This window comes from Pogona vitticeps, chromosome 4, assembly GCF_051106095.1.
Source record: "Pogona vitticeps strain Pit_001003342236 chromosome 4, PviZW2.1, whole genome shotgun sequence".
Lineage (NCBI taxonomy): Eukaryota > Metazoa > Chordata > Lepidosauria > Squamata > Agamidae > Pogona > Pogona vitticeps.
The window spans coordinates 212,028,436-212,162,118 of record NC_135786.1 but is presented as its reverse complement, the minus strand read 5'-3'; the positions used below and the strand labels follow the sequence as shown (position 1 = coordinate 212,162,118).

Genomic DNA, 133,683 nt, shown 5'->3' with positions numbered 1-133,683 from the left:
TTCATCATTGTGTGAGGCACCCGTTGTGCGAGGCACCACTGTATTAATATTATGGAAATTCAGGTCACACATTCTGTTGCAGTGTACAGCTTATACCCTACAAAAGTGGAAAATGTTGGTGCTTCTGGAAAATAACATAAAAGAATTTTTAAAATATTTATTTTGTCCTGTGAGGAGTACTCTTTGAATTCAATGAACTCAGATTAGTAATAAGCAGAAATACTCAAATTAAATTTAACAAGAACTAGGTAAGTATAGGAATGTTTATGACTATTAATCAAAATGATATACAGGGTATCTGTACTTTAATTTCCAAGAGCTTCCCAAATGTTTAAGTGTGGGTGATCATGGAACAGAAGGAAGGCAATTAGCCTTAGAGAAAGTACAACGAGCGAGTCCACGACAGATGGACTTTAGGTTCTGAGCCACCAGAACCTAAAGGCAACACCTTGAGAACTCTTTTTATTAACTTCGCATGATTACATAGTACAGTGGTGTCTCGCAAGCACCCGAAGCAGGGAACCGATAATCGCAAAGCGAAATTCCCCCATAGGGAACATCGCAAAGCGATCGCAAAAAATATGTCGGAAAGCGATTTCATCGCTAAACGGAGTACTCACTAAGCGAGGCACCACTGTATGTTGTGAGAACTCAGGATACAAGTTACCTAATTGCCACCAGGATTGGCCAGAGAAACTCTTTGATCTTATGCTCTAGTTCTAAGCGAAAGAGCAGAATGAGGGGTTAATGTGCTCTCTGCCAGGAGTGTGTGCATGTCACTGAAACAGAATGCAAGCTACAACTGTTAAGCAGAGATTTCCCACATTAAAGTGGTGGTAATTGAATATTTCCAACCTTTTACTTCCTTAACAAACGTGTACGAACCTGGAATGTAAGATCTATGAACACTGGTAAGCTGGATGTGGTTAAACAGGAGATGGCAAGAATAAACACTGACACCCTGGGCGTGAGTGAACTAAAATAGACAGGAATAGGTGAATTCAATTCAGACGATAACCATATCTACTACTGTGGGCAAGAATCCCGTAGAAGAAATGGAGTAGCCCTCATAGTCAACAAAAGAGTGGAAAAAGTTGTACTGGGATACAATCTCAAAAATGATAGAATGATTTCAATACAAATCCAAAGCAAACCTTTCAACATCACAGTAATCCAAGTTTATGCACCAACCAAAAATGCTGAAGAGGCTGAAACTGACCAATTCTATGAAGACTTGCAACACATTCTAGAACTGACACCAAAGAAAGATGTTCTCATCATAGGGGACTGGAATGCTTAAGTAGGGAGTCAAAATATAAAAGGAACAACAGAAGTTTGGCCTTGGAGTTCAAAACGAAGCAGGGCAAAGGCTAATAGAGTTTTGTCAAGAGAACAAACTGGTGATCAGAAACACTCTTTCCCAACAACCCAAGAGGCGACTCTACACATGGACATCACCAGGTGGGCAATACCAAAATCAGATTGATTATATTTTCTGCTGCCAAAGATGGAGAAGCTCTTTACAGTCAGCAAAAACAAGAACTGGAGCTGATTGTGGCTCTGATCATCAGCCTCTTATAGCAAAAGTCAAGCTTAAACTGAAGAAAGTAGGAAAAACCACAGGGCTAGTCAGGTATGTTGTTTAGACCAGTGGTCCCCTACCTTGGACCTCCACATGTTCTTGGATTTCAACTCCCAGAAGCTTTCACCACCATCTCTGCTGGCCAGTTCTCGGAATTGAAGTCCAAGAATATCTGGGGGCCCAAGGTTGGGGACCACGGGTTTAGATGTTTAGTCATGTCCGACTTTTCTTGACCCCATGGACCAGAGCACGCCAGGCCCTCCTGTCTTCCACTGCCTCCCGGAGTTTGGTCAAATTCACGTTGATGGTTTCGATGACACTGTCCAACCATCTCATACTGTCCCCTTCTCTTTCCTTCACACTTTCGTAACATCAGGGTCTTTTCCAGGGAGTCTTCTCATGATATGGGCAGTACTGGAGCACTCAGGGTTGATTTCCTTCAAAATGGATATGTTCTCTTTGCAGTCCAGGGGACTCTCAAGAGTCTCCTCCAGCACCACAATTCAGAAGCATCAATTCTTCAGTGGTCAGCTTTCTTTATGGTCCAGCTCTCACTTCCATACATTACTACAGGAAAAACCATAGCTTTGACTATGCGGACCTTTGTGGTGATGTCTCTGCTTTTTAAGATGCTGTCGAGGTGTGTCATCGCTTTCCCCCCAAGAAGAAGGCGTCTTTTAATTTCGGGGCTGCTTTCCCCATCTGCAGTGATCATGGAGCCCAAGAAAGTAAAATCTCTCACTGCCTCCATATCTCCCCTTCTATTTCCCAGGAGGTGATGGGTCCATTGGCCATGATCTTAGTTTTTTTGATGTTGAGCTTCAGACCATTTTTGGCGCTCTCCTCTTTCACCCTCTTTAAGAGGTTCTTTAATTCCTCCTCACTTTCCGCCATCAGAGTGGTATATGCATATTTGAGGTTGTTGATATTTCTTCCAGCAATCTTAATTCCGGCTTGGGATTCATCCAGTCCGGCCTTTCGCATGATGTGTTCTGTATATAAGTTGAATAAGCAGGGAGACAATATACAGCCTTGTCGTACTCCTTTCCCAATTTTGAACCAATCAGTTGTTCCATGTCCAGTTCTAACTGTTGCTTCCTGTCCCACATATAGGTTTCTCAGGAGATAGATAAGGTGGTCAGGCACTCCCATTTCTTTAAGAACTCGCCATAGTTTGCTGTGGTCCACACAGTTGAAGCTTTTCGGTAGTCAATGAAGCAGAAGTAGATGTTTTTCTGGAACTCTCTGGCTTTCTCCATAATCCAGTGCATGTTGGCAATTTGGTTTCTAGTTCCTCTGCCCCTTCGAAATCCAGCTTGTACTTCTGGGAATTCTTGGTCCACATACTGCTGAAACCTACCATGATGGATTTTGACCATAATCTTAGTAGCATGTGAAATGAGTGCAAATGTACGGTAGTCAGAGCATTTTTTGGCACTGCCCTTCTTTGGGATTGGGATGTAGACTGATCTTTTCCAGGCCTCTGGCCACTGTTGAGTTTTCCAAAATTGCTGGCATATTGAATGTAGCGCCTTAACAGTGTCATCTTTTAAGGTTTTAAATAGTTCAACTAGAATGCCATCACCTCCACTGGCCTTGTTGTTAGCCATGGTTTCTAAGGCCCACTTGACTTCATTCTCCAGGATGTCTGGCTCAGGGTCAGCAACCACACTATCTCGGTTGTCCGGGATATCCAAATCTTTCTGGTATAATTCTTCTGTGTATTCTTGCTACCTCTTCTTGATGTCTTCTGCTTCTGTGAGGCCCCTACCATTTTTGTCTTTTATCATGTCCATCTTTGCACAAAATGTTCCTTTAATATCTCCTATTTTCTTTTATTTATTTTTTGTTTGTTTTGTACCCTGCCCATCTGGTCTATAAGACCACTTAAAAGAACTGTTTTTTCCCTTTCTATTCTTTTCCTTTATTTCTTTGCACTATTCATTTAAGAAGGTCCTCTTGTCTCCCCTTGCTATTCTTTTGAAGTCAGCATTCCATATTCTGTAACTTTCCCTGTCTCCCTTGCATTTTGTTTCCCTTCTCTGTTATTTGTAAGGCCTCATGAAAGGCCTGATGTTGGGAAAGTGTGAAGGCAAGAGGAGAAGGGGACAACAGAGGACAAGGTGGTTGGACAGTGTCATTGAAGCAACCAACATGAATATAACCAAACTCCAGGGGGCAGTGGAAGACAGGAGGGCCTTGCGTGCTCTGGTCCATGGAATCATGAAAGGTCAGGCACAACTAAACAACAGTTGTCCAATCATTTGAACTCACCTTATAGCTATGTCACTGGCAACTCGTGTTACAATGGTGCCTCGCAAGACGAGAATAATTCGTTCTGCGAGACCTGTCATCTTGCAAAATTTTCATCTTGTGAGGCGAATTTTCCCATAGGAATCCATTGAAATTTAATGAATGTGTTCCTATGGGCAAAAAACTCTGAAAGAGTCACCAGGTAGGGAGCTGGGGAAGAACCATTGGAGGACTTGCAGGAGTCCCCTGCAACCGTGATCACTGCTTTCAGAGGTCCCCCGGCAGTCTTTCGATGGTGCTAGCAAGCCTTCTTCAACACCATTTTTGAACTTCCCGCCCTTTCCCCCTGCCTTTTTCCATTTGTAGGCTTGGCTCCGATGGTGCTTTTTCAGAGTTTTTTGCCCATGGGAACGCATTAATTAAATTTCAATACATTCCTATGGGAAAATGTACCTCACAAGATGAAATTATCTTCGTCTTGCAGGGCTCAACAAAACTTGCAAGACGCTTTCATCTTGTGAGTTTTTCGTTGCCTGAAGCATTCGTCTTGTGAGGTACCACTGTCCTCTTGGTTGGCTTCCTAAGTCATTTTCTCACCCACTTAAAGTACCCACCAAAAACATCCGATGTGTCAAAAGCCAGTTGTTCATATTGCTGCCTTTTAAAAATAAGGTACAAATTTGCAATAATTAAGAAATGCTTTAATATAAAAATAGAAAAGAGGAATAAAAAAATAAAGAGGCATACATTATTTTGTTAGTACAGTACTTACCTTTGTTGTGTATCATTAAAAAAACAGGACAAGTTTTCAGAGAAATTCGGGATTGCAATGAGCCTTGGACTTGTGTGTCTCCTTCTTTTCTTCAGTGGCCAGAAGAAGACTCAATGGTGTAATGCTGCATACTGCAAGGTTACACAGACATAACTTTGCCAGTCATTATGCCCAGGCAACACAGATTGTGTAATTTGATTGTGCAATCAGTCACACAGTTCCTGTCATGACAAATTGTACAATGCTTTGTACACAGTACTTCCACCTTGGTGCTATTGTTGCCACCACAGATGATGATCCTCTATGGTTACACCTTAAGCAATAGGGCTGACATATACCTTTATTTTCCACCACCGTACAAGTGGTTGGCCACACTATGACACTGGACTTTTAAAAAGCAAAGAAGATCTACAAGTGAGAAAACATAAATTCAAGATATAAACATGTAAAATTATAGTAAGCCATTAAGATGTGGGTACCAACATGTATGTCCTAAACATGGCCCCCATGTCTAAAACAATGACAAATACAGGATTCAACAAAGCAGCCTTGTCATGTCTAAGCATAGTGGAAAGAAATAGTATATTTGCATGCTTTTTCCTCAGTTTAATCAATTGTGACAATAAATTATCTCAAATACCTGTGAAATAATCTGTATCTCAAATAGTATAATTAGTTAGGCATCCTTCAGTCTCGAAAGACTATGGTACCGTGCTCTGTATGGAGGACTTGGAGCAGCGTCTAGTGTGGCTGAGGAGGCCGATTCGAGAGTGACAGTCTCTTCCACACTGAAGACAAATCCAATCTGTCCCCTGTCCAGCTCCCTGGTTTTGCTGCTTTTGTGACTTCCTCTTTGCCTCAGCCTGCTGGGCAAGGGTCTCTTCAAATTGGGAGAGGCCGTGATGCAATGCTTGCCTCCAGGCTGAACACTCAGATGTCAGGGTTTCCCATCTGTTGAGGTCCATTCCTAAGGCCTTCAGATCTCGCTTGCAGATATCCTTGTATCGCAGCTGTGGTCTCCCTCTGGGGCAGTTTCCCTGCACTAATTCTCCATACAGGAGGTCCTTTGGAATCCGACCATCAGCCATTCTCACGACGTGCCCAAGCCAACGTAGACGTCGCTGTTTCAGTAATGTGTTCATGCTGAAAATTCCAGCTCGTTCTAGGACTACTCTGTTTGGAACTTCGTCCTGCCAGGTGATACCAAAAATCCGTCGGAGACAACACATATGGAAGGTGTTCAGCTTTCTCTCCTGCCGTGCACAAATGGTCCAGGACTCACTACAGTACAGGAGTGTGCTTAGGACACAGGCTCTATAGACCTGGATCTTCGTATGTGTCGTCAGCTTCTTATTGAGCCATACTGTCTTTGTGAGTCTAGAGAACATGGTAGCTGCTTTGCCAATGCGTTTGTCCAGCTCGACATCCAGAGACAAGGTGTCAGAGATGGTTGAGCCCAGGTACACGAAGTCATGAACAACCTCCAATTCTTGTGTGGAGATGGTAATAGAAGGAGGTGAGTCCACACCCTGACCCATGACTTGTGTTTTCTTCAGGCTGATTGTTAGTCCAAAGTCTTGGCAGGCCTTGCTGAATCGATTTATGAGTTGTTGGAGGTCTTCAGCAGAGTGGGCAACAATGGCTGCATCATCTGCGAAGAGGAAGTCCCGCATGCATTTCAGTTGGACTTTGGTCTTCGCTCTCAATCTAGAGAGATTAAAGAGCTTTCCGTCTGATCTAGTCTGGAGATAGGCACCCTCGGTTGCAGTTCCAAAGGCATGCTTCAGCACGACAGCAAAAAAGACCCCAAAAAGTGTTGGTGCAAGGACACAGCCCTGTTTCACTCCGCTTCGGATGTCAAAGGAGTCTGATGTTGAGCCGTCAAAAACTACAGTGCCTTTCATTCCCTCATGGAAGGATCTGATGATGTTAAGGAGACGGGGTGGACATCCAATCTTGGGAAGTATTTTAAAAAGGCCATCCCTGCTAACCAGATCAAATGCTTTTGTAAGGTCTATGAAGGCCACTAAGAGTGGCTGTTGTTGTTCCCTGCATTTCTCCTGCAGCTGTCGGAGGGAGAATACCATGTCAGTGGTGGATCTATTAGCTCGGAATCCACACTGTGATTCTGGATAGACTCTGTCTGCAAGCACCTAGAGCCTCTTCAGCACAACACGGGCAAGCAGCTTCCCTACAACGCTAAGAAGAGAGATGCCACGGTAGTTATTGTAGTCACCCCGGTCGCCTTTGTTCTTGTACAATGTGATGATGTTTGCGTCCTTCATGTCCTGTGGGACTCCACCTTCCCTCCAGCAGAAACAAAAGACTTCATACAGTTCAGTGGTGATGATCTCCTTACAGCACTTCAGCACTTCAGCAGGGATGTTATCCTTTCCAGGTGCCTTGCCGGAGGCGAGGGAATCCAAGGCCGCTTTTATTTCTGCTAAGGTTGGTTCACTGTCCAGCTCTTCCAAGACAGGCAGGCATTCAATGTTATTTAATGCTTCTTCGGTTACTACATTCTCTCTGGAATATAGCTCGGAGTAGTGCTGTACCCAGCGTTCCATCTGCTGTGCTCGGTCCTGGATGGGCACACCTGTAGCAGACTTCAAGGGAGCAGATTTCTTCTGCATTGGACCTAAGGCCTGCTTGATACCGTCATACATTCCCTTGATGTGACCTGTGTCTGCTGCTATCTGTATCTGGGAGCAGAGCTGGAGCCAATAATCATTGGAGCATCTCCTGGCAGCCTGTTGTACTCGCTAGGACAGGTTTTGTATGCTGCTAGAGCTCTTCTCTTATCCTCGATGGCTGGCATTAGCTCCTCTGAATGGGCTTCGAACCAGTCAGCCATCTTTTTGGTCTTCTTGCCAAAGGTGGACAAGGCAGTGTTATAGACAGCGTTCTTGAAGTGTTCCCATCGTTTAGGTGCATTTACATCAGCCGGACCTGGGAGGGCTTCCTCGAGTGCTTGGGCGAATTCCTTCACTTTTCTTTGATCACGAGTCTTGCTGATGTCAATACGTGGTCTTCCTTCCTTTTTCGTGTGATATACTCTCTTTGTTTGCAGTTTTACTCTACTACACACCATGGAGTGATCAGTATCACAATCAGCACTCTGGTAACTGCGTGTGATCGTAATACTAGGGAGGCTAGAACGTCTAGTGAGGATCAGATCAAGCTGATGCCAATGCTTGGATCTTGGATGTCTCCAGGAAACTCTGTGTTGCAGCTTCGTATTAAAGAATGTGTTGCTGACACAGAGACCATAATAACAGCAAAACTCCAGCAAGCGTTGGCCATTTTCATTCATCTTTCCAATGCCAAAACGGCCTAGACAAGTGGGCCAAGAATTATGATCAGCACCAACTCTAGCGTTAAAGTCTCCAAGAATGAACAGTGCCTCTCTTTCAGGAACTTTTTTGATAGTAGCTGCCAGATCGTCATAGAATTTGTCTTTCACTTCTGGAGTGGATGACAGTGTTGGTGCATATGCACTAATGAGGGTTACTGGTCCTGCCGATGAGTGGAGCTGCAGAGACAGGATTCTTTCACTCCCCACAGTAGGTGGAACAATGCATCTCAGAAGAGTATTTCTGACTGCAAAGCCAACACCATATTCCCTGGTCTCATTCAATGGTTTTCCCTGCCAGAAAAATGAGAAATTTTTTTCTTTGACAGATCCCGAGTCTGGCAATCTTGTCTCTTGCAGGGCAACAATGTCCATCTGCAGTCTACTTAGTTCCATGTCAATGACAGCTGTCTTGGGCACATCGTCTATTTCTTGGAGGCCGTCAGGAAAGCCATAGTCAGGAAAGCCAGAGGTCATTGTCCGTACATTCCAGGTGCCCAGCTTAAGGGCAGAAGTTTTCTTATGATTGTTGCATGGTGCACGGTTATCGATCTGCTTGTCGGGTTTGACCCTAAACCCCACGCACCCCGTGAAGTTAACAGACCGTGGCGAGGTAGCACCTTACTGGCTGGGGGCTGCCCAGCTTAAGGCGGGCGGTATCTACCTAGTGAGGTGCAGTGACCTCTCCCACCGTCAGAAGTAGCCCCTGGCGTCATGCTCTACGCCAATTGAGCAAAGACTTATAACCGGTAACTGCTACTTCCCATGTTGTTTCGACGCTGTATGCGAAGCTGGAGTGTCCTCTCCAGAGCACGAAGCCTGGGTAAAATAATAGTATAATATCATTTTAAAACACATGGATGCTATGCAAACTTTGAAACTTATCACAACATTTTGTAAATTTTTATCAATTATCTTTACTTTTGGTTTGCTATATTTCAATGTGAGTAAATAAACATTAATCAAGCGCCTTTCTGAAAACTATATAGACTCCTCCAAAACGCCTTACCTATTATTTAATGCATTGGGAGTAGTAAATGACTGCTCTTTTCCATTACACTGAACACATAATGCAGTTTTTGGCAATGCACCATTAGTGTCTCTTTCCACAGGTAAAAAAAGGAATGTAAAGAAAAAGCAGGTCAATATTTCATTTTATCTCTGCAGGTATTCAGAAATTCAGTATTTAAGAGCAATTTTACAGAAGCCAGTTTTGACAAACATTAGAAATTTATCCGATCAAAGGAAGATCCCAGTGTAAAGCCTTGGAAAGCAATTCTATCTAGATTTGATAGTGTTGAGTAAGACAGACCTCTTGTTTGACAACATAAAGAAATTCAATGGCATTTCATTTACCAATAGGCTAAAATATGAACTTTCGTCTTTTCTGATAAGCGGAAGTGCACCAAAACACAGGGGTTGACAAATCCAGTCCGCAGCCCAGTGCTGGTCTGTGGGCTTGGCAGAACCAGGAAGCGGGTGCGGATCTCCACTCTCCCTCACATGCATGGAAGGCGAGACATGCTCACGTGGGGGGGGGGGCATGCTGCGCATGTGCATGAGTGCGACATGCCCCCCCCCGCAGGTGCAATACGTGCCCCGGGCATAACATGCCCACTGCGCTTGTGCGGGGGTTCCCCCCCACATGGATCACGTTCCCCCCAACCGGTCCGCAGCCCCAAAAAGGTTGAGGACCACTGCCAAAACAAACCAAACACCTTTTACCTGTTGGTTGTTCTCTTGAGATTATAACCTGGTACTGTGATTTATCTTTCCCTTAGAAAGCCAAGTCAACAACCCAGTTTGTCTTTTTTTGGGGGGGGGGGTGGCTTATTGATGAAGGATGAAGGAGACAAGCCAGAGCACCAGTTTCAGACACTACAACCTGCAAACCATAGAGGAAGCTCTATGGTTTAACTATTCCTGTGAGTAATCATCTCTGATAAGCCAGGCTTCTTATAGCACCTGAAAGTGCTCTTAAATTTATACTGATACTTTTTTACTCTTATTACTACTCTATTATTGGTTGTATGATGGCATTTTTCATTTTAGCTAAAACACCAATGGTACAATAACTATACAGTATCCTGTTTCTCTTGGCATTTCTTATGGAGAAATCAAAGATACAGGACTGCATTTTAACAGCAGGACTACCTCTGTGTGCAAAACTCATTTTTTGTGTCTGGAAGTTCCTGAAATTTGTGGAATGAAAACTCTGGATACAACCCATAGCACATGCTCAACATAAAATTCTCTATAAGGAAAAATCAGACACTGGCAAGTAACTTCTCAGAAATCTTACCTAAAATCTCATTAACAGGGCATTTACATTTTCCTTCAGCAGTTAGGTCACTAGGGCAAGAAATGCATTGCCATCCATCTTGAGTAACTCCACTCTAAACAAACAATTTTTTTAAAATAAATCACTACATTCACTGAAAAATATTGCACCTATAATTTACTTATAAAAAATGTTTTGATTTATTACACATGAATCAGTTACCATGATTTCTGGACATTTCTCACAGGAGATAGAAGATCCACCCTGATCAGAAACTATCTTGTATCCTGGCAGACACGTGCAGGAGGTACCTGAAATTATGCAACAGCTTGTTATTTTAGCTACAACTAGGTTTGTTCTAGTAATACTGTATTAAAGTACTGTAAGTTTCCTAGAAGGGTCATGACTTTGTGCCTCTGTCCGGTTCCTTGCTAACTGATGAACTCTGAAGAGATCTGGGTGATAAAGGTCATTCTTTCACAGGGTTGCCTTAAGTCAAAGGCGACTTGGCACCACACAGGAGCAGGAATGAGATCTGGGTTCAAACCCCAGCCTCCAATACGAAGCTCAATGAGAGAGGCCCCCATCACACGCAACCTCGCCTAAAATATACGTTTAAGAAGGAAATACCAATGAGCGTGATGGGGACTTCCAAGCTACTTCCACAAAGCATAGGGTTTCCTCCCCCTAAAGTAGGGAAGACGGCGACAGTAAAGAGTAAGAATTAATAATGAGAATTGGCGCGGTATCATGAAAGCTGAAGTCCTGAAGCGTCGGGAGAGGGAGAGGTCCCAGCCTGCCAACCCTCTCCTACAACGGACCGTGCTGCGAGTGAGCAGTGCTTCTGCCACCTCCGTCCTACTCGGGAGGGAAGGATGATGGCGGATGAAGGTATCCAAGCCTCTGAAGGAGACCTGGTCTCCACAAAAGGTCCCCTCCCCACCCCACGGGGCAGCAGTGGCTGGTTCCCTTCAGAGGCACCGGGCGAGAGGGGACGTCTGACGGGCAGGAGGAGGACCAACCGGAGTCGCGGCCGCCTCAGTGGCCTCACCCGAAGTACTTTGTCTTTGGAAGGCTCCGCACTGCCCGCACGACAAGTTGGCGATATCGAAGTACTGCGATTCACCGCAACCCTGAGGCCGGCGCAAGGGGAGGAAGAAGCCCGGGGTGCCCGAAAGTCCAGCGCTCAGGGGAAGCAAGAGCAGCGCCATGTCGAGCCAGCGCCTCCCCGTCGCCATGGTTACTGAGTCCTTAATCCCGCCCCATTCTGCGGCGAAGTAACCAACGAACGCAACCTTCACTGGTTTGGAGGGGCGGTCCCCGAGGCTTGTGCCTACGGAAAGCCAGAGGGGTTAATATTAACCACTCTCCCGTCCAATAAAACAGAGGTCGAGGGATTAATAGTACATTTATTGAACGGCTGCTCGCCTCTGCTGTCAAGGCATCTGCGTTATGGCGGTCTTATCACTGTGTGACAATATCCTCTGTTTGGCTCTTGACTGCCCAAGGCCATGGCTTCCTTTAGATTAGAATATTATTGTTAAGTACAGTATTTGACATTTTTGTGCCCCAGTGAAGATATTATCCAGCCTGGTAGCTGTCGACTATGGGCAACACGTTTTTTTTTTCATTTTTGGATTGTAAGCTGCTTTTGCCAGATATAAACAGAAACATAGGGTATTCAAAGGTTATTGTTGGTTGCATGGGGCAGAAATGGATATCTGGAAACGTAATCTTATTTATTTACTTTAAATATTTTTATATTGGCTATCTGCTTAAAACGAGCGCAAGGTGGCCTTTAAAAGCCAATACTGAAAAATTAAAAACAGTAAGTATACAAATATTTTAAAAGAATCACACAAGTACTACACTAAAAAAAGGTAAAGCAAAATCGAAAATGGATTCAGGACATGTTAGTCGTTAAGTCGTGTCCGACTCTTCGTGATCCCATGGACCAGAACACGCCAGGCCCTCCTGTCTTCCACTGCCTCCCGGAATCGTGTCAAATTGCTGTTGGTATCTTCGATGACATTGCGTAACCTTCTCGTCCTCTGTCCTCCCTTCTCCTCTTGCCGTCACAATTCTAGGCATAGCACTCGGTTTAAAACCCCTCTCAGATAGTAAACCGCTAAGCGAAAGAGTTTGTTGCAGCAAAATAAACAAAAAAATTTAGCATGATTAAGGGAGAGATGTGCTGTATATCATGTAGAATGTTCATTGTATTCTGCCCACTGATGATTGAAGTAGATAGCAGCCGTTAAAACTGATGCATATATAGAAGTACCATGTAATACCTATCCGGGGCAGATAAGGGAGGATTGTAAAATGGAGTACAACTGGTGAGCATCCACATTCTATGCACATCAAAGGCCCACCCCAGATAATAATGTACTAAATGTATAGGATTGCTGTCGTAACTAATACATATCACGTTTTTTAATTATGAAAGCTGCCTTCGATTTTTTCTTAGGAGAAAAGTAAGAAATATTATAAATATTATAAATAAATAAAATTGTCAGCATTAAAGTTGTGTAATTTTGTAGCCATGATTTTTTTCCTTTCAGTGTTCACTTTCAGTCCTGCTTTGACACTTTCTTCTAAGTATTTCGTTCGAACCATATCAGAAACTTATTTGGAAAGCAAGGACTGTGCCAAGGTTTGCTGCTAGATGACCTCAGGAGAAGGTGAAATATATGCACGTTTATGTTAGCATTTTAGCACTTGAGAAAGGACAGTGTAGAAAACCGACTGTTGACACTCCAATCCTAACGCTAGGAGAAAAAAGCTGTTTTTGCTGCGCAAGAACCCAGTTACTAAGCTCTCAATCTTCCAAAGAAGCCTCAACTCTCTTTGTATGCAAATAAAAATTAAATTAAAAATAAATAAAGACAAAATCAATATATAGCAGTTAACTTTAAAGGTGCTCCAACATCTCTTTTTCCACCTTTTTGTTTTGTTTTTCTTGTTGAAACGCTGTTTTCAGGGTAAGTCATTGGTACCGGAAGAAGTCGTTAAACTCCGACGTGATTGGGGAAGGCCTGAGTTTCCGGTGCCGTTCAGGCATGCGTGTTTGGTACCGTCGGCGGAAGTGGGTTTTTTTTCTGCGGGCAGCCGGGCGGGCGCGGGGAGGGGGGTAACCGTTCGCCCTCTCTTGAGGCGGGGGCGGGGGGAGACTGTGGCCGGCGCTTTGTTTCTCCTACCGGTGACTTTGGCGGAGGGGAGCGGCGGTCCGTTTTTCGGTGGCCCTGTGGGCGAGCGAGACACGTCAGCAGCCCCGGGGAGCGGAGGACGAAGGGGGCCGGGAGGGAAGAAGCCCGGGAAAGGGCCGAAGTATGCGGCCTGAGGAACTTGAAAGTAACCGGATTTGGGTTCCTTTCTTTCCCTGAGGAGAGTCGCAGGGCCGGGGTGCCCTCGGTGGGTCTCTGGACCGGCCCGGACCTGGTTAGTACAAGCGGGATGTGACCGGGCCGTGGCAGTGTTGTCCTTGGGGCTTTTGTGTGTGTGTGTGTGTCTGTGGCTTCGGCAGGAAGCCTCTGAGCTTTTCCAGGCCCGACGCTTTTCGTCCCGCACCTTCTGCTGCTCCCGCTCGCGCGTAGAGAGATATGGGCCGAGATGATTCCTGCTGGGTTTTAATTTAATTGGACAACCGTCTTGTCAGGTCTGCTTTGATTGGGATTCCTACGCTGAGCACGAGGTTGGACTCGATGGCCTTAGCGGCCCTTCCAACTCCGTTATTCCGTGTTTCTAATGTAAGAGCTTTTAGTTTAGGGAGAAGTGATAATGCCATCCAGATGGCTACTGTGGTCGCGCTGATATCTTGCTTATTCTGGTGTGGAAGCTTGGTTCGTAAGAAGTTGCAGCGTTGTTAACGTTGTTCTCTTTTGCGCGGTGTTATTCCTTTCGAGCTGCGGTGGAGAAGAAATAACTCTGCTTTGTCAACTTCCGAAGCCGTTAAGGGACGTCCTCGGTGTCACAAAATCTGTTCTGCAAATATATTTAGGTTGCTGCTTTCCCCACGTATTCTCGGACCACTGATATGGGTCTTGTGGACAAGAGTACCTAGATTACATTAACTGATTTCGCATACTTGGTTTAAAGCGTTATGTGGACATTCTTAAAGTAGAGCTTTAGCAGTAGTCTATGCTGTTTTCCCGTAGTGTATATTGCATATTCTTATACTAAGAACAACAAAAACCTACTCCTGAAAGAATAATATTTTTTACGGAGGTATACCTGAAGAGGCCCACATCCGTTACATTTTATATCAACAGGTTACCTTTCTTTTGATAAGATATAACTAGTATCTTCAGTTTCACTCACTCACTGTAGTACTTTTTGGTTCCCTTTCATTTTGAGAAAATTCAGTACAATAACTTTAATATTCTGTTTCATTAAAGGATGGATGTGAGTTTGTCAGTGGTAGCGATGATAGTCCTGAGGTGGGAGTGCTAACCCACGAACACTATTGGTAGTGTATTGTGGATTTGGTGATGAAATTGAATTGCATTATTCCTGTCATGCTTATGCAGGAATCTTGTACTTGCACAAACAGGATTTTGCTCATAACCTATTGGTTTTTTGCCATGACCATTTTATTTGTTTTTTCAAGAGCTGTTTCAGATTTTAACTATCCAATCCTATGCATACCTGCTCAAAAGTAAGCTCTAGTGATTTCAGTGGGTCCTATTCCCAAGTAAGTGCATAAAAAATTAGAATGTAAAGAACTGAAATGTAGAAAGAAATACTTACAATAAATAGTATCAGTTTTCTTTGCTGTATTTTTGTCTGTGGTATTTCTGGAAACTGATTTGCCCAGGAATATTTGGAATAAGTAAAAAAATTCTAAAGAGGAATTCAGAATATCCTGGCATTTACTGTCACAAGTTTTTGACACACAACTTTGCTTACTGGTTGTGTACTGTGTGTAATTTCACACCTTTTAAGACCTCTCTTAAATATTCTTTTCCTTTCCTTATACTATAAACAGTGGGCAATAAGTGTTGGCTAAATTGCGCCAAGCGATAGGTAACATGGGGGAACGTAGTGGCATTGCGGGTTAGCTGCAAAGCCTCTGGGCTGCAAGGTCGTCAGACCAGCAGTTTGAATCCACGCAACGGAGTGAGCTCCCTTTGCCTGTCCCAGCTCCTCCCAACTTAGCAGTTCAAAAGAATGAAAATGTAAGTAGATGAATAGGTACCACCGCAGTAGGAAGGTAACATCATTCTGTGTCTAGTTGCACTGGCCACGTGACCATGGAAACTGTCTACGGACAAATGCTGGCTCTATGGCCTAGAAACAGGGATGAGCACTGGCCCCTAGAGTCAGACACGACTGGGCAATTGTCAAGGGGAACCTTTAAGTTTACCTATAGGTAACATAGCAGGGACAACATGGTAATGAGTTAAACATCTCTGATTATTTTTGAAATTTGTAAAATGGGTTTTGGTTAGTTAGGAAGGAAACACAGCTGGGAAATATAGCAGATATAACATACTGATTGTAGTGTTTTACATTAGATAATGGCCTAACAAATCTTGGCTAATATTGAGTCCACTGAGATAGGTTTTAAACATATGTACTGTATATATTTTATCTCAGCGCTATATCTAGTGCAGTGTCCAAATAAATTAAAATGATTTGAAATTTGCAATCTGTGTATTGCAGTTGCAGTATTCTCGTGGAACACTATGTGTCAAATGCATTTCTCTATATAATATAAAAGAATCATTTATTTTAACTTTAGCACTGTAATCTTGTATGTACTTATTTGAGAGTAAGTTCTGATGAACTTAGTAGATCTTACTTGCAGAGGATTGGGCTGCACTATTTTCCATTATGGCCTCTTTATGTTTTTAGAACTTGTTACAAGAGTGTTCTGATAAATATCTTGTGTAGATTTTATGTGACAGTACATTGTGTGATGCTTTTACAGTTTGTATTGTAGACTATGAAGATGAAAGATTATGAGGAATTTTCGTAGATTGGTAGTGTGATGGCAGATTTGTGGAAGAAGTGGAAAGACTATATGTTTTCCTGGAATTTTTGGTTTTTGGATTTATTATTTTTTTTATAATATGACATGTCTACAATACAGCACTCATACCACTGAGCATCCGATCACTGTCTTTCCAAGAAAAAGAATTTCAGCAGACCTGGACACTTCTGTCTTTTTGTGTGAGATTCCACCTTTCAACAACTCTGGACACTGAAGAAACTTTATGCGGATCTCTGAAGGAGTGATTACAAGCTTATTTTCAAGGCTTACTGAAATTAGCTTTAATAGGAGAGTATCCTCTCAAAATGGATATGCCAAGATGCTGTTTTGTTGAAATTCATTATTTATGTCTTGTGAGTTTTTTGTTTGTGTTTTGTAGAAGTCTGGATTGGGACCAGAACTTTGTATAAAACCATCAATTTTTTTTAGTTGGTTACTCTTGGCATTGGTCAAAGATATTCCTCAGTAATGAGACATGATATGTAAACCTACTTATTGGCCATTAATCATGTTTTTCTTTCCACAGTTGAGTTGATTTCACAGACTTTAATCAGGCCTTTGAGGAAGAAACAGGTAAGCTTCTAAAACATTAATGCTTCTGTTGTCTGAGATGATTTCTTTCTGACAGACTTGTGGCAGGAGAGGAAGTACAGATTGGATGTCCAGATCATGAGGAAATGATACATCATAGGGACTGGATGGCTTAACGTTGGTTGTTAAGAAGTGGAGTGTTTGGCAAAGACACAGGACTAGAGATAACTTCTGGTTTAATATCCTCATAAAAGTTGTGATGGCCTGTATATGTGCAGTGAAAGATTTCTTTATCTTCATTAGAGCCAGTTAGAATTACTGAAACTGTTTTGATTATTTGGAATGCTGATGGAACACTCAGAATTTCAGGATGAATAATTGTTAGCAAGCTTTATGATTAAATTGGCTTCTTGTGGTTTCAGTTGAGTTATTCTTTGATTTTGTATACTAGGTTGAAGGTGGACATTTCTGTTTTAAATGGTAGAGTGTGAGGTGTAGTACTTTTTCAGTATCTTAAAGGCTTGCTATTGTGTGTTTTATCCACAGGTGGCTTGCTGTGGGTTGAACTCAGAATGGCTGTAGTCATCCGTTTACAGGGGCTTCCTGTTGTTGCAGGCCCTGTGGATATTCGCCATTTCTTCTCAGGATTGAATATCCCTGATGGTGGTGTACATATTATTGGAGGAGAAAAGGGGGAAGCTTTTATCATATTTGCAACAGATGAAGATGCACGGCGAGCAATGAGCTATTCAGGAATATCTATCAGGGGTTCACATATCGAATTGTTTCTCAGCAGCAAGACAGAAATGCAGCATATAATAGAAATTAATAGGAAAATATTTGATCGTGGTGGAAAAGAAACAGTAACTGGCTCTAGGCGGACAGGTTCTAATAACCCTGGGGCCTCTGGAGTTGGCAGCCTTTCAAATGTAGTTGCAGCCCTTAAGAAAGGAGTGGACAAATCTAGCTATAGTTCTGTGGATTTCTCACAGCGTGAATTCCATTCCAGCGGTTCCCGAAACAGCAGTAGGGAGATCGCGCAAGCAAACTATAAGCAGCCCAGGAGAGAGTCCTCAGGAAGATACACCCATTCAAAATCTCCTACAAGGAGGGTTATGGCATGTAGTCACTCCAGGTCTCCTCCAAGGAGAATTATGGCATGCACTCGTTCAAGGTCTTGTTCTCCATCAGGGAGGATTATGACACATACCCATTCAAGATCTCCATCAAGAAGGAATACTGCACGGACTCATTCACGGTCTTCACCAAGGAGGATTACAGCACGGAGCTATTCAAGGTCTCCATCAAGGATGGTTACAGCACAGACTCATTCACGGTCTTCACCAAGGAGGATTACAGCACGGAGCCATTCAAGGTCTCCATCAAGGAGGGTTACAGCACGGACTCATTCACGGTCTTCACCAAGGAGGATTACAGCACAGAGCCATTCAAGGTCTCCATCAAGGATGGTTACAGCACCAACTCATTCACGGTCTTCACCAAGGACGATTACAACACGGAGCTATTCAAGGTCTCCACCAAGGAAGATTATAGCATGGTCCTATTCTAAGTCTCCACCAAGAAGGACTGCAGTACGGATCCATTCCAGGTCTTCGCCAAAGAGAGTTATTACACGTTCTCATTCACCATTTTCTGGCTCAACCCATTCTCTTTCATCTCATAACAGGGAGTACTATGTACGTGTACAAAATCTGTCACCTGTTGGTGATAAGGATGAATTGAGATTATTCTTTGGAGAGTTGGATATTTCTGATGATCAGATTGTATTCTTAAAGCCACGTAGCCATAGAAGCAGGGATGCAATTGTGACTTTCAAATCACTCAGAATATATGAGTGTGCACTCAAATATCACAAGTGGCATCTTTATCCTCAAAAGGTTCACCTTTCCCCCATTTCCAAAACAGAAGCATTTCAGTTAATTGGATCTTCAGAAACTACAAGATCACCAGAGGGACATTACCATAGGAGGGGAAAAAACGATCAAGATCAACATTCTGGCTCATATACATGTTTATATGTAAGAAATTTTCCATTTGATGTGACAAATGTTGAAGTGCAGAAGTTTTTTGCAGGATTTAATATTGACGACAGGGATATTCGTTTGCTGTATGATGATAAAGGAGCTGGACTGGGAGAAGCGTTAGTCAAATTTAGATCTGAAGATGAAGCACGGAAAGCTGAAAGTTTAAATCGTAAGCATTTTTTGGGAACGGAAGTACTCCTGAGAAGCATATCTGAGGAACAAATGCGAGAGTTTGGTATCAATGTTCCATCAGTATTAAATAAAAAGATGCAGGATCATCCCTACACAAATAAAAAAGGTAAACTTCATTCTCAGGTTGAATCCATGCAGGGAAATGTAAAGCATCCATTGTATTATAAACATTCAGCTGATGATTTAAAGTATCCATCTGATCACAGACATCCACCTGATGATTCAGTCTGTTCACCTGATCATGTTAGAGTCCATCCCACATTTACTGATGTTGGTGAAAGAATTCCTGGAATTTTCCCAGATGGACATACTGTGCCTGACTCTGATTTCAGGAGTGGCTCAGATCGTGTCACACTGATTAAATTAAGGAATATGCCATCGGAAGTCTCACGTGATGAAGTTCTGGATTTTTTCTATGGCTACAAGATCATACCAGAATCTCTTTTTATGCAGCAGAATGAGTATGGCATGTTTTCTGGTGACGCTCTTGTTGCCCTGATAAATTATGATGAGGCAGTGGCTGCTGTTAATGAACTTAATGATAGGCCAATTGGCGAGTGCAAAATTAGGTTGAGCTTGGTATAAATGAGAAAGTGTTTAGGAAGCAAAGCTTACGGTATTAAATTTCTTGAAAAATATATAAAAAGTAAATTCACTGTAAATAGCTATGACTGCTTCCAAAATTAGTGTCTTTTATTGTGAGGGAGTCGGAATGACGTCTTACGTTCTTTCAGACAGAATTGTATCCCTGGGCAATTCATGAAAGCATGACCTTGCAGTGTATGTTTGTGGTTTGTCTAAATATGGTTTTTGTTGCAGTAGAGTTTTAAATTTCAGAGCTAGAAGTTGTGTTATTGTTGTATGTAATAATATGTTGTCTGTTTTCTTGGCTTCTTGCCCATTATGATGTTCAGTACATTTTCATAATTTCAGCTCAGTTTTACAATAAAAGTACATAAATGGAAAGACATGAATTGCTATTTGGCTGATTTGTATCCAGTAGTGCCCAATTACACTACTGAGAAGCAGTACAGTGGTGCCTCAACTTATGGAATTAATCTGTATTGGAACGGTGGCCGTAGGTTGAAATTTCCGTAAGTCAAAGCACCATTTCCTATAGGAATTCATTGAAAACCATTTAATCTGTTCCAGCTGAAGGAAAAAATACACCCCCCCCCAAATAAAAATAAAACACTGCAAGCCCCTGGGCCTGTAAAAATAAAAATAAATCTCAAGCCAGCTCAAGCCTCCCGGCACTGGGTGACCTTGCCCGGGGGTGAACAGCTGAAGCACCCCGGCCAGTTCAAGCCTCCTCGCGCTGGGCGACCGTGGCTGGGGGCCAACAGGGCAGCTGAAGCTGCTGCCTCCACCACCTGCACTGCTGCTGCCAGAGCACCCAGGAGGCTCAAGCCTTCCAGCTCTGGGCCACCGCCACCAGATCCCTTTCCCTAACCATTGGGGTGAAAGAGCTACAAAGAAGCAGCCTCTTTGCCACCAACAGTTAGTACTGTAAATTTAAATTTCCTGCCCTTTACCCCTGCCTTTTCCCTTTCGTAAGTGGAAGCTCTGGCCGCAAGTAGAAGCAAAATTTTGCGGCTGGAGCTTTCCGTACCTCAAAATTTTCATAAGTAGGGATGTCTGTATGTCGAGGCACCACTGTACTGTATACAGTGGTGCCTTGCACAAAGATGTTAGTTGGTTCCAAAAAAATCAACGTTGTGTGAAACATCGTTCTGTGAAACACCGTTTCCCATAGGAATGCATTGAAAACCAGTTAATCCGTTCCAATTGGAACGGATTGCCGTCCTTGAGGGAAAATCCCCATAGGAAACATTGTTGAGTGAAACCCGGTTCCCCAATTGAAATGCATTGAAGCCGACTCAATGCATTTCAATGGCTTTGCGAAGTCCTTTTTCGCTCCTGTAAAAGTGTCTTACAATGTTTGGAACCTGTTTTAAATGCTTGCAATGGTTAGCCCACCTCCTGAAACCTATGCAAACTTATTTTGGTGTTGTTCTGACACTTCGTTAATTTGTGGTGATTTTTTGTTTTTCCCCTCATTGAAATGCATGGAGTTCAATGAGGGGAAAAACAAAAAATCACCACAAATTAACAAAGTGTCAGAACAACACCAAAATAAGTTTGCATAGGGTTAAGGAGGTGGGCTAACCATTGCAAGCATTTAAAACAGGCTTCAAACAGTTTAAGGCACTTTTAAATAATAATAATAATAATAATAATAATAATAATAATAATAATAACAACAACAACAACAACAACAACAACAACAATAATAATAATAATAATAATAATAATAATAATAATAATAATAATATAATTTATTGGCATTGTAAGTATATACATAGTATATCATACAACGAAATTCACATAAATGAGTGAAAAGAGACATTGGAAAGAGCTTTAAAAGGGAAACGGAGATCAAAGAGCTCTTTCCGATGCCCCTTTTCGCTCCTGTAAAAGTGTCTTAACTCAGAATGGCTGTAGTCATCCGTTTACAGGGGCTTCCTGTTGTTGCAGGCCCTGTGGATATTCGCCATTTCTTCTCAGGATTGAATATCCCTGATGGTGGTGTACATATTATTGGAGGAGAAAAGGGGGAAGCTTTTATCATATTTGCAACAGATGAAGATGCACGGCGAGCAATGAGCTATTCAGGAATATCTATCAGGGGTTCACATATCGAATTGTTTCTCAGCAGCAAGACAGAAATGCAGCATATAATAGAAATTAATAGGAAAATATTTGATCGTGGTGGAAAAGAAACAGTAACTGGCTCTAGGCGGACAGGTTCTAATAACCCTGGGGCCTCTGGAGTTGGCAGCCTTTCAAATGTAGTTGCAGCCCTTAAGAAAGGAGTGGACAAATCTAGCTATAGTTCTGTGGATTTCTCACAGCGTGAATTCCATTCCAGCGGTTCCCGAAACAGCAGTAGGGAGATCGCGCAAGCAAACTATAAGCAGCCCAGGAGAGAGTCCTCAGGAAGATATACCCATTCAAAATCTCCTACAAGGAGGGTTATGGCATGTAGTCACTCCAGGTCTCCTCCAAGGAGAATTATGGCATGCACTCGTTCAAGGTCTTGTTCTCCATCAGGGAGGATTATGACACATACCCATTCAAGATCTCCATCAAGAAGGAATACTGCACGGACTCATTCACGGTCTTCACCAAGGAGGATTACAGCACGGAGCTATTCAAGGTCTCCATCAAGGATGGTTACAGCACAGACTCATTCACGGTCTTCACCAAGGAGGATTACAGCACGGAGCCATTCAAGGTCTCCATCAAGGAGGGTTACAGCACGGACTCATTCACGGTCTTCACCAAGGAGGATTACAGCACAGAGCCATTCAAGGTCTCCATCAAGGATGGTTACAGCACCAACTCATTCACGGTCTTCACCAAGGACGATTACAACACGGAGCTATTCAAGGTCTCCACCAAGGAAGATTATAGCACGGTCCTATTCTAAGTCTCCACCAAGAAGGACTGCAGTACGGATCCATTCCAGGTCTTCGCCAAAGAGAGTTATTACACGTTCTCATTCACCATTTTCTGGCTCAACCCATTCTCTTTCATCTCATAACAGGGAGTACTATGTACGTGTACAAAATCTGTCACCTGTTGGTGATAAGGATGAATTGAGATTATTCTTTGGAGAGTTGGATATTTCTGATGATCAGATTGTATTCTTAAAGCCACGTAGCCATAGAAGCAGGGATGCAATTGTGACTTTCAAATCACTCAGAATATATGAGTGTGCACTCAAATATCACAAGTGGCATCTTTATCCTCAAAAGGTTCACCTTTCCCCCATTTCCAAAACAGAAGCATTTCAGTTAATTGGATCTTCAGAAACTACAAGATCACCAGAGGGACATTACCATAGGAGGGGAAAAAACGATCAAGATCAACATTCTGGCTCATATACATGTTTATATGTAAGAAATTTTCCATTTGATGTGACAAATGTTGAAGTGCAGAAGTTTTTTGCAGGATTTAATATTGACGACAGGGATATTCGTTTGCTGTATGATGATAAAGGAGCTGGACTGGGAGAAGCGTTAGTCAAATTTAGATCTGAAGATGAAGCACGGAAAGCTGAAAGTTTAAATCGTAAGCATTTTTTGGGAACGGAAGTACTCCTGAGAAGCATATCTGAGGAACAAATGCGAGAGTTTGGTATCAATGTTCCATCAGTATTAAATAAAAAGATGCAGGATCATCCCTACACAAATAAAAAAGGTAAACTTCATTCTCAGGTTGAATCCATGCAGGGAAATGTAAAGCATCCATTGTATTATAAACATTCAGCTGATGATTTAAAGTATCCATCTGATCACAGACATCCACCTGATGATTCAGTCTGTTCACCTGATCATGTTAGAGTCCATCCCACATTTACTGATGTTGGTGAAAGAATTCCTGGAATTTTCCCAGATGGACATACTGTGCCTGACTCTGATTTCAGGAGTGGCTCAGATCGTGTCACACTGATTAAATTAAGGAATATGCCATCGGAAGTCTCACGTGATGAAGTTCTGGATTTTTTCTATGGCTACAAGATCATACCAGAATCTCTTTTTATGCAGCAGAATGAGTATGGCATGTTTTCTGGTGACGCTCTTGTTGCCCTGATAAATTATGATGAGGCAGTGGCTGCTGTTAATGAACTTAATGATAGGCCAATTGGCGAGTGCAAAATTAGGTTGAGCTTGGTATAAATGAGAAAGTGTTTAGGAAGCAAAGCTTACGGTATTAAATTTCTTGAAAAATATATAAAAAGTAAATTCACTGTAAATAGCTATGACTGCTTCCAAAATTAGTGTCTTTTATTGTGAGGGAGTCGGAATGACGTCTTACGTTCTTTCAGACAGAATTGTATCCCTGGGCAATTCATGAAAGCATGACCTTGCAGTGTATGTTTGTGGTTTGTCTAAATATGGTTTTTGTTGCAGTAGAGTTTTAAATTTCAGAGCTAGAAGTTGTGTTATTGTTGTATGTAATAATATGTTGTCTGTTTTCTTGGCTTCTTGCCCATTATGATGTTCAGTACATTTTCATAATTTCAGCTCAGTTTTACAATAAAAGTACATAAATGGAAAGACATGAATTGCTATTTGGCTGATTTGTATCCAGTAGTGCCCAATTACACTACTGAGAAGCAGTACAGTGGTGCCTCAACTTATGGAATTAATCTGTATTGGAACGGTGGCCGTAGGTTGAAATTTCCGTAAGTCAAAGCACCATTTCCTATAGGAATTCATTGAAAACCATTTAATCTGTTCCAGCTGAAGGAAAAAATACACCCCCCCCCAAATAAAAATAAAACACTGCAAGCCCCTGGGCCTGTAAAAATAAAAATAAATCTCAAGCCAGCTCAAGCCTCCCGGCACTGGGTGACCTTGCCCGGGGGTGAACAGCTGAAGCACCCCGGCCAGTTCAAGCCTCCTCGCGCTGGGCGACCGTGGCTGGGGGCCAACAGGGCAGCTGAAGCTGCTGCCTCCACCACCTGCACTGCTGCTGCCAGAGCACCCAGGAGGCTCAAGCCTTCCAGCTCTGGGCCACCGCCACCAGATCCCTTTCCCTAACCATTGGGGTGAAAGAGCTACAAAGAAGCAGCCTCTTTGCCACCAACAGTTAGTACTGTAAATTTAAATTTCCTGCCCTTTACCCCTGCCTTTTCCCTTTCGTAAGTGGAAGCTCTGGCCGCAAGTAGAAGCAAAATTTTGCGGCTGGAGCTTTCCGTACCTCAAAATTTTCATAAGTAGGGATGTCTGTATGTCGAGGCACCACTGTACTGTATACAGTGGTGCCTTGCACAAAGATGTTAGTTGGTTCCAAAAAAATCAACGTTGTGTGAAACATCGTTCTGTGAAACACCGTTTCCCATAGGAATGCATTGAAAACCAGTTAATCCGTTCCAATTGGAACGGATTGCCGTCCTTGAGGGAAAATCCCCATAGGAAACATTGTTGAGTGAAACCCGGTTCCCCAATTGAAATGCATTGAAGCCGACTCAATGCATTTCAATGGCTTTGCGAAGTCCTTTTTCGCTCCTGTAAAAGTGTCTTACAATGTTTGGAACCTGTTTTAAATGCTTGCAATGGTTAGCCCACCTCCTGAAACCTATGCAAACTTATTTTGGTGTTGTTCTGACACTTCGTTAATTTGTGGTGATTTTTTGTTTTTCCCCTCATTGAAATGCATGGAGTTCAATGAGGGGAAAAACAAAAAATCACCACAAATTAACAAAGTGTCAGAACAACACCAAAATAAGTTTGCATAGGGTTAAGGAGGTGGGCTAACCATTGCAAGCATTTAAAACAGGCTTCAAACAGTTTAAGGCACTTTTAAATAATAATAATAATAATAATAATAATAATAATAATAATAATAATAATAATAACAACAACAACAACAACAACAAGAACAACAACAACAACAACAACAACAATAATAATAATAATAATAATAATAATAATAATAATAATAATATAATTTATTGGCATTGTAAGTATATACATAGTATATCATACAACGAAATTCACATAAATGAGTGAAAAGAGACATTGGAAAGAGCTTTAAAAGGGAAACGGAGATCAAAGAGCTCTTTCCGATGCCCCTTTTCGCTCCTGTAAAAGTGTCTTAAACTGTTTGAAGCCTGTTTTAAATGCTTGCAATGGTTAGCCCACCTCCTGAACCCTATGCAAGCTTATTTTGGTGTTGTTCTGACGCTTCGTTAATTTGTGGTGATTTTTTGTTTTTCCCCTCATTGAACTCCATGCATTTCAATGAGGGGAAAAACAAAAAATCACCACAAATTAACGAAGTGTCAGAACAACACCAAAATAAGTTTGCATAGGTTCCAGGAGGTGGGCTAACTACTGCAAGCTTTTAAAACAGGTTCCAAACATTGTAAGACACTTTTAAAGGAGCGAAAAAGAGGCATCGTTGTGTGAAAATTCCTCATAGGAAACATCTTTGTGTGAGGTGGCAAATTTAACAGAAAAAGGCATCGTGTGAATTCATCGTTGTGTGAGGCACCCGTTGTGCAAGGCACCACTGTATTAATATTATGGAAATTCAGGTCACACATACTGTTGCAGTGTACAGCTTATACCCTACAAAAGTGGAAAATGTTGGTTGTTGGGAAATGGTTCTGCAGCAGCAGAAAAGAGAGTTTATTATTGTATGTAGCTATATCTATAAATCTATGTACTCTCCATATATCTATAGGCAACAGGAAGAAGCATATTTCCTCATTTCCTATTGCATTGTAATAGGATAGGTTTTGCTGTATAAGCTGTTTGATAGGCTGAAACTCTGCTGAAAGTAGGCGTTCTTATAGGCAATAAATCACTCTGACAGTGGCTGGAGAGAGCTGAGCTGATAAAGCTGAGGGAGAAACCGAAAGAGAAAATAGAAGAACACTGCAGAGAGAAGCTGTGAGGCAGTTCAGTTTTCTCCCCAGCTAACAGAAAGAACAGTCTCTCCCCAGCAAACTGAAAGAGCTAAACAAAGCGAAGTCTTCTGTCTTTGGGAGTCATTTATTTTTCAGCACACACTTCTTCGAGCCGGCCTCGCAATAAGTGGTGCTCCCGTGTGATCGAACGTAAGAAAAGGGCCATCAATCTTCAGTTACGACCACAGAACGACGGTACTTGTGTTCTGCCCTACCACCTCGCTCTGCACGAGCTCGGCGCGCTAAACATCCTTTTAAAGGATCCCAAAGGGTGAGTAGGTTGGTCAAATTCAGATACATACAATGGGCTCAGGATTATCCCAAGACCAAAAGGCTTTCGTAGATGAACTGTTCTTTCTAATTACAAGCCATGGCCACCCAGCCACAAAGAAAGAGCTGGAAGACTTAGTTTTGGCCATATATTCATGTTGTCCATGGGTCCCTGAGAGTGGCACCCTTGACTTAGAACAATGGATGAAGATTGGGAGCACATTTCAAAACGACCCGAAAATTACTTCACGCATTCTTTTTAGTTGGTGCAAAGTGAGGGCTTCTCTTAAGAACCTTTCCCCAAGGAACATCCTTTTCAATCAACAAATGGAATGTGGGGCCATGTCCATGTACCCTCCTTTGCCACAGATACTACCTCCAGCACCTAGTGCATCCCTATTGCCTTCTGCACCTCCATTGCCTTCTCAGTATGATTCCTACCACAGTAGGAAGAAGCCTCCTGATAGACTGGACAATGATGACTTTAGCACTCCTGACCTATTTCTACAAAATGACCACAATGCACCTTTAAGAACAACCCCTGTGGTAACCCCGATTGCAGCTTCTCTGTCTGCTGCGCTAATTGACTCTGGGGATACAGCACACCCAATGATTTCTGCATTTCCCATCATCCGGGGGACCCCTGCTGTTGCTGCAATTCCTGCTGCAGGCGGGAATGCTGCGATCCCTGGTGCAGCCGCGGTCCCGGACCGATATGAACCCATCCCAATGAAACTGATCAAGGACTTGTTGCAGGCTGTTAAAGAATATGGCCCTCATGCACCCTACACCAAAGCCTTACTGGAAAATTTGTCAGAACAGAAGCTGACACCTAATGATTGGAAACTGGTTGTTCGTTCATTATTGCCTCCAGCTCAGTCGCTGTTAATTTTGGATGAAATGCGACACTTGGCAACGGAGCAAGCTGAACAAAATGCCCAGTCAAACCAAGCAGTCATAAACAGGGTTACCAGGGATCAACTTATTGGTGATGGGCAGTTTCAAACAACAGCCCAACAACTTGGCCTTTCAGACCTTGCCACTGAACAGCTTGCCAAAATTATGAAAAAAGCATGGGACAAGTTACCAGTGTCTACTGAGGGGCCATCACCTGGATTTACAACCATTCGACAAGGCCCTACAGAATCATTCTCTGACTTTGTTAGTCACCTGATTACAGCAATAGAAAGGCAAATTGATAACCATAAGGCACGTTCTATGCTTCAAAAACAGCTGGCCTTTGAAAATGCTAATGATGACTGCAGAAAGACACTGACTCCCATTTATAGTAATCCAGAAACCACTATTCAGGATATGTTAAGAGTCTGTCAAAATGTGGGCTCTATTTCTTATAAGGCAGCTATGTATGCTACAGCACAACAAGCATCTATACCAAAACTTCCTCAACTGAAGATTCCATCTACTCTGACCTTAGTACAATTACAAAGCTTACTAGGAAATATTAATTGGGCTAGACCTTTCCTGGCTCTCGCCACAAAAGAACTTTCTCCATTATTCGACGCTCTCTCTGGTCACACATCGCCGGTGGATGTCATTCCTATTACGGAGCCAATGAAGCAAGCGTTTCAACTTGTTTCTCACTGTCTTAAACTTCAAGCCGTTGATCGACTACCTCCAGAGTCTTCTCGTCTTTCATGTGCTATTTTATCTGCTCCTTCACTCCCTACAGCCATCCTGTATGCTCCTGTCACGTCTGAAATGATTGCCATAATTGAATGGTTGCATCTTCCTCACACACCTTCTCGCAAACTCTATCCATTTGTCACAGCTGTGGCAGACCTGTTTTCTAAGGCCCGTTCTCGTTGTGTTCAGTTGATTGGTTCTGATATTGACTGTGTTTATTTTCCTTTCAGGCAAGGGGATGCTGAACATCTTCTACAAAATTCAGTTGATTTCCAAATTGCATGCGCCAACTTTCTCGGCAAAGTCATTCCTAATCCTCCAAAGGACAAACGTATAACTTTGCTGTCTCTTGTTCCCTATACTTTAACTACTTGCTTTGCAGGTCATCCATTGCCTACAGCGACTACCGTGTTCACGGATGGCTCACCAAGCAAGGACGTTGTCACCTGGCAGGACGAAAGTGGTAACTGGGTTCCTCAATTTACATCTTCTCATACTTCTGCTCAACTGGTGCGGAACTTGCACTGTGGGTTTCTTGGTTCCTGCTGTTACTAAACATGCTTCACTTGCTGTTTTGGGTCGTGTTCATAATCGGCGCAACCTCGACCTGAATTCCTTTCCTGTTGCTACCAGAGGGTTTATCACGCTATTTGCTCCTTTTATTGGCGCTACCTGGAATTATCGCAGTTTACTAAAGTTATCTAATTTCACTGAAGCCATGTTTAATGATACCATCCGTGCTTTAAAGCTTGTAAATTCAGAGCTCAGCGAACTACGTTCAGTTGCTTTGCAGAATCGCCAAGCTTTAGATGTCATGTTAGTGGACCTGGTTGCGTACCCTTGTTATGTATATCATTATTATAATTGTAATTTTAGTTATTTAATGTTGCGTTATTCAATGTTTGCCTGCTCTTGTATCTACACTGCTATCCTACTGTCGTTGAACCATCCCATCAGATTCTCTTAGCCCTAAGCGATTGTATCAGGCTAGATGACTATAATCCTTTGCTTAAATAAACAACGGAGGGAATGTTGGGAAATGGTTCTGCAGCAGCAGAAAAGAGAGTTTATTATTGTATGTAGCTATATCTATAAATCTATGTACTCTCCATATATCTATAGGCAACAGGAAGAAGCATATTTCCTCATTTCCTATTGCATTGTAATAGGATAGGTTTTGCTGTATAAGCTGTTTGATAGGCTGAAACTCTGCTGAAAGTAGGCGTTCTTATAGGCAATAAATCACTCTGACAGTGGCTGGAGAGAGCTGAGCTGATAAAGCTGAGGGAGAAACCGAAAGAGAAAATAGAAGAACACTGCAGAGAGAAGCTGTGAGGCAGTTCAGTTTTCTCCCCAGCTAACAGAAAGAACAGTCTCTCCCCAGCAAACTGAAAGAGCTAAACAAAGCGAAGTCTTCTGTCTTTGGGAGTCATTTATTTTTCAGCACACACTTCTTCGAGCCGGCCTCGCAATAGTTGGTGCTTCTGGAAGATAACATAAAAGAATTTTTAAAATATTTATTTATTTTCTCCTGTGAGGAGTACTCTATGAATTCAGTAAACTCAGATTAGTAATAAGCAGAAATACTCAAATTAAATTTAACAAGAACTAGGTAAGTATAGGAATGTTTATGACTATTAGTCAAAATGATATACAGTGTATCTGTACTTTAATTTCCAAGAGCTTCCCAAATGTTTAAGTGTGGGTGATCATGGAACAAAAGGAAGGCAATTAGCCTTAGAGAAAGTGCAACGAGCGAGTCCACGACAGATGGACTTTAGGTTCTGAGCCACCAGAACCTAAAGGCAACACCTTGAGAACTCTTTTTATTAACTTCGCATGATTACATAGTACAGTGGTGCCTCGCATTGCAACGTTAATTCGTTCCACAAAAATCGCTGGCTATTTTGTTTACCCGGCGGCCATTTTGAAACTGCTGATCAGCTGTTTTAAAATTCTCGCTTTGCGATGCTCGGTTCCCGAAGCAGGGAACCGATCATCGCAAAGCGAAATTCCCCCATAGGGAACATCGCAAAGCGATCGCAAAAAATGTGTCGGAAAGCGATTTCATCGCTAAACGGAGTACTCGCTAAGCGAGGCACCACTGTATGTTGTGAGAACTCAGGATACTAGTTACCTAATTGCCACCAGGATTGGCCAGAGAAACTCTTTGATCTTATGCTCTAGTTCTAAGCGAAAGAGCAGAATGAGGGGTTAATGTGCTCTCTGCCAGGAGTGTGTGCATGTCACTGAAACAGAATGCAAGCTACAACTGTTAAGCAGAGATTTCCCACATAAAAGTGATGGTAATTGAATATTTCCAACCTTTTACTTCCTTAACAAACGTGTACGAACCTGGAATGTAAGATCTATGAACACTGGTAAGCTGGATGTGGTTAAACAGGAGATGGCAAGAATAAACACTGACACCCTGGGCGTGAGTGAACTAAAATAGACGGGAATAGGTGAATTCAATTCAGACGATAACCATATCTACTACTGTGGGCAAGAATCCCGTAGAAGAAATGGAGTAGCCCTCATAGTTAACAAAAGAGTGGAAAAAGTTGTACTGGGATACAATCTCAAAAATGATAGAATGATTTCAATACAAATCCAAAGCAAACTTTTCAACATCACAGTAATCCAAGTTTATGCACCAACCAACAATGCTGAAGAGGCTGAAACTGACCAATTCTATGAAGACTTGCAACACATTCTAGAACTGACACCAAAGAAAGATGTTCTCATCATAGGGGACTGGAATGCTTAAGTAGGGAGTCAAAATATAAAAGGAACAACAGAAGTTTGGCCTTGGAGTTCAAAACGAAGCAGGGCAAAGGCTAATAGAGTTTTGTCAAGAGAACAAACTGGTGATCAGAAACACTCTTTCCCAACAACCCAAGAGGCGACTCTACACATGGACATCACCAGGTGGGCAATACCAAAATCAGATTGATTATATTTTCTGCTGCCAAAGATGGAGAAGCTCTTTACAGTCAACAAAAACAAGAACTGGAGCTGATTGTGGCTCTGATCATCAGCCTCTTATAGCAAAATTCAAGCTTAAACTGAAGAAAGTAGGAAAAACCACAGGGCTAGTCAGGTATGTTGTTTGGACCAGTGGTCCCCTACCTTGGACCTCCACATGTTCTTGGACTTCAACTCCCAGAAGCTTTCACCACCATCTCTGCTGGCCAGTTCTGGGAATTGAAGTCCAAGAATATCTGGAGGCCCAAGGTTGGGGATCACGGGTTTAGATGTGTAGTCATGTCCAACTTTTCTTGACCCCATGGACCAGAGCACGCCAGGCCCTCCTGTCTTCCACTGCCTCCCGGAGTTTGGTCAAATTCACGTTGATGGCTTCGATGACACTGTCCAACCATCTCATACTGTCCCCTTCTCTTTCCTTCACACTTTCGTAACATCAGGGTCTTTTCCAGGGAGTCTTCTCATGATATGGGCAGTATTGGAGCACTCAGGGTTGATTTCCTTCAAAATGGATATGTTCTCTTTGCAGTTCAGGGGACTCTCAAGAGTCTCCTCCAGCACCACAATTCAGAAGCATCAATTCTTCAGTGGTCAGCTTTCTTTATGGTCCAGCTCTCACTTCCATACATTACTACAGGAAAAACCATAGCTTTGACTATGTGGACCTTTGTGGTGATGTCTCTGCTTTTTAATATGCTGTCGAGGTTTCTCATCGCTTTCCCCCCAAGAAGAAGGCGTCTTTTAATTTCGGGGCTGCTTTCCCCATCTGCAGTGATCATGGAGCCCAAGAAAGTAAAATCTGTCACTGCCTCCATATCTCCCCTTCTATTTTCCAGGAGGTGCTGGGTCCAGTGGCCATGATCTTAGTTTTTTTGATGTTGAGCTTCAGACCATTTTTGGCTTTCTCCTCTTTCACCCTCATTAAGAGGTTCTTTAATTCCTCCTCACTTTCCGCCATCAGAGTCGTATCATATGCATATTTGAGGTTGTTGATATTTCTTCCAGCAATCTTAATTCCAGCTTGGGATTCATCCAGTCCGGCCTTTCGCATGATGTATTCTGTATATAAGTTGAATAAGCAGGGAGACAATATACAGCCTTGTCGTACTCCTTTCCCAATTTTGAACCAATCAGTTGTTCCATGTCCAGTTCTAACTGTTGCTTCCTGTCCCACATATAGGTTTCTCAGGAGATGGATAAAGTGGTCAGGCACTCCCATTTCTTTAAGAACTCGCCATAGTTCGCTGTGGTCCACACAGTTGAAGCTTTTCGGTAGTCAATGAAGCAGAAGTAGATGTTTTTCTGGAACTCTCTGGCTTTCTCCATAATCCAGTGCATGTTGGCAATTTGGTTTCTAGTTCCTCTGCCCCTTTGAAATCCAGCTTGTACTTCTGGGAATTCTTGGTCCACATACTGCTGAAACCTACCATGATGGATTTTGACCATAATCTTAGTAGCATGTGAAATGAGTGCAAATGTACGGTAGTCAGAGCATTTTTTGGCACTGCCCTTCTTTGGGATTGGGATGTAGACTGATCTTTTCCAGGCCTCTGGCCACTGTTGAGTTTTCCAAACTTGCTGGCATATTGAATGTAGCGCCTTAACAGTGTCATCTTTTAAGGTTTTAAATAGTTCAACTAGAATGTCATCACCTCCACTGGCCTTGTTGTTAGCCATGCTTTCTAAGGCCGACTTGACTTCATTCTCCAGGATGTCTGGCTCAGGGTCAGCAATCACACTATCTCGGTTGTCCGGGATATCCAAATCTTTCTGGTATAATTCTTCTGTGTATTCATGCTACCTCTTCTTGATGTCTTCTGCTTCTGTGAGGTCCCTACCATTTTTGTCTTTTATCATGTCCATCTTTGCACAAAATGTTCCTTTAATATCTCCTATTTTCTTTTATTTATTTATTTTTTGTTTGTTTTGTACCCTGCCCATCTGGTCTATAAGACCACTTAACAGAACTCTGTTTTTTTCCCTTTCTATGCTTTTCCTTTATTTCTTTGCACTATTCATTTAAGAGGGTCCTCTTGTCTCCCCTTGCTATTCTTTTGAAGTCAGCATTCCATATTCTGTAACTTTCCCTGTTTCCCTTGCATTTTGTTTCCCTTCTCTTCTGTGTTATTTGTAAGTCCTCATGAAAGGCCTGATGTTGGGAAAGTGTGAAGGCAAGAGGAGAAGGGGACAACAGAGGACAAGGTGGTTGGACAGTGTCATTGAAGCAACCAACATGAATATAACCAAACTCCAGGGGGCAGTGGAAGACAGGAGGGCCTTGCGTGCTCTGGTCCATGGAATCATGAAAGGTCAGGCACAACTAAACAACAGTTGTCCAATCATTTGAACTCACCTTATAGCTATGTCACTGGCAACTCGTGTTAGAATGGTGCCTCGCAAGACGAGAATAATTCGTTCTGCGAGACCTGTCATCTTGCAAAATTTTCATCTTGTGAGGCGAATTTTCCCATAGGAATCCATTGAAATTTAATTAATGTGTTCCTATGGGCAAAAAACTCTGAAAGAGTCACCAGGTAGGGAGCTGGGGAAGAACCACTGGAGGACTTGCAGGAGTCCCCTGCAACCGTGATCACGGCTTTCAGAGGTCCCCCGGCAGTCTTTCGATGGTGCTAGCAAGCCTTCTTCAACACCATTTTTGAACTTCCCGCCCTTTCCCCCTGCCTTTTTCCATTTGTAGGCTTGGCTCCTGACAGGTCTCAAAGTCAACCTAGGGAATTGTTCATTGCAATTCAGTGTATAAGTTGTAACAGGATCAGGATTTAGTAAAGCAGCATGTAACAAAGGAACACAGCTGGGTTAATTAAGACAGCTGTGGGACAACCAATTTGACTGGTTGAACCAAGGATAAAACTAGCCAAGCTTGCAGAGACAAACTGTTGGATAGTTTGGGTGGTTGTACTGTTGTGTTGCTGGTGATCGTGTTGCTGAGAGCTGTATATTCTGCATCGTTGGATGAAGACTTGCCATATTGCAAGAAGAAGGTCCTGGAGAAGACTATCTCCGTGGTGAGAGGAGAAGACTTCGTGGATGCTGGACTATTTATAGTGGTAACAATCTTTGGTTACTGAAACTGTAATTTACCATTGCTAACTGAAGAACTACTGTGAATGACCAGGACTGTATAAAGACCAAGAGAAGCTGTATTTACCCCTGTATATATGGACTTTAATGTAAATAATACTTTCAACACTACAACAGTGTCTGTTTGGTTTCATCTCTGAGCAGTTCACTTCACCATTACGCCCCCTGGCGTAGTCTGGTAACGCAGCACCTCTGTCAATTGGTTATGGGCCCAGACAGCGCACCAGACTGCATCCAGGTATAAATTTAAGAAGTTATTGAAGAAACTGCTGACCAGAGAGAGCCAAGTAGTGTGGGCTACAGTCTGTGGTAAAAATGGCCAACGAAATGTCTATGGCTGGACTGTGCATAAAAAAGTTGAATGGGGAGAATTATGCAACTTGGCAGCAGAAGGTTCAGTTGCTATTGCAAAAGGAAGCATTATGGGACATTGTAGAAAATCCCCCAGCAGTCCTAAATGAGAGGAAAAAGAAACTAAATGCAAAAGCTCTGGCTATTATTGGGTTAACTCTAGAAGACCGTCTTCTTATCCACCTGAGAGGCCAAAACTCAGCAAAGAAGGCATGGGAGGATTTAAGGAGACTCTTCGTAAGAGATAACGTTGGAAGCCAGATTCAAATTGCCAGAAAACTTTTCCGAACTAGACTGCAAGCTGGAGGGTGTATGCTTCAACATTTAGAGGCAATGAAGTCAATGTTGATGGACTTACGAGAAAAGAACATCACATTTACAGAAATACAAGAAGCATTTATTATCCTGTCTTCATTAGATGAGTCATATGATCAGCTGGTGACCAATTTAGAAATTCTTCCTCAAGCAGAGCTAACAGTAATTAATATAACTAGCAAACTGTTGGAAGAAGAACAAAAGAGAAAAGATAACAAACAGCTCCGAGACTCCAAACTCACTAATCACCGTGATAAGCTGAAAGAAAGTGAGGAGGAGGGGGATACAGCTGCAAGCATTCATTCTGGAAAACGCTGTTTTTCCTGTGGCTCAAGAAAACATCTGATGAAAGACTGTAAATTTAAGAAAGGAAAAGAAAAACAAACCAGACGCAAGAGAGAAACACTAAGCCTGACTGAGGAAATTTATAACTCTGAACAGGGAGAAGAGTGGATTGTCGACTCTGGAGCAACTGCCAGCATGTGTAAGAGTAAACAGCTAATATTTAACTACCAACCTGTATCCAACCAACAAGTATGCTTAGCAAATGGTGTTAGTGCTAAGGTACTGGGAAAAGGTAAAGTGAAATTGCCTTATATTGCTAGACCAATAGATGTTTTACATGTTCCAAATTTGAAACATAATTTACTTTCTGTGAGTTCATTAGCAAAGAATGGGTTTGTTAGCACTTTCTATGAGGAGAAATGTGTAATAACTAGCAAGAACAATGAAAAATTGAATTGTTATGCTAGAAATAATTTATATAGACTAAACTGCACTAAGGCTAACAATGTCTATGAAAACAAATGTATACACAAAGATTGTATTCATTTATGGCATCAAAGACTAGGACATGCAAACTACAAAACATTGAGAAAAACAACTGAAAACTCAGTAGGAGTTAATTTAAAGCAATGCAGTGAATATGTGAATTGTCAAGCTTGCCAATTAGCCAAGAGTAAGAAAGCTCCTATAATGAAACATAGTGATGTACAAGTGAAAAATATATTAGATTTGGTGTCAGTTGATGTAATTGGACCCAAAAGTGCATCATTAGGAGGAGCTAGATACATTCTCTCTATCCAAGACCAAAAGTCCAGGTTTGGATACTGCTATCTCATGAAAGATAAAAGTGCAGTACATGTAGAGTTTGAAAAATGGCTCAAATTTGTAGAGCGCAAAACAGGGAAAAAGGTTAAGGTGGTACAAACTGACAATGGAACAGAGTTTACAAATGCCAAATTTCAAGCAATATTAAAGAAAAATGGTATTACTCACAGAAGAGCTGCTCCCTATACACCTACTCAGAATGCCTTTATTGAAAGAAGGGGCCAAACTCTGCAGAATATGGCTGAGGCAATGATTAGGGGGAGTAATCTATCAGAGAAATATTGGGGTGAAGCTACACTTTGTGCGAATTTTTATATTAATATTCTTTGGCACAGTGGAATAAACAACATACCCTACACAGTTTGGACTGGGAGAAAACCAAATTTAAAATTTTTACACGTATTTGGATCTCCTGCATGGGTTCACATCCCAAAAGAAATAAGGAGAAAGGGAGAGAAGAAAGCCAGGTTGATGTATTTCCTTGGATACCAACAAAATAAGAGAGCATTTAGGTTTGGGTTGCCAAATACCAACAAACTTGTAATAAGTAGCAGTGCTTCTTTTAATGAGCACAGTAACTGGGACAAAATATGTAAACCCCCAGAAACAATAATTAAATTGCATGAAAGGAATGAAAGTAGTGAAGATAGTGGAGAGGATAGTGACTCTCAATCAGAGCAAGAAATAAAAGAAGAGGTAGAACCTGAGGAAATGCAAACAGATAAAGAAATTCCATCCAACTCAGAAAGGAGGGAAACTCTCGAGGAGGACAGAGAATTACCTAGGAGGTCTAGCAGAGAGAGAAAAACTCCAGACAGGTACAAGCCTGAGACCTATTACTGTCTCAATGTGGCTGAACCAGAGACATATGATGATATATGTAATATGCCTGAGCAGGAACAAATAAAATGGAAAGAGGCAATGGAGAAGGAGTTAAATTCATTAAAACAACTGAAAGTTTATGAGGAGGTGAAACTGCCTGAAAAATCAAAAGTAATTGGTTCCAGATGGGTATTTAAAAGGAAGGTGGATGCCGATGGAAATGTGAGGTATAGAGCAAGGTTAGTGGCAAAAGGGTATGCACAAACTTCAAACGACTATGATCAAGTTTTTGCCCCGGCTCTAAGACCAGAGACACTGAGATTTGCTTTAACCTATGCAGCCAAGCATAATCTCATGACCAGGCATGTTGATATAGAAACAGCCTACTTATATGCTGACCTGAAACACACAATTTATATGGAAATTCCACCAGGTATTGAAAATGAAGGTAAATGTTGGATATTGAAAAAAAGTCTATATGGTCTCAGACAAAGTGGCCATGAATGGAACCAACATTTAACCAAAACTTTAAAAGATAATGGTTTTGTGCAAGGAAAGGCTGACCCTTGTTTATTTATAAATGAGAGAACACAAGCTATAATATTAGTATTTGTGGATGATTTAGCCATATTTACCAAAGATAAGAAAGAGGCTGAAGAAGTAATCCAAATGTTAAAAAGACACTACAAATTGAGAGATTTGGGAGAAATAAGTAACTACTTGGGAGTAGAGATAGAAAGAAGTGAGAAAGGATTTAAAATAGCACAAAAGAGCAAAATATTAAAACTCCTAAAACAGTATAAGATGGAGGATTGTAAAGGTGCAGCAACTCCAATGAACATAGAGTTTGGGAAAGAAGATATTAATGGCCCAGATTGTGATATTGATGTATATAGGTCACTGGTAGGCAGCTTACTATATTTGAGCAGATGGTCAAGGCCAGACATCTCTATAGCTGTAAACTTGCTATCTAGGAATGTGAGCAAGCCGAATGAAAGGCACATGCAATCAGCAAAAAGAGTACTTAGATATTTAAAGGAGGCACAAAATAAAAAGCTAAATTTAGAACCAGTGGGAGAACTGGCTATTACTGCTTATGCCGATGCAAATTATGGGAGTGATTTAACAACCAGAAGATCAACATCAGGCATGACTGTGCATTTGGGAGAAAGTTTGATAAGCTGGAAGACAGCTAGACAGAAATTTATATCATTGTCTTCTGCCGAATCTGAGTATGCAGCATTATCTGAATTGTGTACAGATCTAGTTTTCTATAAACAATTAGCACAAGATCTGGGTGTGAATATAAAATATCAAATAAAAGTTTTTGAAGATAATCAAGCTGCCATACAGATGGCAAACTCACCAAATGTAAGAAGCAGATCTAAACACACAGATATCAGATACCAAAATGTAAAGCAAAGCATAGAGAATGGTTTAATTGAACTGGTATACTGTGGAACAGAAAATAATAAAGCTGATTGTTTGACTAAAGTATTGGGGCCAACTAAACATAACAAAGCATGTGAAATGTTGGGAATGATATAATGTATATGAATGTAAAAAGGAACTCTGTATATGTTCAAGGCAATGTACTATGTAAGATACATATGTTGCAGAATTGCTATAAACAATTGGAGGAGATTGACAGGTCTCAAAGTCAACCTAGGGAATTGTTCATTGCAATTCAGTGTATAAGTTGTAACAGGATCAGGATTTAGTAAAGCAGCATGTAACAAAGGAACACAGCTGGGTTAATTAAGACAGCTGTGGGACAACCAATTTGACTGGTTGAACCAAGGATAAAACTAGCCAAGCTTGCAGAGACAAACTGTTGGATAGTTTGGGTGGTTGTACTGTTGTGTTGCTGGTGATCGTGTTGCTGAGAGCTGTATGTTCTGCATCGTTGGATGAAGACTTGCCATATTGCAAGAAGAAGGTCCTGGAGAAGACTATCTCCGTGGTGAGAGGAGAAGACTTCGTGGATGCTGGACTATTTATAGTGGTAACAATCTTTGGTTACTGAAACTGTAATTTACCATTGCTAACTGAAGAACTACTGTGAATGACCAGGACTGTATAAAGACCAAGAGAAGCTGTATTTACCCCTGTATATATGGACTTTAATGTAAATAATACTTTCAACACTACAACAGTGTCTGTTTGGTTTCATCTCTGAGCAGTTCACTTCACCATTACGCCCCCTGGCGTAGTCTGGTAACGCAGCACCTCTGTCAGCTCCGATGGTGCTTTTTCAGAGTTTTTTGCCCATGGGAACGCATTAATTAAATTTCAATACATTCCTATGGGAAAATGTACCTCACAAGATGATAATATCTTCGTCTTGCAGGGCTCAACAAGACTTGCAAGACGCTTTCATCTTGTGAGTTTTTCGTTGCCTGAAGCATTCGTCTTGTGAGGTACCACTGTCCTCTTGGTTGGCTTCCTAAGTCATTTTCTCACCCACTTAAAGTATCCACCAAAAACATCCAATGTGTCAAAAGCCAGTTGTTCATATTGCTGCCTTTTAAAAATAAGGTACAAATTTGCAATAATTAAGAAATGCTTTAATATAAAAATAGAAAAGAGGAATAAAAAAATAAAGAGGCATAAATTATTTTGTTAGTACAGTACTTACCTTTGTTGTGTATCATTAAAAAAACAGGACAAGTTTTCAGAGAAACTTTCCTTAGATTACTATAAAAATGATCTGTTGTAGTTTTCATACTGATTTCAAAATCCAACACTTCCTCAAATCATGTACATTTCTAATTTTCCCTAAAGCCAAGGTCACAGGAAGTGATGGTAAACGACAATTCAGGATTTCAATGAGCCTTGGACTCGTGTGTCTCCTTCTTTTCTTCAGTGGCCAGAAAAAGACTCAATGGTGTAATGCTGCATACTGCAAGGTTACACAGACATAACTTTGCCAGTCATTATGCCCAGGCAACACAGATTGTGTAATTTGATTGTGCAATCAATCACACAGTTCCTGTCATGACCAATTGCACAATGCTTTGTACACAGTACTTCCACCTTGGTGCTACTGTTGCCACCACAGATGATGATCCTCTATGGTTACACCTTAAGCAATAGGGCTGACATAGACCTTTATTTTCCACCACCGTACAAGTGGTTGGCCACACTATGACACTGGACTTTTAAAAAGCAAAGAAGATCTACAAGCGAGAAAACATAAATTCAAGATATAAACATGTAAAATTATAGTAAGCCATTAAGATGTGGGTACCAACATGTATGTCCTAAACATGGCCCCCATGTCTAAAACAATGACAAATACAGGATTCAACAAAGCAGCCTTGTCATGCCTAAGCATAGTGGAAAGAAATAGTATATTTGCATGATTCTTCCCCAGTTTAATGAATTGTGACAATAAATTATCTCAAATACCTGTGAAATAATCTGTATCTCAAATAGTATAGTATCATTTTAAAACACATGGATGCTATGCAAACTTTGAAACTGATCACAACATTTTGTAAATTTTTATCAGTTATCTTTACTTTTGGTTTGCTATATTTCAATGTGAGTAAATAAACATTAATCAAGCGCCTTTCTGAAAACTATATAGACTCCTCCAAAACGCCTTACCTATTATTTAATGCATTTGGAGTAGTAAATGACTGCTCGTTTCCATTACACTGAACACATAATGCAGTTTTTAGCAATGCACCATTAGTGTCTCTTTCCACTGGTAAAAAAAGGAATGTAAAGAAATAGCAGGTCAATATTTCATTTTATCTCTGCAGGTATTCAGAAATTCAGTATTTAAGAGCAATTTTACAGAAGCCAGTTTTTGTTGACAAACATTAGAAATTTATCCGATCAAAGGAAGATCCCAGTGTAAAGCCTTGGAAAGCAATTCTATCTAGATTTGATAGTGTTGAGTAAGACAGACCTCTTGTTTGACAACATAAAGAAATTCAATGGCATTTCATTTACCAATAGGCTAAAATATGAACTTTCGTCTTTTCTGATAAGCGGAAGTGCACCAAAACACAGGGGTTGACAAATCCAGTCCGCAGCCCAGTGCTGGTCTGTGGGCTTGGCAGAACCAGGAAGCGGGTGCGGATCTCCACTCTCCCTCACATGCATGGAAGGCGAGACATGCTCACGTGGGGGGGGCATGCTGCGCATGTGCATGAGTGCGACACGCCCCCCCCCCGCAGGTGCAATACGTGCCCCGGGCATAACATGCCCACCGCGCTTGTGCGGGGGTTCCCCCCCACATGGATCACGTTCCCCCCAACCGGTCCGCAGCCCCAAAAAGGTTGAGGACCACTGCCAAAACAAACCAAACACCTTTTACCTGTTGGTTGTTCTCTTGAGATTATAACCTGGTACTGTGATTTATCTTTCCCTTAGAAAGCCAAGTCAACAACCCAGTTTGTCTGTTTTTTTTGGGGGGGTGGCTTATTGATGAAGGATGAAGGAGACAAGCCAGAGCACCAGTTTCAGACACTACAACCTGCAAACCATAGAGGAAGCTCTATGGTTTAACTATTCCTGTGAGTAATCATCTCTGATAAGCCAGGCTTCTTATAGCACCCGAAAGTGCTCTTAAATTTATACTGGTACTTTTTTACTCTTATTACTACTCTATTATTGGTTGTATGATGGCATTTTTCATTTTAGCTAAAACACCAATGGTACAATAACTATACAGTATCCTGTTTCTCTTGGCATTTCTTATGGACAAATCAAAGATACAGGACTGCATTTTAACAGCAGGACTACCTCTGTGTGCAAAACTCATTTTCTGTGTCTGGGAGTTCCTGAAATTTGTGGAATGAAAACTCTGGATACAACCCATAGCACATGCTCAACATAAAATTCTCTATAAGGAAAAATCAGACACTGGCAAGTAACTTCTCAGAAATCTTACCTAAAATCTCATTAACAGGGCATTTACATTTTCCTTCAGCAGTTAGGTCACTAGGGCAAGAAATGCATTGCCATCCATCTTGAGTAACTCCACTCTAAACAAACAATTTTTTAAAATAAATCACTACATTCACTGAAAAATATTGCACCTATAATTTACTTATAAAAATGTTTTGATTTATTACACATGAATCAGTTACCATGATTTCTGGACATTTCTCACAGGAGATAGAAGATCCACCCTGATCAGAAACTGTCTTGTATCCTGGCAGACACGTGCAGGAGGTACCTGAAATTATGCAACAGCTTGTTATTTTAGCTACAACTAGGTTTGTTCTAGTAATACTGTATTAAAGTACTGTAAGTTTCCTAGAAGGGTCATGACTTTGTGCCTCTGTCCGGTTCCTTGCTAACTGATGAACTCTGAAGAGATCTGGGTGATAAAGGTCATTCTTTCACACGGTTGCCTTAAGTCAAAGGCGACTTGGCACCACACAGGAGCAGGAATGAGATCTGGGTTCAAACCCCAGCCTCCAATACGAAGCTCAATGAGAGAGGCCCCCATCACACGCAACCTCGCCTAAAATATACGTTTAAGAAAGAAATACCAATGAGCGTGATGGGGACTTCCAAGCTACTTCCACAAAGCATAGGGTTTTCTCCCCCTAAAGTAGGGAAGACGGCGATAGTAAAGAGTAAGAATTAATAATGAGAATTGGCGCGGTATCATGAAAGCTGAAGTCCTGAAGCGTCGGGAGAGGGAGAGGTCCCAGCCTGCCAACCCTCTCCTACAACGGACCGTGCTGCGAGTGAGCAGTGCTTCTGCCACCTCCGTCCTACTCGGGAGGGAAGGATGATGGCGGATGAAGGTATCCAAGCCTCTGAAGGAGACCTGGTCTCCACAAAAGGTCCCCTCCCCACCCCACGGGGCAGCAGTGGCTGGTTCCCTTCAGAGGCACCGGGCGAGAGGGGACGTCTGACGGGCAGGAGGAGGACCAACCGGAGTCCCGGCCGCCTCAGTGGCCTCACCCGAAGTACTTTGTCTTTGGAAGGCTCCGCACTGCCCGCACGACAAGTTGGCGATATCGAAGTACTGCGATTCACCGCAACCCTGAGGCCGGCGCAAGGGGAGGAAGAAGCCCGGGGTGCCCGAAAGTCCAGCGCTCAGGGGAAGCAAGAGCAGCGCCATGTCGAGCCAGCGCCTCCCCGTCGCCATGGTTACTGAGTCCTTAATCCCGCCCCATTCTGCGGCGAAGTAACCAACGAACGCTCCCTTCACTGGTTTGGAGGGGCGGTCCCCGAGGCTTGTGCCTACGGAAAGCCAGAGGGGTTAATATTAACCACTCTCCCGTCCAATAAAACAGAGGTCGAGGGATTAATAGTACATTTATTGAACGGCTGCTCGCCTCTGCTGTCAAGGCATCTGCGTTATGGCGGTATTATCACTGTGTGACAATATCCTCTGTTTGGCTCTTGACTGCCCAAGGCCATGGCTTCCTTTAGATTAGAATATTATTGTTAAGTACAGTATTTGACATTTTTGTGCCCCAGTGAAGATATTATCCAGCCTGGTGGCTGTCGACTATGGGCAACACGTTTTTTTTTCATTTTTGGATTGTAAGCTGCTTTTGCCAGATATAAACAGAAACATAGGGTATTCAAAGGTTATTGTTGGTTGCATGGGGCAGAAATGGATATCTAGAAACGTAATCTTATTTATTTACTTTAAATATTTTTATATTGGCTTTCTGCTTAAAACGAGCGCAAGGTGGCCTTTAAAAGCCAATACTGAAAAATTAAAAACAGTAAGTATACAAATATTTTAAAAGAATCACACAAGTACTACACTAAAAAAAGGTAAAGCAAAATCGAAAATGGATTCAGGACATGTTAGTCGTTAAGTCGTGTCCGACTCTTCATGACCCCATGGACCAGAGCACGCCAGGCCCTCCTGTCTTCCACTGCCTCCCGGAATTGTGTCAAATTGCTGTTGGTATCTTCGATGACATTCCGTAACCATCTCGTCCTCTGTCCTCCCCTTCTCCTCTTGCCGTCACAATTCTAGGCATAGCACTCGGTTTAAAACCCCTCTCAGATAGTAAACCGCTAAGCGAAAGAGTTTGTTGCAGCAAAATAAACAAAAAAATTAGCATGATTAAGAGAGAGATGTGATTAAGAGAGAGAAATGCAAGAAAGCAAAGTGGCTGTCCAACGAGGCCTTAGAAATAGCAGAGAGGAGAAGGGAAGCAAAATGCAAGGGAGATAGGGAAAATTACAGAAACTTGAATGCAGACTTCCAAAGAATAGCAAGGAGAGACAAGAGTGCCTTCTTAAATGAACAATGCAAAGAAATAGAGGAAGATAACAGAAAAGGAAAGACCAGAGATCTGTTCAGGAAAATTGGACATACTAGAGGAACATTTTGCGCAAAGATGAACATGATAAAAGACAAAAATGGGAAGGACCTAACAGAAGCAGAAGACGTCAAGACGAGGTGGCAAGAATACACAGAGGAATTATATCAGAAAGATTTGGATATCCCGGACAACCCAGACAATGGAGTTGCTGACCTTGAGCCAGACATCCTGGAGAGCGAAGTCAAGTGGGCCTTAGAAAGCCTGGCTAACAACAAGGCCAGTGGAGGTGATGGCATTCCAGTTGAACTATTTAAAATCTTGAAAGATGATGCTGTTAAGGTGCTACATTCAATATGCCAGCAAGTTTGGAAAACTCAACAGTGGCCAGAGGATTGGAAAAGATCAGTCTACATCCCAATCCCAAAGAAAGGCAGTGCCAAAGAATGCTCCAACTACCGTACAATTGCACTCATTTCGCACGCTAGCAAGGTTATGCTCAAAATCCTACAAGGTAGGCTTCAGCAGTATGTGGACCGAGAACTCCCAGAAGTACAAGCTGGATTCCGAAGAGGCAGAGGAACTCGAGACCAAATTGCTAACTTGTGCTGGATTATGGAGAAAGCCAGAGAGTTCCAGAAAAATATCTACTTCTGCTTCATTGACTATGCGAAAGCCTTTGACTGTGTGGACCACAGCAAACTATGGCAAGTTCTTAAAGAAATGGGAGTGCCTGACCACTTTATCTGTCTCCTGAGAAACCTATATGTGGGACAGGAAGCAACAGTTAGAACTGGTCATGGAACAACTGAGTGGTTCAAAATTGGGAAAGGAGTACGGCAAGGCTGTATATTGTCCCCCAGCTTATTTAACTTATATGCAGAATACATCATGCGGAAGGCTGGACTGGAAGAAACCCAAGCCGGAATTAAGATTGCCGGAAGAAATATCAACAACCTCCGATATGCAGATGATACCACTCTGATGGCAGAAAGTGAGGAGGAATTAAAGAACCTTGTAATGAGAGTGAAAGAGGACAGTGCAAAAAACGGTCTGAAACTCAACATCAAAAAAACTAAGATCATGGCCACTGGCCCCATCACCTCCTGGGAAATAGAAGGGGAAGATATGGAGGCAGTGTCAAATTTTATCTTCCTGGGCTCCATGATCACTGCAGATGGAGGCAGCAGCCCTGAAATTAAAAGGCGCCTTCTTCTTGGGAGGAAAGCGATGACAAATCTTGACAGCATCTTGAAAAGCAGAGACATCACCTTGCCAACAAAAGTCCGAATAGTCAAAGCTATGGTTTTTCCTGTCGTGATGTATGGAAGTGAGAGCTGGACCATAAAGAAAGCAGACCGCCGGAGAATTGATGCCTTTGAATTGTGGTGCTGGAGGAGGCTCTTGAGAATCCCCTGGACTGCAAGGAGAACAAACCTATCAGTTCTAAAGGAAATCAACCCTGAATGCTCACTTGAAGGACAGATCCTGAAGCTGAGGCTCCAGTACTTTGGCCATCTCATGAGAAGAAAAGAGTCCTTGGAAAAAACCTTGATGTTAGGAAGGTGTGATGGCTAGAGGAGAAGGGGACGACCGAGAATGAGATGGCTGGACAGTGTCTGCGAAGCAACCAACATGAACCTGACACAACTCCGGGAGGCAGTAGAAGACAGGAGGGCCTGGCGTGCTCTGGTCCATGGGGTCACGAAGAGTCGGACACGACTAAACGACTAAACACGTGCTGTATATCATGTAGAATGTTCATTGTATTCTGCCCACTGATGATTGAAGTAGATAGCAGCCGTTAAAACTGACGCGTATATAGAAGTACCATGTAATACCTATCCGGGGCAGATAAGGGAGGATTGTAAAATGGAGTACAACTTGTGCGCATCCACATTCTATGCACATCAAAGGCCCACCCCAGATAATAATGTACTAAATGTATAGGATTGCTGTCGTAACTAATACATATCACGTTTTTTAATTATGAAAGCTGCCTTCGATTTTTTCTTAGGAGAAAAGCAAGTAAGAAATATTATAAATAAATAAAATTGTCAGCATTAAAGTTGTGTAATTTTGTAGCCATGATTTTTTTCTTTTCAGTGTTCACTTTCAGTCCTGCTTTGACACTTTCTTCTTGCACTTTCACCAGAAATCACTAAGTATTTCGTTCGAACCATATCAGAAACTTATTTGGAAAGCAAGGACTGTGCCAAGGTTTGCTGCTAGATGACCTCAGGAGAAGGTGAAATATATGCACGTTTATGTTAGCATTTTAGCCCTTGAGAAAGGACAGTGTAGAAAACCGACTGTTGACACTCCAGTCCTAACGCTAGGAGAAAAAAGCTGTTTTTGCTGCGCAAGAACCCAGTTACTAAGCTCTCAATCTTCCAAAGAAGCCTCAACTCTCTTTGTATGCAAATAAAAATTAAATTAAAAATAAATAAAGACAAAATCAATATATAGCAGTTAACTTTAAAGGTGCCCCAACATCTTTTTCCCCCCTTTTTGTTTTGTTTTTCTTGTTGAAACGCTGTTTTCAGGGTAAGTCATTGGTACCGGAAGAAGTCGTTAAACTCCGACGTGATTGGGGAAGGCCTGAGTTTCCGGTGCCGTTCAGGCATGCGTGTTTGGTACCGTCGGCGGAAGTGGGTTTTTTTTCTGCGGGCAGCCGGGCGGGCGCGGGGAGGGGGGTAACCGTTCGCCCTCTCTTGAGGCGGGGGCGGGGGGAGACTGTGGCCGGCGCTTTGTTTCTCCTACCGGTGACTTTGGCGGAGGGGAGCGGCGGTCCGTTTTTCGGTGGCCCTGTGGGCGAGCGAGACACGTCAGCAGCCCCGGGGAGCGGAGGACGAAGGGGGCCGGGAGGGAAGAAGCCCGGGAAAGGGCCGAAGTATGCGGCCTGAGGAACTTGAAAGTAACCGGGTTTGGGTTCCTTTCTTTCCCTGAGGAGAGTCGCAGGGCCGGGGTGCCCTCGGTGGGTCTCTGTACCGGCCCGGACCTGGTTAGTACAAGCGGGATGTGACCGGGCCGTGGCAGTGTTGTCCTTGGGGCTTTTGTGTGTGTGTGTGTGTCTGTGGCTTCGGCAGGAAGCCTCTGAGCTTTTCCAGGCCCGACGCTTTTCGTCCCGCACCTTCTGCTGCTCCCGCTCGCGCGTAGAGAGATATGGGCCGAGATGATTCCTGCTGGGTTTTAATTTAATTGGACAACCGTCTTGTCAGATCTGCTTTGATTGGGATTCCTACGCTGAGCACGAGGTTGGACTCGATGGCCTTAGCGGCCCTTCCAACTCCGTTATTCCGTGTTTCTAATGTAAGAGCTTTTAGTTTAGGGAGAAGTGATAATGCCATCCAGATGGCTACTGTGGTCGCGCTGATATCTTGCTTATTCTGGTGTGGAAGCTTGGTTCGTAAGAAGTTGCAGCGTTGTTAACGTTGTTCTCTTTTGCGCGGTGTTATTCCTTTCGAGCTGCGGTGGAGAAGAAATAACTCTGCTTTGTCAACTTCCGAAGCCGTTCAGGGACGTCCTCGGTGTCACAAAATCTGTTCTGCAAATATATTTAGGTTGCTGCTTTCCCCACGTATTCTCGGAGCACTGATATGGGTCTTGTGGACAAGAGTACCTAGATTACATTAACTGATTTCGCATGCTTGGTTTAAAGCTTTATGTGGAAATCCTTCAAGCAGGGCATTAGCAGTAGTGTAAAGAGAACAACACATTGTTATACTAAGAACAACAAAAAAGAACTACTCCTGAAAGGTTACCATTTTTTACGGAGGTATACCTGAAGAGGCCCACAGGTGTTACATTTTGTATCAACAGGTTACCTTTCTTTTGATAAGGTGTAGCTAGTATCTTCAGTTTCACTCACTCACTGTAGTACTTTTTGGTTCCATTTCATTTTGAGAAAATTCAGTACAATAACTTTAATATTCTGTTTCATTAAAGGATGGATGTGAGTCTGTGGGCAAAGGCAATCTATCACACTTTGTTTGTATTCTACTTTCGACTGATCAAGAAGCAAAAAATTTGGTAAAATACAAAAACTACAGTTTCTGAAATCATTATGCCTGGATATCTTTGAGTTCTATCATGCTGTACATTCTAGATGGCAGATTGATTTGACTTTGTGACTTCCTAGGAAAGAGTAGACTCTGGTAATGGACAGTTAAAGGATAGGCATATTTGCAGCTTTTTTAATGGAAGCATTTGCTTTTGCTTGCTTTTTCTAAGGCATACAAGGGAATAAAATGCATTAAGGATTTCTTAATTGGGAGTTATTGTTCTGTGGACACATACATCGTTACATTTAAATGACATTAAGTATCTAAGTGCAGTAACATAATAGCCAAAAGTTTGTTGCATGACTATATGGACATAACTTGCCATTTTGTCAGTGGTAGCGATGATAGTCCTGAGGTGGGAGTGCTAACCCAGGAACACTACTGGTAGTGTATTGTGGATTTGGTGATGAAATTGAATTGCATAATTCCTATCATGCTTATGCAGGAATCTTGTACTTGCACAAACAGGATTTTGCTCATAACCTATTGGTTTTTTGCCATGACCATTTTATTTGTTTTTTCAAGAGCTGTTTCAGATTTTAACTATCCAATCCTATGCATACCTGCTCAAAAGTAAGCTCTAGTGATTTCAGTGGGTCCTATTCCCAAGTAAGTGCATAAAAAATTAGAATGTAAAGAACTGAAATGTAGAAAGAAATACTTACAATAAATAGTATCAGTTTTCTTTGCTGTATTTTTGTCTGTGGTATTTCTGGAAACTGATTTGCCCAGGAATATTTGGAATAAGTAAAAAAATTCTAAAGAGGAATTCAGAATATCCTGGCATTTACTGTCACAAGTTTTTGACACACAACTTTGCTTACTGGTTGTGTACTGTGTGTAATTTCACACCTTTTAAGACCTCTCTTAAATATTCTTTTCCTTTCCTTATACTATAAACAGTGGGCAATAAGTGTTGGCTAAATTGCGCCAAGCGATAGGTAACATGGGGGAACGTAGTGGCATTGCGGGTTAGCTGCAAAGCCTCTGGGCTGCAAGGTCGTCAGACCAGCAGTTTGAATCCACGCAACGGAGTGAGCTCCCTTTGCCTGTCCCAGCTCCTCCCAACTTAGCAGTTCAAAAGAATGAAAATGTAAGTAGATAAATAGGTACCACTGCAGTAGGAAGGTAACATCATTCTGTGTCTAGTTGCACTGGCCACGTGACCATGGAAACTGTCTACGGACAAATGCTGGCTCTATGGCCTAGAAACAGGGATGAGCACTGGCCCCTAGAGTCAGACACGACTGGGCAATTGTCAAGGGGAACCTTTAGGTTTACCTATAGGTAACATAGCAGGGACAACATGGTAATGAGTTAAACATCTCTGACTATTTTTGAAATTTGTAAAATGGGTTTTGGTTAGTTAGGAAGAAAACACAGCTGGGAAATATAGCAGATATAACACACTGATTGTAGTGTTTTACATTAGATAATGGCCTAACAAATCTTGGCTAATATTGAGTCCACTGAGATAGGTTTTAAACATATGTACTGTATATATTTTATCTCAGCGCTATATATAGTGCAGTGTCCAAATAAATTAAAATGATTTGAAATTTGCAATCTGTGTATTGCAGTTGCAGTATTCTCATGAAACACTATGTGTCAAATGCATTTCTCTATATAATATAAAAGAATCATTTATTTTAACGTTAGCACTGTAATCTTGTATGTACTTATTTGAGAGTAAGTTCTGATGAACTTAGTAGATCTTACTTGCAGAGGATTGGGCTGCACTATTTTCCATTATGGCCTCTTTGTTTTTTTAGAACTTGTTAGAAGAGTGTTCTGATAAATATCTTGTGTAGATTTTATGTGACAGTACATTGTGTGATGCTTTTACAGTTTGTGTTCTAGCGTATGGAGTAGAAAGATTATGAGGAATTTTTGTAGATTGGTAGTGTGATGGCAGATTTGTGGAAGAAGTGGAAAGACTATTAATATGTTTTCCTGGAATTTTTGGTTTTTGGATTTATTATTTTTTTAATAATATGACATGTCTACAATACAGCACTCATACCACTGAACATCCGATCACTGTCTTTCCAAGAAAAAGAATTTCAGCAGACCTGGACACTTCTGTCTTTTTGTGTGAGATTCCACCTTTCAGCAACTCTGGACACTGAAGAAACTTTATGCGGATCTCTGAAGGAGTGATTACAAGCTTATTTTCAAGGCTTACTGAAATTAGCTTTAATAGGAGAGTATCCTCTCAAAATGGATATGCCAAGATGCTGTTTTGTTGAAATTCATTATTTATGTCTTGTGAGTTTTTTGTTTGTGTTTTGTAGAAGTCTGGATTGGGACCAGAAATTTGTATAAAACCATCAATTTTTTTTAGTTGGTTACTCTTGGCATTGGTCAAAGATATTCCTCAGTAATGAGACATGATATGTAAGCCTACTTATTGGCCATTAATCATGTTTTTCTTTCCACAGTTAAGTTGATTTCACAGACTTTAATCAGGCCTTTGAGGAAGAAACAGGTAAGCTTCTAAAACATTAATGCTTCTGTTGTCTGAGATGATTTCTTTCTGAAAGACTTGTGGCAGGAGAGGAAGTACAGATTGGATGTCCAGATCATGAGGAAATGATACATCATAGGGACTGGATGGCTTAACGTTGGTTGTTAAGAAGTGGAGCGTTTGGCAAAGACACAGGACTAGAGATAACTTCTGGTTTAATATCCTCATAAAAGTTGTGATGGCCTGTATATGTGCAGTGAAAGATTTCTTTATCTTCATTAGAGCCAGTTAGAATTACTGAAACTGTTTTGATTATTTGGAATGCTGATGGAACACTCAGAATTTCAGGATGAATAATTGTTAGCAAGCTTTATGATTAAATAGGCTTCTTGTGGTTTCAGTTGAGTTATTCTTTGATTTTGTATACTAGGTTGAAGGTGGACATTTCTGTTTTAAATGGTAGAGTGTGAGGTGTAGTACTTTTTCAGTGTCTTAAAGTCTTGCTATTGTGTGTTTTATCCACAGGTGGCTTGCTGTGGGTTGAACTCAGAATGGCTGTAGTCATCCGTTTACAGGGGCTTCCTGTTGTTGCAGGCCCTGTGGATATTCGCCATTTCTTCTCAGGATTGAATATCCCTGATGGTGGTGTATATATTATTGGAGGAGAAAAGGGGGAAGCTTTTATCATATTTGCAACAGATGAAGATGCACGGCGAGCAATGAGCTATTCAGGAATATCTATCAGGGGTTCACGTATCGAATTGTTTCTCAGCAGCAAGACAGAAATGCAGCATATAATAGAAATTAATAGGAAAATATTTGATCGTGGTGGAAAAGAAACAGTAACTGGCTCTAGGCGGACAGGTTCTAATAACCCTGGGGCCTCTGGAGTTGGCAGCCTTTCAAATGCAGTTGCAGCCCTTAAGAAAGGAGTGGACAAATCTAGCTATAGTTCTGTGGATTTCTCACAGCGTGAATTCCATTCCAGCGGTTCCCGAAACAGCAGTAGGGAGATCGCGCAAGCAAACTATAAGCAGCCCAGGAGAGAGTCCTCAGGAAGATACACCCATTCAAAATCTCCTGCAAGGAGGGTTATGGCATGTAGTCACTCCAGGTCTCCTCCACGGAGAATTATGGCATGCACTCGTTCAAGGTCTTGTTCTCCATCAGGGAGGATTATGACACATACCCATTCAAGATCTCCATCAAGAAGGAATACTGCACGGACTCATTCACGGTCTTCACCAAGGAGGATTACAGCACGGAGCCATTCAAGGTCTCCATCAAGGATGGTTACAGCACAGACTCATTCACGGTCTTCACCAAGGAGGATTACAGCACGGAGCCATTCAAGGTCTCCATCAAGGAGGGTTACAGCATGGACTCATTCACGGTCTTCACCAAGGAGGATTACAGCAGAGAGCCATTCAAGGTCTCCATCAAGGAGGGTTACAGCACGGACTCTTTCACGGTCTCCACCAAGGAAGATTACAACACGGATCTATTCTAGGTCTCCACCAAGAGGGATTGCAGTACGGACCCATTCCAGGTCTTCGCCAAAGAGAGTTACTACACGTTCTCATTCACCATTTTCTGGCTCAACCCATTCTCTTTCATCTCATAACAGGGAGTACTATGTACGTGTACAAAATCTGTCACCTGTTGGTGATAAGGATGAATTGAGATTATTCTTTGGAGAGTTGGATATTTCTGATGATCAGATTGTATTCTTAAAGCCACGTAGCCATAGAAGCAGGGATGCAATTGTGACTTTCAAATCACTCAGAATATATGAGGGTGCACTCAAATATCACAAGTGGCATCTTTACCCTCAAAAGGTTCACCTTTTCCCCATTTCCAAAACAGAAGCATTTCAGTTAATTGGATCTTCAGAAACTACAAGATCACCAGAGGGACATTACCATAGGAGGGGAAAAAACGATCAAGATCAACATTCTGGCTCATATACATGTTTATATGTAAGAAATTTTCCATTTGATGTGACAAATGTTGAAGTGCAGAAGTTTTTTGCAGGATTTAATATTGACGACAGGGATATTCGTTTGCTGTATGATGACAAAGGAGCTGGACTGGGAGAAGCGTTAGTCAAATTTAGATCTGAAGATGAAGCACGGAAAGCTGAAAGTTTAAATCGTAAGCATTTTTTGGGAACGGAAGTACTCCTGAGAAGCATATCTGAGGAACAAATGCGAGAGTTTGGTATCAATGTTCCATCAGTATTAAATAAAAAGATGCAGGATCATCCCTACACAAATAAAAAAGGTAAACTTCATTCTCAGGTTGAATCCATGCAGGGAAATGTAGAGCATCCATTGTATTATAATCATTCAGCTGATGATTTAAAGTATCCATCTGATCACAGACATCCACCTGATGATTCAGTCTGTTCACCTGATCATGTTAGAGTCCATCCCACATTTACAGATGTTGGTGAAAGAATTCCTGGAATTTTCCCAGATGGACATACTGTGGCTGACTCTGATTTCAGGAGTGGCTCAGATCGTGTCACAGTGATTAAATTAAGGAATATACCATCGGAAGTCTCACGTGATGAAGTTCTGGATTTTTTCTATGGCTACAAGATCATACCAGAATCTCTTTTTATGCAGCAGAATGAGTATGGCATGTTTTCTGGTGAAGCTCTTGTTGCCCTGATAAATTATGATGAGGCAGTGGCTGCTGTTAATGAACTTAATGATAGGCCAATTGGCGAGTGCAAAATTAGGTTGAGCTTGGTATAAATGAGAAAATGCTTAGGAAGCAAAGCTTACGGTATTAAATTTCTTGAAAAATATATAAAAAGTAAATTCACTGTAAATAGCTATGACTGCTTCTAAAATTAGTGTCTTTTATTGTGAGGGAGTCGGAATGACGTCTTAAGTTCTTTCAGACAGAACTGTATCCCTGGGCAATTCATGAAAGCATGACCTTGCAGTGTATGTTTGTGGTTTGTCTAAATATGGTTTTTGTTGCAGTAGAATTTTAAATTTCAGAGCTAGAAGTTGTATTATTGTTGTATGTAATAATATGTTGTCTGTTTTCTTGGCTTCTTGCCCATTATGATGTTCAGTACATTTTCATAATTTCAGCTCAGTTTTACAATAAAAGTACATAAATGGAAAGACATGAATTGATATTTGGCTGATTTGTATCCAGTAGTGCCCAATTACACTACTGAGAAGCAGTATAGTGGTGCCTCAATTTATGGAATTAATCTGTATTGGAACGGTGGCCGTAGGTTGAAATTTCCGTAAGTCAAAGCACCATTTCCTATAGGAATGCATTGAAAACCATTTAATCTGTTCCAGCTGAAGGAAAAAATACACCCCCCCCCCAAATAAAAATAAAACACTGGAAGCCCCTGGGCCTGCAAAAATAAAAATAAATCTCAAGCCAGCTCAAGCCTCCCGGCACTGGGTGACCTTGCCCGGGGGTGAACAGCTGAAGCACCCCGGCCAGTTCAAGCCTGCTCGCGCTGGGCGACCGTGGCCGGGGGCGAAGAGCCGAAGCACCCCGGGCAGCTGAAGCTGCTGCCAGAGCACCCAGGAGGCTCAAGCCTTCCAGCTCTGGGCCACCGCCACCAGATCCTTTCCCTAACCATTGGGGTGAAAGAGCTACAAAGAAGCAGCCTCTTTGCCACCAATAGTACTGTAAATTTAAATTTCCTGCCCTTTACCCCTGCCTTTTCCCTTTCGTAAGTGGAAGCTCTGGCCGCAAGTAGAAGCAAAATTTTGCGGCTGGAGCTTTCCGTACCTCAAAATTTTCATAAGTGGGGATGTCTGTATGTCGAGGCACCACTGTACTGTATACAGTGGTGCCTCGCACAAAGATGTTAGCTGGTTCCAAAAAAAATCAACGTTGTGTGAAACATCGTTCTGTGAAACACCGTTTCCCATAGGAATGCATTGAAAACCGGTTAATCCGTTTCCTTGAGGGAAAATCCCCATAGGAAACATCGTTGAGTGAAACCCGGTTCCCCAATTGAAATGCATTTAAGCCGACTTAATGCATTTCAATGGCTTTGCGAAGTACTTTTACAGGAGCGAAAATGGGCATCGGAAAGAGCTCTTTGATCTCCGTTTCCCTTTTAAAGCTCTTTCCGATGTCTCTTTTCACTCATTTAAAAGTGCCTTAAACTGTTTGAAGCCTGTTTTAAATGTTTGCAATGGTTAGCCCACCTCCTTAACCCTCCTTAATGAGGGGAAAGACAAATAATCACCACAAATTAACAAAGTGTCAGAACAACACCAAAATAAGTTTGCATAGGTTTCAGGAGGTGGGCTAACCACTGCAAGCATTTAAAACAGGTTCCAAACATTGTAAGACACTTTTACAGGTGCGAAAAAGAGGCATCGTTGTGTGAAAATTCCCCATAGGAAACATCTTTGTGTGATGCGGCAAATTTAACAGAAAAAGGCATCGTTGTGTGAATTCATCGTTGTGTGAGGCACCCGCTGTGCGAGGCACCACTGTATTAATATTATGGAAATTCAGGTCACACATGCTGTTGCAGTGTACAGCTTATACCCTACAAAAGTGGAAAATGTTGGTGCTTCTGGAAGATAACATAAAAGAATTTTTAAAATATTTATTTATTTTGTCCTGTGAAGAGTACTCTGTGAATTCAATGACCATTTTTGGCTCTCTCCTCTTTCACCCTCATTAAGAGGTTCTTTAATTCCTCCTCACTTTCCGCCATCAGAGTCGTATCATCTGCATATTTGAGGTTGTTGATATTTCTTCCAGCAATCTTAATTCCGGCTTGGGATTCATCCAGTCCGGCCTTTCGCATGATGTGTTCTGTATATAAGTTGAAGAAGCAGGGAGACAATATACAGCCTTGTCGTACTCCTTTCCCAATTTTGAACCAATCAGTTGTTCCATGTCCAGTTCTAACTGTTGCTTCCTGTCCCACATATAGGTTTCTCCGGAGATGGATAAGGTGGTCAGGCACTCCCATTTCTTTAAGAACTCGCCATAGTTTGCTGTGGTCCACACAGTCGAAGCTTTTCGGTAGTCAATGAAGCAGAAGTAGATGTTTTTCTGGAACTCTCTGGCTTTCTCCATAATCCAGTGCATGTTGGCAATTTGGTTTCTAGTTCCTCTGCCCCTTTGAAATCCAGCTTGTACTTCTGGGAATTCTTGGTCCACATACTGCTGAAACCTACCATGATGGATTTTGACCATAATCTTAGTAGCATGTGAAATGAGTGCAAATGTACGGTAGTCAGAGCATTTTTTGGCACTGCCCTTCTTTGGGATTGGGATGTAGACTGATCTTTTCCAGGCCTCTGGCCACTGTTGAGTTTTCCAAATTTGCTGGCATATTGAATGTAGCGCCTTAACAGTGTCATCTTTTAAGGTTTTAAATAGTTCAACTAGAATGCCATCACCTCCACTGGCCTTGTTGTTAGCCATGCTTTCTAAGGCCCACTTGACTTCATTCTCCAGGATGTCTGGCTCATGGTCAGCAAACACACTATCTCGGTTGTCTGGGATATCCAAATCTTTCTGGTATAATTCTTCTCTGTATTCATGCTACCTCTTCTTGATGTCTTCTGCTTCTGTGAGGTCCCTACCATTTTTGTCTTTTATCATGTCCATCTTTGCACAAAATGTTCCTTTAATATCTCCTATTTTCTTTTATTTATTTATTTTTTGTTTGTTTTGTACCCTGCCCATCTGGTCTATAAGACCACTTAACAGAACTCTGTTTTTTTCCCTTTCTATTCTTTTCCTTTATTTCTTTGCACTATTCATTTAAGAAGGTCCTCTTGTCTCTCCTTGCTATTCTTTTGAAGTCAGCATTCCATATTCTGTAACTTTCCCTGTCTCCCTTGCATTTTGTTTCCCTTCTCTGTTATTTGTAAGGCCTCATGAAAGGCCTGATGTTGGGAAAGTGTGAAGGCAAGAGGAGAAGGGGACAACAGAGGACAAGGTGGTTGGACAGTGTCATTAAAGCAACCAACATGAATATAACCAAACTCCAGGGGGCAGTGGAAGACAGGAGGGCCTTGCGTGCTCTGGTCCATGGAATCATGAAAAGTCAGGCACAACTAAACAACAGTTGTCCAATCATTTGAACTCACCTTATACCTATGTCACTAGCAACTCGTGTTAGAATGGTGCCTCGCAAGACGAGAATAATTCGTTCTGCGAGACCTGTCATCTTGCGAAATTTTCATCTTGTGAGGCGAATTTTCCCATAGGAATCCATTGAAATTTAATTAATGTGTTCCTATGGGCAAAAAACTCTGAAAGAGTCACCAGGTAGGGAGCTGGGGAAGAACCACTGGAGGACTTGCGGGAGTCCCCTGCAACCGTGATCACTGCTTTCAGAGGTCCCCCGGCAGTCTTTCAATGGTGCTAGCAAGCCTTCCTCAACACCATTTTTGAACTTCCCTCCCTTTCCCCCTGCCTTTTTCCATTTGTAGGCTTGGCTCCGATGGTGCTTTTTCAGAGTTTTTTGCCCATGGGAACGCATTAATTAAATTTCAATACATTCCTATGGGAAAATGTACCTCACAAGATGAAAATACCTTCGTCTTGCGGGGCTCAACAAAACTTGCAAGACGCTTTCATCTTGTGAGTTTTTCGTTGCCTGAAGCATTTGTCTTGTGAGGTACCACTGTCCTCTTGGTTGGCTTCCTAAGTCATTTTCTCACCCACTTAAAGTATCCACCAAAAACATCCGATGTGTCAAAAGCCAGTTGTTCATACTGCTGCCTTTTAAAAATAAGGTACAAATTTGCAATAATTAAGAAATGCTTTAATATAAAAATAGAAAAGAGGAATACAAAAAATAAAGAGGCATAAATTATTTTGTTAGTACAGTACTTACCTTTGTTGTGTATCATTAAAAAAACAGGACAAGTTTTCAGAGAAACTTTCCTTAGATTACTATAAAAATGATCTGTTGTAGTTTTCATACTGATTTCAAAATCCAACACTTCCTCAAATCATGTACATTTCTAATTTTCCCTAAAGCCAAGAAGGTCACAGGAAGTGATGGTAAACGACAGTTCAGGATTTCAAAGAGCCTTGGACTCGTGTGTCTCCTTCTTTTCTTCAGTGACCAGAAAAAGACTCAATGGTGTAATGCTGCATACTGGAAGGTTACACAGACATAACTTTGCCAGACATTATGCCCAGGCAACACAGATTGTGTAATTTGATTGTGCAATCAGTCACACAGTTCCTGTCATGACCAATTGCACAATGCTTTGTACACAGTACTTCCACCTTGGTGCTCTTGTTGCCACCACAGATGATGATCCTCTATGGTTACACCTTAAGCAATAGGGCTGACATAGACCTTTATTTTCCACCACCGTACAAGTGGTTGGCCACACTATGACACTGGACTTTTAAAAAGCAAAGAAGATCTACAAGCGAGAAAACATAAATTCAAGATATAAACATGTAAAATTATAGTAAGCCATTAAGATGTGGGTACCAACATGTATGTCCTAAACATGGCCCCCATGTCTAAAACAGTATTTAAGAGCAATTTTACAGAAGCCAGTTTTTGTTGACAAACATTAGAAATTTATCCGATCAAAGGAAGATCCCAGTGTAAAGCCTTGGAAAGCAATTCTATCTAGATTTGATAGTGTTGAGTAAGACAGACCTCTTGTTTGGCAACATAAAGAAAGTCAATAGCATTTCATTTACCAATAGGCTAAAATATGAACTGTCGTCTTTTCTGATAAGCGGAAGTGCACCAAAACACAGGGGTTGACAAATCCAGTCCGCAGCCCAGTGCTGGTCTGTGGGCTTGGCAGAACCAGGAAGCGGGTGCGGATCTCCACTCTCCCTCACATGCATGGTAGGCGAGACATGCTCACGCGGGGGGGCATGTTGCGCATGTGCATGAGTGCGACACGCCCCCCCCGCAGGTGCAATACGTGCCCCGGGCATAACACGCCCACTGCGCTTGCGCGGGGGTTCCCCCCCATGGATGACGTTCCCCCCAACCGGTCCACAGCCCCAAAAAGGTTGAGGACCACTGCCAAAACAAAACAAACACCTTTTACCTGTTGGTTGTTCTCCTGAGATTAGAACCTGGTACTGTGATTTATCTTTCCCTTAGAAAGCCAAGGAAACAACCCAGTTTGTCTTTTTTTTGGGGGGGTGGCGGCTTATTGATGAAGGAGACAAGCCAGAGCACCAGTTTCAGACACTACAACCTGCAAACCACAGAGGAAGCTCTATGGTTTAACTATTCCTGTGAGTAATCATCTCTGATAAGCCAGGCTTCTTATAGCACCTGAAAGTGCTCTTAAATTTATACTGGTACTTTTTTACTCTTATTACTACTCCTATTATTGGTTGTATGATGGCATTTTTCATTTTAGCTAAAACACCAATGGTACAATAACTATACAGTATTCTGTTTCTCTTGGCATTTCTTATGGACAAATCATAGATACAGGACTGCATTTTAACAGCAGGACTACCTCTGTGTGCAAAACTCATTTTTTGTGTCTGGAAGTTCCTGAAATTTGTGGAATGAAAACTCTGGATACATCCCATAGCACATGCTCAACATAAAATTCTCTATAAGGAAAAATCAGACACTGGCAAGTAACTTCTCAGAAATCTTACCTAAAATCTCATTAACAGGGCATTTACATTTTCCTTCAACAGTTAGGTCACTAGGGCAAGAAATGCATTGCCATCCATCTTGAGTAACTCCACTCTAAACAAACAATTTTTTTAAAATAAATCACTACATTCACTGAAAAATATTGCACCTATAATTTACTTATAAAAATGTTTTGATTTATTACACATGAATCAGTTACCATGATTTCTGGACATTTCTCACAGGAGATAGAAGATCCACCCTGATCAGAAACTGTCTTGTATCCTGGCAGACACGTACAGGAGGTACCTGAAATTATGCAACAGCTTGTTATTTTAGCTACAACTAGGTTTGTTCTAGTAATACTGTATTAAAGTACTGTAAGTTTCCTAGAAGGGTCATGACTTTGTGCCTCTGTCCGGTTCCTTGCTAACTGATGAACTCTGAAGAGATCTGGGTGATAAAGGTCATTCTTTCACACGGTTGCCTTAAGTCAAAGGCGACTTGGCACCACACAGGAGCAGGAAAGAGATCTGGGTTCAAACCCCAGCCTCCAATACGAAGCTCAATGAGAGAGGCCCCCATCACACGCAACCTCGCCTAAAATATACGTTTAAGAAAGAAATACCAATGAGCGTGATGGGGACTTCCAAGCTACTTCCACAAAGCATAGGGTTTCCTCCCCCTAAAGTAGGGAAGACGGCGACAGTAAAGAGTAAGAATTAATAATGACAATTGGCGCGGTATCATGAAAGCTTAAGTCCTGAAGCGTCGGGAGAGGGAGAGGACCCAGCCTGCCAACCCTCTCCTACAACGGACCGTGCTGCGAGTGAGCAGTGCTTCTGCCACCTCCGTCCTACTCGGGAGGGAAGGATGATGGCGGATGAAGGTATCCAAGCCTCTGAAGGAGACCTGGTCTCCACAAAAGGTCCCCTCCCCACCCCACGGGGCAGCAGTGGCTGGTTCCCTTCAGAGGCACCGGGCGAGAGGGGACGTCTGACGGGCAGGAGGAGGACCAACCGGAGTCCCAGCTGTCGGCCATGGGCAACACCGTTTTTTTTTTCATTTTTGGATTGTAAGCTGCTTTTGCCAGATATAAACAGAAACATAGGGTATTAAAAGGTTATTATTGGTTGCTTGGGCAGCAATTGATATCTAAAAACGTCGTCGTTTAGTGGTGTCCGACTCTTCGTGACCCCATGGAACATAGCACGCCAGCCCCTCCTGTCTTCCACTGCCTCCCGGAATTGGTTTTAAATTCATGTTCGTCGCTTCAATGACACTGTCCAATCATCTCATCCCTTCTCCTCCTGCCTTCACACTTTCACAACATCAGTGTCTTTTCCAAGGAGTCTTCTCTTCTCATGAGATGGCCACCATATTGGAGCCTCAGATTCAGGATCTGCCCTTCCAGTGAGATCTAGAAACATAACCTTATTTACTGTATTTGCTTTAAATATTTTTACTTTGGCTTTCTGCTTTAAAAGAGCGCAAGGTGGTCTTTAAAAGCCAATACTGAAAAACTAAAAACAGTAAGTATACAAATATTTTAAAAGAATCGAATAAGTACTACACTAAAAATGGTAAAAATCATGCAAAACGGATTCAGGGCATTTTGTTGTTTAGTCGTTAAGTCGTGTCCGACTCTTTGTGACCCCATGGTAAAGAGCACGCCAGACCCTCCAGTCTTCCTCCTCTTCTTAGTAGAAAAACAGGTAAGAAATATTATAAATGAATAAAATTTTCGGCATTAAAAGTTGCATAATTGTATAGCCGTGACTTTTGTCTTTTCAGTGTTCACTTTCAGTCCTGCTTTGGCAGTTCTGTCACTTTCACCAGAAATCACTAAATATTTCGTTCGAACCATATCAGAAACTTATTTGGAAAGCAAGGACTGTGCCAAGGTTCGCTGCTAGATGACCTCAGGAGAAGGTGAAATATATGCACGTTTATGTTAGCATTTTAGCACTTGAGAAAGGACAGTGTAGAAAACCGACTGTTGACACTCGAATCTTACCGCTAGGAGAAAAAAGCTGTTTTTGTTTGGGCAAGACCCAGGTACAAACCTCACTCTTTCAAAGGAGCCTCAACTCTCTCTCTGTATGGCAAATAAAAATTTAAAAAACTTATATAGCAGTTAACTTTAAAGGTGCCCCAACATCTTTTTTCCCCCTTTTTGTTTTGTTTTTCTTGTTGAAACGCTGTTTTCAGGTAAGTCATTGGTACCGGAAGAAGTCGTTAAACTCCGACGTGATTGGGGAAGGCCTGAGTTTCCGGTGCCGTTCAGGCATGCGTGTTTGGTACCGTCGGCGGAAGTGGGTTTTTTTTCTGCGGGCAGCCGGGCGGGCGCGGGGAGGGGGGTAACCGTTCGCCCTCTCTTGAGGCGGGGGCGGGGGGAGACTGTGGCCGGCGCTTTGTTTCTCCTACCGGTGACTTTGGCGGAGGGGAGCGGCGGTCCGTTTTTCGGTGGCCCTGTGGGCGAGCGAGACACGTCAGCAGCCCCGGGGAGCGGAGGACGAAGGGGGCCGGGAGGGAAGAAGCCCGGGAAAGGGCCGAAGTATGCGGCCTGAGGAACTTGAAAGTAACCGGGTTTGGGTTCCTTTCTTTCCCTGAGGAGAGTCGCAGGGCCGGGGTGCCCTCGGTGGGTCTCTGGACCGGCCCGGACCTGGTTAGTACAAGCGGGATGTGACCGGGCCGTGGCAGTGTTGTCCTTGGGGCTTTTGTGTGTGTGTGTGTGTCTGTGGCTTCGGCAGGAAGCCTCTGAGCTTTTCCAGGCCCGACGCTTTTCGTCCCGCACCTTCTGCTGCTCCCGCTCGCGCGTAGAGAGATATGGGCCGAGATGATTCCTGCTGGGTTTTAATTTAATTGGACAACCGTCTTGTCAGATCTGCTTTGATTGGGATTCCTACGCTGAGCACGAGGTTGGACTCGATGGCCTTAGAGGCCCTTCCAACTCCGTTATTCCGTGTTTCTAATGTAAGAGCTTTTAGTTTAAGGAGAAGTGATAAGAAGTTGCAGCGTTGTTAACGTTGTTCTCTTTTGCGCGGCGGTATTCCTTTCGAGCTGCGGTGGAGAAGAAATAATTCTGCTTTGTCAACTTCCGAAGCCGTTAAGGGACGTCCTCGGTGTCACAGAATCTGTTCTGCAAATATATTTAGGTCCCTGTCAGGAGGCAACTGTATTGTCTACTGGAAGAGTTTGTTGTATGTTATTTTTCATTCCCCCCAAGATCACCAGTGTTTGTCAACAGTTCTTGGAGGAATAACTTGTAAAAATTCACATCCTATATTTATCCCAAATAACATGGTTGATTGCAGTGCCAACAGCCCAGACAATCGTGGATCTATATGGTGTGGAAAACTTTCTACAGAAGAATGTAGCATGAAATTCAGAGTACATCGCAGAATTATGGAAACAGTTTTCTTAAGCATATTATTGGATTTTACTTGAACTGGAATGTGAAAACTGCACATGGCTAAGAAAATTATGGCCTCCATAAATGGTATCATCAAAAGAGTATATCTGTTGATAACCCTGCAACAATTTTGTGATGTTTTGGATATCTTCCACCTGATTCACATGGGAAAGGAAAGGAAAGAATGCCTTCTCTATAATTGACAGATGCTATCCAAGGACCATGTTGTTTTCCTGCCAGAACTGCGGTTTCTGAAATCATTATGCCTGGATATCCCTGAGTTCTACCATGCTGTACATTCTAGATGGCACATTGATTTGACTTTGTGACTTCCTAGGAAAAAGTAGACTCTGGTAATGGACAGTTAAAGGATAGGCGTATTTGCAGTTATTTTAATGGAAGCATTTGCTTTTGCTTGCTTTTTCTAAGACATACAAGAGAATAAAATGCATTAAGGATTTCTTAATTGGGAGTTATTGTTCTGTGGACACATACATCATTACATTTAAATGACATTTAGTATCTAAGTGCAGTAACATAATGGGCAAAAGTTTGTTGCATGACTATATGGACACAACTTGCCATTTTGTCAGTGGTAGTGATGATAGTCCTGAGGAGGGAGTGCTAACCCAGAAACACTTCTGCTAGTGTATTGTGGAATTGGTCATGAAATTGAATTACATAATTCCTGTCAGGCTTACGCAGGAATGTTGTGTCATACTTATTTATTTTATTTATTTATTCAATTTATATGCCGCCCACACTACCCAGAGGTCTCTGGGCGGCTTACAATGCACTTGCACAAACAGGATTTTGCCCATTATAACCTACTGGTTTTTTGCCATGACCATTTTATTTGTTTTTTCAAGAACTGTTTCAGATTTTAACTATCCAATTCTATGCATACCTGCTCAGAAGTAAGCTCTAGTGACTTCAGTGGGTCTTATTCCCAAGTAAGCACATACAAAATTGGTATCTAAAGGACTGAAGTATAGGAACAAATACTTACAATAAAGAGTATCAGTTTTCTTTGCTGTATTTTTTTATCTGTGGTATTTATGGAAACTGATTTGCCCAGGAATATTTGGAATAAGTAAAAAAAAAAAATTAAGAGGAATTCAGAATATCCTGACATTTACTGTCACACCTTTTTGACACACAACTTCGCTTACTGGTTGTGGTCTGTGTGTAATTTCACACCTTATAATGACTTTTAAGACCCCTCTTAAATATTATTCCTTTCATTGTATTGGAAACAGTGGGCAATAAGTGGTAGCTAAATTGCGCCAAACTATAGGAAACATGTGGAAGACAGGACGGCCTGGCGTGCTCTGGTCCATGGGGTCACGAAGAGTCGGACACAGCTAAACGACTAAACAACAACATAGGAAACATGGGGGGATGTGGTGGTGCTGCAAGTTAAACAGCAAAGCCTCTGGGTTGCAAGGTTGTCAGACCAGCAGTTTGAATCCATGCAACAGAGTGAGCTCCTGTCACCTGTCCCAGCTCCAGCTAATCTAGGAGTTCGAAAGCATGTACAGTGGTGCCCCGCATAGCAAGCTTAATCCGTTCTGGATTAACCGTTGCTATGGGGAAACAGCACTATATGGAAAGCAAAAACCCATTGGAACGCATTAAACTTCGTTTAATGTGCTCCAATGGGGCCCAAACTTACCGTTCAGCGAAGTTTCTCCATAGCTCCGCAATTTTCGCGCCCTCAGTAAGCGAGGGCAGGGCGCGAAAACGCGTGTGGCCATTTTGGGCATCCGGTGGCCATTTTGGAACCGCCGAACAGCTGTTTTTAAAAAATCGCTATGCGAAAGTCGGTAAGCAAAACGCTTACCGATCATTGCAAAGCGATTTTTGTCCATTGGAAACATCGGTATGTGATCGCAAAATCCGCATCGCTATGCGGATTCATCGTTAAACGGTGTGCTTGTTATGTGAGGCACCACTGTACTGTAAATGCGAGTCGATAAATAGGTACCACCACGGTAGGAAGTTAATGGCATTCCGTGTCTAGTCATGCTGGCCACGTGACCATGGAAACTATGGACAAACGCTGCCTCTACGGTTTGGAAATGGGGATGACCACCGCCCCCTAGAGTTGGACACAAATGGGCAATTGTCAAGGGGAACCGTTACCTTTATCTATAGGTAACCTAGCAGGGACAACATGATAATGAGTTAAGCATCTCTGATTATTTTTGAAATTTGTAAAGTGGGTTTTGGTTAGTTAGGAAATGCAGCAGATATAGCACATTTATTGTAGTACAGTGGTGCCTCGCTTAATGAGTGCACCGCATAACGATGAAATCGCATAGCGATCCGTTTTTTCGGATCGCTAATGCGATTGCTCAACGTTTTTCTAATAGGGCTAAATTCGCTTTGCGAAGACCGGTAAGCGTTAGCGCTTACCGATCTTCGCAAAACGAAGCCCGACGATCAGCTGTTCGGCGGCCAAAATGGCCGCGCGTAGCGTTTTCGCGCCCTCGTTAAGCGAGGCGAGGGCGCGAAAATGGCTGCCGGCCATTAAGAAGCTTCGTTGAACGGTGAGTATTTGGCCCATTTGGAACGCATTAAACCATGTTTAATGGTTTAATGCGTTCCAATGGTTTAATGCGTTCCAACCATGTTTAATGCGTTCCAATGGAAATCCCTGCCCCGTTCAACGATGCTTCAGCATAGCATAGGTTAATCTGGAACAGATTAACCTCGCTATGCGAGGCACCACTGTACTTTACATTAGATAATGGCCTAACAAATCTTGGCTAATAGTGACTTCACTGAGATGGGTTTTAAAGATATGTACTATGTATATTTTATCTCAGCGCTGTCTCTAGTTTTTGAGATAAAATATCTCAGAATTTCTTTCTCCAGAATAGCTACTTTTGGATCTTGTGCAATGTCCAAATTGAAAAAAATTGAAATTTGAAATATGCAATCTGTGTATTGCAAGTGTAGTATTCTCTTGTAACACTAAGTGTCAAACGTAATTCTGTATATAATATAAAAGAATCATTTTAATGCTAACACTGTAATCTTATATGTACTTATTTGAGAGTATGTTCTGGTGAATTTAGAAGATTAAAGTAAAACTTGCAGAGGATTGGGCGGCACAATTTTCCATTATGGCCTCTTTGTGTTTTTAGAACTTAATAGAAGATGGTTCTGACAAATACCTTGCGTAGATTTTTAGTGACATGGTCAGTATGTTGTGTGTTTCAGTTTCTACAGTTTGTGTTCTAAACTATTGAGTTGTAAGAATATGAGGAATTTTTTTAGATTGGTAGTGTGATGGCAGATTGGTGGAGGGAGTGGAAAGACTATTAATATGTTTTCCTGGAATTTTTGGTTTTTAGATTTTTTTAAAATAATATGACAGGTCTGCCATACAGCACTCATACTCCTGAGCGTGCTATCACTGTCTTTGTAAGAAAAAGAATTTCAGCCGACCTGGACACTTCTGTCTTTTTGTGTGATATTCCATCTTTCAACAAGTCTGGACACTGAAGAAACTATATGTGGATCTCTGAAGGAGTGATTACAAGCTTATTTTCAAGGCTTACTGAAATTAGCTTTAATAGGAGAGTATCCTCTCAAAATGGATATGCCAAGATGCTGTTTTGTTGAAATTCATTGTTTATGTATCGTGAGGTTTTTTTTTGTAGAAGTCTGGATTGGGACCAGAACTTTGTATAAAACCTTGGCATTGGTCAAAGATATTCCTCATTAATGAGACATGATATCTGAACCTACTTCTTGGCCATTAATCATGTTTCATTTTCTTTCCACAGTTAAGTTGATTTCACAGATTTTAATCAGGCCTTCGAGGAAGAAACAGGTAAGCATCTAAAAGGTTAATGCTTCTGTTCTGATTATTTCTTTCTGCCAGACTTGTGGCAGGGGAGGAAGTACAGATTGGATGTCATGAGGAAATGATACATCATAGGGACTGGATGGCTTAACGTTGGTTGTTAAGAAGTGGAGTGTTTGGCAGAGACACAGGACTAGAGATAACTTCTGGTTTAATATCCTCATAAAAGTTGTGATGGCCTGTATATGTGCAGTGAAAGATTTCTTTATCTTCATTAGAGCCAGTTAGAATTACTGAAACTGTTTTGATTATTTGGAATGCTGCTGGAACACTCAAAAATTTCAGGATGAATAACTGTTAGCAAGCTTTATGATTAAATTGGCTTCTTGTGGTTTCAGTTGAGTTATTCCTTGATTTTGTATACTAGGTTGAAGGTAGATATTTCTGTTTTAAATGGTACAGCGTGAGGTGTAGTACTTTTTCAGTGTCTTAAAGGCTTGCTGTTGTGTGTTTTGTCCACAGGTGGCTTGCTGTGGGTTGAATTCAGAATGGCTGTAGTCATCCGTTTACAGGGGCTTCCTGTTGTTGCGGGATCTGTGGATATTCGCCATTTCTTCTCAGGATTGAATATCCCTGATGGTGGTGTACATATTATTGGAAGAGAAAAGGGGGAAGCTTTTATCATATTTGCAACAGATGAAGATGCACGGCGAGCAATGAGCTATTCAGGAAGATCTATCAGGGGTTCACGTATCGAATTGTTTCTCAGCAGCAAGACAGAAATGCAGCATATAATAGAAATTAATAGGAAAATATTTGATCGTGGTGGAAAAGAAACAGTAACTGGCTCTAGGCGGACAGGTTCTAATAACCCTGGGGCCTCTGGAGTTGGCAGCCTTTCAAATGTAGTTGCAGCCCTTAAGAAAGGAGTGGACAAATCTAGCTATAGTTCTGTGGATTTCTCACAGCGTGAATTCCATTCCAGCGGTTCCCGAAACAGCAGTAGGGAGATCGCGCAAGCAAACTATAAGCAGCCCAGGAGAGAGTCCTCAGGAAGACAAACCCATTCAAAATCTCCTGCAAGGAGAGTTATGGCACGTAGTCATTCAAGGTCTCCTTCAAGGAAAATTATGGCATGCACTTGTTCAAGGTCTTGTTCTCCATCAGGGACGGTTATGACACACACCCATTCAAGATCTCCATCAAGAAGGAATACTGCACGGACTCATTCACGGTCTTCACCAAGGAGGATTACAGCACGGAGCCATTCAAGGTCTCCATCAAGGATGGTTACAGCACCAACTCATTCACGGTCTTCACCAAGGACGATTACAACACGGAGCTATTCAAGGTCTCCACCAAGGAAGATTACAGCACGGTCCTATTCTAAGTCTCCACCAAGAAGGATTGCAGTACGGATCCACTCCAGGTCTTCGCCAAAGAGATTTACTACACGTTCTCATTCACCATTTTCTGGCTCAACCCATTCTCTTTCATCTCATAACAGGGAGTACTATGTACATGTACAAAATCTGTCACCTCTTGGTGATAAGGATGAATTGAGATTATTCTTTGGAGAGTTGGATATTTCTGATGATCAGATTATATTCTTAAAGCCACGTAGCCATAGAAGCAGGGATGCAATTGTGACTTTCAAATCACTCAGAACATATGAGTGTGCACTCAAATATCACAAGTGGCATCTTTATCTTCAAAAGGTTCACCTTTTTCCCATTCCTAAAGCAAAAGTATTTCATTTAACTGGATCTTCAGTAACTGCAGGATCACCAGACAGACATTACCACATGAGCGGGAAAAAGGATGAAGATCAACATTCTGGCTCATATACATGTTTATATGTAAGAAATTTTCCATATGATGTGACAAATGTTGAAGTGCAGAAGTTTTTTGCAGGATTTAATATTGACGACAGGGATATTCGTTTGCTGTATGATGACAAAGGAGCTGGACTGGGAGAAGCACTAGTCAGATTTAGATCTGAAGATGAAGCACGGAAAGCTGAAAGTTTAAATCGTAAGCGTTTTTTGGGAACGGAAGTACTTCTGAGATGCATATCTAAGGAACAAATGCGAGAGTTTGGTATTAATGCTCCATCGACAGTAAACAAAAAAAAGCAGGATCATCTCCACACATATGAAAAAGGTGAACATTTTTACGCACTTGGTTCTCAGGGAGCATCCATGCAAGGAAACGTAAAGCATCCATTGGATTATAGACATCTAACTGATGATTTACTCTGTTCACCTGATCATTTTAGAGCCCATCCCACATCTACTGATTCCAGTATTCCTCGAAATTTTCCAGATGGGCATATTGTGCCTGACTCTAATTTCAGGGGTGGCTCAGATCATGTCACACTGATTAAATTAAAGAATTTACCATTTCGAGTCTTACGCAATGAAATTGTGGATTTTTTCCATGGCTACAAGGTCATACCAGAATCTCTTTCTCTCCAGCACAATAAATATCATATGTTTTCTGGTGAAGCTCTTATTGCCATGATAAGTTATGATGAGGCAGTGGCTGCTGTTAATGAACTTAATGATAGGCCAATTGGCGAGCGCAAAATTAGGTTGAGCTTGGTATAAATGAGAAAATGCTTAGGAAGCAAAGCTTACAATATTAAATTTCTTGAAAAATATTTAAAAAGTAAATTAACTGTAAATAGGTATGACTGCTTCCAAAAGTGTCTTTTATTGTGAGGGAGGTGGAATGAAGTCTTAAGTTCTTTCAGACAGAATTGTATCCCTGGACAATGTATGAAAACATAATCCTGCAGTGTATGCTTGTGGTTTGTCTAAATACGGTTTTTGTTGCAGTAGAGTTTTTATTTCAGAGCTAGAATTTGTGTTATTCTTTTATGAAATAATAAGTTGCCTCAGTTTTCTTGGCTACTTGCCCATTATGATGTTCAGTACATTTTCATAATTTCAGCTCAGTTTTACAATAAAAGTACATAAATGGAAAGACATGAATTGATATTTGGCTGATTTGTATCCAGTCGTGCCCAATTACCCTACTGAAAACCAGTACTGTATATTAATATGGGTATTCAGATCACATATGCTGTTGATGTGTATGGAGTAGTGATGGCGAACCTTTTTGAGCCTGAGTGCCCAAACTGCAACATAAACCCAAATTATTTCTTTTGCATTGCCAAGACTGCAATTAAACCTAAATACTGAGGTTTTAGTTTAGAAAAAACAACTCATACAGTTGTCTGAATTAATCACATTTTCTCTTGAAATAAGTATACAGTAACAGCTGTGTACTTTCAATGACAGAAACACTTTTATTGAAAAAACCCCCATCAACTCTAGTAAATGGGAAATATTATTAAAGTAATACATTGTACACATGACCTGAAGCAAGGTAATTTATACAAACTTTTAAAATAATTATGTGCATGGATTTTTGGATAAGAGATATTCAACTTGTAATATGATTACAGTGGTACCTCGACTATGAACGTCCCTACTTATGAACATTTCGACTTACGAACAGTTCCGGTCGCAGCTTTTTGCTTTGACTTGTGAACGGAGTTTTCACTAACGAATAGAAACAGGCAGGGGAAAAAGGCGGGCAATTTAATTTTCTAACTTCTTTGTGCTGTCGCTCTTTTGGCAGAGGAACATCCCAAGCCTCTAACTGTGCCGCAGTTGGAGGCTTGGGAGAGCCTCCTGTTTTGGAGTGAACCTGTGTCTGTGTCTGCAGGGAGGTAAGCTGCTGCTTTCTCCTTCAAAAATACTGTTCTGAATGCGTTTTGGTGGCTCTCCTTCAGAGTACGTGTGTGTGTCTGCAGGGAGGGTTTGTTTCTGTGCTCTGCTTTGGCCAGTGTGTGTTTGTGTGTGTGTTTGTGTGTGTGTGTGTATTCTTGGAGGTTTTTTTTTCCTTAAACCTCAGCCACGGAGGTGGCTCTAGTGTCTGTTTTTTGAGGTTTTTTCTTAAAGCCTCAGCAATGGAGCACCTTCAACTGGGCTTGCTGTCCTCTTTTTATTTTTTGAGGGGGTTATTTTTTTCCTCTGGGCAGCAGGGGGGGACGCTGTGGCTGCTGCTGACCAGCGTGAGGAAAGCTCTGGAGGAGCAGGAGGCGGGGGGGCGGGGGGGCAGGTGAGCGCTTCCCGGCCAGGTGTCTGGCTCTGGCCCTGTTCACTTCGGCCAGCCTTTGAGGCTCCGTTTCTCTCCTGGGTTTTGTTTTGTTTTTTTGCAGCCCCAGCGCTTTCCTATGGGGCTTGCAGTGTTTTATTTTTTTATTTGGGGGGTATTTTTTTCTTCGGCCAGAACGGATTAATCGGTTTTCAGTGCATTCCTATGGGAAATGGTGCTTCAGCTTAACAAATGTTTCGTGTTACGGACACTGTTTCAATATGGGTTAAGTTCGTAAGTTGAGCCACCACTATATATGCCAGACAGAAATTGTATGGGACAAGCCTTACTCCAGGTCCTTTCCCTGCTTCTACAGATGTTGGATTAGTAAAAGTAAAAGACAACCTGTATTAGAATGAGCAAGATAAACAAGAAAACTAAACTTGCTTAACATACTGTATTTTTTGCACCATAAGACTCACTTTTTTCCCACAAAACAGGGGTGTGGAAAGTCTGTGCGTCTTATGGAGCTAAGAAAACAGATTATATTTTCCTGTTTTCTTCTCCTAAAAAATTGGTGCGTCTTATGGAAAGGTGCGTCTTATGGAGCGAAAAATACGGTACTTTAAACAACTCCTAATCTAGTGTCTTGGATTGCAAACACTGAATTAGGTAGAAGTTTGAATTTGGCATGCTTTTGCACAATTGTGATTTTTGATGTTGTATGCATGATAATTTGTCAGACCTTGGCTCATATGCTGTTAGTTTGAGAGCAACACCTGCAGTACTCAGGTCATCTGTCAGTCTCTTGCTGGTATCAGATTTGATATAATTCAAAGCTGAAAACAGCTGCTCACAAGCATAAAACGACCCAAATGAAGTAAGAACAGCAATCCCAAGTGCTTTCATTGACTTAAAATTATTTGACAGAGAATTCCACACTTCAAGGATTTCATTTTCAGAACTACCAACTGTGCTGTCCTTTGTCATCCCTTTGCACTCTGTCTTCTCCAGTGTTGTACGCAGGTCATAGAATTTATTTTTCCAGATTGTTTTCTTGAAATTCCAATAGCTCCATTTTCAGATTTCCAAAATCTAACCAGTGTAAACAGGAAAGATAAAGTTCTTCAAATTTGGCTGTATCTAGAGAAGTAAGAAAACACAGGATTGTCTCCATTTTACGGAACTATAAAAATCTGTTCCTAAAATTCTCCTTTGCAGCTGCTACAATGCTACAAAATTCTTTGTAGATTTCCTGATGGCTTATAGGATTGTCTGTAAATGTAGAATTTTCCAAATGCTTTTTTAGATTTCAGCTGCCTACTTTCAAGTTCTCTCTCAAAAACCTGCAGTTTTCTCTCAAATATTCTGATGTCACAAAACATCCTTTCTGCTGCTTTCCCTAAACCTTGCAGTTTTTTTGTTCATTATATTGAAGTGTGCTGTAAAATCTGTTAAAAACATGAGGTTGGAAAACTATGCGATATCAGTGAGCTGTGGATAGTCTTACTCCTTTTCAGTCATAAACAACCTAATTTCATCCAAGCAGGCTACAAATCTCTCCAGGACTTGTCCTCTGCTCAGCTACCAGACATTATTGTACTTAAGTAAAGTAGTATACTGTGCCTGGACCCCATCAAGAAATGCTTGAAACTGTGGAAAATTAAGAGCACGAGCTATGATGTATTCACCATTTTGGTGACATTTCTGAGGATATTGTCCAATTTTTTGCTATTTTCCCTGGCACAAAGAGCATTTTGATGTATAGTACAATGAAACTGAATGACCAAATGTTTTACTTTTTTTTAACAAAGAACTGTATGAAACCAGATGTAACCCCTATCATGCAAGGCGCCCCATCATAAGTAACTGAAACTCTGTTTTCTGCTCTTACATATCTTGACAAAAAAGCCTCCATCACAGCATTGTCAATATCTCCCCCTTGTGTTCTTCCAGGCAAAGAGAACACTTTCACCAGCTCTTCTCTCATGTTGCCAACAGCATAACATAAAATTACTGCTGTGTATGTGTAGGCATCCCTCACTCTCGAGAGACTAAGGTTGTAGTGGTCTTGGAACAGCATCTAGTGTGGCTGAGAAGGCCAATTTGAGAGTGACAATCCCTTCCACACTGAAAACAAATACAATCTGTCCCCTGTCCAGTTCCCTGATTTTGCTGCTTTTAGGACTGCCTCTTTGCCTCAGCCTGCTGGAGAAGGGTCTCTCCAAATTGGGAGAGGCCATGCTGCACCGCCTGCCTTCAGGCTGAACACTCATATGTCAAAGTTTCCCATCTGTTGAGGTCCATTCCAAAGGCCTTCAGATCCTGCTTCCAGATCTCCTTGTATTGCAGCTGTGTTCTCCCTCTGGGACGATTACCTTGCACTAATTCTCTGTACAGGAGACCTTTTTGAAATCTGACTGTCAGCCATTCTCATGACATGCCCAAGCCAATGTAGATGTCACTGTTTCAGTAATGTATGCATGCTAAAGATTCCAGCTTGTTCCAGGACTACACTGTTTGGAACTTTGTCCTGCCAGGTGATACCAAACATGCACCAGAGACAGTGCATATGAAATGTGTTCAACTTCCTCTCCTGCTGTGCACATAGGATCCAGGACTCACTGCAGTGCAGGAGTGTGCTCAGGACACAGGCTCTATAGACCTGGATCTTGGTATATGCCGTCATCTTCTTGTTAAGCCATACTCTCTTTGTGAGTCTAGAGAACATGGTAGCTGATTTGCCATGCGTTTATACAGCTCAACATCTAATTAAATGCACCCTATTTATAAAGCTTATTAAGTAAATTGAAATCCTGGACTTGTTTCCTCCAAAGTAAGCCACCCTCAGAAAAGCAGCTATATATAGGAGTGCAAACTTTTAAAGTGTTTACCTACATTTTATACACTACATAAAGTGTATACACACATTTCAATTATTTGAAAAGTAGTGTTAGAAAAGAATTTTACAGATATGAATTCAGTGAACTCAGATAATAAGCAGAAATACCCAAATTAAATTAAACAATGACTAGGTAAGTTAGTAAAGGAATATTATGGCCATTAGTTGAAATGATATGTTTGTACTTGAAATTTCCAAGAGCTACCCAAATGTTAAAGCAGTGGTAATTGAATATTTCCAACCTTTTACTTCCTTAATAAATGTGTAGGGTGTGTTTAAAATCCATAGAGGTATGAATTGTTTAGAATCTATGGAAAACATGTGGAAACTGAAGTGCCAGGAGGAAAGGTTTGTTAGAATAAATACATACAAAGTCCTTGAAAGAAGTACAAAGGAAATCTGCACTTTTTCCCCTTGAGTTTCAGTATCTCAGGATATTACCCATCCTCCCTTTTATAAGACTAGAGAAATGTTACCAAACTTTTTAAAAAAGTATAAATACCACTTTTTACTATGATTAAAAGCATAAAAGGAGTGATACTATATGAAGGAACTTTATAATTTTTTTTACTCTTTAAAGTTCAAAACAGTTACGTAAGCTCATTGTGTGGATTTTTTTTCTCTGTATATGTTTTCAACATCATCTTGGGATGATAAATATTGTAGAGTGGTTTGTAAAAAGTCCACGTATATTTGTATGTGGACTTTCCAGAATACAGATTTTGAATTTGTGGTTTTTAAATAAGTTATAAACTGGCCAAATCAAAAATATGCTAAAATACTACCATTTACATTTTATTTTTATTCCAATAGTTTTATATACAATTCATTTAATTGATGGATGCTAATAAACTATATTTTTATGAGCACTTCTGTTGCAATTTATTTGAATAATAACTCAGATCTTTTAAAAAAACATTTCAGTTTATGAATATGGGATATTATATTTCTGTACCCACAAATCAAAACACCAGGAGTTGACCCTATTGCTACAACCACTGCTAGCAGGAAAAAAGATGCAAAGCATCACACACACAGCAAAGGACAGCTTTAATGTTGACAACACCAATGGCAGTGATCAAGATGGTCTACAGAAAGCCCTCTTGAATACAATTCACACAATGACACCAAGCAAGTGCAAATCCCAGAAGCTGACTTCTTATTTCCTCATTTAACTACAGTGGTGCCCCGCTTGACAATTACCTCATTAGACGAGGAAATCGCTTTACGATGAAGTTTTTGCAATTGCAGAATGATGTTTTAATAGGGAAAAACTGCTTTACAATGATCAGTTCCCTGCTTCAGGAACCGATATTTCGCTTAACAATGATCTTTACAGCTGATCGTCGGGACTTCAAAATGGCCGCCCGCTGTGCAAAATGGCTCCTCGCATTACAGGCACCAGAAAATGGCCGCCCTATGGAAGATCTTCACTGGACGCTGAGGTATTTCGCCCATTGGAATGCATTGAACCGGTTTTCAATGCATTTCAATGGGATTTTTACTTTCGCTTGACAATGATTTCGTTCTACAGCGATTTTGCTGGAACAGATTATTTTATTTATTTTATTTATTCAATTTATATGCCGCCCACACTACCCAGAGGTCTCAAGTGAGGCACCACTGTACAGTGGTGCCTCGAATAGCGAGCGCCTCTATTAACGAAAAAACTGAATAGCGATTTGTTTTTTTGGGAATTTTTTCGCTTTGATTAGCGACTTTATTTGGGGAATTTTTGATTAGCGATGGTTGGGGCGGCGGTGGCGGCAGGGGAAGGAAAAAGGCCCGGGCAAGCGGCGCTTCGGCCGGCTCGCTCCTCCGGGGCAGCGGCGGGGGAAGGGGAAGGGCCCTGGTGAGTTGTGCTTTGGCTCTGCTTGCTCCTACTGGGGCAGGGGAAAGGGAAGAGAAAAGGCCCGGGCGAGCGGCGCTTCGGCCAGCTCGCTCCTCCGGGGTGGCGGCGGGGGAAGGGAAAAGGCCCGGGCGAGCGGCGCTTCGGCCGGCTCCTTCCTCTGGGGCGGCGGTGGCTACCCATCTCCCGGCGGCCCGGCTGGGCCTCCTGGCTCTGGCTTCTCCTGGCGGCGCTGGGGGTCAAGGGAGGAGAACAAAGGGACCTGCCGGGCACCCTCCGGCAGGCAGGGACAGGCGGGCGGGCGGCCCCAACGCTATTTCTGGGCTGGCTGGCTGGCTTCCTCACTCCTTCGCTTGCTGGCTTTATTCTCTTTTTAAATTTATTGTTGTTTTTTCCCCCATTGAGATGCATTGAATAGGTTTTGATGCATTTCAATGGGGGAACCGCGTTTTGATTAGCGAGGTTTCCCCATGGAGATTTTTGAATAGCGACAGCAATTTGTTCCTATTGGAATGGATTAGCTGGCTTTCAATGCATTTCAATGGGAAACCATGTTTTGAATAGCGAAGAATTCCAATAGCGATGTTTTTTGCGGAACGGTTTAACATCGCTATTGGAGGCACCGCTGTACTTCATACCCAAATACAAATTTTAAGGACTGTTTTTCAACAATTGAATGGTAAGATGTCACAGCTTGAGCAGAACTTGAGCAGAACTTATTTGAAAAGCCAATACTGCTAGGAAAGGGAGGCAGTAGGAGGAGAGAACAATTTGAGATGCTTTTGGTTTGCAAGATCTGAGCAGATCTGTTAAAGATATAACATTTTGGAAGTTATTAACTTGTATAGTCACCATGTATCAGAAGTGACTTGATGGCACATAACATCTTTGAAGTTGTTTTTTTAATTATTGGACAATTGTATAGTGACAAGACAGGTAGAATAGTTGAAGCTATGACAGGATATAAGCACCAAAGCTCTGCTAATATCAAGTAAGATCATAATAATCTTAAAACAATAATCTTAGAACTGCAGAGCTGAAAGGGACCCTATGGCTTATTGAGTTTAGCTCCTGTCAAGGAAGCACAGTGGGAATCAAACTCAAAACCTCAGGCTCTTCAACTTGATGTCTAAACTACTCCCCAGCCAAAAATCAAAAAACAGGAATTTCACAGATTAAATGAATGAGCTTCTGAATATTTGTTCTCTATTCTTTATTTAAATATCTTAAAATATTTTTACAATCATATGCTGCTCAGATGACTTGATGAAGGGACATGAAATATTTTGTGCCCATCTCAAGTCATGAGTCTGGTCTAAGAGAATGTTTACTGAAAGCATTCAGGGCTGGGACAAACACAACTGTTCTGTGCTTTTGTAATCCAGAAATATTTTGAATATGCTTTACAAAATTATGCTAATTCACTGGAGATACATGGTAACATATCCCTTTCTGGAGAACTGTCACTGTTAGTTTCTTTAAAGAAACCCTGTTTTTGTTACTCTTCAAAGAAAGCCTGCCGCTACACTGTTACTGTGACTTTTCATTGCCCTCCAAACATCTCCCCTTCCTAGCCCATAGAACTGCAATGAAGCATTTTGGTAAGGCAGTTTCATGCATGCTCATGTAGTTTATAGCAACGTGATTTTATCCTCTCTTGAAAGGCCTTTTTTTGATGATCAATATAGTAGGACCCCTATACCTATGGAATCAGTATCCATGTTTTACTTATCTGCGGTGTGAAAATATTTAAAGAAAAAACTAGGAAAAATAATATTTATTTATTTTATTAGGTTTCTCCCCCCCCCGACAGAGTCACTAATACATTTTCACATGTATTACCATAACTGGCCACTAGGAGTGAGAAGCTGTACTAAAAATTCTTGTTGGAAGAATACATAGTATGGTCTCTGGTACTGTCTAGTGGCCAGTTCTGGTAATGCATGTGAAAATATTTTTTCTGGATTTTTTTCTCTTTTATTCACTATTATCCTGGTTTTCAGCACCTGTGGGGCTGGCTGGAACCAATTAACTGCAGATATGGGGGTCCTACTGTTTTTCAGTCCCTGCAGTTTTGATTCCGTACAAACAAAAAAAGCATTCTCTTTTAAGATAAGCAGTGTTACAGTCAGCTCTGATGTCACCTGTCCTTCAAGGGTTTGGAGGGAGAGTTATCATCCAATGGTGGTCGGAAGGCGGGACATCAGGGGGAGGAGCTGTGTGGTATATATAGAAAGTGAGAGTTTGATGGGGGAGAGAGGAGGAGTTGGGTTCTGTGTGAACACGTGTGGAGAGTCTGTATAAGCTTGAGCCTTTCTTTACCTGATTACATGATATGTGTGTTTTACCAATCCATGTGTACCAATCAATAAACATTTAGTTCTTTTATTTTTAAATCCATTCCAGTCTGTGTGACTCAATTCAGGGAATGGTTGGTGGCAGACTACCGGAAGTGTAGAGGTGTGGTGACGTAGCAACCTTACTTTGTGAGGTGGAAGGAGGCTGTTACATATAAAAGTGGTGCCAGCTGGTGGGATTACGAAGAGATCCAGTGAGGCCTTGGCTGAATCGTGCCCAGAGCAAGGGTTTTAGTCAGGGAAATCTGAGGCGAAGCGTGGGTAACCTTCTAGGATCTGGCTCACGGGGAGCAGGTCTAGTAGAGGGGCGCTGAAATTTCAGATTGGGACTAGACAGGGAAGCTCTGAGGTAACCTTTTGGCGGGAAAAGTGCCCAGAAGGCAGAGGCTGAAGTGGGGCTGGTCTGTCCTGAGTTTAGTGAAGCTCTGAAGGGACAAGGCTGAAGCCAAAAAGATAGCTACGCTGAGGGAACTTCCCATTTGTGAACAGCAGAGCCTGAGGAAAGGCAGAGCTGTGTGAAATTAAGATTGGTACCACAGACAGAGCAAAGTGATTTCACTCTGTTTACTGAGAGGCCTAGCGAAAGGAGCAGAAGCCTGCCTGGTTACTGTTTCTAGCTGGGGGGTGCTAGAAGGACAGCAACAGTGTACAGTACAGACTCTAAGTAAAAAAAAAAAAAGTGGTGTGCGTTTATTCTGAGGCTTGGAAATCGGGAAAAAGCCTTGTGTGGTTAGAATATGCCACTAACACGCAGTCAGACGTCAGAGATGGGGGAACTGAGGGACCCACTGGTGGATGAGGGGGCTGAAGAAGAATTTGGCTCAGTGCAGGGAGAAAATATTGGGGAACAGACATCAGAACTCAAGAAAATGCACTTAGCCCAACAATATGAATTGAGAGTGAGGGAAATAGAGGCACAGAGAGAGAGAATGAGAATGGAAATGGAGGAAAGAGAAAGAGAGAAACAAAGACAATTTGAATTGGAGAGAGAAAGAATAAATATAGAGAAAGAACGGATGGCATTTGAACTGAGGAAGTTGGAAGTAATGAATGAAAATAATAACAATAATGTTAATCCAAGTGATGAGGGCAAATTGTCAAAAGCTGACCTGAAGAAATTCCCAGTTTACAGGAAGGGAGATTGCCCTGAAGTTTTCTTTTCTCTTCTGGAAAGAACGTTTATAGATTTCTCAGTGAGGGAGTCAGAAAAGATGACCATTGTGAGGTCTTTAATTAGTGGAAGCCTGGCTGAGGTCTATGCCGAGATGCCAGTAGAGATGTTAAAAGATTTTTCAGAGTTTAAGAAACTGGTGTTTGCCCGGCATGGTATCAACGCTGAACAGTTGCATCAAAAGTTCAGATCACTTACCAAACGGCGAGACCAAACTTTCACACAGTTAGGATCCGATCTGGTGAGGTTTTTGGAAAAATGGCTGTCTCAAGAGGGGATAGAGACATTCCAGCAATTGAAGGATGTTATAGCGTTGGAACAATTCTATTCTATCCTACATGGGGAATTAAAATTCCAGGTTAAAGAAAAGAAGCCGAAAACTCTGAAAGAGGCCACGGAAATTGCTGATTTTATATCTCAGATCAGAAAACCACTATATTCTGAGGGAAAAACTGTGAGGAAGACAGGGGAGACTTATAATAGGTTCTCTCAGGGACAAGTAAAGTCAGCAGGGTGGAGGTAGCCATGTTGAAGGGAAGCCCTCGGACCATAAACAACAGAGACCTAAGATTTTGGAGGGAAAACCAAAGATAGATGAGAAATACTCAGGGAACAACAGAAAATGTTACTTTTGCCAAGAAAAAGGCCACTTGATCTCCAACTGTGAGAAACTAAAACACAGAAAGGAAAATTTGCCTCAAAATTTGAGCGGGAACAAGCCAAAAGCTGTTTATTGTGTACAGCAGGAGCAAAGTTCTTCTCCACTGGGAGAGACTGTTGCCATAGCGACCCCGGCACGACTTGATACAGCAGCTGAGGGGGATGCAGAGTGTATTCCTCTGGCTGAAATAAAGTACTGTCTTTTAGTTAGGACGAATTCCCAACTTTTTGAGACTGCTGGAGTTAAAATAGGGATATTTGATCATGATTATTTGGCCCTAAGGGACACCTGTTCCCTGGTGACTATTTGTCACCCTGATATTATTCCTAAGGAGCATATTATCCCACATGAGAGCCTAAAAGTTAAAGGGATAGAAGGACTAGTAATTTCTCTGCCAGTGGCTGAGGTATTCGTGCGTTATCAAGGCTGGAGGGCCAATTGGCGGATTGGAATTTCATTGGAGTTGCCAGCAGCCGTGCTTGTGGGGATTGACTTGGCTGAACATGTCAAGAGGGTGTTAATGCTTACACGTTCACAAGACCCAACAGGGACAGTTCAGGAAGTTACTGAGGAACAGGAGGTGAAAGTAGATGAGGGTAGACACGAAGATGAAGCAGTTAAAATGGTATTACCCAAAGACGGCACATTTTCACAAGAGCAAAAGGAAGATGGCACGCTTAAAAATTGCTTTGGTAAGGTGACAGAAACCCAGTTAACACCAGAAACGCCAGAGAGATTTCACATCAAACAGGGAATATTATACAGGGAGACACTAATGAATATCTCAAAAGGGGGAGATGGGATTAGAAGTCAGATAGTAGTGCCGGTTAAATTTCGCCAGATGATATTAGAAAGGGGACACTCTGACATATTTGCTGCACACTTGGGAGTAAATAAAACTAAGCACAGGATCACACAAAATTTTTATTGGCCTGAGATGGGGAAGCAGATTAAGGAGTTCTGCAGACAATGCGATGTTTGTCAAAGGCAGGGGAATAACCGCGACAGAACCAAAGCTAAGTTATGCCCATTACCCGTGATATCAACGCCATTTAAATGCATAGGGGTGGACATTGTGGGGCCATTGCCTAAGGCCACAAAGAGAGGGAACAGATTTATCCTTACCATTGTGGACCATGCCACGAGGTACCCAGAAGCCATTCCCCTAAGTAACATAGAAACTAACACAGTGGCTGATGCCTTGGTAGGGTACATGTCTAGGATGGGATTCGCTTCGGAAATAATAACAGATTTGGGAACATCTTTTACTTCTAAGCTCATGAAACGATTATGGCAAATTTGTGGAATCAAACACAAAGAAACCACCGCGTATCATCCTGAGAGTAATGGGTTAACGGAAAAGTTTAATGGGACCCTAATGAGAATGATCAGGGCTTACCTGGCAGAAAACCCGAACAACTGGGATCAGAAATTGCAGTCATTGTTGTTCGCGTATAGATCAGTGCCACAAGCCAGCACAGGGTTCAGTCCTTTTGAACTTTTGTTTGGGAGGAAAGTGAAGGGACCACTGGAGCTGATTAAACAGAATTGGGAACAGATCATAGAGGATGATCCCCAAGATGTAGTTACCTACATAGACACGCTAATGAATGATCTGAAGAGAAATTTAGAGTTAGCGTCAGAAAATTTGCAAGCACAAAAGGCTAGACAGAAAGCCTGGTACGATAAAAAGGCACGAGAAAGGCACTTTGGCCCGGGAGATGAGGTGTTGTGGTTAAAACCCTGCAAAGGGAACAAGTTACAGTTAAATTGGGCAGGACCATACAGGGTCATTTCAAAAATGAATGACCTGAATTACATTATCGAGAATGAGGAACACCAAGTCAGGAGAGTAGTGCATGTTAACGCCCTGAAACCTTACTTCAGGGGGGAACAGAGAGTCTTATTTGCCATGAAAGCAGCTGATAGTGAGGAAGCTGACTTGCCTTTCTGGGAGGGTAGAGGTGAAGTGAAATACAACCCAGAGGAGGTGAAGATCAGTCCGGCACTCACCCAAGATCAGCAACAAGAACTGAAATTGCTGATCAACAAATATTATAAGGTCTTTTCAAATAAGCCAGGGATAGCTAAGGGAGTGATGCATAGGATCCATACAGGGAATGCACCCCCGCAGGCAGTATCCCCATACAGAGTTACAGGGCCCTATAAGGACAAGGTGTGTAAGGAGTTGGATGAGATGCTCAGGGAGAATATCATAGTTCCATCTTCTAGCCCTTGGTCCTCTCCTATAGTACTTGTGGATAAACCAGATGGGAGTGTCAGGTTTTGCGTTGACTACAGGAAGTTAAACCTAGTGACCACACCTGATGCCTACCCCATGCCCAGATTAGACAACCTGATTGAGACCATAGGGGGTTGTCGGTACATATCATCATTAGATCTGGTAAAGGGATTTTGGCAGGTGAGGATTGATCCAAGAGATCAAGAGAAGACCGCTTTTTGCAGCCCTTTCGGTTTGTTTGAATTTCGTGTCCTCAGTTTCGGCCTCAGGAATTCACCAGCTACATTCCAAAGACTGATGGACCGTACTTTAGAAGGTCTCGGTGACTTCACAGTAGCCTACATCGATGATATAGGGGTCTTCAGTAACACCTGGGAAGATCACCTGAACCACCTAGAAGTAGTGCTGCAGAGGTTAAGTGCAGTAGGGCTAACAGTGAAAGCAAGCGTCAGTTGGGTAGCCCAGAGATCAAATATTTGGGTCATATGGTAGGGGGAGGAGTGATCAAATCCCTAGAAGCCAAGATAGAGGCAATAAGTGATTGGCCTAGACCCAATACCAAGAAGAAAGTCAGATCATTTCTTGGTCTGGTAGGCTACTATAGAAAATTTATCCCTAGGTTCAGCGAGATGGCAGCGCCGCTAACTGAGCTGACGAGGAAAAAGACCGATGACCACGTCCCGTGGACCAGCGACTGTGAGGAGGCGTTCCAGAAGTTGAAGGAGGCGCTAATCCACCATCCAGTGCTGCGTGCTCCAGACTTCGACCGGGAGTTCATCGTGTACACAGATGCGTCCAACACCGGGATAGGAGCTGTCCTGTGCCAAGCTGATGACAACGGAGACCAGCATCCAGTGTCCTACCTTAGTAAAAAGCTCCAGAAAGGAGAGAGACACTTAGCTACCGTGGAGAAGGAGTGTCTTGCCATCGTTTTTGCAGTCCAGAAGTTATCGCCTTACATCTGGGGGAGACATTTTGTTCTTTGCACGGACCACTCCCCACTACAGTGGTTAAAGACAATGAAAACCCACAATAGCAAACTGATGAGGTGGGCTATGATGTTACCCCCTTCATGGATTGCTGCCTTGTCGTGGCGAAGGGGCTTGAGTAACTCAGAAAAGCTATGGGCTATGCCGTGCAGGGACACCCAAGACGGACAGGACATAGTGGAGAGTTCCGACTAAACGCAATCCACCTGGAGTAGGAACTGGCAATGCCACTCCAGTATCTTTGCCAAGAACGCCCCATGATCAGAAACAAAAGGCTAAAAGATATGACGCTGGAAGATGGGACCCTCAGGTCGGAAGGCGTCCAACATGCTACTGGGGAAGAGTGGAGGACAAGTACAAGTAGCTCCAGAGCTAATGAAGTGGTTGGGCCAAAGCCGAAAGGACGCTCAGCTGTGGATGCGCCTGGAAGTGAAAGGAAAATCCGATGCTGCAAAGAAAAATACTGCATAGGAACCTGGAATGTAAGATCTATGAACCTTGGGAAGGTGGAGGTGGTCAAACAGGAGATGGCAAGAATAAACATCGACATCCTGGGCATCAGTGAACTAAAGTGGACAGGAATGGGTGAATTCAGCTCAGATGATTACCATATCTACTATTGTGGGCAAGAATCTTGTAGAAGGAATGGAGTAGCCCTCATAGTCAACAAACGAGTGGGAAAAGCTGTAATGGGATACAATCTCAAAAATGATAGAATGATGTCAATACGAATCCAAGGCAGACCTTTCAACATCACAATAATCCAAGTTTATGCACCAACGACCACTGCTGAGGAGACTGAAATTGAACAGTTTTATGAAGATTTACAACACCTTCTAGAACTGACACCAAAGAAAGATGTTCTTCTCATTCTAGGGGACTGGAATGCTAAAGTAGGGAGCCAAGAGATAAAAGGAACAACAGGGAAGTTTGGCCTTGGAGTTCAGAACGAAGCAGGACAAAGGCTAATAGAGTTTTGTCAAGAGAATAAGCTGGTCATCACAAACACTCTTTTCCAACAACACAAGAGGCGACTCTATACATGGAAATCACCAGATGGGCAATATCGAAATCAGATTGATTATATTCTCTGCAGCCAAAGATGGAGAAGCTCTATACAGTCAGCAAAAACAAGACCTGGAGCTGACTGCGGCTCTGATCATCAGCTTCTCATAGCAAAATTCAAGCTTAGACTGAAGAGAGTAGGAAAAACCACTGGGCCACTCAGGTATAATCTAAACCAAATCCCCTATGAGTACACAGTGGAAGTAAAGAACAGATTTAAGGAATTAGATTTGGTGGACAGAGTGCCTGAAGAACTTTGGATAGAGGCTCGTAACATTGTCCAGGAGGCAGCAACAAAAACCATCCCAAAGAAAAGGAAATGCAAGAAAGCAAAGTGGCTGTCCAACGAGGCCTTAGAAATAGCAGAGAGGAGAAGGGAAGCAAAATGCAAGGGAGATAGGGAAAGTTACAGAAAGTTGAATGCAGACTTCCAAAGAATAGCAAGGAGAGACAAGAGGGCCTTCTTAAATGAACAATGCAAAGAAATAGAGGAAAATAACAGAAAAGGAAAAACCAGAGATCTGTTCAGGAAAATTGGAGATATTAGAGGAACATTTCGCGCAAAGATGGACATGATAAAGGACAAAAATGGGAGGGACCTAACAGAAGCAGAAGACATCAAGAAGAGGTGGCAAGAATACACAGAGGAATTATATCAGAAAGATGTGGCTATCCTGGACAACCCAGACAATGCAGCTGCTGACCTTGAGCCAGACATCCTGGAGAGTGAAGTCAAGTGGGCCTTAGAAAGCCTGGCTAACAACAAGGCCAGTGGAGGTGATGGAATTCCAGTTGAACTATTTAAAATCTTGAAAGATGATGCTGTTAAGGTGCTACATTCAATATGCCAGCAAGTTTGGAAAACCCAACAGTGGCCAGAGGATTGGAAAAGATCAGTCTACATCCCAATCCCAAAGAAAGGCAGTGCCAAAGAATGCTCCAACTACCGCACAATTGCACTCATTTCACACGCTAGCAAGGTTATGCTCAAAATCCTCCAGGGTAGGCTTCAGCAGTATGTAGACCGAGAACTCCCAGAAGTACAAGCTGGATTCCGAAGAGGCAGAGGCACTCGAGACCAAATTGCTAACTTGCGCTGGATTATGGAGAAAGCCAGAGAGTTCCAGAAAAATATCTACTTCTGCTTCATCGACTATGCAAAAGCCTTTGACTGTGTGGACCACAACAGACTATGGCAAGTTCTTAAAGAAATGGGAGTGCCTGACCACCTTATCTATCTACTGAGAAACCTATACGTGGGACAGGAAGCAACAGTTAGAACTGGCTATGGAACAACTGATTGGTTCAAAATTGGGAAAGGAGTACGACAGGGCTGTATATTGTCCCCCAGCTTATTCAACTTATATGCAGAATACATCATGCGGAAGGCTGGACTGGAGGAATCCCAAGCCGGAATTAAGATTGCCGGAAGAAACATCAACAACCTCCGATATGCAGATGACACCACTCTGATGGCAGAAAGTGAGGAGGAATTAAAGAACCTTGTAATGAGGGTGAAAGAGGAGAGTGCAAAAAACGGTCTGAAACTCAACATCAAAAAAACTAAGATCATGGCCACTGGTCCCATCACCTCCTGGGAAATAGAAGGGGAAGATATGGAGGCAGTGACAGATTTTATTTTCCTGGGCTCCATGATCACTGCAGATGGAGACAGCAGCCACGAAATTAAAAGGCGCCTGCTTCTTGGGAGGAAAGCGATGACAAATCTTGACAGCATCTTAAAAAGCAGAGACATCACCTTGCCAACAAAAGCCCGAATAGTCAAAGCTATGGTTTTTCCTGTCGTGATGTATGGAAGTGAGAGCTGGACCATAAAGAAAGCAGACCGCCGAAGAATTGATGCCTTTGAATTGTGGTGCTGGAGGAGACTCTTGAGAGTCCCCTGGACTGCAAGGAGAACAAACCTATCAATTCTAAAGGAAATCAACCCCGAGTGCTCACTGGAAGGACAGATCTTGAAGTTGAGGCTCCAGTACTTTGGCCATCTAATGAGAAGAAAAGACTCCCTGGAAAAGACCCTGATGTTGGGAAAGTGTGATGGCAAGAGGAGAAGGGGACGACCGAGGATGAGATGGTTGGACAGTGTCTGCGAAGCAACCAACATGAATTTGACACAACTCCGGGAGGCAGTAGAAGATAGGAGGGCCTGGCGTGCTCTGGTCCATGGGGTCACGAAGAGTCGGACACGACTAAACGACTAAACGAAACGAATGATGTTACAGGACTTCGACTTCGAGGTTAAGGTTGTCAAAGGGACGATGAACTGTGTGGCTGACGCCTTATCCCGAAGACCAGAAGAATGAAGACGACCAGATGGACTATGGACTATGCAATTTGGTGGAAAAGGTTAAATGTTTATGCATACATGTTGATTAAAATGGTGTTATGTATATGAATAAAGATGAACAATGGAGATGTAAGTATAATTGTTTTGATGCATGAAATAATTTAAGTATATGTTGCATAGTGGGTAAGTTTGTGAATAATGCAATGTTATAAAGTTATAATGTGTTGACTTTGCTCCTAGTTGTTTTTGGGAGAAAAGCAATCTAGCTTTCCCCCGCAAAAACAACTTATAAAGGGGGGAGGTGTTACAGTCAGCTCTGATGTCACCTGTCCTTCAAGGGTTTGGAGGGAGAGTTATCATCCAATGGTGGTCGGAAGGCAGGACATCAGGGGGAGGAGCTGTGTGGTATATATAGAAAGTGAGAGTTTGATGGGGGAGAGAGGAGGAGTTGGGTTCTGTGTGAACACGTGTGGAGAGTCTGTATAAGCTTGAGCCTTTCTTTACCTGATTACATGATATGTGTGTTTTACCAATCCATGTGTACCAATCAATAAACATTTAGTTCTTTTATTTTTAAATCCATTCCAGTCTGTGTGACTCAATTCAGGGAATGGTTGGTGGCAGACTACCGGAAGTGTAGAGGTGTGGTGACGTAGCAACCTTACTTTGTGAGGTGGAAGGAGGCTGTTACATAGAATACATAGTATGGTCTCTGGTACTGTCTAGTGGCCAGTTCTGGTAATGCATGTGAAAATATTTTTTTCTGGATTTTTTTCTCTTTTATTCACTATTATCCTGGTTTTCAGCACCTGTGGGGCTGGCTGGAACCAATTAACTGCAGATATGGGGGTCCTACTGTTTTTCAGTCCCTGCAGTTTTGATTCCGTACAAACAAAAAAAGCATTCTCTTTTAAGATAAGCAGGATTGGTCTTTTCAGTTTATTTCATCTGTTTTAAAATTGGGGTTTGATAACATATTTCTTCACAAGAGGGGTACATTTTACTTTTTTAAAAAATATAACTTGAAAACTACTTGGCCAAACATCTTCACATTTGATAGAGAGAGAGAGAGAGAGAGCAGACTGCCTGCTACATCTGTGTCAAACTTAGTGCTGATCAGAAATCCAGTTTCAAAGTTCAACTTTTTTTGTTTGGGCTGTCCCATTTTTAGAATTGCTTTGTAGAATGCTGGGTTGCAGTAATAGCTGCAAATTTCTGTAAAAGTACCAAGAGTATAGGTATCAATGAACTATGTATAATAATAATAATAATAATAATAATAATAATAATAATAATAATAATAATAATAATAATAATAATAATAATAATAATAATAATAATAATAATAATATAATTTATTGTCATTGTAAGTATATACACAGTATTCCATACAACGAAATTCACAGACACCCAGAGACCAGACACATGCACACACATAACATTCCCCAAACACTCCCCACCCACTAGAAGTCCCCCACTAAAAATACAAACATGTACACCTCAGGCCAAGTAACACAGTCCAACTAATTATTCACTACTGGTGGTCTTTAAGCTCATTATTAATTGCAATTATAGCTCTAGGATAAAAACTATTTAGAAAACGTGTGGTCCGAGTCTTAATTGTTCTATATCTTCTGCCAGACGGTAACAGTTCAAAAAAGTTATAAGCAGGATGGGAAGAGTCTCTCAGGATGCTGTGTGACTTCCTCAGACAGCGGGATGTGAAGATGTCATCCAGGGTTGGTAGCTGGAGCCCGATGATATTCTGGGCAATTTTAATGGTTCTCTGTAGAGCTTTTTTGTCCGCTACAGAGCTACTCCCAAACCATGCCAGAATGCCATAAGTTAGGACACTCTCAATGGTGCTACGGTAGTAGGACAGAAGTAAATGCTGTGATAAATTTAACTTCCCGAGCATTCTCAGGAAATGCAGCCTCTTCTGTGCCTTCTTTATTAGCATGTTGGCATTTATAGTCCATGAGAGGTCCTCTGAGATGTAATTTATTTATTTATTTATTTATTGGACTTATATACCGCCCCATAGCGCTACAAGCACTCTCCGGGCGGTTTACAATTTTAATTATAAAGGCTACACATGTAAGTACCCAGAAATTTAAAACTACCAACTCTCTCCACTTCCTCACCGTTTATGTACAGTGGTAAATGTACATTTCTCTTCCTCCTAAAATCAATTATGAGTTCTTTAGTTTTTTTGATGTTAAGTGTGAGATGATTTTCTTTACACCATAGTATCAATCTTTGTACTTCCTTTCTATAAGCAGACTCATTGTTCTTATTTATGAGTCCCACCACTGTCGTATCATCCGCAAATTTAATAATTGCATTGGTGTTATATAGTGGGGTGCAATCATGTGTGTACAGGGAATAGAGGAAGGGACTCAGCACGCAGCCCTGGGGAGCTCCTGTACTTAGTACCAGGGTAGAAGAATGGTGGGATCCCATCCTTACTGACTGTGGCCTATCTGTCAGAAAATCCTTTATCCACATGCAGATCTCCTGAGGTAATCCCAGGTTGATCATTTTTAAAAACAACCTATTTGGTAGAATGGTGTTAAAAGCAGAGCTATAATCCACAAACAACAGCCTCGCATAAGTTCCCTGTTGTTCTAAGTGGCTCAATACAGTATGGAGTACGATGGACACAGCATCATCAGTAGATCTATTTCTCCTGTATGCAAATTGCCATGGATCCAAAGAAGGTGGAAGACTAGCCTTAATGTAATCCAGCACCAATCTCTCAAAACATTTCATAATAACAGATGTTAAAGCTACTGGTCTATAATCATTGGGAGATACCACAGCTGACTGCTTCGGGACTGGCACTATAATAGATGTCTTCAGGCAAGTGGGGACAGAACACTGCAACAAGGATAGATTGAAAATATCCGTAAAAACTCCAGCTAATTCTGCAGCACAGCCCCTAACAACTCGTCCCATGATTCCATCTGGTCCAGCTGCCTTTCGAATATTAATATTCTGGAAAGCGCGTCTCACATCTGAAATCTGCAGTACTAGTGGTTGTCCGTCGATGGTAGATTCTAGTGATGTATTATGGACAGTAGGTGCTGGAATAATGGTTGTTCCTGTTTCCACCTCAAAACGGCTGAAAAATTGATTTAACTGCTCAGCCAAAAAATCACTGCTGCTACACAGACTGTTTTTGTTACTCTGACCAGTGATTTGTCGTAGGCCGTGCCACACTCGGCGAGTGTCAGAACTTTCAAGGTGTTGTTCAATTCTCTGGCTGTACATAGCTTTGGCATCCCTAATGCCCCTTTTCAGTTTAGCTCTGGCCTCTCTATACTGTAGTTCATCACCAGAATGAAAAGCAGCATTTCTGGCTTTTAATAAAAGGCACACTTCTCTATTTAGCCAAGGCTTGTTGTTAGAAATATTGTTGGAATAATTTTTTTTCCTTTCCACTTGCCCCTATAGCTACCCTTGATGCCAAGCAACTCCAGAGGGGCTCCCGTCCCTCCGGATTTTGGAGGCAAACAGAGGCTATAGTGAGATGGGGGAGTTCAGTCACTCCTGATTCTGTGGGATTCCAGGGTTCCCACCTATGGAATTCTACTGTTATATACGGCTCTTAAAACATAACAGATTTTATTTGGTGTAAGCTTTCATGGACAACAGCCCCTTTGGTGCATCTGGTGAAGAGGCTGCAGGTTACAAAAATATATGGCAAATAAAATATTTCAGTCTAACCTATCAGAACACCCCCCCCCAACAAACACTGCTTTCTGGTAGTAACTCTGATAGACTTCAGAATTATTGTTTGTACTTTTTGAGCTAATTAGTTGAGTCACTATTTTATGTGGATATGTATTTGAAACGCAGTCCTCAGATCTCATCTCTTCATCTCAGAGGGGGGAGTTTAAATTTTCCCAAACTTCCCATTCCTACATACTGATGTAGATATTTCTATCTGAATGTCATTCAAACCTCAAATGGATACCCATACTGATTATCTGAGTTTAATTTCTGTTGCAAGATAATATACTCTTGGTAACATACAGTAAATTATTCTTTAATATGGTCATTTCTACAGCTAGAACACCACTGAAGACTGTTAGGTAATCTACTGCAGACCATTCTTCGGCTTCTCAACCTTTTACATCTCAGCATTTCACATCTTAGTTCCTACCAAACACACTAGCAAAGAACTTGGGTTATTACTATGACAGAAGCAAAAAACTTTTCTCAGAAGATAATGTGTATGCTTACAGGCATCCTATTATTATAGTTATCCTTGATGGCGAGTTTTAAGAAAATAAAACATTGCAATAGCACTGGTGAGAGTAAAATAATATTTATGTGCTGTGACGTCAGTTGCAATATATGGTGACCCCTCCCAGTGTAGGTGTAGAGTAATCAGAAGTGGTTCTGCTAGTGCTGTGGGAGCTTGCCCAAGGCTATACAGGCTAGCTTGTTTGCTACAAGGTACAGTGGAGAATTGTACTCCTGATCTTTTGTTCTGCAGCCAGGAACTCCAACACAATGAGCTATGCAGCCAGCTACTTGATGAAAGTATAGAAACAGAAACACTTCACTAGTAGTTTAACACTGTTATGCAGGTCTTATGTCCCTCCTGGATAGCTGTGTCTCAGAGATAGTATCTACACCGCTAAGGGAGAAACTACTGCTTTAGACAACTTTATGCTGAGTCACAAATGGAATGGATGCTTGCAACTTTTTAGTGTTAAGTCAACTGTGTTTATACAGTGGTGCCTCGCATAGCGAGGTTAATCCGTTCCGGATTAACCTTCGCTATGCTGAAGCATCGCTGAACGGGGCAGCGATTTCCATTGGAACGCATTAAACATCGTTTAATGCGTTCCAAATAGGCCAAATACTCACCGTTCAGCGAAGCTTCAGGATGGCTGGCAGCCATTTTCGCGCCCTCGGCTCGCTTAATGAGGGCGCGAAAACGCTGCGCGCGGCCATTTTAGGCCATTTCCCGGCTTCCGGCGGCCATTTTGGCCACCGAACAGCTGATCGGCAGGGGGCGTTTTGCGAAGATCGGTAAGCGAAACGCTTACCGGTCTTCGCAAAGCGAATTTTTCCCCATAAGAAAAATGTTGTGCGATCGCATTAGCGATCCGAAAAAACGGATCGCTATGCGATTTAATCGTTATACGGTGCGCTTGTTAAGCGAGGCACCACTGTACTTTAGAACTCTATGGAATATATGGGACAAAAAGAAGGGGAGAAGCACTGCTAACTAGTGGAGTATTAATATATTTCCTTATCTTGTACTTCACTTTCAGTACGGTTCCACAAAATGTGTTTTGCATTCATTCCTCTGGTAACAGCTTACACTTTTTCCTTTTTAATTTGGAATCCACTTCAGTGTTTTAGGGGAATTTTAAGAATCAGCAACTGAAACCTAGCTCATGTAAATTATGCTGCTTAAGACTGACAATGTCATTAGCTGGATCAGCTTAAAATTTCCTGCTTCTTTCTTGAGGTACCTTCAACTCCCATGTAATCTCTTCCATTGTTGGAAACTTAGGGAGGAGGAGCTGTGGAACAGGAGAAGGAAGACTTCAATTACCAAAAAGTGCTGCCATCAGGAAAATAATGTTGGTGGCAGGAACTTTCAATAAAGAACAATTTCCTGTCCCACAGATTCCCAAGAATGAAAGGAGTTACACAGGAAACATGTGCTTTAGGAGAGACGTAGGAAATGTTTAATTTCTGAAAAATTGTCCGAGCTGATGATGTCATGGTGTAACTTAACATGAACAGAATTTCAGTTACTGAGAGACACTATTTCATTAAGACTTGATAAAATAATTATGTTATAATTATGTTCTAAATATTTAAAAAATAACGATTTCAAAAGAAAAAGCCATGCAGAAATATCCTGAACTTTATAATACAGATAATACAAAATTAACGTAGCCATTCTGATAAAGGAAAATCCATCACCACAAATTTCACTTGTCTTTAGTGTTTCTATCTGAATTATAAGCAAAAATCTGTGTTAGACATTAGGTAATGTAGAAGGCACTTCTACCTAGTGTATTGTCTGTTCCTAAGCTAACTGCACTACTTCTTTACACATCAAATGTGATGCAGACTCAGTAAAATTAGATTGGGAGGGAAAGACCTCAGATAAGAATGGGCCTAGAAATCTGCAAGCTGTCTTTAACATACAATGTGCTAGGAGATGATGCATAGAATAATCTATGATGCACATCTCTCCAATATTTGCTTTTTTAGGATGACTGATTGTTGTGTAATAACTGGCTTTCACGAGCAATCTCTGTAGTTTATGAAAGGAAAGGTATTTGGTTAGTAGGATCTGGGTGAATATACTATATTTATTTAAAACAGTATTGGTCCCTTTGTTTACAAAAATGCATCTTTTCTAAGGCAATATATCAAAAGGATGGCAGATCGGTAAGTGTATGGTCTAATGTTGAATCCAAATTATGACATACAGATTTGTAAGGAACAACTTAAATTTTTTGTGTACAAAAATCAACTTTAGTAGATGTTTATATTTCATATCGAGAGTTTGTATGGTAGTCAATTAATCTTGTTTAATATTGTCAGTTTAAAATTGTCACTTTAGTTTTATTTTAATAGGTTGTTTTGATGATACCTTGCTAATTTCAAAAGCTATCTGCCTTCCTTGGTAGTTTCTAGGTCCTCATCTTCATATTCATCATCCCCCTCTTCATCATCTTCCTCCTCCTCTTCCTCCTCTTCCTTTTTCAAATTATTCCTGGAAATCTGCCACCACAGAAGATAACAAGTCAGTTTTTTTATAAAACATTTTTTCTTTAAAAAAGTAAAAGGTGCATTGCTATATGAAAGGGGAAGCCTGAGGATTGCATGCAGCCTGTGGCTGAATTTCATGTGGCCTTTAATATCTTTGTCCTGTGAGGGAGAAAACAGCTTTCATTTCATTAGGGAACATAAAATACTTTGAAGATGAAGCTATCTTGTGATGTACATGTTCAGCTTATTTGAAGAGAGAAAGAAGGGAAATGACAAAAGACATGGCTCTGTTTACTTTTGGCTCTGGCTCTGCTCTACTTAGAGCTCGATGATGATCCATAGGATCATCTCTTCTCTCTCTCTCCCTCTCTCTCTCTCTCTCTCACACACACACACACACAAACACACACACACACGCAAAAGATTCCCCATCCTTTATGGAAGAACCTGTTTACTCTCAGTAATCCTCTTGCTACTGAACATTGCTTTGTATAGTTGCCAGTTAGTGCTTTGTTAAATTCCTACTACGGAAATCAGTAGTATCATATTTTTCCATGTATAAAATAACATTTTGAGCACTTTCAAGAAGGAATCCCTTTCCCCCTCTACTTTCTTTGCAAAAAGTGGAGGGGGAAAGCAGCTTTTTGCAAAGTAAGTGGAGGGAGAAAGCACTTTTTTCCCCAGAAAGCAGAGGGGGGAAAGCAGGCATCAAAGCGCTTTGATCCCTGCTTTCCCCCTCCACTTTCTTGCAAAGTAAGAAATTCTGTGTTAGAAAAGTAGGGGGCATCTTATACATGGGGACATCTTATAAATGGAAAAATATGGTAGTTTATAATTGATGGACTGAATAAAAAGGCACAAATGATTTTCTTGAGGAAGTCTTTCTGACTGGATATACAGTAGTTTAGTGTAACTTTTCAAAAGCACATTTGCCCCGTACCTGGCACATAGCACTAAATTAACATGCTTATAAAAAGTGCAAAGACTAGAGATGGGAGTATTTGTATACAAATATCCCTCATAGGTGGAGATAACAAGGGTCTGCCCCCATGGGGCTGGACAGCCCACTCACAATTCTACCACTGACGCAAGCTCAACGGAGCCTTCCTATCGCTCTGTTGCTCATGATGGATTAGCCACTCTGTGACCTGGCAGAGAGGTTTGCCATCCCACTTTCTGCAAGGACTGGCTAATCTATTGCAAATTATATATATAAAACTTTTACTTTGTGAATATTCTACTTCTATAATCAGTTGTGACAAAGATGTAGTTTCACCTTTGATCGAATAGGAAATTAATGAAATGGTTTTCTTGAAGCACTTTAGTTTTGTTTAGGGAACCACTCATTTTTTTTTTTATCCTACCTGAACTATTCCAGCACAAGGTTTAGATGAACTGGGTCTCTGGAGGGGAGACTTGGAATTAGCACGGACAATATCCAAACGAGACTGGTGATCTGGTGGATAAAGTGAACTTCGAAACACCTATTAAATAAAAGGTAGTGTTCAGAAAATACATTACGCTTGTGGTGCTCCAACTCTCTACTTTTTCTACTTTACTTGGGCTGGAAGTTAAGGTTACAAGAAGTGAGTATTAATGTGTCATATTTTGAGCGAAGGCAGAGTTGATCTGAGGTCTAAATTTCTTTGCTTTTGTGGTGTGCAGTTTCACCTATAACTTTTTGCTTTAAATCAAAGATTATTTTTCTCTTCAGAAAACAGATCCATTGTACTGGACAGGAAAGATTATGTAACATTGAATAGACCTCCTTGTAAATCAGGCCGATGACCTTGTCAGCAGGGTTGATTTCTCAGACATTAAATGTGACTTACTTTGGCCCTGATAACCCCATGGTTGCCATGTAATCCCTTTCATTGTTGGGGAGCTGTCGGAATGGTGGGACAGAAGGATTAAGTCATTTATTACCAAAATTACTGCTTCTATTGGTGTTGATTTTTGGTAAATACTTCCTTCTCCTATCTCATGGATGTCTGATGATGAAAGAGATTACACAGGAGTATCAGGACAGGAATAAGAAAAGTTTACTATCTGAAAAATCACCCCTGTTGATGACTTCAGGCATAAGTTACAGAAAAGGATTTTAGTCTCTGTGTTTTATTTCAATACAGTGGGGTCTTGACTTGAGAACTTAATCCGTATTGGAAGGCGGTTCTCAAGTCAAAAAGTTCTCAAGTCAAATATGCATTTCCCATAGGAATGCATTGAAAACCATTTAATCCGTATCTGCTCTTTTCCGTCCATAGAAACTAATGGGAAGCTGCTATTCCGCCTTCGACCACTAGAGGGGGATATTTTGTTTCTTTTTTTCTTAGGTCAAGAAAGGTTAAGGGAAGGCAGGGAAAATACAGTCCAGGCAGTACAGTACCAGGCAGTCCGAAGACTGTCTCCCAATCCACTCTCTAAACACTAGGAGGAGTGAGGAAGCAGACAGGCACCCTTTTCACTGGCCAACAGTTAACTGAAAGTTCACTTTTTGCACTTTCCCTGCCTCCCACGTGGGTTTTTTTCAGTTCTTAACACAAATCTAAGTACTTAAGTCAAGTCAATATTTTCCTATGAGAGCGGTTCTTAAGTCAAAATGTTCTTAACTCAAGCCGTTCTTAAGTCAAGACCCCACTGTACTTTAAAATCAATTTTATATGCTATATAAGTAGTGGAATGGCATTGAAGGTAAGCTGCAGCTTATCTTGGACAAGTTAAGGTAAATAAAGGTTGCATCAGTATGCCCATGTTATGAGGTTAGGACAGGGGTCAGGAAACACTTTTTACCTTTTACCCTCTCCCTAAAATTATATACGTTCAATATTACCCCCTTGATTTGAAAAGAAGGAAATCATGCATTATTTGAATTCAAAATATTATTGAATCTACACAAGCTGTGTACCGAACTAGCAGGATATATCATCAGTATCAATGGCTGCCAGGCTATGTACCGAACTAGCAGGATGCACCAAATTTAATAAAGATGTACACTGTTTTTGATGGAACACATTGCACTCCAGCGATGGGAAGGTATAGGGAGTAGTAAGGTATCCAACATGCCTAGCAAGTTGCATTAAATTTTTTCTAGCTTGCAGAGGATTTAATCATCATCAATGGTGTTGGCAATGACATGCTTGCTAGAGACACCCAACGCAGAGTTGGGGGGGGTGTTTCCTACCATTTTAATCATTCTGTGTGTGGTGTGCAAAAAGGAACAAACCAGGCTAAAGGTCATGTCACCCACTCTGATGCCACAACCCAATATCAAAGGACCAGTGCGCAATTTTTGTCCTCAGCAATGGAAAACTCAACAGTGGCCAGAGGATTGGAAAGTATCAGTCTACATCCCAATTCCAAAGAAGGGAAGTACCAAAGAATGCTCCAACTACCGTACAATTGCACTCATTTCACACACTAACAAGGTTATGCTCAAAATCCTACAGCTTCAGCAGTATGTGGACCGAGAATTCCCAGAAGTACAAGCTGGATTTCGAAGGGGCAGAGGAACTAGAGACCAAATTGCTAACATGCGCTGGATTATGGAGAAAGCCAGAGAGTTCCAGAAAAACATCTACTGCTTCACTGACCGTGCAAAAGCTTTTGACTCTGTGGACCACAACAAACTATGGCAAGTTCTTAAAGAAATGGGAGTACCTGACCACCTTATCCATCTCCTGAGAAATCTATATGTGGGACAGGAAGCAACAGTTAAAACTGGATATGGAACAACTGATTGCTTCAAAATTGGGAAAGGAGTACGACAAGGCTGTATATTGCTTATTTAACTTATATGCAGAATACATCATGCAAAAGGCAGGACTGGAAGAATCCCAAGCCGAAATTAAGATTACTGGAAGAAATATCACTAACCTTATATATGCAGATGATACCACTCTGATGGCAGAAAATAAGGAATTAAAGAACCTCTTAATGAGGGTGAAAGAGGAGAGTGCAAAAAATGGCCTGAAGCTCAACATCAAAGAAGACAAGCTCACTGGAAAAAGCAGCAATGCAGGAAAATGCAATGCAGTAGGAAAAGAGGAAGACTGCACATGAGATGGTTTGACTCAATAAAGAAACCCACAGTATTTTGTTTGGTGCTGCAGTCAAAGTGGGGCCAGGAGCAGAAAGACTGGGATTCAGATTTCAGGAATAAACTATGATACTCTTTTTTGCTTTGGGGATGAGAAACAGAGAAACGTGATTGCTACACACTTCAGACTTCTGCTGTTTTCAGCAGAAACTGCAGAGCTAAATGCAGTGGAGATTAAATTTTAGAAGGTTCCTTTTTTCATGGTTTTGTGAAATAGTCAAGTCTCTGTCTCTCTCTCTCTCACACACACAAACATTCTTCCCTCAATTTTCAACAATTAGTTGCTTCAGTTCAGTATGTCCATTTCCTCTCATTACATTTAAACAAGCTTGAGGAAGCCACCCCTTTACCCCTTAAGTCTTCCGTTCTGTTTGGCTGTTCCTTTTTCATAGTTTTGAGTCTCTCTCTCTCTCATACACACATACACCCACCATCGACCCACCCTCCCCCCATTTTCTACATACAGTGGTGCCTCGCTTAACGAGTGCACTGTTTAACAACGAATCCGCATAGCAATCTAAGCGTTTCGCTTAATGATTTTCGCATTGTGATATTTTTTTAAACAGCTGATCGGTGGTCCCAAAATGGCCACCGGGTGCCCAAAATGGCCACCGCAAGTGTTTTCGCACCCTGCCCTCGCTTACCTAGGGCGCGAAAATGGCGGCGGTATGGAGGATCTTCGCTGAACGGTGAGTTTGGGCCCCATAGGAACGCATTAAACGAAGTTTAATGCGTTCCTATTTTTCCTTTCCGTTTAGCAATGTTTCCCCATAGCGATGATTAATCCGGAACGGATTAACGTCGCTATGCGGGGCACCACTGTACATTTAAAAAGCTGATGAAGCCACCTGTCCCTCTCTCCCACTTTCCTTCCATCCTTAATTGCATATTTCCCTCATCCTGCTTGCAGTCACCTTCAGCAAAAACAGTCATTCACAAGCTGGATTGACTGCCTGGGGCTGTTCTACAGCTGTAACCAATCAATCAGCCTTATCTCCGATCTCTGAAATAACAGATTTACAAGTGCCGCAACCAAAGAAGGTAGCAGGGAGAGGTGGCTTCCAGTTTGAGGTTCGGCTGCAGGGGGTGGGATGGCGGTGGGGGTAGCGCTCTGCTCATTACCTCCAGGATTTTCATTTTAACCCCATTTGGGGTAATTTACCCCTGTTCCCGACCACTGGGTTAGGAGGAAGGTTGTTATCTAAATCGATCTGGGAGCTACAAGTCAGTTGTGTAACACTGACATGCCTCTATAAAATAGTGCAGAAATACAGTTCTATGGGTTATTCTGAACACATTTTTTAAAAAATCTGTTATATAACCTTACATTGGATTCAGCTGATCCCTTACCTCTAAATCTTCATTCTCATCAATATTTTGTATATTTTGGTAGGCAGCAGTGTAAATCTCTAAGGCTTTTCCATGGAACAGCATTTCAATTGTTATAAATTCTGAAAATATGTTCTAAAAATAAGGTTAAAAGTGTTACACATAATGGCAACTTCTGGATCTAATGACTAGTATGGTATAATGCCAGACTACAGCTTAAAAACTGGTAACTTGATACACAGTATTAAAAGACAGACACATAGTTCATGTAACATCCCCTTCTACAGTCAGAATACGCCCTTTCCTACAGGCTGAAATTTCTTTTGTATGTCGCTTATTTGGTGAAGACTGCGACTGGAGTTCAAACACATTGAGAGGGCCAGCTTCTCTTGTTCTGGTCTACCTGAAGTTATTCTTGTCTACCTGTTGCCCAGATACAAACTCCATTGTTAAAAACTGCTTTTCTGTTTAATCACTTCACTAAGTTATGTGATTATTTCTTACAATTAATTGGAAGTTATTAGGGCTTCACCAAATTTTAATTAGACTATAAGTCCATTACTGTAGCCCAGTTTTCCAGAACTGTCACCCACAAGTTTGAGTATGGTTCTTATCTCTACTAACCACAATGCCTCCTGGACATGGCAGTTATAAGCCAGACCAAGTGGACAGCATCATACCGGAGAAGGCCGTGTTGCTTTCTTCAGTTAAACAGCAAGTGAGGCAGTGTTACCAGTTCTAAGATGGCAGTTATTCTGACACAAGTGAAGTCTTATTGCAGATAGGTAAGGATACAAGGAGCACACTCATAATACCCTAGTACAAATTTGGTGTCTTGATTTTATCTGCAATCTGTAAATTAGTAATAGCATTCTGTCTGTGGATCTGTCTCTACATGAACTTTTCATGCATTCAATGAACATGCAGAGAGGTTCACACAGCCTAACAAACCCAATGACTGGAAATACACATCACCTCTCTCAGCGAACGAACATATATTGAATGTTCATCTAGTCCCTATGACTGCAAATACCTCTCTTTATTTATCCCATGTGCCATGGAAGGGCTCCTGTGCAATCCCATGGGCAACAGTCCTGTATCTTAGCATAGTAAATTGCACTAGAATAAGTCTAAATCAATGGAGATCTTGTGAATCAACTCCTCCATAAGGTCCATTGATTCAGATGGGTCTATTCTAACTGTGACTGATTTAATTAACATAGCAGGTCAGAGTAGACCCAGTTGAATCAATTGATTTTATAGAGTAGTTGATTCTCTAAATTCCCATTGATTCATCTGGCCTACTCTAATGCAATTTACTGTACTAACCAATAGGATTCTGGCCACTGTAATTCCTTTAAACAGCTGGTCTGAATAATCTCACTGTTTCTAAACCATTTGGTGATTCTTTATATTCAAATTATACAGACCTTTATATCTTTTATTTTTTGTTTTTCAAAGTTGTCAATGGTTTCCTCCAACTGTCGAGTTGTTCGAGTAGCATCCATTGAAGCTCTCTGTAGTTCACTTTCAGCCTTAAAATAATAATAAATTGCTTAGCAATTAGATATTATTCTCTAAGCTTTTAAGAATTTATTAATCACAGTTACTCCAAAAATACAAACTATTACAGTTGTAGCTTCCAGAAGAATGCTGTTCATCAACTAAAATATAAATTTTCAAGATTTTGAAAACAATAGGGCATATGAAACATGAGAAGCAGTAGCTACTACATTTAATTACTGATTTAAGGTGAATGTGAAGTGTGTACTTAGGCCAACAGCATGAAAGATATAAAGGTAACAGTAGAAGTAAGATATTGATGCAATGGATTAATAATGTTAGATTACACTTACGATAAAGATCATATACTTATTCTGAATTAATATATTCAGAAAAAAGTTATTGTGCTGCATATTCTCTATATGAATCTATTTCTCCATGCATTAACAGGAATTAAAAAGAGAAATATCCATCTCCACACTGTTTGAAGGAAGGAAAGAGTTTTAAAACATTAATCTCTAAATTAAGGAATGTGAAAATGTGCAGAGAAGTTGCTGCATGGATGACCAATAGTTGATAGTTACAGTGTGGAAACAGTTATACTGAAAAGACAGTTCAAGTTTTAAAAGCAGCTAATTCAATATAGATCAAGGCTGCTCTAGAGAAAGAAAGAATGCACAAAGATCAAACAGATGAAGAAACAAGATGGATACAAACTGATAATGGTACTAAGGAAGATAAGGATGTAACTGGAAAGGTTTAAGCCTATAAGCTGCAACTGAAAGTAAGCAGAAAGGTATTTAGAAGACAACTGGTATGACTGTAGTCAAGTGAGGTAAAGTGTATATACAGAAATTATTATATATATATGCATAAATGCATGAAGATTGGTGCCTTGACTTACGAACTTAATCTGTCCCAGAAGATGTTCGTAAGTCAAAAAGTTCATAAGTCAAAGCAGCATTTTCCATTGAAATCCGATTAATTCGTTCTGGCTGTTTTTTGTTCGTATGTTAAGGCACGGTTTGTAAGTCAAAACCGGTTAATCCATCCTCCACCACTAGGTGGAGAATTTTTCTTCTTTTAACCTAAGATGAATTTAGCGTTAAAAAAGGGCAGGAAAGGAAGGAGGGAGGGAGGGAACCCTTTTTAAACAGAACACCTTTAAAACTAAGCAGCTTTAAATGAAACCAATTTTTACATTTTAAAATTACAGTACCAGTACAAAGTCCATTTCCCGCTTTTCCCGTGGTTTTATTTATTTATTTATTTATTTATTTGTTTGTTTGTTTGTTTGTTTGTTTGATTTATACCCTGCCCATCTGGTCTAAAAGTCAAAGCTCAATTCGCAAGTCAAAGCAAAATTTTGGGAATGGAACTGTTCGTAACTCAAAATGTTCGTAGGTCAAGGCGTTCGTAAGTCAAGGCGCCACTGTATAGTGCTGATATTTAACTTTGGTATTTCAGTGATACTTCAATGCACATTAGAGTGCCTTCTGCTTTTGTGATTTTTATTATATTATTCCCTTATGCTCCAGGAAAGAAGTTAAAAGCCTTTAAAATAACCCATCTAATATTATATTTTTTTTTAAGTTTGCAAAAGAGAATGGTTAAAATAGAAAAGCTGCTACAATATTTTTATTTCATACGTGAATATCACTTCCCAGTTTTTCAAGCCTTATTTCCCCATGAAAAGTGTATGTTCTTCTGAATTCCTAAAAAGGAGCAATTGATGACATCCATTGTTTGCCCTGGAACTGCAGTAAACACAAGCAGAGTTTATTGGAATTGGGATGCTGTCCACTAATTTATTGATGTCCAAGAATCATAATGAGAATTATGCTATATATTGACATTTCATCTCACATAAAAGACCCACCTGTGACTGTAGTTAGTAGCGACAGAAAAAAAAATAGTGAATTATGGAAAATATTCTTGAGTGATCTTAGAAAAATATAATCCAGTGGACAAGCAGCTCCTATTAGGTATTCATACACACTTCTGCTACTTTTATTTTTGAAAACCTTGGGGGTAGAAAGATGCTTATTTTCTCAATAGCCTTATTAAGAGATAACTTTTTATAATCAAATGGATTTTCCAGTATATCTGCCAATCCCCCCCCCCCAACCTTGTGCCCTCGCTAGTAGTTATAGCGGGGGAATATGGTGGGGTGGGAAAAAAGATAAATGTTCAGTGGGTTGATAGGGGTAAAGAATTATATGTTTGGGTTATGTTGAGTTTAATTTTTAATGTAATTTTGTTTGTTTGTTTGTTGGGAGGATGGGTTGCACACGGGGCCTGTTAGGAAGAGATTTTGAGCTGAAATGGCCAAGAGAATAAGACTAGCCACTTTAAATATGAAAGGTCTGGGATCAACAGTGAAAAGAAGAAGAAGCATTATTGAAGAAAGATAAAGTGGGCGTTGCCTTTTTGCAAGAGACTAATCAATCAGAAGATGGAGTCAACAAACAAGATGAATAATATAGACATTTATGAAAAAAACCTTTGGAACGTCTAAATCTAGAGGTGTGGAAATCATACTTTTTTAAAATTGTGATTTTACAGTGAAACAGGTAGTAAAGAATTATAATGGCAGATTTATAATAATAAAGGGTAAAATGGGTTGGGAAGAATATACCTTGGTTAATGTTTACACACCTTATATTAAACAAGATTTTATGACATGGTTATTAAAGAAATGTAGAAGGTAAAGAAAGGGTTATTATGTTATTATGGCAGGGGATTTCAATATGGTTATGGATAAGATAAAGGATAAAAAGCGCCCTCCCCTCGCTTACCAAGGGCGTGAAAACGCTGCCCGCGGCCATTTTGGGTGTTCCGGCGGCCATTTTTGACCCGCTGAACAGCTGATCCGCGGGTCGCAAAACGAAGGTCGGTAAGCGAAAGGCTTACCGACCTTTGCTATGCGAATTTCGCCCATTGGGGCCGAGCGATGCCTTCGCATTAGCGATCCCGGAAGAGGGATTGCTATGCGAATTCATCGCTGTACGGGGCGCTCGTTAAGTGAGGCACCACTGTATTTGTTTTGGAAATGTTTTAAAAAATGGATTTTCCAGTATACCTGCCAATCAACCACAGAGTATTTTAGGAAGACAAATGGTAGAAATTGCACGGCAGATGCATATATATATATACACACTTTTAAATGAGTCTTATGAAGTAAGAACAAATCACTTCAGAAGTGTTATAGTGGGGTGGGCAAGCTCAGGGTGATGGGGAAGGTAAATTTTTATTCCAGGTACCTAATGTGGGCTGTATAAAGCCTCAGAAAGGCAACTTTGGGCCAATTTTTTGGGAGGGGGAAACGTAATCAAGAAATGCCCAAATTAGCATTTCTGATTTCCCTTTTTAAAATGTTTTCAGTAGGGGCACATAGGGACCCCCCCCCTTCAACCTTTGATGTAGAAACTGCTCTTGGAATCTTTATTTTGTAAAACAATAATGGTGGCAGGGGGGTAGGAGCTGTGTACAGCCCATGGGTACACTTTGCCTGTCCCAGTGCTAAATAATGTACAGAGGATACAATAATATGTCGATCTGATGGATTTCGTTGACGCGTCCTTTCAAGCTGGGACAACTGTTTTGCTTCTCGGTTCTTTGCTGTTAAAGTTGCTTTGAGATCCTCCTACAATTATAGAAACAAAGATTTTTAGAGACTGAAGATTTAAAAAAAGGTTTCTGCTCATTTGACTTCATAACTAATTTACATATTAACATTGTACATATTTCTTGCATTTAACCAACACTAAAGCATTCACTTTTACACACTGTGAAAGCATGTGTCATTATACATTTTACTCAAAGGTTGCTGCTGCTAAAGAAAACATTTTCCTTGATCTCATGAGAAATGCAACTGAAAAATTCTGTGTTATTCTCAGCTTAACACTAAGCTTAATGCAAGTTCTGCAATTATGCAATACATAACTGTATTTCCTACAATGAGAATTAATAATTTCTAGATAGAATTAATGTGTACTTAATACCAACTCATACAATTAATGCATGCAGGAAAAAAATAAGAAAAAATGTTAAATTTGAACCTTGTTTATTTGCAACAGATAGTTACAAACTAAACAGGTGCCCAATTTCCATATTCTGAAGAGCAACATTTATGATTAAGGAAACATCTATAAAATATGACACCAAGTTCATTGGAGGCATTCCTTTAAACAGGAGGTTTCTTGCTACTTCAGATTTGCTCCTATTTAAAGATATATTAGGATGGATCTATCAGTGTTATTAGTCATGATGTCACCGTAAAATCGCCAGATTTAGTGGCTCTATTCTTACATCACTTATTCTAATAAAATTAAAGGATTTTCTAAGTCAGCTCTTACCAGCACATCAGCCATAACTGTACCTGTAGAAGCATTTTCAGCCCTTAAAATATTTGCCATTGATCAAAAATTCGCCATGCATTAAGATACCAGGTAAGTTTCAGTCTACCAGCGCAATATGACTAAAACATACTATCCATTTTGAAACAGACTAATGTTCCTGTTGAGTAAGAACTCTGAAGTGCTGCATTCTGAAGACAGTTGGAAACTGAAGTTAATTCAGAATGCATCTGATCCAATACCCATTAGAACATAATCATTTGATTGTTGATTGATTGTGCTGTGTCTATTTGCACTGACTCTTGAAGTGCTGTTTCTAGATCTACCTTCTTGTATCTCAGAATTGTCAGTAAAGCTCTAAATGGTTTAGGACCTTGATACCTGTCAGAGTGCCTTCTTCCACCTAGTTCTACCAGTGTCACTCGTTCTAGCCAGACTGGGTGGCTGAAGGGCTTAACTAGAAGGAAAAAACTACAAACCAGGCCTTCTCAGCGGTGGCCCCTTCGCCTTTGGAACATCCTTCCCTCTGAGATCTGCCCGTCTCCCTCGCTGGGAGTTTTTAAGAATTAAGACCTGGCTCTTTAGGCAGGCCTTCCCTCCTGCCACTACTTAATTTTTCCTCTGGATTTTGGCTTGTTTTAGTCTTTTTGTTGATGATTTTAATTTTATTGCCTTTTTTTGGACTGTAAACAGCCCAGAGTAGATTCGTCTAGCTGGGCGGTATAAAAGCTAAATAAATATATAAATTAAATAAAAGGCTTTCTGTAGATGTTGCCAGCATTTGAGATGAGGCAAATAGCTAGGAGCCAGGGGCTTCTAAGTAGTGGCACTCCAAAAAGAGACAGCCTCAGCTTCATCATTTTTGCCTCCAAGATAGTTGAGGGTTGATTTGATCTAGAATCCACTTGTATGTCTTTCTGGCATTCCAGTGTATCCACAGACCTCCCTTCCAGCACTACATTTCAAATGAATCGATTTTTTCCTGTGAGCTTACTTAACCGTCCAGCTTTCACACCTGTACATGGTGATCAGAGTGTGTAGATGATCCTGGTCTTGGTCTCCAGTGACACATCCCTACACTTAATATTACTATATTATTCAAGTTTTACTGTCACCTCAACTGTTAATTAACTGATATTTTTAGCTAAATTGTTTTTTATTTTAAACTGGAAATTTTATTAAAATATAAACAATATAATAATTCATAACATTAAATTTAAATATAATACAATAATTCATAATAAATAAATGACCTTCCAGATCAGACGAAGTCTGTCTACTCCAACATCAGTTCCCCAAAGTAGCCAATGAAATGCCTTAAGGTCATTAGCAAAGTGGCACCCAAGGCTGATACTGCTTTCCCACTGATAGTACACCAGCAACTAGTGTTCAGAGATGTACTGCCTTTGAACCTGGATGTAAGACATCACTATCATGATTAGTAGCCACTTGTTCGTGGCTGTCACTACTTTTCCTTAAGCATGTACTGGCTGTCTTTGGAGATTCATATCTGAGTTTAATAAACTGACATATGGAAGATACTTGCCTTAACACACTGAAATATGAAACAAAATGCCTGTGCATGTAATCTCATAAAGGTGTAGCAAACAATTTAGAACATCTATAGTCTACCACAGATTTCTCTTTTATCTTAATCAAGAAGCTGACCATCATCAAAATTTTAAAATAAAATAACTTTTGTTCTGAATCTAGGTTGCCATTTTTATGTATTTATTAACAATGCTAGGAACTATAGTTTGAACAAAATGGGAAAATGGTTAATTCAGAGGTTTGGTTTATTATATGCTACAAATAGACTATGTGTGCAAACAGAACCATTCATATCTTTTTAAGATGGGACATGATAATCAAAACACAGCCACTGTGTATAGGGGCACATCCTTTTCTCTGTCCCAAACCGTTACCATTCAGCTTAATAGGATAACATTATTCATTTATGAAAATATCACATACCACGTTCTGCACATACCAAAGTTTGATTAATGAAATATAGTTTTATTTCTGAAACATCAATTAAACATTTTCAGCAATCTATTTTCTTGGGAAAAGAAATACCTTAAAATGCAAAGGGGGAAAATCAAACACACAGACAGAACATGGACAGAGTTCCTACTCCAGTCCTCTGAAGATGCCGGCCACAGAGACTGGAGAAATGTCAGGAGAAGCAACCTTCAGAAAATAGCCAGAGACTGAAAAACCCACAACAACCATCAGATCCTGGCCGTGAAAGCCTTCGAGAATACAAACACATACTCTTTTAAGTTTTATGATGGTCCCATAACATTTCAGAGGTTCAACCACTTTAGCCTCAAGTCGTTCTACCTATAAAAGGAATTAATAAAGAATACTTTATTTTGGCTGTCATTCTTAAAATATGTCATTTTAAGGACATTCTAACACATAAACAACTGGAGAAGAACATTGTAGAAGATTTACTAGGATTTATTCTAGGTACTCAAGTTCATCTTGATAACTAGAAACACTCTAGAGCATATATCAGCCTTGTTGTTCATAATTTGCCTTCCAAGGTAGCATCTCTCCAGAGTAAGCACCCAAATGGCACTACTAGGGGAGATCTGTCATGTGTGCACTCATCTCAATGTTGCTGAACTGGGGGGGAGGCAGAATTGAGAAAAGGGCACACAAAGAGTCACTTTGAAACAGAGTTTGGTCTTGTGGCACAGATAAAAAAGAAGGCAGAGTAGAAACATTAGGATAATAGGTTTCCATCTAGAAAACGTCACTTGACAGGTTGCCTATTTTGTGCCTGCATTCAACAAGGCTCAGCATTTTTCATACCTTGCTTGGCAGTCATCAAGATTTTGTTTCTATGGCAGCTGTAAAATTTGAAAGCAAATTTATTTTAAGGACAAACTATAACTGCTACAGAATTTTTTTATTCCTTAATAGATTCTGAGGATTTCTTGAGTTAGATGTAAAGCAACACCGATTCACAAGTTCCCTGTAAATCAGTATGAAAAGCTAATCATAACTAATCTGGCATAATGGATAAAACACACATCCATAAGGTTTTAGCTACATGCTGTGATAGATTGGCATATACCAGCAGTGTGGGTTCCTCTCTCCTCCCTTGATTTCCCAGTTTCTTGCAAAGAATGGAAAGGAGTGTATGTAGTGTGGAAAACTTCAGGATGACAAGAGGCTTCATCACAGAAGTAGCAGCCTGCTTCTGCAACGGTAAATATAGCCAAGAAGTTTCAAAGAGACCTAAGTAGCTAATTTGTTTGAAACCATTCCCTTATTTTTCAGTGTATATGACAATATATAACAATAGTATTCCTAAATTTAAGATATTAAATGTATACAACAAAGTACATCAACATAATTGTATACCTGTGCCTGGCGATAATCTTGGAGTTTGGAAAACTCATTTGCAAAATGTTTCAATCCATGCTTTAAGTTTGGTGTCTCTGTAGCTGCATAAGCATGTATTTCATTTACTAAAAGATCTGCTTTGTCTCGTAGTCTGGCAGTTTTTCTTACATAAGCTGCAAATATTTGGCACAATTCACCAAAATGTTTTTCCACGTTTGACACAGCTTCTCGTACTTGCCTTGTCTGATTGTCCCTAGACAGAAAAAAAAGTTAAAACAATTTCACGAGTAAGTACTGACAGGAGAATAAACAGTGTTGACAATACAACTGCAAATAATTTCATTTTAGCTCCCTCAAAGGGTAGGGAGACACATATTTAGATTTCAAATGTGCCATGTCTGTAAGAGCTGAGATGGACAAGAACCTCTGTAATCACAAAATGTTTACTATAAAATATTAAGGTCACTTTTGTAAGTGATTCTTACGTCAGTATTCCTGGCTGTCTGTGAATTTTTCCTAACATCAAGGTCTTTTCCAGGGAGTATTCTCTTCTCATGAGATGGCCAAAGTACTGGAGCCTCAGCTTTGGGATCTGCCCTTCCAGTGAGCACTCAGGGTTGATTTCCTTTAGAATTGATAGGTTTGTTCTCCTTGCAGTCCAGGGGACTCTCAAGAGTCTCCTCCAGTACCACAATTCAAGGCATCAATTCTTCGGCGGTCTGCTTTCTTTATGGTCCAGCTCTCACTTCCATACATCACGACAGGAAAAACCATAGCTCTGACTATTCGGACTTTTGTTGGCAAGGTGATGTCTCTGCTTTTTAAGATGCTGTCAAGGTTTGTCATCGCTTTCCTCCCAAGAAGCAGGCGTCTTTTAATTTCGTGGCTGCTGTCTCCATCTGCAGTGATCATGGAGCCCAAGAAAGTAAAGTCTGTCACTGCCTCCATATCTTCCCCTTCAATTTCCCAGGAGGTGATGGGACCAGTGGCCATGATCTTAGTTTTTTTGATGTTGAGCTTCAGACCGTTTTTTGCACTCTCCTCTTTCACCCTCATTGTAAGGTTCTTTAATTCCTCCTCACTCCAGTATCTTTGCCAAGAAAACCCCATGAACAGAAACAAAAGGCTAAAAGACATAACGCTGGAAAATGAGCCCCTCAGGTTGGAAGGAATCCAACATGCTACTGGGGAGGAGCAGAGGACAAGTACAAGTAGCTCCAGAGCTAATGGAGTGGTTGGGTCAAAGCCGAAAGGACGCTCAGCTGCAGACGCACCTAGAAGTGAAAGAAAAGTCGGATGCTGGAAAGAAAAATACTGCATGGGAACCTGGAATGTAAGATCTATGAACCTTGGATGTGGTCAAGAATAAACACTGACATCCTGGGTGTCAGTGAACTAAAATGCATGGGAATTGGCAAATTCAATTCAGACAATTATCATATATACTACTGTGGGCAAGAATCCGGTAGAAGAAATGGAGTAGCCCTCATTGTCAACAAAAGAGTGGGAAAAGTTGTACTGGGATACAATCTCAAAAATGATAGAGTGATTTCAATACGAATCCAAGGCAGACCTTTCAACATCACAGTAATCCAAGTTTATGCACCAACCCCCAATGCTGAAGAGGCTGAAATGGACCAATTCTAGGAAGACTTACATCACCTTCTAGAACTGACACCAGAGAAAGATGTTCTTCTCATTATAGGGGACTGGAATGCTAAAACGCTCTTTTCCAACAACACAAGAGGTGACTCAACACATGGACTTCACCAGATGGGCAATACTGAAATCAGATTGATTATATTATCTGCAGCCAAAGATGGAGAAGCTCTATACAGTCAGCAAAAACAAGACCTGGAGCTGATTGTGGCTCTGATCATCAGCTTCTTTAAGCAAAATTCAAGCTTAAACTGAAGAAATATCAACAACCTCATATATGCAGATACCACTCTGATGGCAGAAAGTGAGGAGGAATTAAAGAGCCTCTTAATCGGGATGAAAAAGGAGAGTGTATAAAATGGTCTGAAGCTCAATATATAAAAAAACTAAGATCATGGCCACTGGTCCCATCACCTCCTGGCAAATAGAAGGGGAAGATATGGAGGCAGTGACAGATTTTACTTTCTTAGGCTCCATGATCACTGCAGATGGTGACAGCAGCTACAAAATTAGAATACGCTTGTTTCTTGGGAGGAAAGTGATGATAAACCCAGACAGCATCTTAAAAAGCAGAGACATCACCTTGCCGGCAAGGTCCGCATAGTCAAAGCTATGGTTTTTCCAGTAGCGATATATGAAAGTGAGAGCTGGACCATAAAGAAAGCTGACCGCTGAAGAATGGATGCTTTTGAATTGTGGTGCTGGAGGAGACTCTTGAGAGTCCCCTGGACTACAAGGAGAACAAACCTATCTATTATAAAGGAAATCAACCCTGAGTGCTCACTGGAAGGACAGATCCTGAAGCTGAGGCTCCAATACTTGGCCATCTCATGAGAAGAGAAGACTCCCTGGAAAGGACGCTGATGTTAGGAAAGTGTGACGGCAAGAGGAGAAGGGGATGACAGACGACGAGATGGTTGGACAGTGTCATCAAAGCTACCAACATGAATTTGACCAAACTCCAGGAGGCAGTGGAAGACAGGAGAGCCTGGCATGTTCTGGTCCATGGGGTCATGAAGAGTCGGACACGTCTTAACGACTAAACAACAACAAAACAAATCCAGCCTTTTATGGACAGATCTGTGTGTAAAGCAAGAGAGGAAGGAGAGGAGTATAGAGGGTCAGGATATGGTGAAGCAGCATCTGTGCCAGCTTTCTTTAAAACAGGCACGCTCAACAAAGGAGCGGGGTTTCCGGCGATCAGATGCGAGTTGAAAATGAATTAGCTCAACGATTCCAACAGGTCTTTGGCACCTCATACCCATACCATCTTGTACCTTCAAACACCACGGGAAGCGCAAACCTCACTGCTCTATCCTAAACATGATTTTTCAAAATAACTACTCTCTCCAGTTCGAGGAAAGGAGCGCAGCACTTGGGCACCAGAGCACAAGCAGAGGGCATTTTCTCCTTAAGGAGAGAAGGGTCGGTGGGTGGGTGGCTTGGAAGGATTCAGGCCGGCCTGTGTTCGGGTACCTCTTTCCCGGCTGCACAACCGAGACCCTTTTTCCCCTCCCACTCCAATCTAGGCAGAAACCCCGGCCCGCTCCCAAACCCGGCTGGCTTTGCTATGGCCCCCTTCCGCCTTTCCTAGACGACCCTCCCTCCGAAACCGACGACGAGCGTTTCCTATGGCGATGCCTCGGCCCGCCCCGTTTCTTGAATCCCTTCTCCCACCCGCTTAGCAGCCCGCAGCCCCTCAGGTCCCAGGCAGCGGGGGAACATAGGCCAGGGTGTCCCCGAACCGGGCCCTCCGGCTCGGTCCCCTCTTCTCTCTCCGCCCAGCGGTTACCTGGCGTCCAGCCCACGGCCCAGCATCAACATGGCGGCTGCCGTCGCAAGCAACCCGGGCAGCGCTGAAGTAGGAAGGGGAGCCGGGTCGAGCGCGCTCGGCTTTCAGGCGGTTCCCGTGGAAACCGAGCGCCGCCCACCCGCCTCGCTGCTCGCCTGTCTCGGCCTGACCCGGGTGAGCTCGGTTGTTTTTGTTCCTTGAGGGAAACGAGTAGGCGGGCCGGGCCGGGTCCCGAGGTTGGCTTGGCCCGTTTCCCTCAGGGTGGGATACATCAAGGCCGACCCAAGACATTTTGCTGTCCGAGGGAGGCGAATGCCAAGGTCCCTCCACTATCCTCCTCCTCGTTTTAAGGCTGAGAAGCCAACTGAACCGACCGTTGACTCTCCCTTCATCCTTGAGCACGCTGAAGTACAACACCCCGCTTGGCGCAGCCTAGTAGAATGAAGCAAGACCAGGGAGGACACAGGAGACGAATTAACGACAATAGCACCATCGAGGCAAATAATAAACTGCAAGAATGTTGGTATCAACAGATAGCCCCACAGTTCCTGTGAGGTGTGAAGTGGCAGGAGCTTCACTCAAGAAGAAACACTTGTGGAGAGTCTATTATTCTATGCAATCGATCAGTTCCTGGAATATAATACATATACAAGAGTGTAGGGTAAACTGTGAATTAATATATACAGTGAGCTAAGTCTCCTTGGTTGATATTGCATTCTTTTTGATGAATTCTGGAACTGTATCCATCTTTCTTGCACAGAGATTGGTTTGTTTGTTGCTAACTAACACAGTATATCAGTGATGCCTTGAAAGAGCTTTAAAAAAACTCACTGATGCATTAGCAACAGTTTTTTTTTTTTTTAAATGCACAAGTTATTTTCTGTTCCCCTCTGCAGACAAGCGGCAATGAAGCTTCCCATTTCCCAAGATCATTAAGTGGCTTCAGCAAAGAGCCAGCCAGCCAGCTGCTCTGGTTCAATCTCAGGAGTCATACATGCTGGAATGGAACCAAAACAAGGCAATCCTAACCAACCAACCCCCCAACAATTATCAGAAAGGTACTGATAGGTTTTGATCAAGGTAGATTGGTTTGCAGTAGCATGTGTATCAGGAAAAGGTGCAAACTAGCTGTCCCAAACTCAGACCAAATTGTGGGACAAAATGCTATCTGATTTGGATAGCATTTTCTTTTGGAAATGATCTATAATTTTTTTGAACTCTGCAAATACATTTGCATTTGTTTTGGACTGTGCCCTTGCAACCCTGCAGATAGCATACCAGTGCACTATACACTGAAATAGCAGAGCGCTAATGACTAGGAAACAATTTGCTGTGGAAAGTACCACATTTTCCAAGATTGGTCAACAGTGTTATTCTTTATGTCACTCATGCTGCAGGATCCTCATTATTGGATATTATCCAGTATTCAGGAAAACAGTCTTCATCAGCCTTTATTGCTTCATGAGGTTGGCTTGCTGGCTGCTCTTTGTATAAACTCCCTTTGCTATTAAGTATTGAATATACACAGATCCCTTTCAATGTATATATTCAATACTTAATGATTATGTTTCATCCATAAGGAGATTCAAAGATATCTCACTAAAATTTTGAAAGGAGGCTTAGATAGGTGAACAGAAGATGGTTGTGAGCATGGTTGTGAGCATTGACAGCTATACAGAACCTCTTTATTCAAGACAGGTATCAAGGGCAAATAAGGTTTTTTCATTATGGAACTTTCTGAAAGCATTTGGTGAGCCAGGGTGGAAAACAAGATGCAGGACTGGATTGGGTTTTTTTTTTTTGTCTTGTCTATATAGTCTCTCATGTTCTTAGTGAGTTGCCTCACTAAGATGATGACTTGTGTTTTCTTCAGGCTGATTATTAATCCAAAGTCTTGGCAGGCCTCGTTAAAACAATTCATGAGTTGTTGGAGGTCTTTAGCAGAGTGGGCAACAAGGGCTGCATCATTGGTGAAGAGGAAGTCCCGCATGCATTTCAGCTGGACTTTGGTCTTCGCTCTTAATCTAGAGAGATTAAAGAGCTTTCCGTCTGATCTACTCCGGAGATAGACACCTTCTGTTGCAGTTCCAAAAGCGTGCTTCAGCATAACAGCAAAAAAAGATCCCAAAAAGGGTTGGTGTGAGGACACAGTCCTGTTTCACTCCACTTTGGATGTCAAAGGGATCTGATGCTGAGCCATCAAAAACTACAGTGCCTTTCATTCCCTCATGAAAGGACCTGATGATGTTAAGGAGTCGAGGTGGACATCCAATCTTGGGAAGTATTTTAAAAAGGCCATCCCTGCTAACCAAATTAAAGGCCTTTGTGAGATCTATGAAGGTCACAAAGAGTGGCTGTTGTTGTTCCCTGCATTTCTCCTGCAACTGTCTGAGGGGGAATACCATGTCAGTGGTGGATCTATTAGCTCGAAATCCACACTGTGATTCTGGATAGATTCTGTCTGCAAACACCTGGAGCCTCTTCAGCACAACACGGGCAAGCAGCTTCCCTACAATGCTGAGAAGAGAAATGCCACGGTAGTTATTACAGTTGCCCCTGCTGTAACTGCAACTGAGGGAAAATACCCTGCCTATGTAGGGCTAAAAAAAGATCCACAGAATTGAACTCAAGTTTAAGCAACATACATCTTCCAACAATGGGTTTACATTTGGGCTTCATACTACAAATGTCATATTTTACACATTTATGATTACAAAACCAGACTCTGTGTGGTACCAGATACACTTGTCTATTTCACATTAACTTTATGCCACTATCAAGAAGTTTTCCAACATTTTTTCTTGCAAACTCCTCATGGTTCTGTACATCAGCTATGGATCCTACAATAATCCAACTCTCTTTCTCTGGAAACCTAATTAAACTTTAATTTAAGGCATTTTTCTGAACGATTACATGCCTTTTCTATTTTAATTTGTTTTCTGTGGTTGGAGTAAGGAAGCAGTTGGTGACTTGACTTTATAATTAATATTTTTATATTATATTCTTTGTTCCTTTTTATGCTTAATTAAAATTGTTTTATAATAATTATATGTGTCCTGGTCAGCCAGAGTTGGGTAAGCATCTAAATATATGGCAATAATAAGCAGAAATCAGGGTAAGATAAATTATTTCATTTTCCACTAAAATCAAATGGGAATAGGACCCAAGAGTTCTCAGTTCTGAGTTCCAGGGCCAGATGGCGTATGCCTTTCTCAGAAATTTTTGAAATATTGCTTTTAATTTACTGACCTTAATAGTTTTCCTTGTTGAAAAATACATGTTAGTGCAAACGTATAACCCTAATTTTATTCTTAATTATCAGAGTATATCATATTAATTCATAAAAAACCCTGTGCAGATGGAAAATGTTAGATTTTATCAATTACTACTGTATTAGAAAATTAAGCATTGATTGGAACAAAAAAAAATCAAAATTTGCATACTAAGTATGTGTGTACAAGTGTTATGTATGTGGGGGAGAGAATGAAAGAAACAAAATATTCAAAGTATTCTTTGCAGGTATCATGCCATCAGATGGCAATACAGTTTTGGCAGAGCCTAATGTCTTGATTAATGCTAACATTTTGCAGCCTTTTGAACAGGGAACCTTTGTGTGTGTGTGTTTAGTCGTTTAGTCGTGTCCGACTCTTCGTGACCCCATGGACCAGAGCACGCCAGGCCCTCCTGTCTTCTACTGCCTCCCGGAGTTGTGTCAGGTTCATGTTGGTTGCTTCGCAGACACTGTCCAGCCATCTCATCCTCGGTCGTCCCCTTCTCCTCTTGCCATCACACCTTCCTAACATCAAGGTTTTTTCCAAGGACTCTTTTCTTCTCATGAGATGGCCAAAGTACTGGAGCCTCAGCTTCAGGATCTGTCCTTCCAGTGAGCACTCAGGGTTGATTTCCTTTAGAACTGATAGGTTTGTTCTCCTTGCAGTCCAGGGGATTCTCAAGAGCCTCCTCCAGCACCACAGTTCAAAGGCATCAATTCTTCGGCGGTCTGCTTTCTTTATGGTCCAGCTCTCACTTCCATACATCACGACAGGAAAAACCATAGCTCTGACTATTCGGACTTTTGTTGGCAAGGTGATGTCTCTGCTTTTCAAGATGCTGTCAAGATGTGTCATCGCTTTCCTCCCAAGAAGAAGGCGTCTTTTAATTTCAGGGCTGCTGTCTCCATCTGCAGTGATCATGGAGCCCAGGAAGATAAAATTTGACACTGCCTCCATATCTTCCCCTTCAATTTCCCAGGAGGTGATGGGACCAGTGGCCATGATCTTAGTTTTTTTGATGTTGAGTTTCAGACCGTTTTTTGCACTCTCCTCTTTCACTCTCATTACAAGGTTCTTTAATTCCTCCTCACTTTCTGCCATCAGAGTGGTATCATCTGCATATCGGAGGTTGTTGATATTTCTTCCGGCAATCTTAATTCCGGCTTGGGTTTCTTCCAGTCCAGCCTTCCGCATGATGTATTCTGCATATAAGTTAAATAAGCTGGGGGACAATATACAGCCTTGCCGTACTCCTTTCCCAATTTTGAACCACTCAGTTGTTCCATGACCAGTTCTAACTGTTGCCTCCTGTCCCACATATAGGCTTCTCAGGAGACAGATAAAGTGGTCAGGCACTCCCATTTCTTTAAGAACTTGCCATATTTTGCTGTGGTCCACACAGTCAAAGGCTTTCGCATAATCAATAAAGCAGAAGTAGATATTTTTCTGGAACTCTCTGGCTTTTTCCATAATCCAGCACAAGTTAGCAATTTGGTCTCGAGTTCCTCTGCCTCTTCGGAATCCAGCTTGTACTTCTGGGAGTTCTCGGTCCACATACTGCTGAAGCCTACCTTGCAGGATTTTGAGCATAACCTTGCTAGCGTGTGAAATGAGTGCAATTGTACGGTAGTTGGAGCATTCTTTCGCACTGCCTTTCTTTGGGATTGGGATGTAGACTGATCTTTTCCAATCCTCTGGCCACTGTTGAGTTTTCCAAACTTGCTGGCATATTGAATGTAGCACCTTAACAGCATCATCTTTCAAGATTTTAAATAGTTCAACTGGAATGCCATCACCTCCACTGGCCTTGTTGTTAGCCAGGCTTTCTAAGGCCCACTTGACTTCGCTCTCCAGGATGTCTGGCTCAAGGTCAGCAACTACATTGTCTGGATTGTCCGGGATATCCAAATCTTTCTGATACAATTCCTCTGTATATTCTTGCCACCTTTTCTTGACGTCTTCTGCTTCTGTTAGGTCCCTCCCATTTTTGTCTTTTATCATGTTCATCTTTGCGCAAAATGTTCCTTTAATATCTCCAATTTTCCTGAACAGATCTCTGGTCTTTCCCTTTCTGTTATCTTCCTCTATTTCTTTGCATTGTTCACTTAAGAAGGCCCTCTTGTCTCTCCTTGCTATTCTTTGGAAGTCTGCATTCAATTTTCTGTAACTTTCCCTATCTCCCTTGCATTTTGCTTCCCTTCTCCTCTCTGCTATTTCTAAGGCCTCGTTGGACAGCCACTTTGCTTTCTTGCATTTCCTTTTCTTTGGGATGGTTTTCGTTGCTGCCTCCTGGACAATGTTACGAGCCTCTATCCAAAGTTCTTCAGGCACTCTGTCCACCAAATCTAGTTCCTTAAATCTGTTCTTTACTTCCACTGTGTATTCATAAGGGATTTGGTTTAGATTATACCTGAGTGGCCCAGTGGTTTTTCCTACTCTCTTCAGTCTAAGCTTGAATTTTGCTATGAGAAGCTGATGATCAGAACCGCAGTCAACTCCAGGTCTTGTTTTTGCTGACTGTATAGAGCTTCTCCATCTTTGGCTGCAGAGAATATAATCAATCTGATTTCGATATTGCCCATCTGGTGATTTCCATGTATAGAGTCGCCTCTTGTGTTGTTGGAAAAGAGTGTTTGGGATGACCAGCTTATTCTCTTGACAAAACTCTATTAGCCTTTGTCCTGCTTCGTTCTGAACTCCAAGGCCAAACTTCCCTGTTGTTCCTTTTATCTCTTGGCTCCCTACTTTAGCATTCCAGTCCCCTAGAATGAGAAGAACATCTTTCTTTGGTGTCAGTTCTAGAAGGTGTTGTAAATCTTCATAGAATTGTTCAATTTCAGTCTCCTCAGCAATGCTGGTTGGTGCATAAACTTGGATTATTGTGATGTTGAATGGTCTGCCTTGGATTCGTATTGACATCATTCTATCATTTTTGAGATTGTATCCCATTACAGCTTTTCCCACTCTTTTGTTGACTATGAGGGCTACTCCATTCCTTCTACGGGATTCTTGCCCACAGTAGTAGATATGATAATCATCTGAATTGAATTCGCCCATTCCTGTCCATTTTAGTTCACTGATGCCCAGGATGTCGATGTTTATTCTTGCCATCTCCTGTTTGACCACCTCCAGCTTCCCAAGGTTCATAGATCTTACATTCCAGGTTCCTATGCAGTATTTTTCTTTACAGCATTGGACTTTCCTTTCACTTCCAGGCACGTCCACAGCTGAGCGTCCTTTCGGCTTTGGCCCAACCACTTCATTAGCTCTGGAGCTACTTGTACTTGTCCTCCACTCTTCCTCAGTAGCATGTCGGACGCCTTCCGACCTGAGGGGCCCATCTTCCAGCGTCATATCTTTTAGCCTTTTGTTTCTGATCATGGGGCGTTCTTGGCAAAGATACTGGAGTGGCTTGCCATTTCCTACTCCAGGTGGATTGCGTTTAGTCGGAACTCTCCACTATGTCCTGTCCGTCTTGGGTGTCCCTGCACGGCATAGCCCATAGCTTCTCTGAGTTACTCAAGCCCCTTCGCCACGACAAGGCAGCAATCCATGAAGGAGAGGGAACCTTTAGCTAGGTCTATTTTTTTTTAATCACCCCTGTGTCATGGCAAACATTCCAAATGCTCCAGGGTTTATAGGCAACAATCACGTTCCTTATTATTTGATATCTGTTCTTACTTATGAAAATCTTACTGTGAAGCTCATTTAAAAAAAAAAATAGACCTAGCTAAAGGAGCTAGGTCTATTTTTTTTTTTTAATGAGCTTCACAGTAAGATTTTCATAAGTAAGAACAGATATCAAATAATAAGGAACGTGATTGTTGCCTATAAACCCTGGAGCATTTGGAATGTTTGCCATGACACAGGGGTGATAAAAAAGCCATCCCCAATAAGCTCACCCCTATGGCTAATAATGAACTGTTGGATAGCTCAGTGGTTTAGGTATCCGGCTACGGAGCCCAACTTCCCCACTGTGTCTTCTTGACAGGGGCTGGACTTGGTGATCCATAGGGTCCCTTCCAGCTCTGCAGTTTCAAGATGATGGTGATTGTGGCGTTCCCCCTCATGCCTCTTGCCTGACTTTCCAAACACAGAGCACACAAAGGCAAACTACTACTCCGTTTTATCCTGCTGCTACCAGTTGATCACTAAATCAACATTAATTAGGGAAGGATGAAGATACAGGTCCAAACTTCTTTGTCTTTTAAATAAAATGTTTTTATTGATTACAGATGTTATTATTAATCATAGGTAACTTCTATTATCATCAATCACAACCTTCTATTAGTTATTACAGTTCTTATTCACTTTTCACTCTAATCACATCAGATCTCCCAAATACCACACTCTTATCTCCTTCTCCACTCTCTCACTCTGACTCTCACTGACTGACTCCGCCTCTTTATTACACATCTCTTGGCTCTGCCTCTCAGCAACATTAGCCTGCAACATGAAGATTCATAACTACTTTACATATTAAGGGTGAATGCTACAGTGATGATGATGATAAATTGCGAGCATAGTAGTAAAAAACATCAGACAGGCCAAAAGTTTCCCTATTCGTATTTTAACAGATCAAGGCAGTGCGAATCCCATTGCTGTTACATAAGGACAAGAGAGAATGTCTGGAGGATTTGATTTTGGGGATCTTCTCAAAAGGAAGTGGTTGGGAATGTAGGGGCAGCGTTCGGTCTGAGCAGGAAGAGTACCTCACTCCAAAATTTCGAACCTTATTTTGAGGGAGGTGAGAAGAGGAACGAAAGCTAGTTTAGGCATCCGTTTGTAGAGTTAGTTTAGCAGTCATAATGACTGGTTGAAGTCAGAAGAGGAACCAAATGGAGATAGTCTCTCAGCAGATCTGTATGGCTGTGCTGACTGAGGGTTTCTAAATGTTCTAAGTGTAATGCTATCTAACTCAGATTTTTATGTGTGGAAAGCGTCACCAACAAACATACACAGTGGTGCTTCACAAGACAATTGCCTCGCGGGACGATTAATCTGCGAGACGATTGGTTTTTGTGATCGCTGTTGCGCTTCGCAAAGTGATGTTTTCTGTGGATGATTTTCGCAAGACGACAATTTTTCCCCATTGGAACGCATTAAATAAATTTCAGTGCATTCCAATGAGGAACCGTGTTCCTCAAGACAATGTTTTTTATGGACGATTTTCGCAAGATGATGTTTTTTTCCCATTGGAACACATTAAATAGATTTCAATGCATTTCAATGGGGAACCACGTTTCGCAAGACGATGTTTTCGCAAGACAGTGTTTTTCGCGGAATGAATTAACATTGTCTTGTGAGGCACCACTGTATTTAGAATGATTCAGCTAGGTATATCTTAAAAAGAAAAGTATGTACATTCCTCAGTTCATGCAGAAGGTTTTGATACTACTGTGTAATTTTTTTGTATGTCCCATTTAAGTAAACCCCAATATACTTATATTTTTCTTAATTGTTGAAAAGTTATACCCTGGTCCTATATATATACTGGAAATAATCCAAAATGTAACAGGCAAACTGAGCATTATTTGGGAGCTTGTTTGTATGAATGCTTTTTCTTTTGGGTTTTGTGCTCCTGTGACTTCAGTGCTTTGGATTTACTTATAATGTAGTTTTTTTTTTTGTTCTAACATTTCTGTAAACCTTGATACAATCATCAGTCGAAATGGAGACTGAGGCCAAGAAATTGGAAAAAGACTCAGAAGGGCAGCAATAAACAAATTAGAAAAGATCATCAGTTGCAAAGATGTGTCCCTGGAGACCAAAACCAAGACTATACAGTAATACCCTTGTATTCCCAGTCACCATGTTTGGGTGTGAGAACTGGAAAGTAATTAAAGCTAACAGTAATTAAAGATAAAAAAAATCTTTAAAATGATTTGTTTGAAATATGGTGCAGGAGGAGAACTTTGTGGACTGCCAGAAAGATGAGCAAGTGAGTTTGAGATCAGATCCAGCCTGAATTACTGTATCTCTGGAGGCAGAAATTATGAAACTTGAGGGCACATCATGAAAGATTCTCTGGAAAAAATAATAATGCTGGGAAATGTTAAAGGCAGCAGGAAGAAAAGAAGACCCAATACAAGATGGATTGATCCCCTTAGAGAAGCCACACAATTTTCAAGAGCTGAGCAGGGCTGTTGAGGGCAGGACATTTTGGAGATCTCTTGGTGACTTGATATCATGTAACAACAACAAAAGTCCAGATGATGGGAAGTGTACATGCAAAAATGTTGAACAAGATCACATTGATTGAATCAAATGGCAGTGTATAAACCTGGTCACATTTGTGGGAAAGATACAGAATACAACCTTTACCTTTTTGCTTGAGACAATATGAAGAGGTTAAATGGTTTATGGCAATTTCATGAATTTTCTGTCTATTAAATCTGATGGCAGGTGCCACTAGGTGGTAGTGTTGTATAAAGACTCCCAATGCCTCATCAGCTGAGCAAATATTCAACATTGTTAGTTCAGACTAAGAGGGACTGGGAAACAGCAGGAGAGCTTGTCTTGGCTTCTGATCAGAGCAAAGTTTGAGGAACAGTTGTACACCACTGTTGCTGTCAGGCTGTGTTTCCTGAGGGAAAGATGTGTGTATACTTTTTTTACACTCTTTGTTCCAACTTCCCAAACTAGTATATCTCTTTAGCTAACATCTGTTACACTTGCAGTGTCTGCTTTCAGCATCACATCTGTACCCTCTGTTAAAGAACGAAATCACAAGACTTAGAACATCTGTTAGTAGGTCTGAATTTAAAATGTAAGGGTAGGATGGCCAGGTGAAAGAGGATAGCATTCCTAGACCTTTAATAGTTGTCTGGAGGAGGAAAGTTCAGCAGATGTAACTTGCATTAAAAGTAACACTTGCTGAAGTTTTGTCTTCTAAGCAACTATTGTTGTTGCTGTTGCTGTTATGTGTTGTCAAGCGGGAACCAACTTACAGCGATCCTAATAGGGCTTTCAAGGTAATTAAGATATTTAGGGAGTGGTATTACCAGTTCTACACCCTCCAGTGGGTTTCTGTGGCCATGATGGGGATTCGAACCCAGGCCTTGTTGTCCATCACTCCTATCAACTACAGCTAGTCAGTAGATAAGGCTCACTGCCTTTTATGTGAAATTTGTAATAATGGGAATTATTATGGCGTGCACAGTGGCCACCAAGCCAGCTGCTAATATATATATTGGTCGGTTCCACCCGCAGTCTGCCCACTGTCCCCTTCCCACTGCCCACAATACCTCCCTACCTTGTCCTGCTGCCTCCATCACCATATATATTGCATGCGCAGAGGTGGCAGGCCCAGCTCCTGGAAAGGAAGTTGGACTGATGTCTCTCAAGATGGTGGTGGCGGTGGTGGTGGAGGCAGCAGGACAAGGTAGGGAGGTATTGTGGGCAGTGGGAAGGGGACAGTGGGCAGACTGTTGGGGGAAATGAACCAAGAAGTTTGGGAAATCACTTAAAAACTTCATGGTTTGATCAATTTGGGTTCTCTGTTTTGGATGAACCCAAACCGAACCACATCAACTAGCCAGTGATTTTCGATGAACTTCCTGATTCATTTTTGGATTCGTGCCCATCTCTACATTCAAGCAAGTGAGATGATTAAGGGATGGTTTTACTAGTACAACCACCCCCATGGGTTTCCATGGCCCAATAAGAATTTAAATTTAAGTTTCCTGAGTCTTAGCCCATCACAATTCACTACACCATGCAGGGTAACATACATTATACAATATGTTATAAAACCAGGCTACAGTTCTGAAAACAGATGTATACATTTAAGTTCCTTTTGAATCAGTGGATATTGTGTTTATATGCATCAACATGTGTAGATCTTATTTTTTACTTCACTTTGCATTAGGGCTGTAGAACTTGATGATCCGCACAATTCAGTGCACAGTTAAATGCACCCAAGTCTTTGGGCACAAACGTGTGTAATTCTGGGTTTGATTATGGCCAGATTGTTAATAATACAGTGTTGAAACGAGGTATGTTCATTTCTCTGCTTGTAGATGGCAGCAAAAGACTACATTTCATTCTGATTTTCCAGAGATACTAGCCTGGAGGATGTATCCTACCTATTCAACTACAGGATTTTTACAAACGATATAAAAGAATCGTACCATTTTATTCAAGAGGAAAAAGTCGGTTTCTTTCTCTTACAGCTAATGTAATGTTGCCCTCCTTTTCTTCAAATGCAAAGTGCTGGAGATAGATTAAATTTGACTCCTTTTATACATCTTTTTGTTTCTTAGAGTGACATGGACTATAGATATAAATCTCATCCTTCTGATTACTGTATGGAAGCCTAGTTGAGTTGGTAAGAGAGAAAAATTCATTTAATAGAATACATACAAGCAAAGTGTTACTTCTCTTGTTAAGTGCAGTAGAATACAAGTAGTTTCTTCTACACATTTCTGATTATGAATAAAGTAATGGATCACCCATGAGTTTGCTTGCTGTCTTGAGGCAGTTTTGCTCTGGGAAGTAATCTAGGTTTGAGAGAACTGCTTTTAAGTTGCTCACAAATGACCAGCAGGAGTAACGAGGTTGCTTTGTTTGCCAATAACACCAATGAATTCAAGTGATTACAATATAAAACAAATTTATTGTAGGTGGGTGAATGGACATTAAAATGGCAAGATAAGTTTTGATATGAGTGTAACTCCTGTGAAATATTGGTTCAGCCCAAAGGGGTGGGACTAAGACAGAGGAAGGCTGTGAATAAGAGGTTTGAATTTCAGAAAGAGTGGGAGAGCTGAAGAGGCCGGATCTGCAGTTGCCAGTTGGACTACTAAGGCCCTTGCCAACTTGGTTTTGAAGATTCTCCTGTGTTGTGGATACCTAACCTAGTTGAGGAAGATATCTTGGATTTTTGTCTGACCTTGAAATGAAAGGGACACTTGAACTTTGCAAATTCTACAAGCAACTTCTGTCTTGGTGCTGTTGCCAAGGCCTTGGGTGCACAACTTGCAGCATTTTGTCTGCTGTTATATTTGTTCATGTTTTCTATTATATGAATGAAAACAAGAAGAGACATTTTGTGAAATTGTGTTTGCAAGATTTATCAATAGCTCCATAAAACTTTAAAGTGCTATATGACCCAGTGTAAAATGATTCATGTTGGGGGAAAAAGAAAGAAACCCTAACTATGCAGAGGATCTGACGTGGCAACAGCCAAAAAAGAAAGAGGTGTTCTGGTTGGGGTGGGACATCCCCTGGGATGTCCAAATGAGGTGCCAACATTGGTGTGTGTGTGTGAATGAGCTGCCTGAAACTCTTCAGGAGGGCAGACATACTACACAGCATATGGCCATGCTGCTGAAACAGGGAGAGAGCATACCAGGCCAATTTGAGCTGATGTAGAATATACTAGATGGGCGGGATATAAATCAAATCAAATCAAATGAGTGAATGAATGAATGAATGAATGAATGAATGAATGAATGAATGAATGAATGAATGAATGAATGAATGTAGGGAAGTAGCCTTTTGGGGATGTCCTTACCAGCCCTGCCCAGTCCAGCAGGTGTGCTAAGTGAAATGACTGCAGCACGTGGAAAGCTGGAGCCATGGTCAGCTAGTGAACACATCTGGGTGTGAAAGAGAATATGAGGGAGAAGCCTCTGAGAAGGCTACCTTCCAACCTTAAGTTCAGGAGTTCAGCTACGAGCCTGATAACATGAATGAGGACAAATTCAAGGTGCCACTCACAGTTGGGAAAGGCATCCATGACTGACTAGGACCATCAACTGGTATTAGTTATGATGGTTATATCATATGAGGGACGTAGTGGCGCTGTGGGTTAAACCGCAGAAGCCTCTGTGCTGCAGGGTCAGAAAACCAGCAGATCGAATCCATGCGATGGAGTGAGCTCCCGTCGCTTGTCCCAGCTCCTGCCAACCTAGCAGTTCAAAAGCATGTAAAAATGCAAGTAGATAAATAGGTACCACCTCGGTGGGAAGGTAATGGCGTTCCGTGTCTAGTCATTCTGGCCACGTGATCATGGAAACTATCTTCGGACAAACGCTGGCTCTATGGCTTGGAAACAGGGATGAGCACCGCGCCCTAGAGTCAGACACAACTGGACTAAATGTCAAGGGGAATCTTTACCTTTTACCTATGATGGTTATATATCCAAAAGCAGAGGCAACTTCATAATATCCTAATCCAGTTATACCAGTTGTTGTTGTTGCTGCTGTTACATGCCATGAAGTCACCTCTGACTTATGGCAACTATATGAATGAGCAATCTCCAAAATGTTCTGTCTTCAACAGCCCTGCTCAGTTCTTGTAAAATCAAGATTCGTTTCCTATAGGGAGTCAGTCCATTTCATATTTGGTCTTCCTCTTTTCCTGCTGCCTTCAATTTTTCCCAGCATTATTGTCTCTTCTAAGGAACCTGGTGTTGGGATCTGCAAATTTCCCAACAACCTGGCCTTCTCATTATGTGCCCAAAGTATGACAATCTCAATTTCATCATTTTTACCTTCAGAGAAAGTTCAGGCTTGATTTGATCTAGTACCCACTTTATCTTTCTGGCAGTCCAGGGTATTTGGAAAGCTCTCCTTTAGCACTATATTTCAAATGAATTATTTTTTTTTCCTGTCAGCTTTCTTCACTGTCCAATATTTTCATAATATTAATAATTGCATGTTGTAAAATTGATTCCAATTTATGTCAGCCCTTTCCTGGGTTTTCTAGGTAGAGAATAAACAGGTGATTTACCCTTCTCTTCTTCTGGGGGCTCCCTGGGATTGTACAGCTTGCCCAAAGCCAGGCAGGCTAATTCTTCTCCCAGAAGACACATGGAAAATTAGACTTCCAATCTCTGGCTCAGCCAGATATCTAAACCACTTAGCTATCCACCCAGCTATTTTCCGTAGGGATTAAAAATTCTTTTTAAGTTAGAAAGGGGGCAGAACCAACTTTTTATACACTAATCTGCTACTGACACATATTGACCCATCCTTCTGTATTTGGCACTTTCTTCTTCTGCTCCCCACATCCAGAAAAGTAGCCACACTAGGATATGGGGCTGTGACATCATGCTACCTACATTGGCTGCTGTACTCTACAATGCCTTGAATGGTGTTTACAAAATCTGAATGAATCCTACAGTTTCTGTTGCTAATTGGAACAGAAGATGAAATTCTGCAAGCTCTAGTAGTCCATGTGTTAGTCTTTCATTGCCTTCTGGGGATGATTCGCATCAAAGAACATGCTGGGGTGAAGCTTACAAAGCTTTGGCTAAGAAAGAAAAGGGAAGATTGCATGTAAAGCCCAGGAACACAAAATGGCTTGGAACAGCAGGCATTTATAATGCAGAGATACAGGACTGATACACAGTGAATTGTAAAAGGATGAAAGTAAATTAAACCGTGCATTACTTTCTTTTCCTTCATCTCCGTCTGGCTGGTGCAATGTGCGTGCGAGAGAATGCTTCTTTCTCCCGTCGGGCTTCTGGTTTCTCTGCAAAATACACAGTCTTTGGGGCTCTAGCAAAAAGGACAATAAACAATGAGTGTTGCTGCATCTAAATATTGCTATGAGCCCAGCTGCTCTGCATATTAGTTGTTGACTGTTAACAATGAATGCTAATTAACTGACCATCAAGGTTAGCTTGTGATGCAGGTCACACTCCTTTGCTAGGGGGTAGAGCCCAGTTTTCTGCCTGGCAGAATGTGTGCCAGGAAAGAAAATTTTTCAAAGTCTGCCTTGGAGAGAAGATCGTTGGAGCTGTTGCAGCTGATTGTTGGTTGGCTATTCTGCCTTCACAAAGTGATGCTGTTTCGGGAACTAGCAGCGTCTGTGTGCTTTGCTGCTTCCCATCAATTCATCCTCTACATTTGAAAATTGCAAACTTTTTTATTATAACACATATACATTTCATTACAGTAGACATCGCTCTGTAAAAGCAAAACCAACTTGAATTACTGTTAGCCTGGGATTAGAAAAAAAAAAGATCTCCTTCTCTGAACTAGAATTCCCAGATTGCACTGATAGTTGTAGCCCTCCTCTACATCTCTTATTAGGACTGGGGAGACTGGAGTTCAAATCCCTCCTTATCTGTGAAGATCAGTGGATGGCTTTGGACCAGTCAATGTCTCTCTGCTCCCTCTATCTCACAGGGTTGTTGAGAGGAAGAAGTGGCTGGAAGAACCACCACAAAGGAACCTTTTCCCAGCACTCTGTGGAGAAAGTGGGATAAAAGTGCAAAACAAAAATAAATAAATAGAATGAATATAAGCAGGTGGAGAAGTGTTTGCTGCCCCTCCCCATCATGGACAGCTCACAAGGTGGCAAGTATGGATCTCACAGGACATACTAAACTGTAGTTAAGAGGACTGGTTTCCTTTAGGCTCCTGGTGACAACAGACTTGAAGGCTGCTTCAGGGGAGGCATCATCTCGTCTGTGTAAGCATGGGGTGTCAGTTGATGTGATCATATTATGCGTATGTTGGAGCAACTATTAGGTAAAGGTTCCCCTTGACATTTTCAGTCCAGTCGTGTCCGACTCTAGGGGGCGGTGCTCATCCCGTTTTTCAAGCCATAGAAGGCAGTTTCCGTTGTCACGTGGCCAGTGTGACTAGGGAATGCTTTTTTACCTTTCCACCATGGTGGTACCTATTTATTTACTCGCATTTATATGCTTTCGAACTGCTAGGATGGCAAGGAGCTGGGACAAAGTGACGGGAGCTCACTCCGTTGCGTGGATTCGATCTTACGAATGCTCTTCTTCTGACCCTGCAGCACAGGCTTCTATGGTTTAGCGCGCAGCGCCACCACGTCCCTATGAAACAACTATTAGAGCCTAACAAATCTCTCAATGATCTAGATTTAGGAAACTCTGAATCTGAGGAGATCTAGCTTCACTTTATTTCCTGAAGAAGATGGCCTTTCTTGGCTGAGCCTCAGGAACTTTGAGATGGCCATTCATTTACTATATATCTTGTTTTGCTCTTCTAGTGGCAATGAAATGTGGACCCAGTGTTGATTATATTCTTCCTGTGGTGCCAATTTCCCAGGCTAAGAGTACCCTTGCCTTTGCCCAGGTCCTTTCAGCTCCAGGAAGGAAACATACAGCCATGGGACAAAGAGGATGTGGTCTCCTTTCCTCCACACACAGAAGATACCTGGACTCCCAGAGTCAGAGTACACATTGCTGACAGCACATCACCAGAAGTAGAGGCTTGGGTCAAGAGTGTTCCAAAGACATGATTCCAGGAATCTTTGGGTTGTGGAATCAAGGAATAATGGAGTTGGAAGGGTCTTATAAGGCTGTTGAGTCCAACCTTCTGCTTGGTCCAGGAATCCAGATCAAAACAGACATGACAGATGGCTATCTTTAACTTTCTCTTGAATACATCCAGTGCTGGAATGCTCACTACCTCCCAAGGTAATTGGTTTCATTGTCATACTGCTCTAACAGTTAGGAGGTTTTCCTCATATTCAACCGAAATCTGGCTTCATGAAGCTTGAACCCATCATTACATATCCTGCACTCTGGAATGATTGATGACAGATTTTGCCCCTCCTCTGTAGGATTTCCTGACAAATATTTGAAGACTGCTATCATATGTCCATTCAGTCTCCCCCCCACCCCAAAACTGAACACATGCAGTTCTTTCATTCTTTTTTTTTTATAGAGCTTGGTTTCCATTCCTCTTATCATCTTTGCTGCTGTCCTTTGAACTTGTACCAGTTTTTCTGCATCCTTCTTAAAGTGTGGGTCTAAGTAAATAAAGCCTGTATTTGCCCCCAAATGATCAGTTGCGAAACGAAGCAAACTAATTTGCAATCTAGAGGTATGAAAACTCAAGTTCTGACAATCCAATGTCTTTCAGCATATAAGGAATTTACATCTTCTAATGGAGTATTCTGTGTAAGGCATAATTTGACTCAGCAGAGTATTAGTTGAACACTGGACAACACTATCTGCAGCAATTCAAGATAGGCAGATAGCTTAGGGGACCCAGGACAGCCCCCATGTCTGACATACAACATTGTCCTTCTATACCATACCACTGCTCTCTGTTTTCCCCTTCCTGAATCTGCCATCTGACACAACAGCCTTACTGTCTAAAGGTAGGGTTGGCCCTGCCAGACATAATATGAATATTGGCTTGTTTCCCCCACTGTAGTTCACAATAAGTAGGTGAGATATGGTTTACACCAAAGAATACTGTTGAAAAGTGCTGTGTACCAATTGAATCTTGCTACAATTGCATTTAGGAACAGAAAAGACATTGAGAGGATCCAGTCACTAGTCATCTGTGCCACGTGTCATTTATTCCTCACTCTGATTCCTCAGAGATTGGGAAAGTGATATTTTTAGCTGTGACTCCAATGTTTCCCAGCTACCATGAAGATTCTGGGAGTTAATTCAAATGAGAGAGAGAAATATCTATCACTATAGGTGGCTAAAGTTTAGTGCCCCCTCCCCCATTAGTCTTTTTCATGGCCACCTAGACAGCAGGTGGTGACAGTGGTCTGGAAATTGTATTCTTTGAAACAAACTTTTCTAAGCTGTACAGTTGCTGAAGCCAAAGCAAGACTGATATCGCCGTAAAAAAAGAAATAGCCTCTTTAGTTAGCTGTAAGGGTCTCTCTTTTGTAAGCATGATCTTGCTACTTATTTATCTTCAACCCTGGTTTCAGTGTGATAAATCAGTGTCCAAGCTAAATCAGCTGCCTGCAATAACTGATTACAGGATTACAGTTCACATTTCAGATGCTTGGGGGAAAATATTATTTTAAGTGCTTAGCAAGTATGCTAATATTAGTTGTCTTACCAGCAACATTTTTGCATCAGAGTTGACAGAGCTGACATTAGGAATTATATTCTTACATAAAATTCATTGCAATAACTTGGCATACATTAACAATGAACAATTGAGATTACTGCTTTTGTGTGACTGAATAATGTGTAGTGTTATCCCAGGTGGGAAAAGAGAGGAATACAATGGTGGATTGAGGACAAGCAGACAGGGCATGTGCAGAGATGGTTTTGTTGGGCTTTTCAGCTTAGTGCTTCTTTGTGTCCAGGACAGCAGAAATTAGCTTTACCGATTTCAGGGCTGATGTAACTGACTGGCTGGCCTTAGAAAAAAAAAGAAAGGAAGCCTAATGGTAGCAATCTTAATATAGATGTAGAAAAAATTAAATAGAGAAAAAGTGGGGCTCATCTGCCTATCAATATTTCTATTCCTTCATGCCACTGATTCAAATTGCTGTCAATGATTGCCTGTGGGAAAACCAGACAGTCCTTAAAAATCCAGTTTTGCCTTAATATTGTTTCTTTTGAGATCAACTACCTTTATTCAGCAGTTGTAGTTGTCAGTCTCTATATGACAGAATTTTTCCTATCAAAAATATAAACGTGCTGTAGATTCTGCATTCTTTTGTATAAAAATAAGGAAGTGGATAAGGATTGGTTGTAGGATGGTGGTTGAAAGAAAATTCCATAAAACCCATTCTAAACCCTTTCTTCTACTCTTTTGTTACAAGGAGTTACACTGGGTAGCCTTAAGGCATACCGTCTTCTCGTTAAGAACTCTACAAGCTGTTGTTAAGCAACCTGCTGATCTTCTTAAGGAACCCAGCCTAATTTTGAAGACAATGACATTTCTACTGGTGGTTAGAATGAGCAGGGTGATTTAACAAAGATTTTTTTTAAAAAAAAAACAGCAACAACAACATCAATTCATGCTGAGACCGATTTCATAGCAGGAATGCAAAATGCATTCAAGTCTTTCATATGAGATTGTGCAACTTGTAAATGAATTGAGAGCTGAGGAGAAGCTGTGGAAGAAGGTGATAATGATCACTTGACCAACTTTTCTAATCATCCTACTGGGGAACATATTGCATTAATACTACCCAGCTGTGAACAGGAGAGCAATAGTTAAACTGGTTTCTCCCATTTTCAAAAATCCCAGAAAAAGAGAATAGCAGAGAGCATGTTATGGTCATAATGGACAGATCTTAAAATGTACTTTTTGAAATTATAGTGGCGAAGTAATTATGTTCTAATTTTTAAAAAGGAATTAAGTTTCTTTAAAGGTAAAGGTTCCCCTTGACAGTTTTTGTCCAGTCGTGTTCGACTCTAGGGGGCGGTGCTCATCCCCGTTTCCAAGCCATAGAGCCAGCGTTTTGTCCGAAGACAATTTTCCGTGGTCACATGGCCAGTGCGACTTAGACACGGAACGCTGTTACCTTCCCACCGAGGTGGTCCCTATTAATCTACTTGCATTTGCATGCTTTCGAACCGCTAGGTTGGCGGGAGCTGGGACAAGCGACGGGCGCTCACTCCGTCGCGTGGATTCGATCTTACGACTGCTTGGTCTTCTGACCCTACAGCACAGGTTTCTGCGGTTTAGCCCGCAGCGTCACCACGTTCCCATTAAGTTTCTTTACAGTTTCTTTAAAAAAAAAATTAAAGTTTCTTTACAGTTTCTTAAAAATTACTAAAATGGTTAATTTCTATTTTCTTTAGATAAAGCTCTGAACTCTAGAAGCTGCTGGCATGAGGTGCGAAGCACAATGGCCAGAATCCTATTGTTAATTTATGTTTGTGTAAAGGAAATTGTATAAGTCTCACTAGCAAATTGCTGCTTATTAGCAAGTTCCTGGTTGCAGTCTTGGGGCATGGAATACAACCAGAACCTTGATAAAGGCCAGAATCCCAGGATATACTTAGGTTGGTGTAACTCCCAATGGTATACATTTCAGCAGTGAATAGCCTTGAGTTAAGGAGTCAGCCATTGTTTTTGTTGTTGTGCACCAAGTCATGTGACTGCTGTGTGACAAGAAAAACAACTGCTGACTTCTTAACTGGTAGCAATGTGCCATTGAGAGTTACATTGTTAGAGCTACACTCACAGGCATACGTAAGAGGATTCTGGCCAGTGAGTGACAATCTGCCACCAAGGTTTACATAATTTCAATTATGCAAAGGTAAATCCACCATAGGGGGATGTGGTGGCACTGTGGGCTAAACCGCAGAAGCCTGTACTGCAGGGTCAGAAGACCAGCAGTCGTAAGATTGAATCCACGCGATGGAGTGAGCTCCCGTCGCTTTGTCCCAGCTCCCGCCAACCTAGCGGTTCGAAAGCATGCAAATGCAAGTAGATTAATAGGGACCACCTCGGTGGGAAGGTAACAGTGTTCCGTGTCTAAGTCGCACTGGCCATGTGACCACGGAAGATTGTCTTTGAACAAAACGCTGGCTCTATGGCTTGGAAACGGGGATGAGCACCGCCCCCTAAAGTCGAACACAACTGGACAGAAATTGTCAAGGGGAACCTTTACCTTTACCTTTTAAATCCACCATAAGAATCTGGCCACTCCCTTTCTGTCCACCTTGTTGTTACCTCAATACCTGCAGCTGAATGTAAGTCAGCACATGAACCATGAAATATTCCTCCTCTACCAGTCAGACACCAAGTTGGCTGTAGTTCAAAGCTTAATCAAGCTTGTTAGTCTTTTACATGCCACCAGACTTTACACTGTAAGAGGAATGAAATTATCCCTTGTTAAGTTACACCTGTAATGTATGTATACCTTAATTATTGCAAAAAGAGATTAATTGTAAGAAGCTCCTTATTTGTAATAAGAATTATGAATTAACAAAAGGGGGTGATTACTCCCAAAACAATGATTCCAGCAAGTATTTGGAACCTAATGTCTCCCCAGGGTATCTCATTTGCAGCATTTGGCAAGAGTCGGCATTTTCACCTGTGATTATCAGGAACTGCAGCTGTGGCGAAGCATTTGCTAACTGGATAGTCAATAAGAGGGAGGAAGAGCAGGTTTTGGAGAAAGCCTAAGCTTTAACCATTTAGTGCTCTCCAGCCAGTGTGATGCATCATTAAACAGTGTTGGTTGGGGAAATACCTATGGGGCTATAGATGACTTTGGGATATTTTGGGAGCTGCCATTTAAAAAAAGTAACTTTTCCAAGCTCTCCTTTTAAATACACAAGGGTATGTTTATTTTCTCAAGTCAACATGCAAGAAGCACATCTTCCTCAAGTGCTGAAGAGTCATTTCTTTGTCATAGTACATTATTTCACTCATCTCTGTCTCTTGCGCCCAGCAGTCTTTCTTTTGTGATTGGTTGCTGAAAGGTAAGCCCAAGCTTAAGCAGCAAGTTTGATTGCCCAGTCTTATATCTCTGAGGAAACCAGGCTGTGGGAGAAAAGCAAGTCACCAGCACAGCTGTTTATGCTCACTGCTGGCCCAATCCAAACTGCTATTTGGAATGGAAGGAAGGCTCTTGTTTTTATGAGTGCACAGCAAGTATTGTGTGGAGGTGTGATCTGGACTGGGATTGCAGTTTGAGCATGCCCCCCACCTCCTGCTAGAATCCAAATCAAATCAGTTTTGGTAGACGAACTCCAAACACCGCCACACAAGGCAAAATGGGAGAAACAATGTCACATCTAGTGTGGCCCTAACTCATAAAGTAGCATTTAAGAGGGACTTCAGTTTTGCAGCTATAAACAGAAAAGCTGGACAAGAAATGATTAAGGGTGGCATGTTTTATAAACTTCTTAAACAAAGCATGTGAAGTCACATATTCACTGCCATTCTTTTTTCTTGCAGATCCGCGGTGTTTCTATTTCCAAACAGGAAAAAGTCACTGCAGTACGAATCTCAAATGGTGTTCGATTCTTCATGCTATCTCGTGGGAATCAACAAAACAGGGGATATCTCCCATTCATTAATTCTCTTTATGAAGCTAAGCTTTTGAAATGATTGTGAATTTTGTCTCATCAAGCTGTAATTATTTAAGTCTTAACACCAAATCTATTCTTCTAATCTCTTTTGTATTGGGTTTGAATTCCTTGCTGAACAATGGATTGATCATGTTGCCGTTTTTTCTATTCTTAAAACCATACGTGCATCCTCGCTGCCTCCTGCCTATTAATTGTTACAACAGAAATCAGAATGCAGATGGTAAGCCTGTTAATAAATGATGGTGCAGGAAATGCATATTGATTTACAATGGAAAATTATATATACATGGTGGGTGTGTTGTTTTAGATAAGGTGGGATTTTCATCTTCCACTTATTGTTCTTTACTTGCAGTTTAGACTTACGGGCATGCTGCAGTAACGAAAATGGACTTTGCACAAGGATGGAATTGTTGAGAATTGAAAATAAAACCCAGCCGAAAT

General features: G+C 41.5%; 5 protein-coding genes and 2 long non-coding RNA genes across 16 annotated transcripts in view; 4 read left to right on the top strand and 3 right to left on the bottom strand.

The window, feature by feature from the left end:
* Positions 1–9,537: 9,537 nt before the first annotated feature.
* LOC144589283 (uncharacterized) lies at positions 9,538–11,498 on the bottom strand. The gene is made up of 3 exons (XR_013545320.1): positions 11,292–11,498; positions 10,463–10,551; positions 9,538–10,355 (listed from the first exon to the last, which is right to left on the bottom strand). It is a non-coding gene; the product is annotated as an uncharacterized LOC144589283 (long non-coding RNA).
* A 1,646-nt stretch (positions 11,499–13,144) lies between these two features.
* Positions 13,145–19,973, top strand: LOC144589278 (RNA-binding protein 12B-A-like). 2 transcript variants are annotated; one of them, XM_078393590.1, is made up of 3 exons: positions 13,145–13,681; positions 16,762–16,808; positions 17,313–19,973. In XM_078393590.1, exon 3 carries the CDS (start codon positions 17,339–17,341, stop codon positions 19,586–19,588), a length of 2,250 nt encoding a protein of 749 aa, XP_078249716.1. In that variant the 5' UTR covers positions 13,145–13,681; positions 16,762–16,808; positions 17,313–17,338; the 3' UTR covers positions 19,589–19,973. The 2 variants fall into 2 exon arrangements, with proteins under 2 accessions (XP_078249716.1, XP_078249715.1); XM_078393589.1 differs by having other exon boundaries at positions 16,762–19,973.
* A 1,524-nt stretch (positions 19,974–21,497) lies between these two features.
* LOC144589279 (RNA-binding protein 12B-A-like) lies at positions 21,498–24,133 on the top strand. The gene has a single exon (XM_078393591.1). It carries the CDS (start codon positions 21,499–21,501, stop codon positions 23,746–23,748), a length of 2,250 nt encoding a protein of 749 aa, XP_078249717.1. The 5' UTR covers position 21,498; the 3' UTR covers positions 23,749–24,133.
* A 16,527-nt stretch (positions 24,134–40,660) lies between these two features.
* LOC144589282 (meckelin-like) lies at positions 40,661–43,969 on the bottom strand. The gene is made up of 4 exons (XM_078393595.1): positions 43,026–43,969; positions 42,197–42,285; positions 41,998–42,091; positions 40,661–40,803 (listed from the first exon to the last, which is right to left on the bottom strand). Exons 1-4 carry the CDS (start codon positions 43,210–43,212, stop codon positions 40,700–40,702), a joined length of 474 nt encoding a protein of 157 aa, XP_078249721.1. The 5' UTR covers positions 43,213–43,969; the 3' UTR covers positions 40,661–40,699.
* Positions 43,970–48,425: 4,456 nt separating this feature from the next.
* Positions 48,426–77,979, top strand: LOC140701254 (RNA-binding protein 12). The gene is made up of 2 exons (XM_078393091.1): positions 48,426–53,640; positions 67,189–77,979. The coding sequence occupies exons 1-2, from the start codon at positions 51,433–51,435 to the stop codon at positions 69,328–69,330; spliced, it is 4,350 nt and encodes a 1,449-aa protein (XP_078249217.1). The 5' UTR covers positions 48,426–51,432; the 3' UTR covers positions 69,331–77,979.
* On the bottom strand, positions 63,067–111,525 carry CIBAR1 (CBY1 interacting BAR domain containing 1). Of its 9 annotated transcripts, none has more exons than XM_072999118.2 (10): positions 111,220–111,372; positions 107,787–108,021; positions 107,497–107,622; positions 106,686–106,754; positions 103,598–103,699; positions 99,981–100,085; positions 98,572–98,685; positions 94,490–94,609; positions 93,007–93,137; positions 63,067–71,971 (listed from the first exon to the last, which is right to left on the bottom strand). In XM_072999118.2, exons 1-9 carry the CDS (start codon positions 111,249–111,251, stop codon positions 93,024–93,026), a joined length of 1,017 nt encoding a protein of 338 aa, XP_072855219.2. In that variant the 5' UTR covers positions 111,252–111,372; the 3' UTR covers positions 63,067–71,971; positions 93,007–93,023. The 9 variants fall into 9 exon arrangements, with proteins under 9 accessions (XP_072855219.2, XP_078249718.1, XP_072855220.2 ...); XM_078393592.1 differs by lacking the exon at positions 63,067–71,971 and adding an exon at positions 74,764–82,885; XM_072999119.2 differs by lacking the exon at positions 63,067–71,971 and adding an exon at positions 87,298–87,587.
* A 21,326-nt stretch (positions 111,526–132,851) lies between these two features.
* LOC140706406 (uncharacterized) overlaps positions 132,852–133,683 on the top strand; it is a 17,492-nt gene continuing 16,660 nt past the window's right edge. The window contains exon 1 of the long non-coding RNA XR_012086049.2: positions 132,852–133,683. This exon is cut by the window's right edge and continues 3,669 nt beyond it. This is a non-coding gene — a long non-coding RNA (uncharacterized LOC140706406).

Bases quoted from the DNA above. Each gene is read 5' to 3' on its own strand.
- LOC144589278 (XM_078393590.1), top strand. From the start codon at position 17,339: ATGGCTGTAGTCATCCGTTTACAGGGGCTTCCTGTTGTTGCAGGCCCT.
- LOC144589279 (XM_078393591.1), top strand. From the start codon at position 21,499: ATGGCTGTAGTCATCCGTTTACAGGGGCTTCCTGTTGTTGCAGGCCCT.
- LOC144589282 (XM_078393595.1), bottom strand. From the start codon at position 43,212: ATGGCGACGGGGAGGCGCTGGCTCGACATGGCGCTGCTCTTGCTTCCC. The intron at 42,092-42,196 runs GTAACTGATTCA...TTGTTTGTTTAG, and splicing joins AGAAATGTCCAGAAATCATG to AGTGGAGTTACTCAAGATGG. The intron at 40,804-41,997 runs GTAAGATTTCTG...TTTTTTTACCAG, and splicing joins CCCTGTTAATGAGATTTTAG to TGGAAAGAGACACTAATGGT.
- LOC140701254 (XM_078393091.1), top strand. From the start codon at position 51,433: ATGGCTGTAGTCATCCGTTTACAGGGGCTTCCTGTTGTTGCAGGCCCT. The intron at 53,641-67,188 runs TAAATGAGAAAA...GGTACAGCGTGA, and splicing joins AAATTAGGTTGAGCTTGGTA to GGTGTAGTACTTTTTCAGTG.
- CIBAR1 (XM_072999118.2), bottom strand. From the start codon at position 111,251: ATGTTGATGCTGGGCCGTGGGCTGGACGCCAG. The intron at 107,623-107,786 runs GTATACAATTAT...TTACCGTTGCAG, and splicing joins AAGATTATCGCCAGGCACAG to AAGCAGGCTGCTACTTCTGT. The intron at 98,686-99,980 runs GTCTGTATAATT...CCTTATTTTTAG, and splicing joins AAAAAATAAAAGATATAAAG to AACATATTTTCAGAATTTAT.